Source organism: Thermobia domestica, chromosome 17 (assembly GCF_964235325.1).
Source record: "Thermobia domestica chromosome 17, izTheDome1.hap1.1, whole genome shotgun sequence".
In the NCBI taxonomy this organism is placed as follows: domain Eukaryota; kingdom Metazoa; phylum Arthropoda; class Insecta; order Zygentoma; family Lepismatidae; genus Thermobia; species Thermobia domestica.
Genome location: NC_137470.1, coordinates 163374082 through 163518260, shown reverse-complemented (window position 1 = coordinate 163518260; position 144179 = coordinate 163374082). Strand labels below are relative to the sequence as shown.

The 144179-nt window shown below is 38.2% G+C and overlaps 1 protein-coding gene across 2 annotated transcripts; it reads right to left on the bottom strand.

The window, feature by feature from the left end:
* Window positions 1–28834: 28834 nt before the first annotated feature.
* LOC145674456 (torsin-2A-like) lies at window positions 28835–104934 on the bottom strand. Of its 2 annotated transcripts, none has more exons than XM_081744532.1 (4): window positions 104779–104934; window positions 59165–59586; window positions 50468–50567; window positions 28835–32662 (listed from the first exon to the last, which is right to left on the bottom strand). In XM_081744532.1, the coding sequence occupies exon 4, from the start codon at window positions 32610–32612 to the stop codon at window positions 31320–31322; it is 1293 nt and encodes a 430-aa protein (XP_081600658.1). In that variant the 5' UTR covers window positions 32613–32662; window positions 50468–50567; window positions 59165–59586; window positions 104779–104934; the 3' UTR covers window positions 28835–31319. The 2 variants fall into 2 exon arrangements, with proteins under 2 accessions (XP_081600658.1, XP_081600659.1); XM_081744533.1 differs by lacking the exon at window positions 104779–104934 and adding an exon at window positions 85702–85855.
* Between the last annotated feature and the right edge of the window lie 39245 nt (window positions 104935–144179).

Sequence of the window (144179 nt, the reverse complement as noted above, 5' to 3'; positions counted from 1 at the left end):
TGATGCCAGCGATCCTTCCCGATATTGAGGTTGAAGATTCGATAAAGGAAGTGTCCAGATAAGAGAAATATTTCAGTGACTAATGGTTTCCGAATTGTATTACACGTGACAGATTCAATCGTATGCGCTTTTTCAATTTCGCGGATAATTAACAAGCTCAAAAACCCCGGGACCTGGACTGCTACAGACTGTACAAGATTTGCTTTCTCTTTCACATGATATAAGAAGGTGTACTGCCCCATTGAACATCATGCCATACATAGTCATGGTGTTATACAAAGGGAGAATTTACCAAAATTACGAGGTTTATTTAAAATCTATCCGATCTTAATTTCTTGAGCGTGAAGAAACGTAGTTAGGGAGGCGTGGTTTGATGGCCTTGAATTTATTCTTAATCTCGGAAAGTAAGTCTAACGTTCGTTGACTCCGCATCCTATAAATTTTAGTGTCATAGAATCGACCCATCTAACGAAATCACAAAAACTTACCTGAAGAAAGCTCATCTGATGAATCTGATTCTGAAAACGCGGACTGTGAGACATTGTATCATTCTGTGAAACTGTTAACTTAATTTTCATTCTGGTGATGTTCATTTATAAGACAATTACGAAAATAGATGGAGGTAGGATCATAGATTTTCCTACACCTTCCAGATTACGAGGAACACCCACCCAGACAATTTCAGTTAACACCCCCCAAATTATCACGAAAATACTGTCAAAGATAATTCAGGTGCTATTTCAATAGACAGATAGTAGATATAGGTTGCAATATTTAGTACTTCCCACAAATTAGTGCAACCAGGGAAGACACGTTGGTGGTTCTATGATGCTATTGTGGCTGTGTTTTGTACGCACTTTACGGCTGTGTTTTATCTCTGGAACATATACGTAATGAGGGTGCAGACTACGCATGTTTAGCAGGTGGGTTGTTGCTTCTGTTTAAGCAACTTTGAACAAATGTTGCTCACATTTATTGAAAAAGAGATTCAAGAAATTATAGAACAAAAAAAATGAGGAAGATGAAGAAAGTAAACATACACAAGATTTATTGAAATACATAAATGAGGAAATTGAAAAAGATGGAAAATAGAAAAAGAGCACAAAAAATGTGAAAGAAAAGGTTTCTGATAAAGAAAGGAAAGAAGAGCGTATGATAATGACGACGAACTTCAAGCAACTCAAGTACAAGCAATAGGATGATGATGTGAAATATCAACTATTATTGGGTATAATAAAAAAAGTTAACGTAAAAAGAAGCACAAGCAGGAAAAACTACGATCGAAACAGAAGCTCAAGAAGAAAAGCCACACAAGGAAGCAGTTTATTGCATAGAAAAGTGACTCCAAAAACAAAGAAAATCAGGAGACAGAGTATCGTTACGCTAAGCAAGGAAGAAACTAATAAAAAAAAGTACTCATTAAAGGAAAAAAAAAGTACGCAAGCCTTCGTCCTAAATCGCTTGAAAAATATTTTGCCATTTAACTTTTATCTCCTGATTGAGAGTCAAATTAAAGCGTGTAGCAGGTCACCACGTGGTCGTCGGTGGTTTTTGAAAGTTAAATCTATCGCGCTTTCTATTTATTTAAAGAGTCCAGTTACCTATCACGCATCAGCAAGAATTATAGTTTTGCAGAGTAAAAATACATTAATTAAATCAATTTCGAATTTAATTAAAGGTCCAAGCTTCTACCCAGTGCTTTTAAAAACCATGTCAATGGTTGCATGAAAGCTATCTCCCAGAGAGAGAAGGTGTGTTCTGTCCTTTGATGAGATATCCTTACGTACCAGTGTAGTGTAACTCCAAAGATATGTTTGTTGGATATGAGAACTATGGATCACATGTAGATCCTAACCAAGAGCCAAGTTTAGCAACACATGCCCTAACTTTTATGACTTACGGTCATTGTACAAACTGCAAGCAACCAACATGGTATTTCTTTAGCACTAATGACACTATTGCACCTGTGCTTGAAGTTCTTGTCAAGGAAGCTTGTACAGAAATCTCAGAAGCTGAGCTGACATTAGAAGCTGTTGCATGTGATCAAGGTTTTCACGATCAGCGACTGCATAAGAATTTAAATGCGTACATACAAATTTCGAGCATTGAATGATCTGCCACACCTGCTAAAAATTTGTCCGTAACAATCTCCAAAAGTACAAAGTATTGTTTGAGGATGAAGGCTACAAGTCTGCTTCATCAGATTACATCCCTCAACTCCATGAAGTAGAATCTAAGCTTCAATATGGGACGTGTCCTGAGCTTTCAAAGCAACACGTAGATGTTAGTGGGTTGGGAATCATGTATGTTTATCTTGCAGCACAGATTTTTAGTCATTCTGTTGCTGCAAGTAATTGCTTGCTCATATTTGTTGGAGCACTGCCTTCCGAGGCAGCCTTTAGAGCTGAATTTTGTGGCGAGATGGATGAACTGTGGGACTCATTCAACAGTCGCACTTTACATCACGCCAAAGAAATGGCAAGAGGTGTAACTGAAAAGTCACTCCATGGTATAGCGTAAGAAGCGTCAGTGGGTGGAATCATGGTAATTTGTGAAATCAAATGAAACTAAAGTTACACCACGTTATAAAAAAAAGATTGGTTGTTAACGCTTATGTTAGTGTTGGCATTCCTCTTTTGGAGAGATTGAGGGAAGAGGGACAAGACTTCTTTGTTAACCGGACGCCTTAATCAGGATTGTCTTGAAAACATCTTTCCTTCAGTTTGAAGACGAAGTGGGTTTAATAACAATCTTGACTGTATGCAATTTCACTTCGCTATGGGAGCTGTTGTTGCACACAATTTGTTGAATTGTTCGGAGTTGACAAACTGCCTGACGTATTGTTGGCATCAGTCTCGCGACATCGCAGCTTCATGCTATAATATCCGAAGTCTAATCTGTTTCTGAGTGCGAATACAACCCATTTGAACAAATTGCAATGGTTTATGTTGCTGGATACTTTGTATACAAAATATCAGCGATCACGAAGAATTGCGCTACTTATCTCTAGTTGGTGAAAGACCCTAAAGAAGACTTGTTATCGTCCGATCTACTCATTAGCTTTAAGGAATATACAGGGTGTAAACTCCAATGCCCGTCGCTTAATCTTGTGCAAACTGTAGAAGAGTTTGCAAGGAGAGCACGAAGGGACAGACGTCATTCTCAGTAGATCTGGTGTTAGTAAGGCATTATGTGGAGTGTTGTCACACATTGATACTCCATGGTTTGACTGATTCCTGCCACAACATTAAGAACTATTTGATAAGACTTCTGTAAAATTATACATTTATGAGTTAAGGAAATAAACGATACTATTAAGGTAAAACATTCCATGGTGAAGTGTCAATCTAAACAATTAAAATTTCAGACACCTGTAATTGTAATGCAAATCATGGTATTTATTTAGTTTCACATTCATTTCTGTATAATGTTGGAATATTTACTTCTTACCTACATTTATTCCTAATTCTTATTTGTTTTCGTTATTATCTTATTTAAGATTTACCGTACTGTTATTCAAGGTTGTTTGCTACATTATTTATTTGACTATATTACTATTGTTACATTTGATGTATTTATATTCTCTACTTATTTATTTGGTTGCAGTTATTGTTATTACATTCCTCTATTTTGGGAAACAGTGGTGTGATAGGCATCTGGCTCTTATTTTCATTCATTCATTATTATTATTGTTAAAGTTATATACACCTGCTACCTAATTTATATATATTTATTTTTATATTATATTATTTTTGTTTGTTCAGTGCTTAATAGAATATGTTTTATCGAAATTCGAGCGGTAACCAATGTAACCATTCTTGTAATATCGTTGTGGATTTAGTAGCGAAAGCATAGTTCTCTGCATTGTGACAGTGTTATTGGATTGTAAACAGTTTTCCGTATCCGAAAAGAAAACTAAAGTGTATTCCATCTATACATGTACAGTTTGTATTTTGTAATATCGTATGTGATGTAAACAAACAATTCCACGCATCAGTGTTTACAAACACCACCACGTGGTTCGGCAAGAGGATCTCCCACGAGATGGACGTATAATCACATGCAGACGACTGCTTCTGGCCCCTCCCACGGATCAGCAGCGCCACCGCCACCCAAAGGACCCTATAAATTGGATGGACGAAGACAGCTCGAAGTTCCCGGATGTTAGTGTAAACAAACAACCAGTACCGCTCGCATCATTCCTGTGATTTTTAGTGGAGAAAAACTTGATCACTGAATAAACACTTATACCCTATTCGTAATAATATCGCGCATAAACTGTGCAATTTTGATAGTTTTACGTGGAGTGAAAGTGTTGTGGAGTGCTATTTTGTGATTTGTAGAGTAGTATGTGCATGCCGCATGCTCACTGAAACAAAGCACTCCACCCGCCGTCTCTAAGACTGTCGCCCAGAACATAGTCGTGGTAGAGCGCGGACCCGATAGAAAACACCCTCGCGTGATTGGGCGAATCGCCATCTAGAGCTCGCTCACCATTGGCTCAGCAAACCACGCCCCATCTACCGTACGTAAAAGGACAGACAAGCAGTGAGAAGGCTCAGTCTGCCCCTCGGAGCAGGCGGAAGCGCTTCGGTGCTCGTACCAGCAAAATAAAATCTAGCACCCAATAAGAAATATACATTCTTTCTATTAAGAAGAACTTTCAAAATACACGAAAAAGGCAAAAAGAAAAACTGGCCTGTCGGGAGCCCGCCCAAAAAGCTCCCGACACCGGACAATAGTGTTCTGTGTTCCACTTATACACCAATTAGTGTTCCACACAGCGAATAATTAATCAGCTACCCCCCTAGTGATAAATCTCACGAACTGTGGCCCTTTTTAGAGCCACACCAGTGTTGTAAACTTTGAAAACTAGTACTTATTGAGGACTACTAACGAGACAGGCAACAGTGACACTGTCACCAGTGCACTACCACTCAAAATTGCCCCCCCCAGGACAGCGACACTACCAGTGTAGGCTACGAAAGATAGACACAACCATTGCGCAATTAAGTTCCCTCGTTACCTTTAAAGCCAGGACAGATCCACATGCGACAATGCCTCCCCAGGCACCGTAAGTAAGGAAGCGCCACAACCCCCCCGAAGACGAAGTACAGAAACGTTTGAAAGAAGTGCGATTCACTTCCCTATGGATAACACCTCAACGCCGCCAACGGCAAGTTCTGACCCCGGCCAAGCTCCCGGCCCCCATGAAGCCAAACCCCACACCACCAGTGCAATCCCCCGGACCAGACGAATTCCCTGCCCCCCCCCACTTCCTCAACCAATCAGCAGACGCCACCACAGCAGAGCAATCAGTTGAAATGGGAGACGCCCAAGACCCCCCGCCCTCCTCCGCCACTGTGGGCAACGCCACACAACAGGAGCCCCCCTGGTACACACAATCTTTGCCACGAAGAACAGATTCACTCCGCTTTCCCTCGCAGAGGAAGAGGACGAACAAGATGACGAAGACAATGGAGATCCAATGGACCAAGGCCCCGGCCCCACCGATCCCCCCAAACCACCCGCAAGGAGACCAGAAGCAACGCACACGTTCTGCCGAACGTAGCAGCCCGCCAATATTCATCTATGGAATCGTCAACAAGGGGCCCTTCACCAAAACGCTGTCGGCAACCTGCTCAGCCCCCCCCCCAAATACTACAACATGCCGGACGCTATCAAAATCCATTGCGCCACAGTTCAGGACTTTGCCAAGATTGAAGCCTACTGTATCCAAACCGGCCGCCAGTACACCACGGAGTACAGCAAAGCAACCGCCCCATGAAAGTTGTACTCCGGAAACTGCCCATTGACGTAGACCCAGCAGATATCAAAGCAGACCTGGAAGACCAAGGCTTCTCGGTGGAAGCAGTCCACCAAATGAGGGGCAAACCAGACGACAAAGGAAACCGTCCGCTGTTCCCACTGTACCTCATACATCTTGAGAAGACAGCCAACGCCACCACTATTTATGACGTCCGCTACGTACTTAGCTACCGGGTCTTAGTGGAGATCTACAAAGGAGCAGACTTGCTCCAATTTTACCGCTGCCAACGGGTCGGCCACTCCCAACGAACATGCAGAGCGACTGCCCGTTGTGTCAAATGCACAGGGGCACATGCAACACCGGAGTGTCCCAAAAAGACAAGAGAAGAAGCGGCGAAGTGCATAAACTGCAACGGAGCCCACTTCGCTAACTACAAAGGCTGCCCGTACTTGAAGCAAGCGAAGGCAAAAAAGAACAATCAGCAACCAGTGGGACAGACAGACAGGCAGACCCAACCAGACAACTCCACTCACCGAAAGGGAACTCACGCCCAGGACGCCACCGAGAACACACCAGCAGCGAATGACAACCCGAACCCAGGGACGCAACGGTCAAACAACGACCAACAGCAGAACCAAGCCAACCCATCAAACTTCACCCCAGAACCCAGGCGAGCCGCGAACACAGCCCCACCCAAGCCATCAGAGAAGACCCCAACCCGCCCCCCACGCCAGCGAAGCCAGAGAAGAACCACAGAAGACACGGACTCTTCAGCCAGTGACACTTCCCTCGCCTCAACGCTCAAGGATGTCCTAGACCTCCTAAAGGGTGTCAACATCGCAACATTCCTGAACAAACTGAAAGCAGGTCTCCGGAAGATCATGGCCATCAAGGACCCCATCACCCGCCTCACGACAGCCCTGGAAGTCGCAGCAGATTTGCTAGATGATGGCACCGACTAATCATCTAGTAAACAGACACCTGAGAGTGATTAGCTGGAACGCCAATGGCATACAGGACCAAAAACCTGAGCTCACGGACTTCCTCACCCGTGAGCGCATCGACATCGCACTTATCAACGAAACCCACCTAAAGCCAAAGGACCACTTCCAGGTCCGAAACTATGCAATCTACAGAAACGATCGTCAGGCACGCATGGGAGGCACGGCGATCCTCGTAAAATGCACCATTGCTCAAGGACCCGATCCAAGTTCCAGCTCTCACCTCACTGGAAACCACGGGAGTAACAATCTACTCCCCGGATGGACCACTACATGTCATTGCAGCGTACAGACCCCACGCCACATACCTACCTTCACCCCCCAGATCTAGACGCGCTTCAACGACTGGGACACCGCATCCTAATAGCCGGAGACCTGAACAGCAAACACCCGTCCTGGAACGCACGCGTCTCCAATCACAGTGGCAACATCCTCTACCATTGTCGACGGCCCAGACGTAGTAACAGACCTCCAATCAGACCACATCCCCATCATCTTCACCGTATCCCTCAGGATCCATGTTCTCATCAGCTACATCCCGAAACTCCAAACAGATTGGGATACGTACACGACACACCTCGCAGCCATGGTCGACCCAAGACAGTCAGTGAGATCCGCAGAAGTAAGTGACGCAACGGTGGCATCGCTCACCGCTTCCATACAAACAGCCTACCGTCTGGCCACCGCCCAACGAGAAAACCCACATAGACAAGAACCCACCGATCTCAGAACTACAGCACTGATCCAGATGAAACGCTGAGTCCGCTGGCAATGGCAACGCACCCGTCATCGCGAATGAAAGTCCCTTTGGAACTCGCTGTCGAAACGAATCAAGAAGAGACTGCTGCGAATCCGCCTCCAACACTGGAACAATAGGCTACAAGAAATCGAGACCACGTCAAGAGATTTCTGGAGACTCGTGCGTTCCCTCTCAAACAAAAAATCCGTCCCCCGTACCCAACCCATCAGAGGTCCCCATGGGTTAATCTACACACCACAAGACCAAGCTGAGCAGTTTGCCGACCACCTCGAAAGCTTCTTCCAGGTCCACCCAGACCCAGTGGACGCTGAAACGCTGGCGTCAGTCCACCAATCACTGCAAGCCCTCCAAGAACCAGCCCCCCTCCCACCGGCCGCCCTCACAACCCCCCGAGAAGTGCAGAAGATAATCCAGAAGATCTCGCCCAACAAAGCAGCAGGCGCAGACAAGATCACTCCAGTAGCACTCAAGCATGCACCCAGAAAAGTGACCGTGCTTCTATGCAGGATTGCCAACGCCATGCTACATACTGGACACTTCCCGAACGCATGGAAAGAAGCCCGTCTCATCCTAATCCCGAAGAAGACGTCAGCCATGACGGAACCCAAAAACTACCGCCTGATAAGCCTCTTGTCCCACATGAGCAAAATCATGGAGAGAATCATCCAACATCGGATGCTGGAGCACATACGAACCAACCAAGTGATCCCAGACCATCAATTTGTGTTCCGTCCTGGCCACAGTACAGCGCACCAACCGGTTCGAGTCGTCGAGAAGATTATCTACCAGTACAATGTCAAAGGCCACACTATTGGAATCTTCCTGGACATAGAAAAGGCCTTCGACAAAGTCTGGCATCAGGGACTGATCCACAAACTACATTAGACGGGCTTCCCACCATTCATCACGAAGCTAATCCACAACTACCTCCGTAATAGAACGTTCCGTGTGCACCACGCCGGTCATCGTGCAGAACCGAGGCGAATACAAGCAGGAGTCCCCCAAGGCTCCTGTCTCTCTCCAGTACTATACAATGTGTACATCCACGACCTTCCGACAACTGGCAACACCATGGTCGCCACATTTGCAGATGACACGGCGATATTAGCTAGTAACACTAACCACCGCTACGCTCAAGTGCACCTGCAGAGGCACATCAACCTGTTAGAAGCATGGACCAGGAAATGGCGCATCAAAGTAAACACGGAGAAGACCTGCCTAGTCGACTTCACCAAGAACATAAAACAAAGACCAATCACCATCTCCCTGCATGGAGTAAACCTACCACTGCAGGCGAAGGCCAAATATTTGGGAGTGCTGTTGGACAAAAAACTCACATTCTCTGAACACCTGAGAGAAACAACCAAAAAAGAAAGAAACCAAATGAGAGGCCTGTTGCCATTACTTCTCAACCACCAGTTTTCTCAAGAAGTGAGAATCAACCTGTACAAGATGTGCATCCAGCCCATCATCATGTCGCATGGGAACACGCCGCCAGAACAAACCTGACAACTGCAAGTAATCCAAAACAAATCATTGAAAGCAGTCTCAGGACACCCCTGAGATACAAGCACCATCCAACTACATGAAGACCTGGAACTCCAAACTCTCGGTGAACTAAAACAAGAACAATCAACGACCTTCTGGGCGAAACTGCAACACATGGACGATCCACACCTCCGAGACATCGGCTCACAACATCCACACCGCCAAAGGTACAGAATGCCACGACCACCATGAGCAATCAACACAAATGACCTGGGAAAGGACACGCGACAGTTGCTGTCCCACAACGAAATGCATTAGCACCGCAAGATAAGAACATCAACACAAATGGAAGCAAAGGGCACATGCCCGAGACTTCATATCCAAAAAACGTCATAAGCCACAGCCACAGCTCGACACACAGACTACAATACACAGACCGCAAACTAGGCGAAAAACTGGAAACTTGGCGACAGTAGCGCCTCTGACACGCGACGACGTAACTAACCAGTCGATCTGACGTCACCTACGTGGAAATTTCGAAAGTAACCGTCTTTCTGGCACATGGTGAACGACGAAGCGTGGTGCGTGACTTGAGAGTGCCATTGTGTGGTGTTCAATTTTAAGTTTCGTTATTCACATTAGTTTTTGTGAAGATTCTTTCAGTGATATTTCGACGATGTCTTGTGTGTGGGAAATTAAAAAAGGAAATCAGCGCATCCATGTTCGCTATCCCAAATGACCAGTTTAGGTAAGTACTCATACATTTATTTTATTTTACTTTATTTGTACAGTTATGAAAAATTAGTTATGTAGGCTTTTATCTGGTAGGTTGGTCAGTAAGCCTATATCTATTGACGGGGCTTTCTCGTTCTTAAAGCAGTATATTGTCTCTTGCTACAAGAAGTTTTTGTTACGCTAAGAATAAGTATGTTCATAGTTTCATGGTAGTAATGCTGATCTTATTTTCGATAGCACATTTATAAGTATCTTGTATGAGTGCAACTTAAGCAAGAATACATCTTAAAATACGCATTAAAAGTGATACCGACTAGACAAATTTGTCTGCAGGTTTTCAATACGAGGATGTCTTTCTTAAAATTTATAGTTGAAAATTGTTCATTTAAGAAGAGTAATGTTTAAGTAGTACTTATGCCTTCTCGATTTCGGCAGGAATTTTCAAGCTGTAAGGGGAAAACCATATTCAACAGCTTAACTTAAGAAAAAATGGGGCTGGTTTACTTTTGGTGCACCACTTTTTGGAAGATAAACGGCTTATTTTGATTGAATACTTTGTATGAAAAGACATTTATAAGGCATTACTTGAGCAGACGGTTCTACCAAATTTTGACATTTCTTGCATTTTCCGGTTTCTTTTGGCAGAACATGCACCAAGTTAGGGTTATAGTTTAGGAGGGGCACTAAAAGACACGAATGCTATGTAATCGATTCAAGAGGAGCGCAGCAGAGGAAGGCAGAGCGGAGCGGGGGGTGCGCCCGTAGAGGTAAGGCTCGTCAGCGACGATGCATATACGCATGGACGATGGTGATGGTGATGGAAAAATACTTAAAATATCCGTAATAATTCTTACATTCAAAACTTCTTCACTGCTTTTCCGGGTACAAATGGCCCGCTGCGAGGAGAGATTCGTGGACAACCGTCGACTTCGCTGTAAAAAGTACATTTCACAGCTGATACACGAGTGTTACACTGTCCTTTTTTACCTTTACGATAGAAAAAAGTGGATGTATTGTCTCTGATCTGAACTTCAAACTTTTCCACAGTTCGCACAGTTGATTTAACGCTTCAACATACCATGACGCTGCAGAAACTTTATAATATCACACTATTCTTTGTAATAGAACCGTATATTTGCATTACATCCATCGCACACGTCCATGAATAACGTATGAACCGGAAATTCCCGCCTGTTTATTTCTACCTTATTTTCATTCTTGTATTCTTCCGCCTTCCCCTTCAGTAAATACGGGAATGTTCTAGAACACAGGTCCCCCCATATAGGTTAATAGTTAACTTGGCTCTTTTCTGTATCAAAGTAAAAAAAATTAATTAACATAGTAAGCGGAAGCGAGTGAAGGCGGGTTAGAGACCCACAGGGCACGTTTTCTGCCTTATTACAGCTCAATGGGAGGAGAGACCAGTGTTCTAGAACCTTGCCAGTAAATACTTACACATACAATATTTTCATTTCTATTCAAAATCCATTTTAATATGCTGCCCAATTTCTTATCTCATTCCTTCACGAAAAATTGTTACACACCATATTTTACCTATACATTTTGTAAACACGTTTATAAGGAACACATTTAGACGTTTATAAGGACAGAATTTTATGCAAAGTAACACAGCTGTATCTTAGTTTTACAAGTGTAGGGTTACTAGTGTAAAATGATCACAAGTACTTTACGATGTATAAAATAAGTGAATCCATATGAAGGACGACTCTTTTAAATATTATTTTTCATCGGCGGTGAATTTCTGCACAATGGAAGAAGCTGTATTATGTTTTGAAGTTGATCTTTACTAATACTAAACTCGTGTCTTTGCCAAAACCCATTTTTTTTTCACTAGCCTTGCTTACGCGTGTGCCCACCATCCCTGACGCGCCTGATCTTGGTTAGGTAGCGTTCATGATTTTTGTAACCTAGCACAGGTTGATGTTTTCCTAAACCGTACTTTTATGCCATACATCCGGAGGTATTATTTCTAAGCAAATTGCAAGATAATTGTATTTTAAACTATTACTTCTATTGGCAGCCTTGAATTTTATCTATACCAAATGACGTATTTTCATGTCATCCAGAGCAAATCTTTTAGAAGACAATAAAATAGATATTTCTGAAAGAAATATATTTTTTCTGCAATTATATCGAGTGGTGCGCCAAAATAAAACCTGCACGAAGAAGCTTTGAAGGAAACGTTACCCTACTAACGTATCTGGATAAAACATTGGTTTAAGGAACTTTCTTATGTAGGAGGAGAAAGACATCTGGCCATTACTCGAGCAGAGGGTTCTACCAAATTTTGACACATTTCTTACATTTTCAGGTTAGGTTTGTATTTCTTTTAGCAAAGCATCTGCTAAATCAGGAGCTCCATTGGAGAATGACATCAGGAAGGCTCAGTATATATACACATTGAGGGCGTATGGCATAAATACTAGTGCATAAAGCATGAACCAACTTGTGTTATGGGTCCAATAAAACTCGCCGATGCTATCTAACAATCAGAGCAAGAGCGCAGCAGAGGGCCCGAACGCTATTAAGGTGATGCATCCGCAGACGCGTAAGCGACGGGCGGTGTACGCATAATCGAACATAGTGGAAGAGCGTACTTATATATACAATACTTTCACTATGTATCACTCAAAATTCCTTTCAATGTGCTCAGTGGTAGAGCGTTCACCTCTGGTGCTTGGGGTCCCGGGTTCGATCCCAGCCCCCGCCAAGTGAACTTTGTGGTGGACAAACACCGTGTGCGTGGGTTTTCTCGGAGTTCTCCTGTTTCATTCCACCATTTCATTCATTTCTCATAATCACCGTCTCCTTTAGCCTAACCGGCATAACTGTGGGACGTAAAACTAAAAGATTTCATTTCAATGTGCTGTGTACTGACAGTGATTACTTACATCCACGCTCTCATTTCTCCACAAAGATGTTGCACAACGTATTTTATATATAACTCTTCTTATGGTAGAACCGTCTGCTTGAGTGAACCCCGATATCTGTGAACATAAAAATAATGACATCCGGGGTTTATTAGTATTAAATTTTAATGTAAACCTTATTACTGACTATCAGATTTTCGTATATATATATATATATATATATATATATATATATATATATATATATATATATATATATATATATATATATATATATATATATATATTTTGCTTAATCATTTTCACTAACCTGTCAACTTTTTACGGACTCATCCTAGAGTTTTCGCATGGGCTATTCTAATTCGCCCAGCTCTGAACTCTATCAAAGGTTTAATTTTCGGCAGAGTCGGTGGGCAGGTGGTAAGAAAATAAGTCTAGAATGCATTAGGATATAATTAGTGAAACATTTGTGATATCTGAAACATTATTTTTGGTGGCTCTTGCAGGGTTTGCCCAAGTGGGCCCAGCCCGAAAAAACCCACCGGGTTTTTTTCGGGTTTGACCCACCTGGGTTTTTGAGCTTTTTATTAGTATATTATTAGTACAACTAAGGTGCTCACATTGAAAGTGATTTTTATCAGATTTTGGAATCTTTTTGGGCGAATTAAGTGCGTTCATGTTAAGAGGTGCATCATTCAACATAAGACATTTATAAATTTCTGAATGCATAGAATGAGTTAAAAAACCTTACCTTAGCTTGAGGTAATTATAAAGCAAATTAATGTATGGATTGTGCTTATAGCCTATTTGAAGTAAAATATGCAATTTTATATCTTAGAAAATACTTCCCGTGAATAATGTGCTTGCCGACTCGGCCATGCCGAGGGACGTTCTCTCTCATACGTTTAACGGGTTTAAGGCCATAGGCAGATACTACCAGTAAATATGTAATGCATTCGTAAAACTATTAGCATTATTTTCGATTACCCTTGATGATAACATAAGCATTCTTCAGTAAAATTTGGTTTTCCAACAACAGTTTAGTTCAGTCGTTTGTTACTATTCTTCAAAGCATTCTGTAGAATCAACACCAGCAATGGCGTAAAAATTCTTGTCAAATTAAGAAGTTTAATGCTCAGAGTTCCGAAAACTACGTAACGCTTACTATTTCCAGTGCTAGATTCAAACTTCTGTACTAGGGGAAGTTTCAACGTACATTAAAGAAAACTGCATTTTCGAAGGAAAGGAAAGGAAAAATAAAAAAAAAGAAGTCGCGAAAGAAGTGCTCGAGGAAACTCACGCAATTGAACGCACAAAGTATCGGAAGTGAATGCTTCAACAATAAAACTATTTATTTTACGCTGGAAGATATTTAATTTCATTTAAGACATTTTGAAACATTTACTTTATAAAATATGAATTATATCTTTGTTAATTGTTTAAAATTAATTTTCTGGAAAGAACCGTCTTGCAACACGGACGTCATTTGCGGTTGGGTCGGGGTTATGCATCCTCCCCAGATTTTGGTAAACTACTTAAAGAAGATAAGACAACTTTGTATATATAACTTTTGTCGGGAAGAGGATTTTGATTCATCCGAACCCCCACCCCAGATTTAAAAAGCTAACGATGCCAGTGCTTGCAGCAAGTGCTCGGGAAATTCCCGTAATTCCCAATTTATAATAGATCCATAATATTGCAAATATTTTGCAGTTGAGTGACAGCTATTACGATATTGGGTAAGCAAGACAGTTCTGTCGTTTTTTCACCCACCATCTTCGAATATCGATGTCACCAAAGACGTACCTGGAAGATAAAAAAATAGTTCCCGTCAGGACCAACGACCTGCAAACGTTCTGGAAGGCCACGGATTCCATCGCGGTAGAACTTGGTGGGCCGTGAAGCGAAGAAGTTGTCAAATTCATTTTGCACTTTCTGCGAGGGATTTGAACCCTAAGGTGATTGCCCAAGGAATTGAACAGTTGATAATCGGACGTTGCGATATCCAGAGAGTATGGCATTAAAAATCATGTGGGACCGATCCACTCAAATTATAGTGCTTCGTAAGTTAATGGGTATGTTGCCGAATGGGTTCTCCACTCACACTGAATTGTAATCCCAGTTCCACGGTGTAAGGGCCAAGTTGAACACAGACCTCCAGAAAAAGCGACAGAAGTTTCAAGGTTAACTTTATAACTTCGAAAGGTATAGGGAGTGTTTTAGTCTTTTGGATAGCCTGAGGTAAGGTATAAATACATGTAAAACGCTTTGTTTGGCTTTACCTTGATTTTGATTTTTCTTTTTAAATTTTGCCACACATGCTTCAAATTTTAATTTAAAAACTGCTTTATTGTAGGAGTGCACTTTGGTTGCAAGCGATCAACCGGGAGGATTTAAAAGTACACCCTCCAGAGGTACTGCATAAACGAGGTATAAATGAGGGAGTAATTCCAATTCCCAATGACAATGTATATAGTGATTTCGTATATAGTACGGACAGCAGTGCAATTAATAATTTTGTATATAGTATAGATAGTACCGTAACTAATAGTTTTGTGTACAGTATAGACAGCACAGGTGAAGTTCCCAGTGATTTTGTAAATAGTGCGCCACCTACACTGTCCTGCGGAGGAGTAGGTGAATATACCAGTGATGTAAATAGTGCCGTACCTACGCTACTCTACACAGTAGATCCTTGTATTACCAGTGATGTGAATAGTGCCTCACCTATGCCGTCTTGTACGCCAACGGTAGGTGGGGTTGAATCCAGTAATCTTAGTTGTGCTCCGCGTGCATTATCCTCCCCAGCAGGGACAGATGAGGGTTCATCCAGTGATTTCAGTAGTACCCCAATTACATCCTGTACAGTAGGTATAGATGGGGCTGTAGAGGAAAAATCTCCCAGTTGTACCAGTGAAGTGACCCCGAAAACAATGATAAGAAGGCTTAGAGTATCGTTAAGCAGAGCTAGAAAGAAACAATTAAAAAAATATTTGCCTAAGGAGAAAAATAGTAGAGTCTCGGTGCTAAACCGTTTAAAAGAAATGTTACCATTTAATTTATATCTCCTAATTGAAAGCGAAATAAAGGCATGTAGTAGGTCACCACGTGGTCGTCGGTGGTCTCTAAAAGATAAATCAATTGCGCTTTCAATTTATTTACAGAGTCCAGCTGCCTATCGGGCATTAAGAAGAATTATAGTTCTACCCAGTAAGAATACACTAATTAAGTCTATTTCTAATTTAATGAATGGTCCAGGCTTTTGCCCGGTGCTATTGAAAACAATGTCAATTGTTGCAAAAAAGCTATCTCTCAGGGACAGAAAATGTGTTCTGTCCTTTGATGAGATAGCTTTACGTACCAGTGTTGAGTATAACAGCAAAGAAGATAGGTTTGTCGGGTTTGAAAACTATGAATCATATTTCAATCCGAACCAACGGCCAAGCTTAGCTACACATGCCCTTACTTTCATGATTCAAGGCCTTTGTACCATCTGGAAGCAACCAATTGGGTATTTCTTTAGTACTAATGGCACTCCGGCTTCTGTGCTTGAAGTTCTTGTCAAGGAAGCCTGTACAAAAATCTCAGAAGCTGGACTGACATTAGAAGCTGTTGTATGTGATCAAGGTGTTCACAATCAGCGACTGTACGAGAATATAAATGTGCCCCAGATCGTCCATATTTCGAGCATAATGGCCGCAAAATTTTTGCACTGCATGATCCACCACACCTGATAAAATTTGTCCGTAACAATCTCCAAAAGTACAAAGTATTGTTTGGGGATGAAGGCTACAAGTCTGCTTCATCAGATTACATCCCTCAACTCCATGAAGTAGAATCTAAGCTTCAATATGGGGCGTGTCCTGAGCTTTCAAAGCAACACGTAGATGTTAGTGGGTTGGGAATCATGCATGTTTCTCTTGCAGCACAGGTTTTTAGTCATTCTGTTGCTGCAAGTAATTGCTTGCTCATATCTGTTGAAGCACTGCCTTCCGAGGCAGCCTTTACAGCTGAATTTTGTGGCGAGATGGATGAGTTGTGGGACTCATTCAACAGTCGCACGTTACATCACGCCAAAGAAATGGCAAGAGGTGTGACTGAAAAGTCACCCCATGTTGATGTATGGCGTAAGAAGCGTCAGTGGATCGAATCATGGCAATTTGTGAAATCAGATGGAAGTAAAGTTACACCACCTTATAAAAAAGGTTGGTTGTTGACGCTTAGTGTGGCATTCAGCTATGGGAGAGACTGAAGGAGGGGGGGGGGGGGTCAGGACTTTTTGTTAACCGGACGCCTTAATCAGGATTGTCTTGAAAACACCTTTTCTTCAGTTAGACGACGGGGTGGGTTTAATGACAGTCCTGATTGTATGCAATTTCAGTTCGCTATGCGAGCTGTTGTTGCACACAATTTGTTGAGACGTTCGGACTTGACAAACTACCAGGCCGATTCTGATATGTTGTTGGCGTCTATATGCCAGAATCAGTCTCGCGACATCGCAAATTCTCTGCTTCCAAATGCTCAAGCAGCAAACACTGGAACAGGAAGTGCTGATGGTGGAGAAGCTTCTAGCACAACCGCCATTAATACTATATTTTCCGAAGTCCATCTGTTGCTGATTGCGAGTACAATCCATTTGAACAAGATGCTATGGTTTATGTTGCTGGATACTTTGTATACAAAATATCAGCGATCACGAAGAAATGCACTACTTGTCTCCAGTTGGTAACAGGCCCTAAAGAAGACAAAATATCGTCGGATATTTCTGGATACTTTGTATACAAAATATCGTCGGGTCTACTCATTACCTTTAAAGAATATACAGGGTGTAAACTCCAATGCCCGTCGCTTAATCTTGTGCAAACTATAGAATAGTTTGCAAGGACAGCACGTGGGGCAGACATCAATTTGAGTAGACCTGATGTTGGTAAGGCATTATATGGAGTCTTGTCGCACATTGCTACTCCGTGGCTTGACTAATTCCTGCCACAACATTCAGAAGTATTTGATGGGTCTTTTTGTGAAGTTATACCTTTTTAAAAGAGTTAAGGAGATTAACGATGGTATTAAGGAAAAAGAATTCAAAAGCGAAGCGGCAGTTAACACATGTCAAACACATGTAAAACGAATCATGATATTAATTTGCAATTCTTATTTTCATTACATTAAGATTTCTTGTTAGTTATTGTTGTAAACATTAAACCATTTATATTTATTTAACGTTTATTGCTAGACTATTTAATTGACTATATTTATTGTTATTGTTTCATTTGATATATTATCTATTTTATTTATTTATTTAGTTAGTTATATTCTTTTATTTTGGGTAACAGTAATATGATGATAGGCAGGTTTCTCTTGTTTTTTTATTTTAGATTTGTTATTTATTGTTGTAAATATTAAAATATTTATTGTTACTCTTTTATTTGATATTTATTTTGTTACATTGTTTTATTTTAATATTTATAATATTTATTGTTACTGTTTTATTTGATTATTTATTTATTTATTTGGTTATATTTGTTATATTGGTTTATTTTGGGCGACAGTGATGTGATAGGCAGCTGGCTCTTATTTTTATTTATTATTTAAGATTTATTTATTGTTGTAAACTTTAAAATATTTATTATTGTTGTTTTGATTTATTTATTTGATTATATTTGTTATATTTATTTTAATTTGGGTAACAGTGATGTGATAGGTAGCTTGTTCTTATTTTTATTTTTTATTGTTGTTTCGTTATAAACCAACTATTTAATTTATATTAATGTTTTCATATTATGTTGCAATTTTTGTATCATTGGTGTGTCAATGTGGATTAGTAGTGAAAGCATAGTCTTCTTCATTGGGACTTAGTGTTATTGGGTTGTAAATAAGGTCTGACATGTCAAAAGAAAGAAAAAAAAGCGAATGAACTTGTAAATAACATGCAGCAAGATGATCAGATTAACAACCAAGACAACAGTTTTATTAATGTAAATAATAAAGCGAGTTATAGTGAGCATGAAATGGAATGTGTTGCTGGACCGAGTGGAGTGAGTAATGGAAAATTGTCTACATCAGAAGAAAAGAAGTTCACTGGAATACTTAGTAAACCAAGTCAGAAACTTGTTCTGAATGCATACGACTACGTAGTGAAAAACAAACTTGGGAGGGGACCGTGCACTGAAACTGGGAAGATTTTAAGAATTCACAGGAATACCGTGAGAAAAATAGTAGATAGGGGAACAACCCCAAAGACAAAGAAATGCGGAAATAAGATGACACGCTTCTCTAAAATTGATAATTTTCCGTGCGATTTAGTTCGCCGAGAAATTTAAAAATTCTACAATAAGGGCAGGACACCTACTTTAGACGAAATTGTGAGTTATCTTCGTGAAATATTTGACTTTCCTTATGGATGCGCCACATTGTATCGAATTTTGAAACCTTTAGGTTTCAAATACCAGACACTTAATGAAAGGAGGGTGATAGTGCAATCAAGTAGGATCGTTGCTTGGCGATACACATATCTGAGCAAGTTAAGGCAGTTCCGCAGTGAGGGTAGAAAAGTAATATATATGTAGATGAGACTTGGTACGATACCCACAATGTTTCAAGAAAGGGTTGGGATGATGGTTCGTGCGCTTGTACCCTAAATGTTCCCGTATCTAGGGGCAAGAGAATAATAGTATTGCATTCCGGCAGTGATGACGGGTGGGTAAAAAACTGTTTTTGTCAGCGAAAAATATTGGCGATGCAATGGCTGACAGTCACGACGACATGAATTCTCTGGTATTCGAAAAAATGGTTCTCAGAGACCCTTATGGCTAATTTGCCAACAAATGAAAAATATGTGATTGTTTTATACAATTCTGCATATCATTCACGCCTAAAACTCAGACGTCGACCATGTCAGTGAATGTAAAAAAACATTGTTCAATACAAGCATGTCAATAATACACCAGTACCCGACCCTCTCCCGATAAAGGCGGTCCTTTTGGATAAAATTAAACAGGCGAATATAGGTAAAGCCTATGTGATTGATAATATCGCGCGCGACTATGGTCATTACGTTTTAAAGACTTCCGCCTTATTGCTGTCTTAACCCGATCGAAATGATTTGGTCAAAGCTCAAGAGAGACGTTAGGAAGAAAAATTAAACACCCTCATTAAGTGCAAGTGTTTGCAAAGGGTTAAGAGTGTGTGTTGAATTGATAAGCCCAAATGTGTCGAAGAAGTGTATTGACTACGAAGGACAAAAAAAACGAAAATCGCTATCTTACATATGACCAGCAGTCCGACGACAGTACATTTATTATTCAGATGGACTCTTGCGACAAGGACGTGGAAACAAGAAGAGGACGGAACATAATCTCTAGTCAGATAAGTTAGTTCAACTTTGAGTTCAAATTTACTTTGAAAGTATCAAATATCCGAAGTCACTGTATTATTGTTATTATTGAAAGTCCTGTATGAATAATAAATTTTCACACTTCTTTATAGTATACACTGAAACTTGTTATTGATATTAATTATTCTATATCTACAAAATTGGCGAATCTGAGTAATAACTAATAGCCACTAATACAGCAGATGCCCAAGTCTGTTTTTTCAGGAACCAATGATGCTGACCGGGCGAGCCTATGGATCAAGAAGAAGCAATTGCATGCGTTAAAAAGATTCTCACTAACAAAACACTTCCCTATTACAGACAACACAGATTTGCATAACGCCAGATTAACTGTTAGGTTTTGAAAATAAACAGTTTTATTAACTTAATATTGCAGACTCGTTTACATGGATTTTTACCACCCCTTCCTTTCGCCATGTTAATCATCTAAGCATGTAGCATGACCGATTAAGGATTTCTTTCCTGGTAGCCCAGGTTTTTGCCCCTCTATCAAAGAGTAAGAAGTTAGAAACTCTTCTCGCGCTTTCCATCCTCTTGTTTACCCTTCTATCTACACGTTTTCAGATTCGCGAGCGAGGTCTTTCGATAAAGATGGAGGCCGCGGCATACACAATCCCCACCGACAGATGTAGGAGAAGCATGTAGACAGATGGTTGATATTTCACTCTCTCAATAAAGCGGGCTTTCCCGAGGGGCACTAGTAGTTCTAGGTTTTCTTTTTCTGTTACTCTTGTTCTTTAATTGAAGGGGGCACGGTGGCTCAGTAGTTAGCCTTCCTCCCTGGTATGTGGCTAGCACGAGCGCTTTTGGTATACATACGCGTGATAAATCAGTTAGCTTTAAAATATAAAAAGTGGTAGAGCGCTCATTTTGGATTCCGTATCCTTAGTTCAATCCGAAACCATGCCATTTTGTGGTGAACAAAAACCGTGCTCGTGGGTTTTCTTGGAATTCTCCCATTTTCTTATCCTACCAATTGAAATAAAATATTCAGTTTAACGTTCCACATTATTCAAACGAAGCCTAATGAAGATGGTTATCAAAGTGAACTATGATGAAAGAGGTGGTGAGACGAGATCCCTGTATAACCAGGGGTGATTATTACAAATTAACCACTGCTGATACAGTACTCATAAGCAGAGAAATCTTTTCTTCACAAATTATTCACATCATATATTAAATAAAAATTACAGATTTCTATTATTTTCCTTTTTAAAAGAAATGCCTGTTCCCAAGATTAGCTTTCTTGTTTTTACATTGCCTGGATCTGTTTCACATTAGCCATAGTATTGGGGGAGAGAGAGATACAGAGACACAGTGGGTGTTGAGACATTGCAACCCCGCACATGCGGTCAAAACAGGGTTGGTGGGAGGAAGGGATACTGCTGTAAAATCCTGCAGGGGAAGTTCAAACAATTTGCCGAACTGCACATGTATAGATGAAATACACAATACCTGAGTTTGAGATTTTTATTAATATATTATTGGTATAACCAAGCTGTATTGAATTCGGACAATGTAAAGCCACGCTCAGGGATTCTATCATTCTACTTGCAGATTTCTGTAATTCTTGAATTCCCTTTAAACTTCCAAGCTTTCGACTCTCCCCTGGAGTCTTCGTCACGGAGGATAAAAACAGGAAGAATAGAAACATCATTGAATAAAAATGGAACGGGCTTACCAAGGGAAGAGCTGTGTTCTACGGAAACACGTAGTCAAGTAAGTCAGTAATCTCCAGATGATGATGCTAGTTAAAATATGGTTAAGTCTATTTGTGCGCCTTTCTTGTCGGAAGCTTGCCAACTCATTTTTATTGTCATGCTAATACAGGCATCGGAGCGTTGAAATTTGCATTGAAAATAGCTACTTTGTAGACCAAATGAAGCACAAATAGACACTTCGTAGACTAAAGCAAAAAAGAAGACTTTGTAGACGAACCCGCATCTGATAAGGAACTTCACAAATCAGCTTTCAGTCATAAGTTAGAAAATGTAACATTTATTATATATATATAGTGATTTACCCCTACCCAGATGCCGGTTAAGATCAGAAATAAAAATATATTTATCTATTTTCCAATCTTTACAAATGATTAAAGACATTTTTAATTTTCGAACATTTATAAAGAAAGCTGAGGGACAACTCAGCTGTAAAGTCTTCAACAGAACCAAGCTTTTATTTCTGGTCATGGATGGGGATTGGCGTTTTTCAAAGATACAGTATCATCATTACGATTTGACATCTCAGGAACATTATATATATAATGCATGTAACAGAACATAGAAAATATGCCAACAAAAGGACCGTTTTAGAAAGTTCCTATTTGTTACAACTCCATTGAGGTAATATAAGAACTCACATACATCGAATAGATCCGCCATTTTAAGGGTGGCAAAAAGCTAATTATTTCGACAGCCCCCTTACTAATCTTTTAGGATACACTGTCCAATTGTTTAAAAACGTGCGAAAATTATACGTTTAAAACATTCAACGGCGGGATTTCCTTAAGGTGAACGTGTGGTGTGCAGCGAGCAAATATGAGGTGATTGGACCCTTCTTTTTTTTAAAAAAATGAGACTGTCAGGGGAGAGAATTACCTTGCCATGCTTAGCATGAACATGTAGGAGAACGCGCCACTTGCCATTCTCCAGCGAGAGTACTTTCAGCAAGACGGCGCCCTTGCCCATTACAGTAAGATGGTTCGGGATTACCTGCACGACACGTTTGGTAAACGTTGAATTGGTAGAGGTGGTTCTCTCCCATAGCCAGCACGTTCCCCGATCTGACACCATGTGATTTTTGGTTGAGGAACATGGTCAAGGATCGTGCGTATACCATCGAACCTAGTAACTTAGACGACCTGAAGCACCGCATCACTTACGTCATCGCTGCTATTCCTGTCAAAATGGCCCAGGGGGTCATAAAATCAACAATGAACAGACTCCACAAGTGCACCGAGTAGGATGGGCGCCAAATTGAAACTCTAACCAAATCCTTGCCTTGTAATTTCTCGTGAGTGAACCTCCATTTAATGTTAACATCTTTTTACTTTACCCTGTATATAAATCCAACCATCAAAGGTGCTCTGTACTGTAGACACTGGTTGCCCACGGACGGGTCCATGACATTTCGGCGGAAAACCTTTTATCCAAATAGGTGTACTTCATAACTAGAGCCCAGATGTTTGGACACTAGAACATGAAAATAGGCACTGGAAACTTCGAAAAACTTCCACAAATAATTGAACAGACAATCGAACTTCCTTAACAAACTAATATCTGAGATTCAGGGGTTGCCAGATTCTGTATCGGGGGAAATGTCGAAGGTAAATGCACTCAAACTCATGCAGAGAAAGACACATCAAATCACACTGTCCTATCTCAGCCTCAGAACTTTTTTTTTAATATGATTATTCCTGTAGTGTACACTGTGTATCAGCACACTTCCGACATAGCAGAGAATTTTACTAGCCGACAGTTGCAATCCAGATAGCATTCTGGGATTTGGGAGTGAAACATTCGCATTGTGGATAGGCCACTTCAAAGTTTTGAATGTCGATGGTATGTTTCGGCAAGCACCATCACTCTTTTCGCAAATATTTGTTTTTATTGGAGAACATAATGGCTATTTTTCCGATTTTATATTGTCTGCTCCCGTAAATACCGGTACCAAAGATAATCATCAAATCAAAATGATCTACGCTTGAACCTGACTCCATCTCTCTGAATTTTGAAGCAACACTATTTCAGGCTGCACAAGAATTTCCTGACGCTCAGTTAATTGGCTGCCTCTCTCACTTGTCAACATGAAAAAGAAGCTAGCATCAGTCTCTGATCTGCATGTACAGATCACACGCAGAATTTGCACTCATAGCCAGGATAATTTCCTTAGCATCTGTTCCAATAAATGCATTGAAATTAAATCTAAGTTTTACGTTCCACGGTTATGCCGTCTAGCGTAAAGGACACTGTGATGAGGAAAGAATGAAATGGTGGAATGAAGAAAGTGGGAGAAAACTGGAGAACTCAAAAAACCACGCACACGGTGTTTGTCCACCACAAAGTTCCCTTGGCGCGAGATTGTATCGAACCAAGGACCCCATACACCAGAGGTGAATGCTCTATCATTGAGCCACCGCAGCCTCCCACAAATGCATTGAATGAAGAATTTGATGCTCTAACTGCTGTTTTGCCAGAAGAACTCTTACTTGTCGCTAATTGGTTTGAGGATAATTGTTTAGGTATGTTATATATTTTTTCGCTATTAGTTTTTTTGAGAGTTAACTGTAGATCTTGGGAAATTAAAATAATAAACTTGTTCAGTCTGCAGATGGGAGTATTATGAAGTATTTTGTATATTGCAAGTGTCACTTTGGGTCACTTGCTGAGTTCTATTGTGTAAAATGCTAGAAAAGTGTAATTGTATTAGTATATAAAATTTATGTATTATATATGTGGAGGAAATTGGCCAGATCTGGTTAATATTATTTACTTCTATCAGTTTAATATTATATGTTAAGTGTATTTACAATTTGATATATTTATGTATTAATAGTGTAATATTATGCATCTTATTTGGCATATATCTGAAAAACATTTTTTGCCTCTATAAAATTTAACTAGATGGAAACACGACAGCAACGTAGTTTTTTTTTTTTTTTTTTTTTTAGCTTCTTTTGAGAGTTCCTTCTCCCATAGTTTTTTTAAACTTTTTTTCATTTTTTCTACTCAGCAGTATATAAGACCGAGTAAAATTGACTCGAGAGGGGTAGTATTACAGAGGTCTTGATTAGACTCGTTAGGTTCTCCGAGTCTTAAATAGGGCAGAGGGCATGAGCTGTATTAGGTTCTACCTTCTAGTAGGTTTTCATTTTTAAGGGACTTCTTTCTTGGACTAAAATGAGGTCCTGTGAGAAGAAGGGATATAGAAAAATAATTCTTATACTAATTCAAGAAACAGATTTTTGCTACTGAATTAGGCCCTGTAGAATAGGGACAGGATTTGATCCTTGAAATACTACATTCCATATTTAGGTGGATATGGCATTTAGATTAACAATTTCCTGATATTAGAATTTTTCAGTACGTGTTCAAAACTGAAGCTGTATACGGGTTTGGTCGGTTATAAAGTAATTTGTTCCTTTTGCAGGACACATTAGGTTTTTATGAATACTCTGAACACAGATTCCTGGGTTCGATCCCTCGAAGTGGACTCGTAAAAGGCTACTGATAGAGTTTTTAGATTTTTTTTGAATCACATCTATTTCAGGGAGTATGGTTCTTATCTAATCTTTACCTGCCGGATCTATTTAAGGATCTTTCGCTACTATAAGGCGAACTCATTCTCCTTTCCTACCTATCCTTATAATAAGTATTTATATAGATATCCTTCTAGTGTATCTCCTATTTAAGGGAGTACACGAAATAGGGTTGTAGGCCAGGGCTTTTGATGCAGTGAGTCAATGCGCTTTGTAAGTTAAAGTAGACAGGAAACGCTTTTAATGAGGGCTAACCGTTCTGTCGGCCGCAGCATATAATTACAGAAACCTTAGCTTAATAGAGAACTCTAAAACTAAAGAAAAATTAGAGAAATACAAAAGAGAATACCCAGCAAGTATATCACATGCAGTTTTAAATAAAACTATTTCAAAGAATTTATCAATTCTTTTTAAATAAACTTTTAAGAGGTAACCCAAGTGTTATGATTTTCATATGTAGATAAGATCCTGAGTTATAAACCTGTTTATTAAGTTAATTACCCTAGACATCATTTGTTTTAAGATACAAGTCTGAATATAATTTATTATATTCTACATCTATTTTTTAAAGTTTGTCGAAAAATTTGTTCATTAAAAACGGATTTACGTAATACATTAAATATAAAGTAACTTTCATATTTTTATTTTTCGACAAACAATATTGCCTTCGTTTCCAAATATTAGTAACAGTTATCTACCAAATTTAATACGTTCAAGAGCTAGTGGGTGCGAGTAATTTAGGAACAATCCAAGTAACACTGAAATTTAATGTATATTTTGGAAAGAAAGGATATCGTTCCCTATTATTGTTATGTTTCTAATTTACTGTTGGACTAATGAATAGGAACGGCACGCAACATTATTTCCAACAAGGATGTGAGATCTGTTAACAATGACCAGTCAAGGAAAAAGAACCACGCCGAAGAGCCCATTGTGGACTGCAGTTGGAGCTTCAAATGGACCTCCCGTCGACTTGGCGCTTTACTGATGCACTTTGGAGGACACGAAAAAAAGAGGGACTTCGTGTACGAGGCAATGCTTGACTTAATGTAGAATCCGAATCACATGAACTCTCGCTGGGATATTGCTCGAGGAATACATGTTATTAACTACTATCGACCGTTTGGGAACGTGCATTGCCCTATCTCTAGTTAGCTTTGGGTCGCATAAAAAGTTAATAACGTCCTTCATTTCAGTGATTTATTTTTAATTAAATCTTATTTCAATCCTGATTGGCCATTGAAACTAATGTTAACCAGAGGGAACTCACTTTTGAGCTTAACTCTTTTCTAGCTTTTTCGCTTTGTAAATTGACTGCCACCGCTTTGGTGTTATTGTTTTGCAGTGAAGCCACGTGAAATGCGCGTCAGGGGACTTTTGAGACACACTGTATATATAAGTATTTAGTAAGTTCGTTTTAAGTTCACTCAATCTTTTAAAAACATGATTTGGAAGTACTAATAAAATAGAACATATAAGCAACATAGACATAGACCCGACCATTCCCACCTTTCATTGAGAGAACCTCATCTATCTCCCCATCCACCACTTCCGCTAGAATGATTCAAACAGAAATAGAAATAAATGAAAGTATATGCGGCCAAGGCAAACGAAAAAAGACATTACTCCGTTCCTCGTTAAGAACGCACTGCATCCCCCATATCCTGAAACAAAGGGAGTTCCATTTTTTTTTTAACCATTCTTCTGAAGTCTTGTTTTTCTTAGCTTTTTCCCCTGGAACTATACGCATAATGTTAAATACATATGGGTGTAACTAAACCTAGAACTAGGAAATGACATGAAAACTGAGTTTTACGTCCCACGATTATGCCGGCTAGGCTAAAAGGAGATTGCGATGATGAGAAATGGTGGAATGAAGAAAATTGAAGACGATAAAACCCACACGTGCGGTGTTTGTCCACCATGAAGTCCACTTGGCGCGAGCTGGGATCAAACCAGGGACCCCACGCACAAAAGTGAACGCCGAACAGCTTTCTGCGTTAAGATACGTTCTCCCTAAGGATACAGAAGCCAATTTGATAGAGTTGATAAGAGTGCTCAAAGACAATAGAACACCCTTGCGTTGTGCTTATGGGTTGAATCTGACAAGCCAAGAAAACGTACTGAAAAGGTTTTCTGAGGTGTGCAGCACGATGCGTTTTGGGAACAGAAAAGGGTTGCTTCTCTGTCAAACTGCATTCATGACATCTATTAAGTCACTTTTGGGTTTGTTTGAAGACTTGAAAAAAATTGAAAGTTTCCTACATCCTCACTTGCAGATTGAATCAAGACTGTCTTGAAAATTTCTTCTCCAGGGTACGTGGGCTTTGTATTTTATAACCAGCCTTCTCCTTTTGAAGTCCGAAACAGAATAAGTTTGCTTATTCTCAGCAAAGACGCAAGTGAGATACCACTCTCTTCAAGAACAGCCGTCGAGGATGCCAATGTAAGTGAGTTGAGTTGAGTTGATTTTAGTTTAGCGTCCTGTTCAGCAGCGAGGCTATATGAGACGTGGATCTACTGATTAACGTGGAATCCGAACCACATGAGCTCCCGCCGGGAATCGAACCCGGGTCTCCCAGCCAATGTAAGTGAGGAGGCTAGTGAGGAAAGCAGTGATCTAAAACAATCACCAACGACCTTTTCATCGACATCATTGACACACCAAATTCATCTCAAGTTCAGCCACAAACAACTGCAGATGAAGATTAACGGAAGATACACTGCTGTCACTAGAAGAAAATGGTGATCAAGTTGACAGTGAAGATATTTCTTTAGATACTTTAAAGTATGTTGCTGGTTACATCGCTTTTAGATGCCATTCCATTGATAGAACACTAGGGAACCCTCCGAATTATGCGACGAAAGTGAAACATCCTCTAATGACTGGATTTCATTCGTTTCGCGAAGAGGACTTTTTACTCCATCTCCGCAATGGACTGGAACAATTAAGCAACTGGAGGTTATTTTCGCTGCCTTCCATGGTTACAATTATGCATTAGACAAGGGTGTAACGGAGCAATTGTGTGCTATAGTAAAAGAAAAATTTCCTGAGCTTCATGATAAGGTCATACGTACGTATGTTCGAACGAGGACATTTATCAGAATCAGACATCTGAACAAGAACTTAAAGGAACAAAGCATGAAGAAATCAGCTGCGAAGAGGGATCAGTTGTGGGCTTGTTCGTATCTTTGGAAATAAGAAGTTTGCAGTAGGACTAATTTCCACACCTTCTTTATACGGGGTAACATTTATTTGTTTAATAGTGGTGATTATGATTATGTGCTGTTCTGCCCGAAAACAGGTCTTTGACGCAAAAGATCCCTGGTGGTTTTCCATTGCGTTCCATGGGGGATGATGACTTATGTATAGGTAATAAGCTTTGACGAACGAGTTAGCTCTGTTGATAGAGCGATGAGCTTGCATTCGGAAGGTCGTGAGCTCGATTCTCATTGCCGCCAATCACCCTCACGGGTCTTTCAGGGTTTGCTTCAGTCTTACTAGGCAAATGCTGTGATGGTAAGTTGCAAATAGGTCCTAACAGAGTTTTCCAAATCCGTTTTTCGTTGTTAATGTTATGCAACGCAAATTACTGTAGTTGTAGCTGTTATAGTTATGCGCTTCAAAATGCCCTCTAAGTCATGATTTTTAGTAAAAAATATATATTTATATTCACACTCAAATTAAAAATAGGCCTGTATTAATACTCAGTAACAATAAGCGTAGCCTTATTGGGTCAAACAACTTTGTTTTGTGTCAAAATTTTGACTCGCAGAATGTTTCACACACACGAGATTTGCATTTTTTTAAAAAAATGAAAACGTTTCTACATTATTGAAAGGTGGTAAGGGAAAAATGTAATATAAATCAAACAATATGTATAAGAAGACCCATCTTTGAAGAAACTATATTATAATGGAATATAAAAGTTTTTTCTAAAAAAAAAAGAAAAAAAAACCTGCCTTCGTCTCCATAGCGAAGTTACTGTGTCCCTATTTTGCATGTTACAGTGATTTCCTCGGAAGGGTCGTTGATTGCGGCAACTTATGGAGTTTCACGTAGTAGCAGGAAAAAAAAATCTTCCTGCAGCCATCAGCGAGGTGACGCCAGCATGCCAACAACGAATCACAATTCAGAGAGCGGGAGTACCTGCTTCTTACTGAATTCTCTATGTCTGTGTGTCTTATTTACGAATTTTTCAATTTTGAGCTCTCTATTCAATAGATCAAAAACTACCTGAGAAAGTGATTAAATTTTTCGCGTAACTCTTACTGTTCCCGAGATATTGGCCAAACAATGACCGATTCCCAGAGATTTAAGGAGACATATCTCGGGAACCGTAAGTCACAGAGATGACATTGGTGCCAATCAATACGTCACAGAGATGACATTGGTACCAATCAATACCTAAGAGGATGGTAAATATTTTGGTACCAAATAGTAACCGGTGGCCACTATCCAACCGGCCACTGGTTTGGCCAATGGCCACCAGTTAATATCGGTACGACACCAATATCATCTCTCCATCACTTACCGTTCGTGATATTGGAAAAAGGGGCCGATTTCCAGAGATTTAAGGAGCCATATCTCGGGAACAGTAAGTTATAGAGATGATATTGGTGTTGATCAATACCTAAGAGAATGGTGAACATTTTGGTACCAAATAGTAACCGGTGGCCACTGATCAACTTGCTACTGGCCAATTGGCCATCCTTCCCCAGATATATCCCCAAAAAGTTCGAATTTCAGGAGATTTAAGGAACCATATCTCGGAAACTAAGTCACAGAGAGATGATATTTTGATAATTTTTGCGAGAAAGAGAAGGTGCGGATAAAAAGATTTACTTTTACATGTAGAAACAATTAAGAGTTATCCTTTCCACTCCATTCTTTTCATTCTGGCAATGCTCTTGGAGCATTCTCAACTGGTTATAGTTTGTTTTTGCTCAATTCATACGCGATGAATTTAATGCAAAGGGAACGTGTAAAAGCTTCGCTAATAAACACTTCATCTAAAGCAGTGTGTCTCAAACTATTCCTCAAGTGGAGACCAGTTTAATTAGAATGTTTGAAGGACCATCCTATACTTGTTCTCTTCTAAAGGAAATTTATCGTTTTTTAAAAATGTTTTGAACGCATACCATTATGCCAGTATACTTCTGTTCCAACAAAAGTATTAAAATTCTCTTAATTTTTATTTTGATATTAACAAAAGACACTGGTTAAAAAAAAGAAAAAAAGGAAAAAGATCACGTTTTCAAGAATATTTATAATAATACATCTACTTAAGTTTTTAAAGTTACTTTGTTAAATCCTAACTTTTGTGGAACCTTGAATAAAAAGTTGAGAAAAAGACAAAGTGCTTTGTGTGGAATATTGTACTGTATGGGTCAGAAACATGGACATTACGCAAAAAAAATATGATAAACGACTGGAAACTTTCGAAATGTGAGTGTGGAGAAGAATGGAGAGAATTAGCTTGGTCGCGCGTGGAAAACGAATGAGAGGGTGTTAGAAATAGTGGGTAAAAAGAACAATTTTAGATATTAAGAAGAGGAAGAGAAACTGGTTGGGACATTGGCTACAAATGAATGGTATCGTCAGGGACTTTTTAGAAGAATGGTCGCAGGAAAGAGGGAGGGGGCGAAGGAGACTACATTTAATGGACGATATCAACACAGAAAATCCGTACGTGAAGACGAAAAGGTTAGCTGAAGACCGTGAACATGAAAGGTTTCTCAGTTGCAGCAAGTGACCTGCCAATAATGGCAGAATACCTATAATAATGATGATTGAATTGTATAATCTAGTATGTCATCTATACCTTTTGACATTCTCAACTATCGTGTGTGAAACGCAAAATTACTTGAATTCTAATTTGCCTCTTTTCTCACTAATGTTCAATCTAAGAGCAGGGCAGACTTTGAGGCCCACAGTTTAAGAAACCCTGATCTAAAGTACGAGTAAAACACATCCTTTAAAAATAAATAAATAAACAAAAAGTTGGTTAATTGGAATTACTTTCAAAAAGCTTCTGCTAGAAGCTGGACTTTACTCCAAATTCTTTTGCAGCCTGAAGGAAAATAAGATTGGGACGTATCCCTATACCTGACTGATTCTAAAACCCTTTCCATTGTATTGCTTAACAACGGTAAATATTGATTAGAAAACACATCTTTAACACATTGTGTGACTGACCATTCATTTAACGGGAAAAACGGAATTAGGTAACTCATTACCGGGATTTGATTGAAATATTTTTCTAGTTTTGTGCTTAATTCTTCCATATATTTGTTGTGCCATTGCATAAAACTATCATATTTACGGCAATCTACTTCAAAGTCACAAGATGGAATACTCCATATAAAAATAAGTATTACATTGTACTTTTCATTAACACTGATCATTTCGAGAGATCGCACAAATTCAGACACAATTTGTATTACCTCGAGAGACTTCAAATTAATTGAATCAACTACAATTAAATTAAGATAGCAATCGGACAAATTTGCGTTTACTTGAGCAAATATTTGTTGTAATAAATTTTTAGTAACGTTACTTGGTAGGGCATAATACAAAGAATTTGTATTTGATGACAAATATCGACGTAGCAATGATGCTACCAGAGTTTTACCAACCCCAACGCTACCGTAAAAATTGAGAACTAAGGGAGTGTAATCATAACGTGCTTGGTTTTCAACAAATCGATTTAAAGCATCTATAATTCTGTTAACAGCTATTTGTTGTCCATATACTTGAGTAGAAACTACCTTCACTAGAATATCTACATTCAAGTTCGAGGAACAATTAGGATGATTCGCAAGAAAAGTATCTAGCGATACAGGAGAGTACGATAACACTTTATCATTCAGATACCCATAATATAAACATAAATAAGATGCACAAACAACCAAGAAAAAAGTACTACCATAAACACACTTACAAACTCGTCGATTAGCCTTCGGTGGTTGCTGGGAAACGTGGTGGATGATGTGTCTCCTTACACCACCAAAAAGAGGTGATGTCACTTTTTTCTGCACTTTGTGAAGATCATTTCTACTTTCATTTAATTTACAGTGGAAGCTGTTGTTCTCGATGTAACGTTTACAAATGTTTTCTTTATATTTTACCTGGCTTCTCCAAAAATACGTTGTATGAGTTGCTGAGATAGTTTTTTTCTTCTTTCCATTACCATCCCCTAAGGACAATTTCTTGAAACTACAAACGCTGAACTCATCTCCGTCCGAGGGTGAATTAGAATATGATGATAAAAATGAAGATCGTCGTGATGTAGACTGCTTCTTTAAGTGTTCCATTTTACAGCTGCAGGTGAATGTACTGGGAAACTGTTGTACTCATGTGTCACCTGAAAAACAAATCATCTGTGAGGTTTTCATTAGCATCCAAATAGTTCTAGTTATCAAGAAACCGTATCACAAATAAGCCAGACTTTGTAGTCTGAAGAGCGCAACTGCAAGTTTTGAAATTGCAAGTAAAACTAATTTAGTTCCTCTTTTTACAATATACTTTTAAAGTAAGATTTATGTTTCCCTAGTTTGCTGACAGCAGAAAGATAATATATGATCAGGACCTTTCGCAGGTCAAAATATGGTTGCAGAAGAATGTTCCCCCATATGAATCTCCGAGAGGGGGATGTCTTGAGAAGGACTATTGGATGAGAGAGTAACAATGTGAAGAAAACTGATAGAAAAAAAGAAAAGCAAGAGGAAAAGGTTTAAGATAGGAACATGGAACGTACATACCATGTTACAGGAAAGGATATGACGAAATCTTAAAGAAGAAACGAAACAAAATAATCTAGATTTGATAAGGGTTTGTGAAGTTTGATGGGAAGGTAATGGGATGTTGAACAGTGAAGGATATAGAATGTTTTACTCAGGTAAAGAAAAGGGCAGTCATAATGGTGTAGGGATAATTTTTGGTAAGCGCTTAAAAGAGAAGGTAGTGAAAGTAGAATGTGTTGACGATGTGTTACGATGTTAAGACTTAAAGGAAAAAGAAGGATGTAGTAGTGATATAGACATATGCACCGAAGACTTCGTACACAATTGAAGTAGTACAGGAAAATTATGAGAAAATAGAAATTATAGACAGGGAAAATAAGGGTGCATGTGTAATTGTAATGGGAGTTTTCAATGCAGTTGTGGAAGAAAAACAGGAAAGTAGTGTGGTTAGTAAATATGGTTTACGTGGAAGAAATTAAAGGCGAGAGGGACTGGTTAATTTCTGCAATCAAAATTCACTAGTAATTGGGAACACTTCAATCAGCACAAGGGTAGAAATACATGTAAATCCTCAACAGACGGCCGAAGATATCAAACTGACTACGTTATGATTCAAGAAAAGTATCGGAATAGTTTGAACGCTAAGACCCTTTCCGAGGTCGACAATTTCTCTGATCCTAATCTCTTGCTGCCGAAGTGGATATCTGAAAAAGTCGTAGGCATCGATAAGTTGAAAAATGCGAAGTAAGAAATCTTTTCGTAGAAAATTTCAAAGAAAAGTACTCACACGAGGAAAGGTGCAGGTGTTAACAGACGGTGGAAATATTAAACTTTGCACACAGTAGGCTGCAGAAAAAGTAGTAGGTTACCGCGAACATAAAACGGCTAAGAAACCATGGATTAGAGAAGAGCATGTTGCAGAAAACGAAGGAGTAGAAAGAGGCTGATGCAAAAAGGGAAAGAATGATGTACACGAATAAATGAAAGACACAGCAAGGGAAAAGTTTTATAAATGAAAATGCGACGACAGAAGAATTGGGAAATATGAGGAAATGTACAAGGAGGTGAAATCTATGGAACTGCGGAGGAAACCAGGGGGTATTAACCCGGGAAAGCCCATACTTACTACAAAATGGGCATTGAATAATTTTCTTGTGTTTTGCGTCCTTTATAGACACTAAATCGAGATTATCGGGAAAATATTTCCATACGTGTACCCAATGTGGAGAAATAGAGGTGTCCCCTGTAGGGGACACTGGGCATTAGAAATACAATGGGCATATATTGAAACGACTATTGACTTAAAAGATAGAGGTTTTATTGTAAATAAAATATAAATGAATACAAATATCACGTAGTTTTCGCATATGATACTTGTGTGTTTGTGGCACAAACCACACCTCTTTATGCGCACTTCTGTTGTACATGGTCCTTAGCGTCAGAGTTGAGGGGAAAGCCATTCGGAACTCGTTGATCTAATGGTGCACTACAAGTGACACTCTTCACAGATGGTTTCCCATAAATACCGCAGTAAATTTGAACAATCATTCTACGAAATTGACAATGAGTTTTTAACATTGGCCGCATTCTTTTAGCATTAGCCTTGCATTATGAGAATGGCATCCATACCAAACGCGAAGAGAGGGAACCACCATTTTTTCCCTTGGAAAGCAATTCGCATTGAGTGTACATTTTTATCGAATCTGTCGACTCCCCCTATATATTTATTGTATTTTTGAATAAGAGATGGGCTGTCCACAGAGATTTTTGTAACTCACAATACTATTATCGTGCCATATCACTTTTTGCTGCGAAAGAGAACGAACTTCTCTTCTTATTCTTCAGTGCCTCTGTCTCTTGCAACGGTTATTTCTGGATACGGTTCTCTCGTACTGTATCAGTGCCTCCATTTCCATGCGCTGACAAAGTTTCAATAAGTGACAATGTAAAAAGTTATCAAAATAAAAATTGTAAAATCCAAGGCCTTGCGGTAATCTAGACTCCATATCCAAATCAACACCTGGACCTAGACCAAGATCTCTTGATATGGTAGCTTGCTATACTGAGGTTTCTGATAGGGTTCAAAAGCAATCAAATAACCTGTCCGGGTGGCAGCGACCACAGTTTATAGTCAAATCTTAGTGGATTTTCTAAAATTTCATGGAGCTTGAGGCTGACAAGAAAATTAGCTTCACGTAATAATCACACAAAGCACAACCTACTTACACATAAAAACGTAATCAAACAGATTGGGCTAGGGAAATTTGATTAGGTTTGGTTTAGTTATGTAAACTTCAGCAATACAATGCAGTTTTTATAATTGTTTTTTTTTTTAAATTTTTTACTTTACTTACAGCAATGAGTAGCATTGTTATGTAGCAGTTAGATAAATTCATCTTGAAAACCTTTCTGTAGACAAGAACCGTTCTCGAAGGCTTTTTTCGCCTCTGAGGAAAACTGGACGTAAATCAAACTTAGTATATAATAAGCAAAGTATCGCGTATCTATTTTGTATACAGTGTCAGAAATCTACGACAAAATATATATAAGCTATGTTCTCAAAATCGGAAATTATACAAAGAAACAGATTATGTACGTACAGTGCCCAGTGTCCCCTACAGGGGACACCTTCTTTTTGCAAAATTATAAGTACTTTTATTCATTTGTGACCAAACCTTACATTTTATATGTGAACATGAATATTTCAAGATAATAAATCAAGAGTTTAAAAAAATATAGTCACTTGTTTCCTTTCTTGGCAGCCATTTTAATGCAATGAAGTGTGCAAACAGCCACTCAGGCCGCAGAATGCTTAATTCTGTACTTCATATCTCTGCCGCTAGGTGGATCTAAAATCGCACAGTAGTGCTAGGTGATCTTCAGAATAGATACTTTCCAAAACTCCAAACATAACCGAAATACTTCCTTCAGGTGGAAAATAGGAGGCATTTAAACTGCTGTCCCCTGTAGGGGACACCGGGCTTTCCCGGGTTAAGATGTCAGTAGAAAATAAGAATGGAAGGTAGTCTTCCTGGAGTCTTAGGAAGATGGAAAGAATATGTTGAGGACTTGTATGAGAGTAGGAATAGACCATGTGGCCTAGATGTTGAAGTAGAAAATGAGGTACGCGAAGATGATAAAGGGTTTAATATTCTTAGGAATGAGTTTGGAAAAGCCATATCCAAGATTAGGAATGGAAAGGTCACCAGGATAGATAATATACCAATCGAATTCATTAAGAATATGGGAGACAAGAGCAAGAAAGAATTTTACCGACTATGCAATTGCATATATGAAACGGCAGTGGCCTATAGATTTCCTGAAGATAATCGTGATACAGTTCGCTAAGAAATCGAACCCAGAGAAATGTAAGAACTACAAAACTACGATTAATAGTTCTGTACTATTGAATAGATGTTGGTTGGGAAAATTGTAACAACTTATAAAATGATGGAATACGTGACAACTGTCAAAAAACACGGAGTTGCCAACACTGATGAAGCTGAGTATGCCCTAGTATTCTGTGTTTGAAATCGTCGGAGTGGAGTTCGTGCGTGCGAGTAGCAGTAAGGTGAAATGGCTGCCGTAATACAAAATCCGCCAAATGTGCAGTGATCTCTGTCATACGAATTCTCAACGCCAAAGGACAGATTGCAGCTGACATCCATCTAGAACTATGTGCCACTAACGAACCAATGGTAATGAGTGAAGGGAAGATCACACAATAATGAAGAATGTTTCAGGAAGAGTGGGAAATGTTCATGACAATGAGTGTAAAGTAAGACCTCGTGTTCACATGGGCGATCTGATGAAACGCGTTAACGAGAAAGTACGATCAAATCCCTGGTTCACAATAATTTGAACTCACTAGAGTTCCTTAAAGTTCCTACGAAAACCGTGCATAGTTTTCTTACTAAAGCTGGATTATAAGAAACTATGTATGAGGTGGGTGCCAAAAGCGTCGACAGATGCTCACAAAGGTCAGACAGACAGGTGCGCGTGACTTTTTGGCCCGCTGGGGGGAGGAAGGGGATGACCTCTTTTCTCACAATGACGGGGAATGAAACCTAGATATCGTACACTACTTGGGAGTCGAAGCAGCAGTCAATGTAATGGCGGAACACTGGTTCTCCTAAAGCGAAGAAATTTAAACACCATTAGTTCACAAAATTATTTCAACCGTGTTTTGGGACCAAAAGTGTGATTCTTGTGAAACTCTTGGAACCAACACGAACAATGACATCAGATGTGTATTGCTCAACACTGAATAATCTGCAACATGTGATCCAAAATTGGCAGAGAGGAATACTACGCTCCGGAATTCTTGTGATCCATGACAACGTCTCCATAGTATCCATATCGAAATATCATGAATCGTATCTCGTAAAAGTTTCCCAATATCATCAAAGACGGGTTGGTGAGAGAAATGTAGGCATTCAATAGCTACCATCTTGCAGAAAGTCAGTTTGCAATTTATAAATGATTAGATTGCTACCTACTTCAAAATTTCTACAGATCGAGTGTTAGACTGCTTTGCTTATCGTAAAAATGTAATTACATAATCCTTAAATTACAATTCCAATCAGCCGACAAAACTTCACAGAAAGTTTTGTGGATGCTGTGATCTTAGTAAACTTTCCTTGACGAGCTGGATAATCCCTGAATAAACAGTATACGTGACGTAGTAGGTTATACATATTCCAGTCCACCGATTCAACACTAGTTTGTATCGCACATGCAAGCCAGACGCCCTGAAATTTACCAAGATTTTCCTTGAGTTGCTGCTGATCGTTCTGATATAATCCTGGAAACAAGAAATTAACTTTAACCTTTAAACCATCCATGCAAATTTCTAACGATTTTATCAGTGGCAAAGGGAAAATTCCTTCCAGAAACTGGTTTAACAATTGAGGGGTTGAGCGCAACAGTGGTCTAACCCACATTTTTAAAAATGGAGAAAAATCAAGTTAAACAAATGTGCTTTTTGTACAATACACCTAAAGCAACCACAAGTGTTTGAATGTGTCATATACTGTACATATATATATTGTACAAAAAACGTGTTTAACTTGATTTTTCTCCATTTTTAAAAATGTGGGTTAGACTACTGTTGCGCAAACCCCCTCAATTCTTCTGTAGAGATTTTCATCAGGAACACACTGATCAGTAAGGCGTAACAAGTTTTTCATTGTCATGGACTCAAAATCAATATTCATTTACGCCTTCTGAATAACTTTTTATTTAAAGCTTTATCGAAGCAGATAAGAAGAAACTCGCAAGCTTCAAGCAGTTTTGCAGCTGCTCTCATGCCTCCCAGCAGGACATTGAAAAATATAGGGCAGTTTGGTTTATAAAATAAGACAGTTTGAGATATATATTAGGGTGGTCCAGCATAGAATGATAAAGAAAAAAGATCTCTGATCTAAACGCATAGTTACCAGTTTTAATCCATGTGGTCTAAATATGCTAATGAAAAATTTCATCGCAGTAAAAAATATTTAGAGGTCGCTCAAAGCCTTCAATTATGCTCCATACCTGTTATTTGAAATCTTGAACATATTCGCATTTAAGCGGTGATAGACCTTTTCGTTGTTTTGTGTAATGCTTGTGAATTTCATCCAAAAACATTTAAAGTGGCCAGGATTTCGTAATAGGGGGAGAAGGGGTCCATGACATGAAATAACCCTGTTACAACAATATTCATTTTTGACTTACACCCCCCCGTTTCCTCCACGCAAAGCTGCTCATAAGAGTAACTAAACGCTTGCTGTAGCTTTTTTTTTTTTTAACGCTGATTCTTCTTTTTCTCGTTTCTTTTTGTTTAATCCTTCCTTAATTTTTCCATTTTTTAGTTTCGAAGTGGGTCCATACTCCCCCCCCCTGGGTACGTGCCGGAAATGGCGTTTCTAGTGTAGGCATAAATATAAGACATGTAAATCCACAACTAGAAGAGAAATAGAGTTATATTTATGATTAGTATCGTCTAAAATACGGATAAATTTCACCTAATTAATTATGCACCTCCCACAAATTTGGAGAACATATTAGAGGTCCAAATATTCCACTGTTTCAACGTTTCCAAGAGTTTTGACCAAACCTTAAGCATTATAATTTGTGGAAGTGGCAGTTGTTCATTGAGATATGGAACACGTACGTTCCGTAAGGGGCTGGACTCACATTACCAATGGGACGTTGCCTTCTTATCGGTGTCACCTGTACAAGGCAAGTCACTAGCAGCTCACTGTCGTATTTCTCCTTTATTGATGTTGGAATTGTCGAATGGTACACAGTAGGCAAATGTATTTGCGCGACATTTACCTCTTGCTTTGGCCTGTTGCATTTCCTATACTTCGTCCAGCGCAACGTATTTCGGGTGCTTGTGATCCCGTCCTCGCTCGTTGTATACATTTTTGTGTGAAATACTTTTTCCCTATTTTCGCATTGTCTATTCACTTCCAAAGGGTCACGTTCCTTCTACATTCTGGGTGTCTCTAACGTCCTCCTGAAAATGACAAATATTAGCATATTTTTGTGAGGTTCCCCTTTGACTCCTCCTGTGGTAGCAATTAGCAGCTAATATTTTGTATGTGATTGTTTGGTAGACTGGGGCTTCACATGTCACCGACGATTCTTACAAGGAACCTACTGGAAGTCGGGACAGCAAGTAAATGTCGCAGTCTAAATGACTGAGTGCATTAAAAAACACCCCACACCATTTCACACTCACACTCCCCTTCATTTCTAGACTTGCTGTGCAACACCACCCAATAATGTGATACACAAAAACATTTACGCATCGAACAGAATACAAGTAATTGGAAGCATCTTAAACAATAGATCGAAACGGAACATACAAATTTTGCCTATTCATACGCAAAAAAAAAAAAAATATTTTTAATTTTGAAGGCACGTAGCACTTTAATACATATTCAGAGCTTATTTACGCACTTGCAAGATTAAACATTGGCATACATGTATATTCGGCTGAAAAATAACATTGTTAAAAAAATTTTAAATGAGCGCTTTTGCGAAATTACAAGGCATTTTCGGCATTTTTAAAATGAACTTGGTGTTACCAACGGCATCTTGTCAGCATTATCCATAACCGAAAATCGAAGAAAAAAAAAAGTTTGGCATACTCTACTAAAAACAGTTCAATAATTTCTTACTTAACGATCAACATTTCAGTACACTTATGCAATTGGTGTTATATATCATACAATATTATAGGTGCTCATGATACGGAAGTTGCATTTTGCAGATTATACATCAATAAAAAGTTGTTTCGTGTACTTATATCATGGAATAACCGAAAGATTAATGTACACTCATGTCCAAAATGATTGTCGCATACCTATAACTGTCTTCTTATAAGAATATAATTAGATGATTTTGCAGGGTACTTTTAATACTGATACAATGTGTATAATCGGGAAATGTATATTTGTGGTAACTTTCATAGGAAAAGAATTATAAATACGAAAATTAAAATGAGTAAAATAAAATTTCCTAAATGGACAAAAAAGTTTTATTTTCCTTTTATTGTTCTTATTTGCTACTCTTTTGACATGAAATTTGTCACATACATGTCTTTGCCGATTATTCACATACGGACATAAGAAATACCGGGCGAAATAGTTATCAAATTATATTCCTACAACATCATTTATAGCCATGCGACAATAATTTTGGACATGAGTGTACATGTGAAAAGCTCAATTTAACGTAAGAATATATACAGTGGCGGATCCAGGATACGATCAAGAGAGGCTAAACCATAGTTTGCCGCTTTGTCCAGTGTAAAGCAGGATTGAAGCCCATTTGATAAGTGTATACCTGAGCGTCAAGGGAGGATATAGCCCCTACAGCCCCCCTTGGATCCGCGCCTAAATATATAATTGTAATATCGACCAGCTTCGTTAGAATTTTTAGTAGTTATCTATGTCCAAGCCAAGACTAGATCAGACCTTCACCTTACATTATGGAGTCGTAATTGAAATGTACCTACATTTTTCATACTTCACCATTTCTTTTCCAGGAAACAGTTTTATCTCAAAACTATAGTAAGTAAAAGCATTTCAAACAAATCGAAGAAATGAATGTATTAAATACGGAGAATCAACGTAATAAAGCAATTTCTGTACTACGTCACCTAGTAAAATGCCTCTTGACTATCTCAAACTGTTTCTTACAAATGTATATTATGGACAAAGTCTCTCCCTGATATCCAACATTAGTAACGAAAGAACAAAGAATGATAGAAGCATGTGGTCTGAAAACATCGCTTCTATGATACTTCAACATTTTGCCACAGCTTGTGCTGCCATCTACTGCAACTGACCGCAGCGCGACAGTCATTTGTTTAAAAATTGTGTGAACACAGCAGAAAGCGAAGTGTGTGCTGTGGTATTATTTTCTTAGACACCTTGATGTGCTACATGGCTCTCCAATTAGAGGAACACCAAGTATAATCCTTCAATTGGACGGAGCTCCTCCACACTGGTGTACTGATGTTCGTTCATTTCTCGATGGAACTGTTCCTGACCGATGGATGGGGGAGAGATGACCCAACACTATGGTCCCCACGATCCCCAGACATAACCCCCCTTGATTTCTTCCTGTGGGGTTATGTTAAAGACAGGGTTTACGCAACACCTTTCCGTGATATTGCAACACTCAGAAACAGGATAAGGGTCGCAATAGACACAGTGACTCCTGAAATACTGAGTAACATGGATGGAAAGTGAATATCGCATGGATGTCTTAAGGGCAACTAATGGTATATATGTGGAAATCCTCTAAATCAGGTAAAAAACTGAGTTTCCGTATTATTTGCCGCAAACCGCATGCTTCTATCATTCTTAGTTTTCTTGTTATTAATGTCTGTTATCAGGGAGAGTATGTCTACCCTGTACTTTTATTCTTTTGTTTGATTACTGAGACTAAGACTCAATGCATTTAGATTGATCAACGAACTTAAAAAGTTCCTTACTGAATTCTGTCTGTATGTGTTATTTGCAAATTTTTCAATTCTGAGCCCTCCATTCGATCGAGCGAAAGTGATGGAAGTTTTCGCGTCACTCTTACCGTTCCTGAGATATTGGCCAAAATATAGTTCCAATTTCAGGAGAATTAAGGAGTAATTTTGGGAACCGTAAATCAGAGAGAGAGAGATGGTATTTTGAGAATTTTTGCGAGAAAGTGCGGATAAAAAGACTTACTTTTACATGTAGAAACAATCTCAGTTATCCTTCCTACTCCATCTCTCCATTATTTTAAAGTTTGTTCTGGCAATGCTCTCGAAGCATTCTCAACTGGTTTTGATCTACGTCTTGGTGAGACAACGAAGTTCTGAAAGACTGGTACTATTATTTAAGCGGACTAGAACCTAATTAGAACATAAATCCAATGTAATTGTCAGATGCAGATACCATCATGTAAGATCACCTAGTACAAAGCAGGTCATTCTTCATCATACTATCTAGAATTCAAAAACGCTGGATTACAGGACCACGCAAAAAGTTCTGCCTCTTGCATTTAGAGAAACATATACACTTCGCAGTTTTAAGTTGAACCTGATTACTGGAGATCAGATGTTAGGAAAAATGCTTATTTCATAATGTTCAAAAATAATAAGTTCATTTGGGTAATCTTTGCTTCAATTTCAGTAACATTTCTTTTCCCTACCTCACTCTATATTTCCTATATCATTGTGTAAATGCCTAATACTGCCTACTCTGTGCATTTTCTTCAAAATCAATACTTCATTTGGATAGTTACATAGATCTCTTCTTAGGGGGGTGCACACTATTTCAGTGGTAGAGCGCTCACCTCTGGTGCTGGGAATGCCTGGTTCGATTCTAGGCAAAGTGAGTTTGTAGTAAACAACCGTGCCCGTGAGTTCTCAGGGTTCTCCCACATTCTTGTTCCACCAATTAATTCAGTCATTCACTTTCATTTATAATCCGTAAATGAAATGAAATTAGTTAGAATGAAGTTAATCTTTCAGTTTAACACCCCTCGGTTGTACTCTTTAGGCTAAACGAGACGATGTTTAAAGTGAATGATTTCAGAATTGGTGGAATGAGAAAGTGGGAGGAAACGGGAGTACCCCGAGAAAATCCACGGACACTATGCTTTCCACGACAAGCTTATTTGGCCGAGGACCGAACCAGGGAACCCACGCACTAGAGGTAAGCGCTCTACCGCTGAGACACCGCTCCACCCCCCGCGATTTTGAAATGAAAAACTGAAATGTTTTGCATCGCAGGACTATGCCGGTTAGGCTAAAGGAGACTGATGAGAAATGAATGAAATGGTGAAATGAAGAAAGTGGGAGGAAACGGAAGGACCCCAAGAGAACCAACGCAAACTGTGTCTACCACAAAGCTCATTTGGCGCGAGCTGGGATCGAACCACGGACCCCATGCACCAGAGGTGAGCGCTCTACAACTGAGCCACCGCCCTCCCAGCAGTTTTGTTCATATTTCATAAATATTCCATTAATAACCTAACAATATGGCCTAACTCATTTGTACTGAAAAATCTGAGGGGTATTTTATTCTTGATGAATACTTTTCGGAAGATTTTCTCAACGACTCGTGATTTTCTCACATTTAACAAATGCATATTTCATTAATATTTTTCATGGTGTCTAGCAAATTTCTCTCGGCAATTTCCAGACTTTTCCCGACCATTTCCAAATTTTTCCCGACTCATTCTAAAAATAAAAAAAAATAAAAAAAAGTTTTCGTAAAATTAGGAAAGGTTGAATGTAATGAAAAAGTGTACAAGTCCTTACCTGATCATAGAATGTCTCCTTCATATATGCAATGAAACAATCTAATCATGCATTTTTTTGATCTCCTCCTCTATGGTAGCAACTTGTTCTGACAACTGATTTACGATTTTCTGATTCTTTGCTTCAAGTTCCTTTCGTCTCTGTTTTATTCTTCTTTATTTAGCGGCCCAGCGATCTTTTTCTGACCACTTTTCTGCGGTGTTCTTCGGCTTCCTTGAATCTCGCGTATGCGTTTCTCATTGATAGAATCCTCTGTTTTGGGATAGGAAGGGCTTGTAATCCACCAGCCTCACTGACAGCATCATACACTACACGCTGCGCCACTAAAGAATCCTCGGACAAATTTTCAACTACTATTTCCCTGTTTACCGAAAAACCCCTTTCTAATGCTGCATTACCGTGGGAAAGAATTAGGGATATCTTTACTATTTTGCACAGATATACATCATTTGGTGGTAACACACTCATCCAGAAGTCATCAAATCTGTGTTCATTTCTTTTGTACGACTCCCCCGCACATGTGTCTGATCTACTAGAGCATTGCATTCTCTGTCTGCCTTTTCTGCATCAGACGCTGAGACAATATTACTCTGCACTAAAATGTCGAACGTTGCTCTCATTTGTTTAACAGCTTCTTCCTGTGAATGACCAACGGTTAAGGGATTAAGAAACGTCAGCGCTTTTGTAAGGGAATATTTTAGCGGGGACCTCTCCTGCAGCTTGGACACTAAATGTTGATAACATTCACGTACTTGCTTCCGGAAACAACATTTTCTTTTCACTAACTTCTGTACATCTCAGTGCTGACCTAGTTGCATACCCATGGTTAATTTTCGGGTATGCGTATTAAATTAATATATGTTTTCACTTTTCTCCATAACATCAATAGCATTGATACTCTTCCTGTCCATTATTTCTTTTTTAACGAAGCGAAACATCAATACTTTCAATAACTGAGTAAGGTTACCATGAAAATGGAGTCATAGGAGTGTCTGACATATTCAGTCAGGGAAGGCTCACAGTCCTCAGCAAGAGATTGAAAAAAAAAAACGCTAATTTTGCATACAGCAACTTGTTGTTCAAATTTCTAGCTACTATTCTGAAACTTACAGTTGGGTTCTTTGTCTGTTCCCTTAACCGTTTCAACATACTTTCTCACATGCGGTAATATTTCTTGGCTTCGCTTGGCTACCTTCGCATTTTCTACCCAACGAATATGGCAAAATGGAAGTGGAAACAATGACGAACCTGTTATTTCAGAATGCTGGGCACGCCTTGCTGGTACCATTTCGTACAAGTTATACTGTACAAGGTTCTAAGAAAAGAAATCAAATCCAATCCAGTTTTTTGTATGCCAGTCTTAAAACCACCGTGAACAACGTGAAGACCACACGAGCCAAGTTCAAGGAGCTGTGGAGCGTCTGTACCAAGAGAAGCACAACGTTCCTCTTTCATTAGCCGTAAAAGCGCCCAATTTACATTTGGCCCATCCATTGAAACTTGCCAAAGCTTAAATGGATCAAGCGATTGCAATACATTCTGCAAACCTTGTAGTAGGTCTGTAGCTGTACTATGATTCATAAAAACAGAATTCAAATACCGTGTTCTGACTGTTCGTGTTATCGTCCCAGAAGCGTACACTTACATCCATTTGAGTTCTTTGGCAAATCATGATAAATCATGGCAAGACTACACGAGTATGTTCGGTGCTGAGCTAGTTCGTGGCTTAATCGACGATTACGTAAATAAACGCTAACCTAACCTAACGTAAATTAAACTTACTTCAAACTGTTTACCAAACGTTTCAACCAAATCTTGCTTTTTTTTTTTCTTTTTTTTTTTTTGTCCAAATTTCCACGTGGTTGGCCTACGTTAGATTATTTAAAGTTAATTAAGTCAGGTTTAAAATATACTAGAATTCTTAACGTTACACTTACTGTTCTGCACAAAGTAAAATCTTGCCCAACTTTGTGTATTAGTTCAAGTTACAACATTCTAATAACTTGTTTTTAAATTTTAAAAAATGAGGTACACAATAAAGTAAACATTTATTTTGAGCAGAACATTTCAAACATATTACTGTCTTTAGGTTAGGAAAACTTTGCTTAGGTGTTGGTTATTGTTGTTGTTGTAATAGTTGGTAAAATAAACTTATTTATGACGGCAGGAATGTTTAATACTCAAAATTGACATGCCTGTAATTCATGGCATAGTAAGAAATGGCATGTGGTTTGCCGTGACACTAAAACAACTAGCCTTTAAAGTGTTGAATTATTTACGAAATCAGTGCCCAGCTAAACTTACCTGTACGTGAAAAACAATCCAACATTTAATTTATACTAAATATTATATACGCATAGTACGATGCAACGCCCAGTTAACCACCCGTTACTCTTGAAACGCAAAAGCTTTTCTGCTGTCAGCAAACACTGTTGCCAAACACTCACTCACCACTCTTCTTCCCCCAGCACCACAGCAGGAGACAAACCGCGCGCCTCACATAAATCGCAGAAAATCCACAGTGTACGAGATGCAACGCGTACCACGTGACCGCTTCTACGTAGAAAATAGAAAAACGGTTGAGATGGATCGCGATGTATTTAGGAACATTTTTTTTTTTTTTTTTTTTTTAAATACGATGTAAACGTACTACATCCCGATGCATTTAGGAACGCGAGGTTTATCGGAGTCGCTCCGACAAGCGTCAGCATCATTTCCAACATATGGAATTTAATTCCATTTTTCCCAGACTTTTTTTTCGCAAATTCCAGACAAATCCCCAAATTCCCGACCATTTTTTAAATTTAAGACAAATTCCCGACTTTCCCGATTTTCCCGACTGCTAGACACGAATCCTGCGTAGTTCGCTTTCATAATATCCACAAGGAGTATTTTACTCTTTTGGTCAATTTTTTTGAACACTCATGTGATTCTTTATGTTTTAAAAAATACTTCATTGATAACCCTAAACTATGGCATAAGTAATTTCTTATGAAAATATCTATAAGACGTAGTTTATTTTATTTATTTATTTATTTATTTATTAAGTTTTCCTAATTTCGTATTTCGTAGAATTTTATTCGTATTTCACAAGAAAATGTTTAATAAGCTGCAGTACAACATTATTTACTTTAAGGAATCAGAGCAAGCAAGTTTAGTGCTGTGGCCTGTAGTTTTATTATATAACACATTACTGTAAGAAATCAAAAATAGCTAATAAAATTTCTGTAAGAAATATCAAATTTCCTCTGGAAATTAACTACTAAGGGAACACGTACGCTGTCAGCAGCGGAATCAGCTGCAAAAATTGTCCCTTATTCGCAAGAAAATTATCCAGAAAATCAACATGAGGTTCATTTGGAGACCAGTGTCCCGCTCAGCACCGAGGCTATAACAGGTGCGGCAGTGAAACTGATTTTGAAACCTCTACCAGTGATACACATTTATTCACAGCGATATAAAAGAAATACAACATGAATTTACAATGCTTGCAATTTGTGATTAATGTTTCTGAACAACTTTCGTACCTTGCAGACATGTCAAGTACAAAAATGTCCGTCACTTGAAAATGACATCGCGTAGGTTCCCCCCCCCCCTCTTTTTCTTCACACACATTCTGTTACGTTTAGTCGAAAAATAAAAATATGTAAAACGTTTGTTAATAAAATCTCCGTTTTAAAATAGCAATAGCTTCGTGAGATACTCGTAATTGAGTGACCTTGGCAGTGCCTGTGGTGAAGTGCACGAGCTTTCCGCTCTGTGTCGCTAGTTGTAGCTGCAGCCAGCTGCTTGCTGCTTAACTGGCGGACGGCGTATTTTAACATAGGTACTACTAGAGTGAAGTTCGAAAACACGAATGGGGATTGTGAAATGGAGGTGTTAATATTTGAAGTTACTACGACAGGAACCAGTGGATTTTGGCTGCAAGGAGACAAAAGGAATATCTAACTACTAAATTGCTCAGTAAGGAAAACAGGTTTGGAGACAGAAAAAAAAGAAATGAAAATGAATGAAACAGTTTCTGGTATGTATGGTAATAATTCTTATTTGCATTAGAAACTTCCATTTCACTTTTCTTATTGTCTTGTTTGGAAATGAAATAATGAAAAGGAAAATAAATGAAAGAAATTTGGATTCTGTCAACTTACGTAACCATTAAATGCCTTGGTTAAGCTATTTGAATAAAACCCCTTTTGGATTTTTGCTTTTAACTATAAATTAAGTTTTAGTAGCTAATCCTGGTCATTCGTATTGGGTAGAGAATTCCAATATCTATATATATAAAAGAGAACGCACAAATCCTTTGTTCCCTCATCACGCTAATACGGCTGAACCAATTTCTTTCATTTTTGGGGGGTTATTAGGATTTGGACCCTAGATGGTTTTTATCATATCACTTTAATTTTTAATTACCAGTGTCTTGAGATAATTGACCATTCAAGTGTCCATAACGTACAAATCCTTTGTTAGTTCATCATAGGTAAAAATAAACGTATTTATATGCAACCCGCATGACCGTGTCACTCGGCGGGTTAACATAAATGACAGGCGATATAATGTTAACATTTACTGCAATCTACTATGGTTTTTATCATATCACTTGAAAGCGAAAAAGTAAAAATTATCTAAGTAACAAAGTTTATTGCGTTCCGGGGTGACCGCAGCGAAGCGGGGCGGGTTAACATAAATGACAGGCGATATAATGTTAACATTTACTGCAATCTTCTATGGTTTTTATCATATCACTTGAAAGCGAAAAAGTAAAAATTATCTAAGTAACAACGTTTATTGCGTTCCGGGGTGACCGCAGCGAAGCGGGGTGAACGCTGCTAGTCATTTATAGTTTCAAATAAGAAGTGCTTTATTGCGTTTAAAGTGGGGATTTTATATCTAAAGATTCAAGTGTCAAACAAATCTTGGAAAAAAAAAAGTTAATGTGTGTTACTTTCTCATTGGATGTTGTATCTGAAATTTAATTTAGTCCACTGCAAGATTTTCTTTATTACTTTTCGTTCATGTTATTTGTTACTAAATTTCACAAAATAAAGTTTGTTAGTTGTTATCTGAAAATTGGGATTTGCAGTAATTTGAAACTGATACGAACCTATTCTACCCTTCTATCGTAACTATCGCGCTCACTCGATGTGTGGACGTTAATTGTCAGTGCTGGTTGTTTTATTTTCAGGAATTATTTTGCAGTAAAGAAATTTAATGCTATTTATATTCCTAGTGGGTAAAACAGCTAGAACTGGGAATTGGCGGATACATGGAATTATATATGTGTATTTCATTACGCAACAATTCCAAGTCTTACGGAAGTTAGACATCACATCTGGCAGTAGTGGCACTGGAATTCGATTCAATTCCTCTTGAACTGGATCCTTCGGTTCCTGGATAGTGTGTAGTGGGTCACACCGGAAGATCTCATATTTCAAATGACCCCAAAGAATCACATGCAGAAAGGTCAGGGGATCTTGGGAGGCCAGGGAATGTCTCCGTTCTTGCAGATGAGATGACCAGGAAAGATGTTCTGTAGGTGCGTTACTGGAAATCCGCGAGGTATGGCATGTGGCGCCGTCTTGTTGCAAGAATGTGTGCAGTTACAGGAAGATCAGCAAGCTCTGGCACTAGGAAATGGTTCAACATGTGAGCATAACGTTCTGTATTCCCAATATTTCCGCGAACGTCTTAAAAAATGAATGATTAAAGCCTGACATAAAACGTGACCTCATCGCTTATGATCAAATTGTCGCAAGGCCTGGATTGTCATTCACGAGTTCCAACAGTTCCGGCAGAAGTGTAGTTTCTTTGAGAGGTCGTCCGCATTCAGTTTTCGACTATCTGTATTTTGTATGGCTCGTATTGCAGTTCCTTGTGCAATATACGCGTACACTGCGATCCAATATATAAAGGTGCAGGCCATGCTTGCGTGCATAATGCCTGAGACTTCGGCTGAATTGTCTTCCACTCTTGCAACATTCTCTGGTGTGCACACGCGTTTTGTACCCCCCCCCCCCCTTCTTTCTCACCATATCATCCGTTTCCACAAAGTTCTGTACCCACAATTTGATAGCGTGCGCCGACAGGACTGGGGCATGACGTTCGAGATTAATGAGCCTGAAATACACGCTGCGCGGCCACGTAGCTGTCGTTTTGCAAAACGCCTTCACGGCAAAAGCATGTTATTCACTGGTCCACGACGCCATTTCGAATGAAAATCGATATCTTAGTCACTGGCAAAGGTTTGTTGTTCAGATGGCATTACTGTTTTCTCATTCCTAACGTAACTTGCTATTTCCAGGGTTGCCAAATCGCTCGTTTCTTTGCCGCACCTGTTATAAATGTATAGACCTACAGCTTAGCGTGGGATCCGAATTACATAAGCCCTTACTGGGAATCAAACCCGAGGTCCAGTGTCACAGGCGCATATGGTAACCATGTAACCAAGAGGGAGTTCTCATCTTCAAGAGGTTTTGCGATAATTCAATAAATTAACCTTATATTCCGATGCCCAGCACCTTTATACTAGGTTCGCAATCTTGTATTAAACTTCTGTATAGACAATTACGAAATTGAAATAGTTAAAACATTACCTGAACTTAAAAAATAAAGTTGAGTAACTCACCGTAAAATTCGTACTTCAAAGAAAAGGTGACGTATAGGAAAAGTATTCAGTCAACATAACAACTGTGTCAAGAACTAGATTTGTCTTCAGAACCAAAATCCTACAAGAAAAAGACAAAAATTACACAATATATATACAAAAATTAATATATATCTAAACAAACTTAAACAAAAATTAAAAAAAAAAAAAAAATCACTCGCATAAATAGAAAATACTTCATTTTTTAACTCGACACAACTGCAGCTCATTAGTGATTCAGTGAGGTGGATTCTGGTTTAGGTCGTCATGCAAAACACACGTAATTTAGAACGGGTACTATATTTTAAAGTAGGACGCTACCACTTACGCAAAGAGTGCTTTATTCGAAATGATGTACTCCTAACAGGGTTCGCTGCACACACAACTCATTTAAATTAGTGGATAATAACAAATTACCTGATTAATACATTTCAAAGTGCTTTTGGTCCCCAGCCCTTTAAGAGGCCCCATCACGGTGAGATTAAAATACCGCTAAGTTTACAGTAACTATGTAATATCTTCAAATAGATAAAAGATAATCGAAAAGTGAAACAAGAGCTTGCAAAGCAATATTATTTTACATGAGATACCGTTATCACGACTCACTTATCCGCTTTCGATTTCCAGCCATTTAGAAAATCGGCATTTATTTTCGCGTTTCTAAATGGCTGGAAACGGGGAAACTACTAGGTTACTCATGATAACGGTATCTCATGCAAAATGATACTATCTAGCGCGCTCTTGTTCCGCATTTCGATTATATTTTATCTACTAGCTGTTATGCCAGTTCTTCGCACGCGTCAGATAAAATCTATGTCAACGAACTAAACAACGAAAAAAAATTAAGCATTTCTAAAATTGGATCTATTTTGTGTGAATGCATATCCGACCAAGTAGATGTGTTTCCATTGGGATGACTTCAACAGTAAACACGGTTTATACTTAATACAACCATTAACTAACCTGTTTTTAACCACAATAAAACCATCTACTACTAAACGAAAAAACGTGAATGTAGACGAAACTATGGATTTCACACAAGTATCGGTCATTTTAGATTATTTTTACATGTCGCGGCACCCTCTTTAGTATGGGCCCCGTTCCTTAGCTGATGGGGGTTAAATTTAAAAGTAAACACTTTCTTGAGTTTCACCATTGATCTCAGCGACCCCGAAAACTATGGATTTGACACTAATGTCGGTCATTTTCGATTAGTTTTACATGTGTCGGTAATCCCCGCTTCCAGTAGGTGGCCCGGCCCGCATTCAATAGTAGCTTAATTTGAAAGTCATCGCTAATGGAAGTGTCACCATAGATCTCAGCAACCGCGAAAACTATGAATTACATACTGACTTCGGTCATTTCCTACTTCTTTTACATGTCCCGGTAAACGCCCCCCTAGTTCGAAATTTCAAAAAAACTCTTCGTTTTGGTCTGGGGCCTCGACCAAGGCACCCATGACCCACATTTGGTAACTCTCGGTCACTCGTCTGGTCTCCAGGCCGCGCACAGACACAAACAAACTCTTCATTTTATTTATATTAGACTAAATTTTACCTTTAGCAGTTTACTTCCACTTGTTACGTTTTAAACATATCACTGGCATAGAATTAACTGTCTGGCAATTTCACTTTTCCTTGATCCGATCTTAAATTTTAAACTTTTCCTTGGCATATATTTAATTCCCAATTTAGAGAGAGTAATTCATTTCCTACAAACGTATTTTTCTTGTGCGAAGAACGGGCATTTTAGGTACTTGATAATTCTAAAACTATCATTGTATTTTCAACAATGTCTGTAGATATTATATCATCATCTTTTAAACAAACTTGTAAATAAATGTCCGGCATAATCGTGGGACGTAAAACTCAAAAATTTCATTTCATTTTTTTGTAAATAAATGTAATGGCTCAGACTCCGGTCCATCGTTGCCTGTTAACTTTCTTTGGTGCTATTTGAGCACACTGGTGCCAAAGAGCATTAAGCAATTTAAAGATGAAACTGACATGTATTTAACTTTCTGTTAATGTACCTCCCAGAAAAGTTGTTTCTCAGTAATCTGTAATTTTAGTTAATTATGCTTCTGAATAAGGAACTCTTACCATAGTTCTGAAACACATTTCTTTGTGGAAAGTGTCGCTACTCTATATAAACTCTTCGTGTGTTGGCGCATGGCGATACTCAACTTGGAACAGGTAAACTTCAGGAGCGCCACAGAAATAATTGTGTTTAGATATGGGAGGCAGCCTTTAGTAGAAGTAATAGTAGTAATTGGTAGTAATAGTGGTAGCAGTAGTAAAACAAATAGTAGTAGTAGTAGTAGTAGTAGTAGTACAAATAGCAGTAGTAGCTCGGGTTCGGTTAAGTTAGGTTCTGTTGTCTGGTTCCTATCATCTAGACATAACTCCACCGTTTTTCTTTCAGAACATTAAATATGTTGAGAAGAACCTGAGCATAATAATACCGGTAAAGTTTAATAAAAATGACCCCGTATTCTTAATGTGTACCTTCCTAGTGGTGCAGATTCTAGAACATCTTCGAACCTATAGGAAAACAATATAACATGCTGGCACATTCTACAACAATTTCGAACATTGTGGAACATTCTCGAACCTTTGGGAAACTTCTATCACAGTCTGTAATATTTTCCAAGGTTGATAATTTTAAATCATTTTTTTTTTTTTAAAAAGCACAGTAACACCGTTGCTAGGGCGTTTTCTTCCTCTAGGACCCCTGCTGGTCCAAACCGAAACCACCTTCATGGATGGGAGATACAGGGCTACAATACCATATAACTCCCATGGGGCTCCGGATCTTTGTTTCGGAGCCTTTGTGGCACGCACGGACAAACCACACTTACTTTTATTATATATATATTGATTTGAAGATATCACATAATTACTCTAAAATTAGCGGTATTTTAATTTCGCAGGGATTAGGCCTCTTAAAATTCCAATATATTACTATGTGAAGTTAAATTTACTGCATTAGTTACACCTTTTTAAAAACTTTTTCTTCTTCACTTTCAATTCATAAGAACAACTTTTACTACAGGACAATATATATATATATAATCTTAATTGGGTTACTCAGTTTCAAGGGCTTTTCAGATAAAAGTTTCCCTGAAGTGTACGTATCATTGCTGGACTCCGCACCTGAAAATTGTATTTTTCGACGAATGGAACTTGATACTATACGCTACTACCTGCTTTGTAATTTAGAAGTTATGATTATACTTATGACCACAAGTCACATTTTGAAGATAGTGTCGACAAAGACAGGAAGTAAAAAGAATTTCACAGTTGTTAGAGACACCCTCAACCGAGATAAATCCTCATTTAAATAATCATAAAGCTTCTGATTACTGTTAATAATTCTGTGGATAAAATCCATCCAGTAGTTCCACAAATAATTTTGAAGCGCATAAATTTGTTTTTTTACAATGACGTTCCCTAGAACCACCCGTATCCGATAGTTCCAGAAATACTTGGGAAGGTGATTGTTTCCACAGTAGGATTTCCTAGGATCATCTAAAATTCCCAAATAAAGTATGAAGGCTAAAAATAAATTCTGACTTGGTTCAGACACCCGGTACCTTGATGGTCGCAACATGTCGAGTTTATCCCCCCCTCCCTCCAATGGGACCTTTAGGATCACCAGAAGTCCCTAGAAATTTATTTAAACGCAAATAGCTTGCAAACGGCTTGGATAAATTCAGAATTCAAATAGCCCTCCCCCACACGGATGTGATTTCCTTTTCACAGTGATGCTCCCTAGGACCACAAAAAATAATAAAATTATCTTTTCATGGCACAAGTAACATCTAATGGCACTCAATGGAAGGTCTGGAAAACAGAAAATTCAGGTCTTAAAAACAAGACTATTTAAAGGAGAGGAATATAAGAATATTAAAACAGTGATGCCATCTAGGATAGTGTCTTGAAAGTTATGGCGCCAATGTTAATATTATCGGGTCAACTATAATTTTATGTTTATTATTATTATTATTATTAAATATAAGTTTAAGTGAGTCACAACAGATTCCATAAGGTTAAATCAACTGTAAATAATTTAATTTTACAGATATCGGTGTAACTTATCTAGACACTTCAAAAGCTTTCGATTCTACAAATCACAAATATCTTATTAGTAAGTAACCACATCTCCCTAGATTTTATTCTGTACTTAATTTCTTTATTGCAATAGTACTCTTTCGTGTTCCCGCACTTCGAATATTACTTAAGGATGAACTCTTGCGATATCTTAATATCCAGACTTCGGGAGTGCGCACAAATATCTCTGACCTGAAATTTCTTCATAAAATAGGTAATGAAAACTTAAGATCGGAAACATTACTACAGGAACTATCTTTACGTGTCCCTCCCCGCATAACCAGGAACACCCATCTATTCCATCTTGTCTGCCCCTAGGTTGGCAATTATACAGAGGTTTCTCTCAGAATACCAAACTATTATAATCATCTAGCAGCTAATGTGGACATTTTTTCGAGTTACCCGGTGTTTGACAGATCAATAACACGCATACTGTCCCAATAATGTTACTTTTGCAGTCTTGTTGACATTGCTATTGTTGATATGTTTTATTTTCTCTCTTTTCTGCTTGTTAACAATTCCCTGTGTAAAATAGCAAACTTGTGCTAAATCTGGGAATTTGTTCGATAAATAAACAAATAATACTGGTCTGTCCCTGTCGCACGTTCAGTGGTTTGAAAGCTATTCATCTAATAGAACATACACCGAGTTAGAATCAAACCTATCCATTCTAGTGTAAGTTATGTACAAGAATCACCCTTACGATCCTTTTTCTTGTCTTCATTCATAAATGATTCTCCAGATAGAATTAGGTATTTAAACATACTTTTGTACACAGATAATAAATTGTTCAGAATAGTTGTTCAGAATTATAACTATGTGCTACAGCAAAACTTGAGTATATTAAATGCTTCGTGTAGAAATAATTTACTAAAAATCAATACAAAAAGACGTACACAAACAAAACTGTTAGTAAATATGAGGTTATTTGTACGAAATAAAGAAAACAGTTTAATAAAAATCTGAGAATCACATTTGGTAGGCAGTTGAGATTTTTATCAGCATGTAAATCCTATTAAACAAGGAGCAAGAAAAAAAATAGGCTTTATTTTTAAACTATGGCCTATGTTTCAAAATAGTAGATTGTATGTGTAGTTATACAAATTACTTGTTAAGACCGAAATTAGAATTCGGATCTGTATATTACGGAACAGTATTTTTCCAAAGAACTGTATCTGTACAAGTGTTTTATTATATTATTAATAGCATCAATTACAAGCTTCGCTGGGTTAAAATAAAAATTTTAAATGCACCTCTCCTTATCCCATGTATTTGGTACCCGTGAAATATGCCATTTTTGTTTTTAGTGGCATGGATTTAAACGGCATCAGAAATGTCATTGTGCATCTCTTTGGCCCCGAAAACCATGGATTCGACACTAATATTGGTCATTTTCGATCATTTTTATATATTTACCCCTCTCCCAAGTTGCGCGGCTGAATTTGGATTCAAACGGCGCCAAAAGTGTCATTCATCTCAGAGACCTTGAAAACTATGAATTCGACAGTAATATCGGTTATTTTCGATCATTTTTCATATCTCCCCTCCCCGTCAAAGTGATATGCAGAAACCATCCTAGGCCTGAACGTAATCTATGTTGAAAACTTGATTATAGGGTGGGCCATTTTAATTAATCCACGGAAATATCTGAAAAATGATAAAACATAGAAGAAATGTTTGAAGTACACGTTATATATTGCTAAGGGGGAAAACCAATTCCGCCAAAAGTACCCCCTCTGCCCCCCTAAATGGGGGTAACGGGGGGTAACTTTGAAATGTCAAATGGGAACATGGGTCGATAATTCCTCGTTCGAAAGGTCTTGGAAAACTAAGTAACGCTGTACCAAAAGATGTTTCATATTGTGCACCAGTTTCAAGATGGCCGCCATGATATGGTTCGGAAACTCCAGTACCCGTAGTATGAAAACCATGGAAGGTAAATGAATGGAACAAAATTGAAATACGTAAATATCATAGGGCATATCGAATGATGTAATCCCTGTGATCCCAGTGGCCTCCCTGAAGGGGTCTTGTGGGCTAACTTCAAAATTTCAATGTCCGACCGGACAACGGTTCGGGCGTACGCTTGACCTACCCAATGCTGTTTGGAAGGCAGACTTCATGCATAGAGAATTGGTGCACTAAGTTAACGCGGATGGCCACAGTTACATTTTGATTAACTATTAGCATTCATGTCATATTGTGAGCTTGAGGGACGAAACGGTGTGTACGTATATCCCCGAAATGCTTTCTAAATAACCAGCACGCATTGCATAAAAGTTTCTATTTTTTTAGTTACTACAGCGTCATCCTTACAAACAAATGTTTCAACCACATCATACCTATTTGTAGCGTAGCCTTAATTTGCGAATTAAAGTAGAGTTCTCGTTTGAACTTTCACTTTACTTTCCACCCCACTCACATACAGAGCGCAGGGAGAGATTATTTTGCACGACTTGGATTTCTCTCTATACATTATGGCAATTTTACTCTAATATTTTTATCTCTGTTGTATTATTCTCGAGCCTTGGAACGCCTCCGTGGTTTTCCTATTTAATTTTCGTTATTTTCATTTATGTCTAACCGTATTCATACTATGGGCACTAGACGTTTTCTTAGACACAGTCACCATGTCTTTGCGATCATTTTGAAAACTGTGTCTCATGTCGAAAATTTTCTTACATAAGCTGTTTGATATTAATTTGTCTATGTAACGTGATGTTACTCGCTTCAAGCTGCTATTTGAAATTTTCAAGTTGGCCCCGGATACCTTTCAGTTGGCCCTTGGAGTCACCCCGACAACACCTCTCGATGTGCCTTACGTCAGTTAGCTACTCCAGTTTTTCTTTTGTTGATTTATCTCCAATCGCTTTCATACTACGGGTACTAAACCTTTCCTCTGACACGGATACTATGTTTCGGCGGCCTTTTGAGAACACTGCCATTTCACATCAATCGTTTTCTCCTGCAATATGTTAGATTTTGCAAGATTTATCGAACGAGGTACCACTCGACTCATGTTACTATTTGAAATTTTGAAGTTAGCCCCGAAGACCCCTTTAGGGAGGCCACTGGGATCACAGGGACCACACTATTCGATATGCCCTATGATATTTACGTATTTCAATTTTGTTCCATTCATTTACCTTCCACGGTTTTCACACTACGGGTACTGGAGTTTCCGAACCATATTATGGCGGCCATTTTGAAACCGGTGCACAATATGGAACATCTTTTGGTACAGCGTTATTTAGTTTTCCAAGACCTTTCGAACGAGGTATTACTCGACCCATGTTCCCATTTGACATTTCAAAGTTACCCCCCGTTACCCCCATTTAGGGGGGGGGCGGGGAGAGGTATTTTTGGCGGAATTGGTTTTCCCCCTTAGCAATATATAACGTGTACTTGAAACATTTCTTCCATGTTTTATCATTTTTCAGATATTTCCGTGGATTAATTAAAATGACCCACCCTGTATATATATATATATATATATATATATATATATATATATATATATATATATATATATATATATATATATATATATATATATATATACAGTAAAACCTGTCTTCAACGGACCCTTTATTAAACGGAAAACTGTCTTAAACGGAAATATTTCACGGTCCCATGAATTTTGGAGAACAAAACGTGTAAAACTCCCTTCATTAAGCGGAAACTGTGTTACGCGGACAACGGAAAGAAAAATAAACATTTAACGGAAAATTCGGAGTTCCGGAATACAGCGTTTAGAAGATGTTTAGACATTCTGTGAGACATATACATTACACTGTCTGCGATAAAATGTTCGTTCTTTTGTTAAATATTTCTGGACAGTGTTGACCTTCCCCAACCACTACTCATATTCACCCCCACAAATTATCCTTAATCCCCGCAACTTAATCAAGAATCATACGGAATGTCGGAAAGAAGAAAACGAGATAGAGGAAGAAGAGGAATACGATATCGAGTTCCAAGAATAGTGTAGAATAAATACATATCAAGATTCTCTCAGAAGTTTAAAGGAACTGCAAAAATTTGCCTTACGAAAAAATTCTGATTCACTTAGTATAATTTCTCAGGCTAAAGTGAATGCGGAAAGTCAAGCAGCCAAGCAGCAATGTACACAGAAAACCCTGCTTGGCTATTAGAAAAATAAAGAAAACGTGTACATAGCATATTTTGTATTCATTTTATTTATTTATTTTTTTGTGTGTGTATCTATTCGTAGAAGAAAGAAGTATTGTAATCGAACAATGTACGTACATCAATATATTTACTCAGTATGCCCCTTTATAACATGTATTTAAAAAAAAAAAAAAAAAAAAAAAAAGGAAAGGTCTACCTCCACTAAGCGGAAACCTGACTTTAACGGAAATTTTTGCATGTCCCGCTCGATTCCGCTAAAGACAGGTTTCACTGTATATATATATATATATATATATATATATATATATATATATATACCGATTGTTCACTTCGGATTCTCGACACTGATTTTTTTTTTCGCTATCATTTTCGTCATACCTTCTAACAGTTAGTATATATTCTTTACACTTCTTACCGCTGTAACGTTTTCTTCGGCCGGAACAAGTTTGTCATAGTTTTGAGGACTTCGTTTTTCCTTTCACGAAAAACAGTCTACCATAGTTTTTTTTTTTTCCTTGATTTAAAACATGTCATTTATGTTATTTCTATCTTCCTGGTTTGTCACTATCTCTGAGTATAATGGTGAGGTTTCAGTTCTTCATTTCTTGTTTTAATGCTTCACACACTGCCTTTCTCATTTTCTGCTTTCAGTTTTGTGTTTTTTGAAGTTTCTGTTCGCAGAAAGGCTAAAAGAAGGATGTTCATTCACCAATCTGCTGGGACAACGACGAATGAATGCAATAACAGCAGTTATTGTACTTCTGCTGGAGACAAAAGAATCTTCAACAACTGGAGTAAAAGCAATATGGTTCTTCATTTGAGGTAGTAGCCCATTACCTAAAAGAAACGAAACAGAGCAATCAACTTCACATCAAAAATTAACGATAGTATATATCCTTTCATTTAACTTATTTGTATGCTTATACATAAATAGTTCAAATTAATTTGTAAGACCTTGTTCTGCATTATAAACTTGGCACTTCAACGAATACAATTTTGGTGTGTAAAAAAGTTATTAAAATTTGACTATTTTTTCTTTCTTTTTATCGCTTTCAAAAGTACACATGTATACCTGCAGCTTCTAATTCACAAGTATTTTTTTTCTCCTAAAGGACTTCTGTTACTATACAAAGAGAAAAGTGACTGACTGTACCGCGACTCGAACCCGGGACCTCCGGCATACCATGCCGATGCGTTAACCACTACGCCACCCAGTCCGCTTCCCAAAACAGCCACTCACATTCTCACTCTAGAGGTCGGTCGGTGCTCTCCACTCGGACTACACGTGTTGTACCACAGACTCCTGCTGTGATTAAACAATCCCTGTGCCCATATATTAAGCACCTATGACTGTTGTGATTTCATATAGATATTAATGAAAGAGGAAACAACTAATTTTTAAACACACCAGGTCCTCTGTAGATGTGAATTCGAGGTCGGAGAATCAGTAGCTGTTCTGGGAAGCGGACAGGATGGCGTAGTGGTTAAGGCATCGGCACGGTATGGCGGAGGTTCCGGGTTGGAGTCCAGGTCCAAACAGTAATTTTCACTGTTATTGAATCCACATCTAGAGAAAATATGTTGTGTTAAAAAACTGGCTGTTTTTTCTTTCATCAATATCTGTATGACTTTTGTTAGCATTTATAATTTAATTTTGTATTAATTTACGGTATTAGAGTGACAGCTCTGAATTTCATTTTAACAGAACGACCTATCAGCCATAGAATCTAGTCAGAGGGTGCACAGACGGCGTGGGCGACCACCATATTCTTTCTGTATCTTCAAAAACTTAATCACGAGTCAATTTTTAATCGAGTGTCACAAATTGGGGTACAAGGTTGGTGGAAGAATGATACCTATCCAAGTTTTCACAAAGAACACCAAACAAAGCTAACTACACAAAAAATGAGGAACGAAAGAGTACGTTGAACAGTTAATGGTAAGTTCGGCCTCAAAATCTCCCAAGACACATTCAAAATACATATTTTCCAAACAAATCTCTATTAGATAAAAGAGAACGTTCGTTTGTGTCCCATCGACATGCCAAAAGTACTATGTGAATCGTTTTATTTTTGGTATGATGTATGGTCATCTCACGCGGTAACTTCTACACTATCTCTACTGCCTTTAGAACTAGTGTTAATTAAAATGTCTTCTTAGAAGATAACTTTTATTGTTTAAACAGTGACATACATCTCTCGAATCGGTCTTCTCCAAAATTATTCGCACTCCAGTTGAATCATATGATGAAGTCACGAAAAACAAAAACCGAATTACGGTAAATTTTGGTTCCTCGTTTTCTCATTCGATTCCATCCCAGCTCTAAATATCTATGGGAACTTTAATTTTGCGTTTCTTATATTTCACTACTTCACTCTAACTTAAAACTTTCTTTGCCCGAACCAAATCTTTTTATGCAATTCCCAATCTTCAGACCTCACTACGAGACAGTTAACTCAAGGGTGAAAATAATAAAAAAATTCAGGTTTTCTCGAAAATTGGTCTAACGAATTTTTCTGTCTCGTACATGATGTACCAAAATAATTTCTCTATGAAAAATCCGAAACGGTAGGTTACTCTTGAAGCTGAGTTTCTTTTCGGACGATTTTCTCAAAATTATCTCAGGTGTCTTTGTTCATACTTCATTAATAACCTAATCTATTATATAAAAGAGAACGCACAAACCCTTTGTTAGCTCATCACGCTAACACGGCTGAACCAATTTCTTTCATTTTTGGGGGGTTATTAGGATTTGGACCCTAGATGGTTTTTATCATATCACTTTAATTTTTAATTACCAGTGTCTTGAGATAATTGACCATTCAAGTGTCCATAACGTACAAATCCTTTCTTAGTTCATCATAGGTATAAAAATAAACGTATTTATATGCAACCCGCATGACCGTGTCACTCGGCGGGTTAACATAAATGACAGGCGATATAATGTTAACATTTACTGCAAGCATATTTCACGGGTATTAAACACATGAGATATGGAATTGTGCATTTAAATTTTCATTTCAACCCAGCGAAGCGGGTAATATATGCTAGTATAGCATAAATTTCTCGCCAAAATTTCACAAGGGGTAGTTTACTCTTGGAGTAACGTTTTATTTATTTATTTATTTATTTATTTATTTATTCGATTTCCTCCAACGCGACTCATGGAATTTTGTTGATAGTTCTTACACAAATATTTCATAACCACAGTGGATGGCATAAGTCATTTTTTATGATAAAATCCACAAGGGATGACAATGTTGTTAGTATTTCGGAAATAAATGTGAGAATTAACTGCTGGAAAACATGATTTAGTTTAAGAAATTGGAACGACAAAGTTAAGTACTATGGTCCGTATCTTGTTTTATTATTATTACTAGCAGAAATGCACGTCCTTCGCACGGGGAGAATAGTTAAGAAATATCTAAGTCCCCTTCTTCCTTACAACATTTATTTCAATGAAACTGTAATGATAAAAATACAGAAGATACTTTACTTTTGGCATAAATATTAGAAAATACTACCCCCACAGAGTAAGTTTTTAAGCAAATTGATATAATTAAAAAAAAAAAAACTCAGTTTGAAGTAAATGCTATCTATCTTTCAAAAGTCATTTCAAACCGGTCAGACGTTTTCCCGACCCGGAAAACTACGAATTCGACACAAACCTCAGTCATTTTTGACGTTTTATTTTTCACTTTTTCCCCCTACCCTCTGCAAATGGGGTGCATCACTATTTATTTCAGTGATCCAAAAACTATGGATTCGACACTAATATCGGTCGTTTCTTAACATTTTTGTCTGCTCCTCCCACTCCCTTTAGGAGTGTTCAGGGAGTCTTGCCCCCTCACTGACGGCTGAACTTGGAGTTAAACGCCATCAAGACTGTCACCAATTAACTTAGCAATGTTGAAAACTAATGCTTCAAACACTAACATCGTTCGTTTTAAATATTTTTACATGTCACCATTTTACGAGCATGTCAATGTCAATGAGGGTTTAAATTGCATCCGGAATGTCACTGTTTTTCTGACCGACCCTCAAAACTAAGGATTCGACACTAATATTGGTAGTTTCCAATCATTTTATAAGTCTTCCTTTACCCTCCTCCTAGAAGTGCTACGCGGTCTTACGCCAACTGAGATATGACCTTGGGATTAAAGGGCGCCAAAACTCTCAGCAATTAACTAAGGGATCCCGAAAACTATGGCTTCGAAACTAATATCTGCCATTTTCAATTATTTTTACATGTCACTGCCCCTTCAGGAGTACTAAGGGGTGCTGAATTTAGATTTAAACGGCATTAGAAATGTCACTGTTAACCTTAGGGACCCCGGATACGACGCTCATATCGGTCGTTTTTGTTGCAAAATAAGTGTTACAACTCTTGCGAAGTGATTCCTGCCACTGAGACAAGAAAGAAGTTCTCTTGAACTTTCGGCTATCGGACAGTTTCGGATCTACAAGGTGCCGAAAGCGTGCTAAAATGACTTTCGGACACCAATAGTTCGGAAACTATCCAACGTAAAGAGGACGGGTAAAAAATTCACTGAAAAAGTCATACCTGCTGTACTGAATTTTCCATGTTTCACAATCCTACCATGCACGCGCAAGGGATTCCCCAAAGGAACATAGGGAGTCCCGGATAATATGCCAAATGAAAATTGGTTTGAATGGATATGAATTGATAGGGTTTCTACTAGGTAACAATAATTCGTTTGTATTAAGTCGATATATGGAACTAATACAAAATGGCGGACACCTTCATGCCTGTTGTGTGTGGTTGCATAAACGCAGGTACGGATGCTGGCCAAGAGTGACGCTCTGAGTATTAAGTGTAGCGAATTTGTTCTCAAATGCTCTAGAAAGACTTCTGGAGTGTCGGTAGAGAACAACAGATGAAGCAGGGTGATTCACATGTGTGGAAACACTTAACGAAAAATGCTCAGAAATGCACTCATATATATAATCACACCTTTCCCTCCTGAATGGGTGTGCTCTGCGGTTAGTCGTTGAGCCAGGAGGTTTCATGGTTTCATCTCTGCGGACTTGGTGTACCATACATTTTCTGATTCAACACAATACCAGAATGGCTTTTATCCATGATACTGTCAGTTACAGGGTAGCTAATAGCCACCATATTGGAAAATGACCGCTAATATTACACTTATTTTACTTTTTCCTTGTTGATAGTTACTCAAATTAACGGAATAAAATTAACAAAACTTATTGATCTTAAAATGTTCTGAAAATAATATTGAAAAAACCATAAATAAAGACACACAGGGAACAAAAGGTACAACGAAGTTCAACAAAAGACCTGCAGCAGTTGAAAGATACTATTTAAACTCTGATATGAGAGCAGCATTTCTTCATATGGTTCGTGAAAGAACAAGCTGCAATTCTTCTTCAGGACAATCTGTGCTACATATAGATCTTTCTTTGCCTAGGATCCAAAAAGATGAACGTGATGTTTCAGCGTTACAAAACCTGATGACCAATGAATGGATAAATCCGTTTGAAGAAATAGATATGATCAATTTATCTACTGGAGCTATGCCAACTCCAGAAATTGTCAAAGACATGATCACAGCACATGAAGTAGGCCAAAAAGCTTATGCAAAATTCAAGAAAGATCATCTGTCTGAAGACTCAAAACCAGAAGAATTTTTCAAGCCTCTCAAGAAGCAGAAGCTGAAGACGTTCTCTGATTTGAAGAAGAAAGAGTGTGTGAAGATGAATAACGCAGAGTTCGTTTTCAAGGCGGAAAGAAATCTGTTTGCTCAGATGGAAATCATTGCTAGCCGAAGAGAGTTGGACATGAGAAGTGTTTTCTCGTACCCTCTGGGACCTCTTCCATGGTCTTTGGCTACTCCTGATGGTTCGATTCGAAAAACTGCTAAGTCCAAACTGATGGAAGTCCTGACCAAAGACTTTGAAACTGATGGGCAAATTCCTAGTGACGCTGTTAACATCTTTGATGGAATGTGCCTTGTTTAAAAGCTGCCACAGGGACTACAAACATTTGGCGAAGTAGCTGACAAGCTCTTTTCGAGAATATTACAAGAATCCGTATCTTCTCAGACAATTCACGTTGTCTTTGATACGTACAGACAAGTGTCTATAAAAAGTAGCGAACGAAAACGTCGAGCTGTCGGTGATTCTATAAAAGTGAAAAATATAACTGCTGCCCATTCAGTCCGAAAATGGAAGCAATTTTTATCTGATGACGAGAACAAAAAAGAACTTATACGTTTCATTTGTAAAGAGTAGCAGGGCGAGCAGTATCTCAATCAACTGAATACACGAGTAATGTATGTTACTTGTGAAGAAAAGTGCCATAAAATTACAAGCAAACTGGCACAAGAAGCTCCTGAGTTGACATGTTTCCAAGAAGAGGCGGACACCCGACTTCTTCACATACAACATGCTCTTCTTTCGGGATTTAGAAAGATAATTATTAACTCCGTTGTCACAGATGTTGCTGTTATTACACTATTTGCTATACAAGAACAGTTGAAAAAGTACAAGGGATCAATATTTCTAAAATGTGGATCTAGTGACAGAGTAAAGTACTACAACATGAGTGAGATGAATGCTTTTCTAGGTCAAGAAGTGTGTAAAGCATTGCCCGGACTTCATTCATTTACTGGGTGCGGTGCAGTAAGTGCATTTGCAGGCAAGGGGAAATCTGCAGCCTACAAGATAATGACTCAAAATTCTAGACTCAGAACCGCTTTAAGTATTCTTGGAACTCAAGCTGAAATACCAGAGGAAACAAAGAAGCAGCTTGAGTTCTTTGTTTGCCAGCTCTACTCTAGACAGCAAAAGTTCACTGACATCAATGAATTGCGTTACAGCATATTTTCTGCTAAAAAGGGGTCTGTTGAACCTCATAGCCTTCCTCCATGTCGGAACACGCTCTATCAACATATAAGAAGAGCAAACTACCAAGCCCTCGTTTGGAAGAAATTTCTACAATCTGATCCAGAGCTTTCATCCCCAGTGGACCATGGATGGATTTCTACAACGGAGAGTGAGGGAAGATCTTGTCTGGGAGTACAATGGATGGACTGTTCTCCTGCCCCTGAAGCTGTTTTGGAACTGATGTCATGTTCTTGCCCAAGAAAATGTGCCATGCCTTCATGTGTGTGCCTTTCCTACAGCCTCAGATGTACAGACATGCGCAAAATACAGACCTGTTCCAACTATGAAAAAGTCACTGATTTCGACGCTGGACTGTCATCTGATGACGACAGCAGTGAAGATGAAGACTAACATGAATAATTTTTGAAGGAACTTATTAGTACAAATATTAAATACTTCAGAAATATGTATCTCGGTAAAATATTTCCAGGTAAATAACAAATGTTACAATTTAAAACAAGGCCGTTTCTCCTTTAATAGCAAATATCTCCTAATCGATTGGTTCTAATAAAAAATATTACTGAACATAATATGTGCAAAATTTTATCCTCTTCAATTTCATTCCTCTTCATTTTCTCGATAAGAGGAACCGTTTATGAGATAAATGCGCAAAATCTTGTAAATTTAGAGACATGGCAGCCATTTTTCAATATGGCGGCTTTAAGCTACCACAAATTTCAGGGTATCATCATTTGATGAAGACCTTGGACCATTGTGAGTACAAAAAGGTACATATCATCAAGTCCTTAGAGATGAAACCAGAAACTTATTTTTTGGATCCTGGCTCAACGACTAGGTTAGGTTGACAGTGCTCTTTTCCAGCAGACTAAGCAATATGCAGAAACACACACATACATCTATTATATATATACAGTATATCACACGAAGTACAAAATGAGGGCTTTCGCTACACGCAATCATTGGATAAGAAAAAAAAAAAAAAAAAAAAAAGACGTAGGATGAAAGGAAAAAGTAAAGCCTGTCTCAGACGAGACTGAAGTAAGGCTACGATTCACGACCTTACTTAACGATCGTGTGATAAGTAACTTGCCCCTAGTTCAGGTTGAAATTTTCTGCTGTCCTTATTTGGATCCTGACTTGGAAGAAATAGAAGCAGTTTCTATTTTCTTCTGGACTTGCATACACCTACCAATCAGAAAAGAGTAGCGCTTGACGACATTCAACTTTATTTCTCGCTTTAATTTCAAACCAATGCTGCCTGGACAAGAGAAGCATTAATAGTATTAATAGTCATACGAAAAATGATTTTTGTAGCACGATTTATATTATTAAAAAAAAAAAAAAAAAAAAAAAAAAAAAATCAAGAATAAAGACCTTAGATGAGGTATGCAGTGAAGGTAACCGCCCGAACACTACAGGTGTTAACAAATACAATTTCATTTTTTAAAAGAATAAAAATAGGTGATTTAAGTATATTGTGCAATTTGTATATAAAAAAAATGTAACATGTTAAAAAAAGCGTGCAGATCTACTTTTGGCGCACCACTCGAAATAATTGTTCCAAAATTAGAATTCTTTTACTAATTACCTTCTTATTGTTTTCTAAATGATTTATGCTGGGCGACATGAAAATATCCACATGGCATAGTTAAAATTCAAGGGGGTATCATAAGCAATTGTTGAAAAATTATAGTTCTTTTACGATTTGCGTATAAATACAGCGTCCGGATACATACATAAAAACTACAGCCCAAAAAACACAAAACAACCTGCACTAAGTAGCCACTAACAAGCACGAATGCTATCTAACCGAGCCATAGCAGAGCGAAGCTGTAGGGCCCAAGAATTAGCGAGAAGGAGCGTCTGAAGGGAACAGGCGCGTCAGCGAAGGTGGGTATCCGCAAGAGGGAGAGTAGTGAAAACTAGTGGGTTTTGACAATGATACGAGTTTCAATAGCATTTGTCATGGTTTCATACTAGTAGCTTTCCACTTGTAAACAAAATACAACTTCTGTAAACTGTGCAGAAATTCACCACCGGTGGAAAATACAGGCATCTTTCATATCAACTCACTTATTTTATCCGTCGTAAAGCACTTGTAATAATTTTAGACTAGTAATCCTACATTTGTAAACATAAAATTCAGATATGATGCGCCAAAAAGAAACCTGCGCTAAAAACAAACAATGAGAGTTAATTGTCATCAGTGTTATGTGGCTTTCGTGAAATTTTAGGGAACAGTTCTACAATGCTGGCACAATACAAAAATTCCGGGTGTAGTGCATGAGGTGGGTTCCCGGCGCTTTATAAGTTTACTTTATGGGCGATATGGGCATTCTTTTTTTTTTTTTGGGGGGGGGGGGGGGGTAGTGAGCTGAGCGGATGCACTCAGTACCTATACTAGAAAATTGCTCTTCTTTCTTAGCTTAGCTTTCCACGCCTGATAACTGCCCTCATTTACATAGTTGGACAAGTCATTTCTACAATCTTATGGATCCAAGGATCTACAGACCATTTTTCAGCTGACAGTGACTCCCCCATGTTCGTATCTCGCTGCTGAATTTTCGGAGTTACTAATTTCAATAGCGTATGGAATTCTGAATAATCCATTCTGTATTTTTTAAATTTTATTATTATTATTATTATTATTATTTGTAGGAACGAGGGTGTTCTGTAAGTAATTCATTATTCACCACTGAAAATACGGTGCTTTCCTGTGCATTATTGCGACAAGCAATTTATTCCTTGGTCCACCAGCTCCTCTTTACACACACTTTTTTTTTTTTTCGTGGGGAGGGGAGGGCGGATTTTGTGTCAGCAACAGAGCAAATATCGCTGCTATGGCTATTTCATTCTTTTCGGATGAACTCATATTGTGAAATAGAAAAACAATAAGATTTACGATTACGACAGTTTATTGCCCTGTCCGTAACACGTTTTTCGTCTGTTTAATACAGCGACCACGAGAGGCTCTGCTGGTAAAACCTACCTACTTTTAAGGATCGTCTGAGACCCCTACATCACTTCAGGATAAAAGAAATTGCATGGAAGTTTGAGTTAAGCAACACTGTTAAGTTGTAGCCTGGGTTGAGGCCTTAGTTCAGACCCGTGTGAGACAGGCTTAAAGATTCAAGAAGCTGGGAAGCATGTAACTTGTTGCGCGCCATGTTAAAATCGTAGGCATTTGAAAGGAACGCTTTTCTTGCAACACGCATGTTAAAGTGTTTGGTTTACCACCACTTTTTATGTAGTTGCCTTGTGTGTCCGTTCGGGAGGCACAAAATGGAAAGAACTATTCATTGGTCACAGTCAAGTGGCTACGATGAAGGTTATAAGTTAAAGAGTTCGTTGCTGGAGATGATCCATTCATTGAAGTCGTAGCAACCATTTCCGGGTTAAGCTTTCATCACTGTGGAGCAGAAATAGTAACACACAGTGAAAAGCGGTTTCCTGCAATCGACTAAACGTCTTAAGAACACATTTCATATTCATGCTTAACTCTCTACTAAACCCGGAAGCAACAGAAATAGACTACAACTTCCTGTTTCAATATGGGTCCACAGAGAGTAAAAGCTATAAGAGGATGGAGTTTTTTTTTCTTTTAATATAGAAATAGGCACATCTATTTTAATCCTCTATTCAAACCAGAAATTGCAATCATCATCAATTCGGGTTTTAGCACTGATCGCTATAGAGTAAAAACAGTAACCGTTTGCGAGATTTTTTTTTTCCAAACTAAGAATACTTCTTCACTTTACTACTATTCTCTACTAAAACCGGAAGTTGCAGAAATCTAGTACCATTTCTGATTTCAGTATTAAGAAAGTACAACAGTGAATATACTTTCCTTATTGCTCTATATTTGCTTTATGATGCGTTTTGAGTGTGTAGTTCCCGAACGGCAATCTTACAAAAGGTAGAATCACATATTCGTTGTGCCTATTAAACCTTTATTACAGTTCTGAATGGTTAAATATGATATACTTAAAGTAGTAATTAAAAGATGCATAGCTACAGTTTCCTGAATTTTTACTTTCGAACGACAGCAGGAGAGAAGAAAGTGAGGTGACTGTGGAAAAAATTATTGATGGATTGACTGGTTTTCAGTTTAGCGCCTCGATAGTGAGGCTATATGAGACGTGGACGTACGGCTTCTGGTAGGAGCTGGTACCACGCGCTCTCTACTAGGAATCTGGCATGACCACTGCTACCCACCGTCTATAGAAATTCAGCGTAAGCACGAATCTCTATTCTTTGTTACAAGTCCAGTTGGTAGCAGAGGTATCAGTGGAGGAAGCAACCCACAGAATTGGACTGGCACAAAATCGAAGATTCAAGTTTAATGAGGATTCCAGTTCTGTGTGAATTCGATTGATTGATTCTTGAGTTTTACGTCAGGTTCAGCAGCGAGGCTATATGAGACGTGGACCTACTGATTAACGTGGAATCCGAACCACATGAGCTCCCGCCGGGAATCGAACCCGGGTCTCCCGCGCCAAAGGCGCGTATGCTAACTGCTTAGCCACGAAGGAGCTCTGTGTGGATTCGAGTTCACTGAGTGAATTGTTTCAAATTAACCATGTCGGTCCCGGCGTTCCCCACAGGGGACATAAAATATGACGAATTTTTATTATTTCTTTACAACTTTAAAATCAGAGTGACAACATTGAAAACAGTTTACAGGGGATGATTCATCTGTGATAGTCCCCTGTAAAAGAGCTTTTTAATGTTGCCACTCTTATTTTAAACTTGTAATGAAATAAAAATTTCGTCATATTTTATGTCCCCTGTGGGAGACACCGGGACCGACATGGTTAAGTAGTGACAGTGTTGTACTCCTAAATGAACACACTTTAGTGACCTACGAAGTGCAAGAGGACTGACAGCTCTGTAGAATCTCCAAAGCTAAATAGCTGAATATTGTTTTCCCTTTAACACTTTTTTTTTTTTTTAATTTTTGCATAATTTTTTGTAATTATTTGCCAATATATTCTTAAAAGTTAACGAAGAGTTTCGTTTCTGTTTGCATCCTTAGATATCATCCAGTTTCATCCACATTTATTGCAGGTAAAAGACGTAGACTTTCCTTTCTTTACTAGTGTGCTTGTTGAACGGCCTGGCACATTGAACGACAAGCTCAACGTAGGATCCAAACCATATGAGATTCCGCCGGGAATCGATCCCGGGTCTCCCATACCAAAGGCGCGTACGCTAACTGCTTAGCTACGAGAGTACTCGTAATAAAAAGTTCGAGATTTCAACTGATTTACACATTTCATGGCCCCTACATACCGAAAATATGACTCTGAATATTCGATCGTCTCGATGTATGTACACTCATGCAGGAGCACACCGTCCAACGAAATTGCACTCTTCACACAATTCTCCAGCTTTTCTTTCTTTTTTCTTTTTTTCGAATTTTCTTTGTACCGCTAAAATAAGGATAGTTTACTGAAAGGTGAATATAGGAAACTGCTATTTTTGAATTCTGTTTTCTTTTTTCCATAAATCAATATTCCATTAACAGCTATACAATACTGTAAGTTGTTTCTCTGGGAATATCCATAAGGGGTAGTTTACTCTTGGGGTGTTTCTTTTCGACGGTTTTCTTTATAAATAATAACAATAATAATAATAATAAAAACTTTACTTTGTTCCTAATCATTTTATAACCTTATAATCTTTCGTAAATTGCTTCTTACACAAATATCCACAAGGGATGGTTTATTCTTGAGGGTACGTTTTTGGAGGGAATTTTTCAACGACTCAGGTGATTGTGTTCAGATTTCATAACTAAATATTTCATTCATAACTATAACCGTACATAAATAATTTCTAATGAAAATATTCACAAATGATTTCTTAGCACTTAGTTTTTTTAATGAGTCCCAAAATTTACACATTTGAATTTTACGCCATTTGTGCTAAAGAAATAAAAATAGACAGCATGATAGCTTACAGTTCGGGATTAGTAAAAATGAGCGCTACACGAAAGAACGCGTTCTCATTGTTGAGAGAGAGTTTTAAAATAATGGTTTGGCAGCTACAATTTGCAATTTTCGTACAAAATATGACGAGAATATGATTTAACTTAATGAAATTTAAGAGATTAATTTAAAAAATTAGGGAGACTGCATCAATTTGTGATCTTATACACTCTGACCGTCCTTCAATAAGCCACTCAACACAAAGTATGGAAGCAGTTATAGTCCAGGAACATCAATTCCGCATCGTGGTCAAGAACGGGGCATTCGAGAAGCTCTCTATATCATATTCCCATGGAAGATTTGCATCTTCATGCTTACAAAACTCATCTAACTCAAGAACTGAAGCCTACTGATCACGCGCAGAGAAGAGTTCGTTGAATGGGTTCTGGGGAAAGTGGACGCTGATTTTTCGAACAAAATCATCTTCAGTTTTTCAAAAAGACTCTTTATAATTTTGTTGGCATTTCACAAATCATGGTTTCATTAATAATTGCAGCACACGACTAATATGATTTAGTTTACGAAATTGGAACGAAAGATTTTAGTGTGGTGGCCCATATGTTTATTTAAAATTAAATTATCCGAGATTCAAGAGACTTTCAATAACAATAAAAAGGTAGGTATTTTTGGTGAAAAAAGTGTAGAAGTAAACACGATCAGTAGTATATATTCAATATATGTGATTACCTTACCTGGACTACTTTTAATAAATGCGAAATTGTTCCGTAATTTAAAGAATGTTTATTAATGAAACGGGGAAACAACCGATTTTTTTTTTTTTTTAAACACTCTAAATCCTTTGTGCGTACGAATTCAGTAACTGCAGAGGATCTGGTGTTTGTGTAAAACTGTTTCCTTTCATTAGTATATGATATCACAACCGTCAAAAGGTATACTCAATATCTAGATACCGGATTGTCCAATCATAGCAGCCAGGCTGTGGTACAAACTACGTGATCTGAGTAGAGAGGATCGACTTCAGGAGTGAGACTGTGTTTTCTGGAAAGCGGACTGTATGGCGTAGTGCTTAACACTTCGGCACGGTATGCCGGAGAACCCGGGTTCGTGTCTTGGTCCCGTCAGTCACTTTTTTACTCTTGTGTGTTACTGAATTCACATCTACATAGGATATGGTGTTTTAAAAAATCGGTTGTTTCCCTTTCCATTAATATCTATATGAAATCAAATGTCATAGGTGCTCAATATATGGACACGAAGATTGTCCAATCACAGCACAGATCTGTGGAACAGCCCACGTGGTCCAAGTGGAGAGCACTGACTTCCTGAGTGAGTGGCTGTTCTGGGAAGCGGACAGGGTGGCGCAGTGGCATCGAAACAGTATGCCGGGGGACCCAGGTTCGAAACCCGGTCCAGTCAGTTACTTTTTCTTTCTCTGTGCGTTATTAACTGTTGTTACGTCGTAGTTTAGCAGTAAATATCAAGCACACGTGTTGACTAAATTATGAGCTATCTTCGTCCGTAACGAAGGTAGAGCCAACAGAGCTCTCACTTTTGGAACCGCCTACCCTTTCCGGATCCTGGCTTTTTGGGCTATTTTTTTAGACTTTCAGTCAAGCAGCTACTGTATTGTCACTATTTATCCTAGGATCATGGTTCATACCTCATTCTCTTGAGAATAGAGCTGGCTTTCAAATGGTACCGCTTGCATGCTCATACCATATACCAGAAGCGGGAAAAAAATGTCAAAATGAAAATTTCGGAGGGAAAAATTTTTTTCTCGAACTTTGGCCCCCCCCTGGACCCCCCGGTGTGAACGTAGCCATCTAAAAAAAAATCTGATAAATAGTACTTGGTATACTGAATGTGTGTGTCAAATTTCAAGTTTCTATCTTGAATAGTAAGGGCAGGAGAATTTTTATCAAAAATTCCCACAATGCCCCAAATTACCATAAAACACTATGATCTCAGGGAAAAAAATTTCCTGAGACATCCCTAATTACCCTAGGACTATAACCCGCCAATCATTCTCTTCAGAATAGAACTGTCTTTCAGGCGGTACCATTCACATGTCTCCATCATGTATCTAAGGTGGGAAATTCCAGAAAAAAGGGATTTTTTGGGGCAAAATTTTCCTTTTTTCAACTTTTAGCCCCTCTGGACCCCCTCCCCCGTTTTAACGCAGAAATCTGAAGAAAAAAAAAACTGTTAAATACTACTAGGTGGGCTGAATGTTTGTGCACAATTTCAATCTTCTAGGTGGAAAAGTAAGCCCGCCAAAAAAAATATACCCACCATGTCCCATTTCTCCCTATATAGAAGTATATTTTTCAAAAAATCCCTGAGACGTCCCTAATTACCCTAGAATAATAATTCGACCGTCATTCTCTTCAGAATGGAACTGCCTTTCAGACGGTACGACTCACGTGTCCCCATCATGTATGTAAGGCGGGAAAATGACGAAAAACGGGATTTTGGGGGTAAAAATATCCCCCTTTTTTTTTACCCCTTTGCCCGTCTGGTTCCCCCCTGTTTTAGCACTGACATCGGAACAAAAAATCTGGTAAATACTACTCGGTGGACTGAATGTTTGTGCAAAATTTCAATCTTATACGTAGAAAAATAAGCCCGCCAAAAAAATATTGAACATAGGCTTAGTAAATGAGAAAAGAAATTTTTGACTTATGACGTCATCACCTCCTATGTCTGGACGCAGGACGGTCTGAAACCATACGTAATGTCTTCTACAAGGCCTCTGGACTTGGAAAACAAAAAACAGACGAAAAAGCTCAAATAGAAGAGAAATAACGCAATGTACCATGAAAAACGCGTATGGTACAAATTGTACCATAGGATCCCCAAAGGGTGTTGACTAAATTATGAGCTAACTTCGTCCGTAACGAAGGTAGAGCCAACAGAGCTCTCACTTTTGGAACCGCCTGTATTAAACATATTAAAATTGGAGCACTGTGCTAGTAACGCTTCGAATTCTTGCCAGTATTCCTGGGTACTTGTATTCTGGTTGATATGTGATGACAACCGAAGATCGATCCTTGGTGGCCTCAACAGTCTGGTGGAAGAATACAAAACACGTAGCAAACAAAGAGAAGGTCACGCAACTTGGCTTGCGATGAGAATCACGTAGACATGAACCTACCATGAATGTGTAGCCCGAGAACATGCTGCACATTAATTGTATATCTGGTCACCACACAGAGGAAAGTTGCAGCTTCAAAATTCTGATTAAGTCTCACGAAGATAGGCCAACTAGCTTTTGCAGAAAACACCAGTAAGTACCCGAATGCCCAGGTGATGAACAATGGCTAGTTGCTTCAGGAAAGAGGAACAAGCACACGAGTAAACAATATAGTATAGACTAACTTAGACAAGATTGAATTATAGGATAATCGTAACGGAACAACACGATCAGCATCCAAGGTTAAGTAAGAAGAAACATGAAGCAAAATTATTCAGAGCTTGGAGACAAAAGCTTAAGATTATATATGTGTGGTGCCCACGATAAGTGGAGACCAAAGTCAAACCAAGAAATCGGATCGTCTGAATCAACAAGGTGAGTTACTTGCCAGCAGAAGTACCCCCTCCCCCCACACAAAGCCTGTCTTTTGGTCAGCAAAAAAAAGACCATATAATGTCAATTAAAGCCGTCGAATACCGCAAAGATATGTGGACTGATAATAAATATAAAATCATCAACTCGTATCAATCCACAGACAGGAACCTGAATCTGAGACAGAACACTATTGACGGCAACAGCAAACTGTGAAACTAAGTGTACTATCTTCGGGGACAGTTTTCCGACAGAAATCAGTAAGAGACTAAAATTCACTTGTACCTTAAAATAATGATGATCCAGAAATTTCTTAATGAATTCCGTTATGTAGTCACGAAGACACTAATTATCAAGCTCTTTTCAACATGCCATAACACAAATTGTGTCAGAAGTAATCCCTAAGTCGAAGAATATCAAAGTGCTAACGATGGAGGAAGACTTCCTGAATCTACCTTTTGAAATGAGTAAGTGTCTGTACCAGAAATAATGAAATCCACACTGAAAACTAGTCAGAAGAGAATGTGACTAAATACCACACCAGACGCTTACAAAGCTTGCAGACGCAACTCGTAAGAGCAATGAGTCTAGCTCGTGGCAGGCGTTGCTGCTTTCTCTGGTTTCAAGAGAAAGGATTAAAGCCTCACGCCATCGCGACCTGCATAGATACGATTAAACACTTGCAATAACGTAACCCGAGTATTGCGGAAGATGTTGCGTACCACATTGTTATATATATACGATTAATCTTTGGAGCAGTATTGGACGACTCACGTAAAGCAGAATAGAACTCAAGAACTATGATAGGAACCTTATAGTTGCCTGTTAAAGCATTCCGCTCAATACGAGTACGAAAATTATTCAACTCTATAGAATAGTGTCCAGTGTCATAGAAGAAAAGTGTTGGTCTAATTTTATTATTTTTCCTGTACAGTTAGCCTCCTGATAGAGCATCCATATTAGTAGTCAAATAATGGCCATTTATTGAGCGAACCCGACGGAAAACAGTATCAGGGAAGTCTAGCTAGTAAGAAACTATAAATCTTTTCAGTTTGGGAATTTCGAAGATCTGATATTTAGCACGTGCTCGCAGAATGCGAAAGCACTGTACATTCTCAGCAGCTGGACACCAGTTAAAAGTGGTAAGAGCATACTGGGTTTATTGTGTGCTTAACGTCCCTTTCAGCAGCGAGGCTATATGAGATGGAACATACTGATTAACGTGGAATCCGAACCACATGAGCTCCTGCCGAGAATCGAACCCGGGTCTCCCACGCCAAAGGCAAGTGCATACTGACGAGCCTGGATAACTTCACATATTTCCTCGGACCACTAAGAAAACAGTCTTCTTATCGTAGTCTGGAAGAGAAAAATAGGCAGCGTCAATAACTGCTCGAAGAACCATACGATAATACAGAGGTAAATCATCAGGAGAATTATATTCATTTCGAGAACGAAGTATTGGCCAATCAGTGCGCTTCAAGTTGAAGCGTGGCAGATGAAATGGATTAATAACAGGCAGATCTTCAGCAATCACAGGAAATTACCACTGCCACAGAGATTTTGATGCATTCTTCATGTCAAGGAAGTCCCTAGGTACGAGATGGACCAATAAATGGATAGCATTCAGAGCCAGTAGAAAAGTGAGCAGGACTACTATCGTTCAGAATGTCCATTTTCCTCAAGGAATTCCGTTAATTGACAGCCGCATTCGTCAGTTGAGACGGAGACCCATAAACCATAGTACGTATTCCGATCGACAATGAGCACTGGTGGCTTATGGTGATCGCATAGCCAAATAAGACCGGCTGCCGAAAAGACTCCAGGACGATGAAGTTCCAACGAAAAGACTGTAATTGAGTGAGGGGAAAAACCTCGCACCACAACTGTTTATAACAGAGTTAAATGAAAACTAAGCTATACGTTCCAGGGTTATGCCGGCTAGGGTAAAGGGTATGAGAATGAATGAAATTATGAAATGAAGAAAGTGGGAGAATCCCGAGGAAACCCATGCACACGCTGCTTGTAAACCACAAAGTTTACTTCGCACGAGTTAGGATCGAAGAAAGGATCCCCATACACCAGAAGTGAACACTGTACTACTGACTGAAGGGTGAAACCCAGAGGTGAGCCACCGCGCCCTCTGGGAATCTAAATGAATACATTGAGAAGGAAAGTCATTACTACAGCGATCAGTAACCCGCCAGTGTACCTATTAGACTATAATTCATGCAATGGGGTAAAATAGGGGGCTGAGCAAGCTGAAATTGTTTCCTGCAAACAGATGACTACCAGTAAATCCAGTTTTTTTCGATCGTAACTAAAGAAAGAATTATATTTATATTAATCTGTTATTTAAGCACAATGAAACGATTGAAGTACCACATTTGGACTACTATTTATTTTATTAATTCATTTCTTTACCATTGCTTGTAAATTAAAGAAATTTAGTTTTTAGTGGCCAGCTAGTACAAATGGAAACAGTAGTTTAATGTGAGTTACATTTAAGGTGATTGTGAGATTCTACCCTACTGCATGCCACTCTCTTGGACTTAAATATATTTTATGGCACACAAGGCTCTTTTCGTTCATTTAACAGACCTGTTGGCATCTTAAATTATTATTATTATTATTATTATTATTATTATTATTATTCTTTAATGGAGTTGAATATGCCCTTGAATATTAAATACTGCCGAATTAAGTGTGAAAATAAATAAACAGGAACAGTAAATTGGAACAGTTAACTGTGTATGTCATACACTAGAATTGCTGCCATTCTTGCACTAAATTTGCTGGTGCTGCTAATAGAAAACAGAAAACGGAACGCTATCAGGTTTTCAACAATGAGTCGGGGAGTAAGTTCCTTTTACCACCGTATGTTATTACCTGATGTGTACAGTTAAAAGAAAAAAAGGTCAAATTTACATTAGTATCGCCAGTTGGTAACATTATGGAAATCCGACAGTTAATTACTAAAATAAACTTTTAGTCAGTCACAACGGCCATATTTACGTAAACCAGTACTACTTGGTGGAGTGGAGCAAAATAAACTTGCGAGGCAAATGTAAACCAAAACTTGAATATTAAAAAGTTGACGGACCAGAATCATGAAGGGGATTTCTTTTTGAGTAATTTAAAAAGTCATTGTGTGACGCGGCCACGCGATGAGCTAATGTCTCCTACATACGAATGAAAGCAGGAGAGAACCGCCTTTTAACACAATATAGGTGCGAATTCTGTAACACAATGAGTGAAAAGTGACTGACTGGACCGGGACTCGAAGCCGGGGCCTCCAGTATACCGTGGCGATGCGTTAAACCCCCGCCCCCGCCTCTCTAGGTCGGTGCTCTCCACTCGGCCCACGTGAGTTGTACCACAGACCGCTGCTGTGATTCGACAATTCTCTGTCCATATACTGAGCACACTAAAAAAAAAGAGGAAACAGATGATTTCTTTAAATACATTATAGGTACGAATTCTGTAACATACAATGACTGAAAAAGTGACTGACTGGACCGCGACTCGAACCCCGTGACTGTTCTGAGAAGTGGACTGGGTGGTGTAGTCGTTAACGCACCGGCACGATATGCCGGACGTTTCGGATTCCAGTTTCTGCCTAGTCAGTCACTTTTTCACTCTTTGTGTGTTAATGTAACTCAACATACTCTACTCTACATTTGAAAATAATGGCTAAATCTACGTTACTCTACCCTACCGCACGTATCCTAATTCTCTCTACTCTTCCCTACTTCACCCTGTATTTCAGTATACCCTACTTCACCCTATATTTCAGTGTAAGAGCCAAACGTTGGATTTAAAAGACAGTATTTGTGTAAAAGTTAGTGTAGCTTGTTGTCAAACATTATGAAAGAAAAAAAATGGTGTTTCAGCCCCTCCCCCCCCCTTCTTGAAAATTTCGCTTGAAAGAAGTGTAATGTGTTAGAACAAATATTTTATTTCTTTTTTGTCCTTCTGTCTGAACCCTAGGTATAATACATTATCCATAAAACTAAACTGAGCGCCCCTAATATTCTGAAATATTATAAATGCAGCTTTCTTTTCTGTATATGATATGGCATTTTATGTTTTCCTTTCAAGAATAGGTTTGTATTGGTAGAACAACACTAGGATATATTCGGCTTCCCGAGGAGTGAAGGTTTTCGCTCGCTTCTTTATGTATCCAGTGACAAGTGTTATTACATGCTACACGAATCAGTTTTCAGTTGTTACACGCACCTTTTAGCCAATCACACGTACGATATTACATGATGTCATGTCGTAAACGTCATAGTTTTAGCTAACTTACAATTATTCGTGGATAAGTTAATTCCTTCTTACAAATTGTTGTTGCAACGATGTAAGGTTCGTATTTAAAAAAAAAAAAAAAAAAAAATCTTACCCCATCTTAATCCTCGATTGGTGCAACTGATATTAGTGTAGGGTCGTGGTGGTTCAGTGGTAGAGCGCTTACCTCTGGTGCTTCTTTTGGTTCGAAACCAGCTCGATGGCAGAACTTTCGTTGTCTTTCTGCGATGGGCTTTTGTAAGTCAAAGGTTTTTTGCAGAAGAAACACTTGTGATTCTTCAAAATACCCTTTACGCGACGTAAAAAAAAAAACAGTTCAAACTATATTTATGCGAGTAGTCCGTCCATTTAACACATCTACATATAGCAGGCATGTTTTTATATTTTTCTGTTGGCTATTTTTTTTTCTCCTCTGGCAATTTTTCTGCACAGGCGTGGCAAATTCTCTGCGATCACATCGCAGATCGCGGTATGTTCTGCTATGGGGGAACCCAGCTCGCGCCAAGTGAGCTTTGTGGGACAAACACCGTGTGTGTGGGTTTCCTCGGGACTTTCCCGTTTCCTCTCACTATCTTCACTCCACCATTTCAGTCATTCCTCATCACCGTCTTGTTTAGCCTAGCCGGCATGTGTGTGGAACGTAAAACAAAGATTTTATTTTATTTACTCATTTATTTTCGAGCACTAATATATTAGTCATCTGAAGTTCTGTGTGTTTAAAAGAGTTTCGGACACACTATAAGCAACTTGGTTGAAATTTTAGAATAATGTTTTAAGGTGAAATTTATACTTGAATACACACACACAACCCACGAGTCTCCCTACTATAACGCCGATAGATTGTTAGAGAGCCTAACGAGATACAACGGTATTTTTTTTTTTCTATTTTATTTATTTATTTTTCTTCCTAATTTGTGCTCAGTACAAGTATCCTAAAGTTGAAATGCAGGGTATTACTTGGTTTCTCCCCAAAATCACTTTCTAGTGACTTAAGCTCACCTGGTAGTCATTGCGGTTCGTCATTTGTAACCCTGACGAGTAAATCAAGTGTGGACGAATGGCATAAAAACTCGTGTATAAAATACGAACCAACCAGTGCTAGGTGAACACTAAAAAAAAGCATGAATGCTATATAACGGTCAGGACAGGAGGGAGGCCCAAGCGGCATTGAAGGGATAAGCACGTAAGCGACGATGGATCTATACATAAACGAGGTCTTTTACAACGGCTCATTATTCATTCACAGTACAGTCTCCGGAGCCGTCGATGGATTTGGGGGAAGACACTAAATGCCATCCGAAATTCGTAACTATCTCTATACTTATGACGTCATCGAAAACAATTCGTCACACAGCGGTTACTACATTAGATATTAGTACAGTGTTTTAGATGCTTAAACTTTCAAGTGTTCTGTAAATAGCTTGAAAGAAGTTCTGTAGTTAGTGATATTTTTGATAGTGTGTGACACACGGATAATCCACGTGAGGTCATAAACTATAAATACAATGGCTTCTGAGTTCTATTAGAGCCAATTTGTTTCCTTTCTTACCCTATCCTTTACACCAACTTCTTGGTATAACGATAAAGTCATCAGTAAAATAATGGACATGTGACGAGAAATGTTTAAGACATAAGCGTCCTAAACCCTAAACATCCCGGGATCTTAATTGTATGCTTTGTTTTCGAGTGAAAATGCGAATGCAGATACCTTCAACTGCAGGTTCACTCGAACAGACTTCTGTACCAAATAGATAATTTATAGGTAAATACGATGTGAAACATTTTTCGTGACTGAATGATAGCATGAATATAAGTAATTACTGTCAATGCACAGCATATTGAAATTAATTTCGAGTGACAGTGAAAGTATTTGTAAGTGTGCTCTTCCACTATCCTCGTTTGTGGAAATACCTCCCGCTCGGGCCCCGCTCCTGCTCCGACTGTTAGATTAGTTGGTTTGTGTTTTATGCACCCGCTAGTTTTTATGCCGTATGGTTACACTATAATAATGGAGCTTCTCATTTACTGCATGCTCTGTTAAAAGAAATACCATGCCCTAACCTAACCAGAAAATGTGAGAAATGTGTCATAAGTTGGTAGAACCATCTGCTCGAGTAATGCCAAAATAACGAACAGTAATCACTACCAAGTGATTTGGGGGAGAAATTAAATAACGTACAATCGTGTTTCATAACTTATGACCCCTTCGAGGCTCCACTGCTGCGAACTGGTTGCGTTCCTGCTTTTTAGTGGCAACATACCATTAGTCGGTTGTTTTTTCCAGAGTAATACTTGTGACTAACATCGTATAATGAAGTATCGGTTAAACCTGACTTATTTTTTTGACACATTCCTACGTAATTTGTTGCGAGAAATCTATTGATACATGTCCCAATTTTTGGAGAAGACTGGATCAAGGTGAAATGTGAAAAGCTTTAGATTTCGTTCCAGTCTTCGTAGAATTTTGTGGACCGACAATACTATGCAAAATTTGCGATAATTGGCACAGCACTTGATTATTATTATTTGTACTAAGCAGAATTGTAAGAATGGTACGAAATAACTCCCCTGAGACCCTGTGTATGTTTAGATCAGCGTTTCCCAACCGGTGTGCCGCGAATGAGCCGCTGGTGTGCCGCGAAGAAATCGAAACAAAATTATTAATTCTATAGCAACCAAATTGCAAGACATAGGAAAAAAGGTGTATATTAATATTTCACATTCCTATTAACTTCCACAACGTAATATATATATATATATATATATATATATATATATATATATACTGTAACTGTAACACATTATTGTACATACATTATTGTGTAGCTGATAGTATTTCGGAAACAGAATTTTAATTGTCGAAGCCTCATACACACCAATGTTGATGCTTCAGTTGACTTCATTTGACTGGGTGAGGGAACCTTTTGCGTCTTCTGTCCTACAGTTAGCAGAATTAAATATCCAGGAAGAACGTGAATTGGTCGATGTAAGGAATGACCGAGGTTTGAAGCTCAAGTACTCACAGCAAGACATGGTATTATTCTGTACGGAGAGAATATCCAGTTATTTCTACAAAGGCTGTGAAAGTTCTCATTCTCTTTTCTACATCCTATTTAAATAAAGCAGGATTTTCTGCAACGAACACAATTAAGTGTAAGAACAGGTCACAACTATTAACTCCGGAACACGATATAAGGGTGTGTTTATCAATTATTATTCCAGAATTGAACTAGATTATGAAAGAACATCAAGCTCATGTTGCACATTAATTTTGCTTCCTGCACCAATTTGTTTTACTTATTTTTGTAAAATTGTAACATTCATATAATATTTTAAAAAAAATTTAACATATTATCCATGTTAATACATTTTAAGTTTCATACTGTGTTACTTTTCTGCACATTTTTAATGTTGAAAAAAGTATTTGTTATCGTTATGACCATTATTGCCTCTTTATTGTTGCAGACTATATCGAAACTTGAAATGTTAAAATATCATTCAATCCTTTCGACGAAGCAAACATGCATACAAATTACCTACATTTGCGTTTTAAAAGTATGAGAGATTTGTTTGTTCGTTCGTTATTTAATGATCTCCCTTAGTGAAAGGTTGAATACAGTTTTCGAAAATGAAAGTGTATTTTTAAAAGCTGAGTCCTATAATTCATTGCAATTGTTTTCTGTTTTTAAATTAGAACTATAAATAAGCATAATGATTTGCCACGGGGAAAACCCAGTGATCAGCTTTCTTCTCTGTGAGGAGATGATCAGTAATCATACACACAAAAAATATATCACGGTTTTTTTATATTTACAAATAATAATAATAATTATTATTATTATTATTAGTATTGGTGTGCCGCGAGAATTCAAGTTACACCCGTAGTGTGCCGCAAGTTGAAAAAGGTTGGGAAACGCTGGTTTAGATGGATGCAAACCCCTCGCTCCTTGAAATGAACGTCCAACGATTATGTCCTTCAGGCTAAAGGATGGGTGATTAAGACAAGCTAATAATGGAAGAATTGGTGGAATATCGTAGTATCCCGAGAAAACCCACGGACACTACAGTGTCCACCACAAACTTACTTGGACGGGAATCTAAAAAGGAGGCATTAATGCTTTCGTATCGCCGGACCCCACGAAAATTGAGGGGGGGGAAGAAACATTCAGTTTCTCCCCCAAAATACTGGCTGTGTCCGAAATACAGTGTGGATGTATGGCATAAAAACTAATGCATAAAACACGAACCACCTTGTGCTAGGTAGCCATTGAAAAGCACGAATGCTATCTAACAGTCAGTGCAGGAGCGCAGCAGGGGACCCGAGCGGCAGCGACGGGGGTGCGTCCGTAGTGGTGGGTGTATGCATAGATGAGGATAGTGGAAAAAATACTTTACATGCCATAAAATGCATGGGTTATGTTGCACAGCTTTGGGGTAGATAAATGCCATCGAAACTAGCACCAAAATGCACTAAATTAGGTTAGACTCGAAGAGGTTTGGTTGGATGTTCCTCTTCTTTTCTGCAGCTTCAATTAGTTTCCACACTTACGATAAACTGCTCGCCTGTTTCGTAGACCATGTGATCACACAATTTCAACTGACATTCATTTTTGTACAACTAAAACTCAAAGTCAATATGTGACAATCTTGTCATTTACGCAACGTTTTTACACAGCCTTTCTCAGAAGTCGGGTAATAGTATACAACAGTGCCTCATGATCTGTGCGCGTGGATACTTCCTACTGTTGCACTACGTATAAAAATGATTTTATTACATTTAGAAGTAGTAAGAAGCATCCACGTGCACGTGACATGCGATATGTGTTTCAAATCCCCCACATATACTCACACTACGTACAAGGGTACATTATTATTCTTCGCATACCATAAAACACAACGAAACGCAACGCAAACCGACGTACATTTTATTTTATATTACTCAGTAATTAAATGAAAGTCGCCTTGTTACCTCATTTTCAAGTTCCTATATCCTCAATGAATAATCCTTAAAAGACTGCACTTCGTGAGTCCTCGCTAAATGAGGCACTCTCGTATACTATATCCAAAAGTCGTAACAAGGTACCTCTCCGCCAAGTAGTCCCTTCTGTGTCTATATAGTGACGTTTACAACATCAAAAACATTTAAGTATTTTCTTCAACTATTTCCCTGACCTGACTCGCTCACACTTCCTCACAAACAAATTCTCCAATTCACCTGGTATTTCTTTCTAAAACTAGTCCAGCGATACAGCAGTTAACCCAAACAGGAACCCCATGCACTAAAGGTAAACGCCCCACCACTGAGCCACCATGCCCCCTGTTCTTGCATCCTGAAATGGATAAGGAAGTATTTTGTATGTGGGAGAGTGAGTGAAATAGTATAAAAGAGCCAGTGAATTTTTTTTAAAAAAATGTTAAAATCCGGTCTTCAGCCTATTTTAAAGACAAATTCACGAACTTCCACCAGTTAAGAATTTCTCGTTCTACGATAAATTTCCTGACAACTGAAAACATGGTATGGTTCGAGTTGAACAAAGCTCGAAACATACTGTGCACATAGTAGTACGCTAGGTCTTGATCTTTGACATTTTATTTGACTTTATTGGGGCAACTTCCAGATATCGGGCCCTGTACCAACTGACTTATCGCATTAAATTAGGTACGAATGAAAAGTTTCAGAAACAAAACCAAGGTTAGGTTTAACACAATCGTCAATTCGGTGCTCCACTGAGGCTAACTGATTGCACTCGTGATTTTAGTAGCAGTAGCACAAGTTCGTGTATGTGTGTGTGTGTTTTTCATGCAAAAAACGTAAAATGAATCAGGGAGACCCTTTGAACTTTACCTATGCGAAGTGGAGTATTGTTAGACCAGCCAGTGCAAACGTTTTACAGGACAATAAGGAAATTGTAGTTTTCCTACAATTGTTTCGAGTGGTGTGCCTAAACTTGACGTGCATGTAAATGGGAGCAGTGATATTTCCATTTTCATAGTCTGGATATTGTCAATCTGAATATGCATATTACAACAGTTACTGGTGGTTCTCTTGAATTCGATCTATTCCAGAACTCACTTCTGTTCTTGATTTGGATAGCATTTTTTTCTTGCACAATTTACTGCACGAAATTGCCACACATCAATTGATATTGAAGAAACACGTATGATTGGCTATTGTGATTGGCCCTGTGATAGGATCTCCATTACAGTTAATACTTACAGCTGTTAATACCTGTTAATACTTACAGGATTTGTGGGTCTGGTAGCGTGTCGCCTTTTATAGTCATATCGCTTAATTTCGAATCTCGCAACTTCTTGAGACGAGTGTTGAATCAAATTCTTTCAAAGCCTTTACCGCCAAACTGAGTAGCCCTGCATGGCGTAGCAGTGTTGCCAAGGAAATCACTCCTCAAAAGTAGTTGAAAATCACAAGGAAACCACCAGATTCTAGAAAAATAGTCAGAAATTGCTAGTGCTGAGAAATGTGATAATATTTATAACTAAATGAATATACTCATTCTTCGCATGGGGACAGTATTCGGAAGTCAACGCCTGTGGAAGTATTATCATTCTTTTCGACGACCGCGAAAACGATGGTTTTGTCACAAATATCGGTCATTTTGGATTACTTTTACATGTCTCGGTATCCTCCCCGGTGACCCCAGGCCCGCAGCCGAATGGGGTGGATTTGGAAGTTAATGCAATCGGAGTTTCACCATTGATTTCAACGACCGCGAAAACTATGAAGTCGACACTTATATCGGTTATTTTCTTCTACCCCGGTGACCTCCTGGTTCGAAATTAAAAAAAAAAAAAAAAAAAAAAGCTTCGTCTTGATCTGAAACTTGGACCAAGGTATCCGTGATTAAAAACAAACAAACTATTTTATTTATATTAGAAACTAGCTGAATATGGAAGCTGTGGAAGGAACAAATAGTTGCAAACTTCAAGTACACCCTACAAATACATATACAGTATCGGAATTATTGTAATATTTAAATTAACAATATAGCTTTCTCAAACATTATTTAGCGAGCGATGATAATTTAATACTCAAATTCTTCAAAAACTATTTAATAATAGCAGTTGAAAAAAAATATACAAGAGATCATTCGAAAGCTCTTGCTTTCTTTATATGTTTGATCCTGTTTTGTTGTTTACTAAAGTGATGAAGGAAGCAGGAGCTTCCGAAACATCTTTTTGTATATGTCTTAACTGTGGTGTTTTCATAGTTTTGGAGGAATTTCAAGTATTAATAGGGCTTTCAATTTACTTAAAAGTTCTTTTTCTTGCCTTGTTGTCAGCAAATGCATCAATTATTTTAGAAAAAAAAATGTCTTGCCCTGTGGTTTTCAATTGAAAGCAATGCTAACCAAGAAAGTCGTTCCTGACTCATTGAAGTACGTAAATAGTTTTTAATGAGCTTTAGCTCGGAAAAGGATCTCTGACTTCGCAACTGTTACAGGTATTGTTAGGTACAGTACATAAAAAGAGCAGTATACAAATCAGGGCAAATAGACGCTAAAGTACTACGTTCTATTAGCAACAGATCTGCAAACTCTTTGACGTCAGTGATTTTTCTAAGTTGGTCTTTGAAAGATGTTCTGACTGATAAAATTTGTGCCGGGAAGTGTGGTGAAACATCGTTGGAAAATGTCTCCAAAAATTTAATAGCTTCTTTTCAAAGATTGTCGTCAGAGGCACTGGAGACAAAAGAAGGCTGAATGACTGTACATGTTAACGATTGATTTCATTCCTTTGAATCGATTCAGGGGCGTCATTTCACACTTTGCTTGAGGGAGGCAAGAGTACCACGGACATAAGACTTTCACGTTTTGTACTAGTATATTAGTAGACAATTGATTAAAGTGTATGTATTCTTTAAACTCTTAGGGGGGGGGCAATTGCTCCCTCCTGCCTCCCTAAATGATGCCCCTGAATCGATTGTGTAACTGGGAGTAGATGGTGTTGATCATGGACAGGAAAACAGATACCCTGAAGCAATCTTTTGGGGGATACCCTGATAACCTCTCATCTTCACATAGTTCGTCAAAATGTTTTCTCACATTCTCCGCTTGCCTGGTGGGGAACATGCATGCAATTCCCCACTTTGCACATATGAGCGACGCTTCCTCAAGGAACCAATCAAATGATGCTCTTAGTTCGGGGACTTGTAACACAGCGTTACCTAGGACAGCGTTTCCCAACCTTTTTCAACTTGCGGCACACTTACAGATATTATTTATAAATATAAAACACAGCGGTATTTTTTCTAGCTCTATCACTGGTTTTCCCCCGTGGTAAATCATTATGCTTATTTTTTATTCTAATTTAAAAGTAGAAAACAATTGCAATGAAATACTAGACTCAGGTTTATAAAAATACGCTCTTTTTAAAAACTGTATCCAACCTTTTGCTAAGGAGGAGGATCACTAAATAACGAACGAACAAACAAATCTCTTCTACTTTTAAAGAACAAATGTAGGTAATTTGTCGAAAGGATTGAATGATACTTTAAATTTTGAAGTTACGAAATAGTCTGCAACAATAAAGAAGCAATAATGGTCATAACAATGGTAACAAATACTTTTTCCAACATTAGAAATGTACAGAACAGTAACTTGGTATGAAACTTAAAATTGTAGATTCAGAATAGAGGTTCAAAGTAATGTGAAATACAAATATACATTTCCCCCTACGTTTTGCAATTTGATTGCTATAAAATTAATATTTTTTTCGATTCCTCGCGGCACACCAGCGGCCCATTCACGGCACACCGGTTGGGAAACTCTGACCTAGGAGATAAGCAGCGGCTATGTCAATGTTTTCTGCTTGCAACAATTTAGACGCAATATTTATCGTTTCTAAGACTTTACATTGTACGATCAGTAATAGAACGAAATTCTACGACTCAATTTTATTCTTTAACCCGATGGCTTCACTGCGTTCGCTGCTATTTTTACTCAAAAGAATTATATTTGACAGAACCTTTAGTACATCAATAAATCTCTCTTTAAGCTCAGAGACGGCATCATACCTTCCGGAAAAGAGTTGGATTAGGTGTTTTGAGTATTACCTTTGAACCGCTCTCAGAAGATACTTTCAGCTGTTCCCATCGAAGGATGCTGTGTCCAAAAAAGTATGTATATTTTGAACTATGTCGAAGAACTGTCCAATTTCTTTAATGGCTTCTACCGCATCCTTAAGGACTAAGTTTAGATTATGAACAGCACAATGTATGAAATATGCATGTGGTGCTAAATCTTGAACTTTTTTTCTGTACTCCATTGTATATGCCACTCATTACTGATGCCCCATCATAGCCCTGTCCTCGGCACTTACTTATATCCAGACCTTTTTCTTTTATGGAGTCAATTATTTTGTTTGCTAGTCCTGATGCAGTTTGATCGTTTACCTTTGTAAATGAGAAATGTAGCATCATTATCACGTTTTTTCAGTATATATATTTTTTTCGTTTTCCCAAAATACTTTGTGACGGACTGAATTTCGCATTTGCATTTTTCATTTACTTTGACGGAGCCGGCCCCCCAAACCTCTGGGGTCCTGTTGCAGCCCCGGCGTATTTACGCCACTGCTTATATTAAATATAAACTACCAAAGTGTACAACATTTGGGAAATAAACATTGATTTCATCGATGTACTAATAGAAGATCCTACAGGTATGCATGTACTATATTTTAGTAAACACTGGATAACGAAGATCATATAAATACAGTAAACTTAACTATAAATTGGCTGAAAAAGTATACGCATGGGTGGGCAACATGGTGGTGTATATTTTCGTAGACGATCACTTACGTTTTAAATATATATAAAAGCAAATTTATTGCAGAATTGCATTTTGAAATAGTAGCCCTTTTATTGGAAATATATGTGTAAGTAATTTGTATCTATAGATCATCTGGTAATGTTTTTTTTTTATTTTATTTTATTTATTTTTTTTTAGAAATCTTAAAACTGTTCTTGAGTGTCTAAAAATGAAATTAAATATTTGAGTTACGTCCAACAGTTATGCTGGCTAGGCTAAAGGAGACAGATGATGAGATATGAATGAAATGGTAGAATGAAGAAAGTGGGAGGAAACGGGAGAACCCCGAGGAAAACCACGCACACGGTGTTTCTCCAATACAAATTTCACTTGGCTTGAGCTGGGATCGAACTAGAACTACATGCACCAGAGGTGAACGCTCTACCATAGCCACCGCGACCCCCTATTGAGTCTCTATATATGAAACAGTATAGTAATAATCTGTGGCAATTTTAATGTTGACTGTTTGCTCAATCGAAAGAAAAATGTCAAAATATAGTAGATATGATTATGTTGTTGCCTTTTTGTTAGAAAACCAACCAGGGTAAATCTGCATTAGATCAAATAATGACAACCAGAAAAACGTGAACTCAAAGTTTTGAGTCTTCAAACCAGATTTCTCGGACCGTGACGCGATAATCGGGCAAATATACAAATCTCAATTGTTTACACCTTCTACATGTACAGCGGGGGACACTTCTAAATGGTACACCTTAGCCGTAAATCTCCATATGGCTGTACCATTTAGAAGTGTCCCCCGCTGTACAAGTCGTCGTCTTCTTCTTCTTCTTCTTCTTCTTCTTCTTCTTCTTATTATTATTATTATTATTATTATTATTATTTACATATAGTCACATTTCCACTGAGGCAAATTTGTTGATTACTAGCTCATGGGAGTATCACCGACCGCTAAAACTATAGATTTGGCACTAATATCGGTCATTTTGGATTATTTTTACACGTCTTGATGATCACTCTATTGTGACCCCCATTCCTGGGCTGGTGGGGGCTAAATTTCAAAGTAAACGCGATTTTGAATTTCACCATTGAGTTCAGTGACAACGAAAACTGGTTTGACACTAATATCGGTCATTTTTGGATTATATTTACATGTCTCGGTAACCCCCACCCACAGATTAGCCCCGGATCTCATACAATAATAGCTGAATTTGCAAGTCATCGCTAATGGAAGTGTTACCATTAATCTCAGCGACCACGAAAACTATGGATATGACACTAATATCGGTCCTTTTGAATAATTTTTTACCTGTCTTGGTAATCTCCTCGCAGGTAACCCCCGGGCCGCATACAATGGTAGCTGAATTTGCAAGTCGTCGCTAATGGAAGTGTCACCATTGATCTCAGCAACTTCGAAAACTATGGATTTGACTATAATATCGGTCATTTTGGATTATTTTTACATGTCTCGGTATCCCACCCGGTGACCTCCGGCCCGCAGTCGAATGCGGTGAATACGATCGGAATTTCACTATTGATCTCAGCGACCGCGAAAACTATGAAATCGACACTAATATAGATCATTTTCTACTACTTTTACGTGTTCCTGTTAACGCCCCCTGAGACCCCCCTGGTTCGAAATTTGAAACAATCGCTTCGTCTTGATCTGTGGCCTGGACCAAGGTACCCCTGACCAAAATTTGGTAACTCTCGGCCTACTCGTCTGGTCCCCAGGCCGCACACAGACAGACACACACACACACAAACTCACTCTATTTTATTTATATTAGAAAATAGATTAGATGATTGCATTCAATAGAATACCAACCTTTAGCCTTTATTAGAGACCTACAAATTTTAGGTATTTGTTTGACTAATTTATCCAACTTTTGCGAAGCTATGCGACACCAGTAGTTCTGCAGAGCCTTCCATAGGCCTTCAGTGTTCATTGGTGAAATGAAATCTGAGTTTTACGTTCCATGGTTTGCCTTGTGGGCTAAAGGAGACTGATGAGGAATGAATGAAATGGTGGAATGAAGAAAGTGGGAGGAAACGGGAGAACCCCGAGGAAACACACGCACACGATGTTTGTCCACCACAAAGTTCACTGGCGCGAGCTGGGATCGAATCAGGGACCCCATGCACCAGAGGTGAACGCTCTACCACTCAATGTTCATTGGTATCTAAGGACTGTCAAGTTCATCTTACAAAAGCATCTTACAGTAACAAACCCGATAACTGTAGCGACTGTTGATGATGTAAGCGTCTTCTTTGGATTGCAGATAATTACTGCCAGGACCGTAGCCAGGGAGGGGCTAGAGGGGCACTGCCCCGTAAATTATTTTTGCCCCTTCTAAAAATATTCTGAACAGAATTTTGAAACTAACTCAAAACCAGTGAAATTCTTGCAATTGTATTTACCAAATTCAATTCAACTTTGCGAATTCTACTCATTTCTGTGTGAAATTATGTTTCTTGTTAGATGGACTAAACTTTTTCCATTTCCTTTACCGATTTCAAGAATATCAAACCGTACCCTATTACAGCTACCATGACAAGCATCCAAGGATACTAGGTGCACTTCCAAACAACAATATCATAGTCCTCAACGTCAGTTGTGAATATTAATAAACTGTAGTGTCTCGCTTATTTTGGAAGATAGAAAATTCAGCGCAAGCGTTCAATAAAACATACTTCCATTTTGTATTGATATAATCTAAAGTTGCTGTAATATAATTTTGTTCTAATGCTTAAAAAAAATAAATACTTCAATTTTAATATGAAACAAAATACCTTGCAAAGAGCTTGTATTAAGCACGCAAAAAATGAAACAAACAATTACGTTCGATTATATATATAATATTCTCCTCTAAGCTTTGTCTATTAATAAATGCAAGTGCTTTATCTCATTTCTAGGCGTTAATAAAAAAAAGCTGCAGTAAAGGCTTAGAAGAAATTAAGAATTTGTAAAACAGTACTACAAAATAACCCTTACCGCTGGTCTAGTGAATAGAGCGCTGTGTTTTAACGTGATTTCGTGTTTGATACCCGTAGAATACTTGAAAATCGAGAGCAATATGGTCGTTCGTATTACACTTTAAACTGTAAGTTTCGCTTCTTTTTCTAGACTCGGTGCTGAAAAAAGATGCTAAATTTTAACAAACAGACAAGTTTGACTACTACAAAGTAAAAATGTAAAACAAAATAGTGTTTTTTATGTAGATATCAACATAAATCAATTTTAATGAGCATATAATTATGTCATTATACAATAAAATTTAGTTTAATCGTAGTGTTTCGTTGTGACAAAAAAAAAAGTCAAAATATTTTGTTTTCTGCAAACGGAACAATCCTAATTAATTGGATGTGTGCTCACTCGATCGATTAGTTAATCAGCTTTTGTTTAGTGTAAATGCGACGTACAATGACGTTCCTCGCCTATATTCACAGTAGAACTATATTGTACCAAGCACCTCAGTTGTATAACAGTTTTCTTTTTAATCTTTGTATCTTAGTGATCAATGTTCTTAATCTAGAATTTGTGTACTTTTATATTGTGAATATAGGTTATTATGTACAAAAAATGTTATATTCTGTGTATTCCAACTATACAGGGTGGTCCAAAAGTAGGAATACACATCTCCATTGACCAAGTATAACTTTATAGCTTATGGGTTCATTTGCATTGGCTTTCCGAGCTTAAGGTATAAGTAAAAAGGCTTTAAGAATAATAAAGTGATGGGTAACAATAAGAAATGATATGAAATACAGTGAGCTCATCAGTACGGGACTGTATACCTACTTTTGGGCCACCTTATATATAAACTACATGAACTGACAAAATAACGAGTATTTCCGGTTGACGTGGAAAGTTGAAATTTGGCATGATTGTAGCTTTCCGGGATTAACCCACAGGAAAAATTGCCAAAAGTGAATATTTTTTATTTTTAGAGGTCTGAAGGAATTCTCCATGTTATTTAAATAGACCAGATTTTGGACCTCTCATATCTTAGGTACACTCATGCCCAAAATTATTGTCACCTATCTATAACTGTTTCCTTGTAAGAATACAATTTGATAATGATTCTGTAGGGTACTTTTAATACTCATACTATGTAATAATCGAGAAATTTATATTTGTGATAAATTTCATAGGAAAAGAATTATAAATACGAAAATTAGAATGAGTAAAACAAACTGTTGCTAAATGGACAAGAAAATTTTATTTTTGCTTTATTGTTCTTATTTACTGTTCTTTTGACATGACATTTGCCACATACATGTCTTTGCCGATTATACGCATACTAACGTTATAAGAAATACCGGTCGAATTCGTTATCAAATTATATTCCTACAACAACAAATTTATAGACATGCGACAATAATTTTGGACATGAGTTTACTTGGAATTGGAATAAAAACTTGAAATTTGGTATGCTTCTACGTTTCCGTTAGCGTTACCTAAATAAATCAAAAACAAAAAATTCCAACTGTAGAGTGGTTTTATGGGGAACTGAAAAATCTTTCCCATGTTATTTATATGGGACATCATCTACATGACAGAATGCTTAGGTACTTCTGGTAGGATTACAATGATAAAATTTGGCATGATTATTGCCTTCCAGGAATAACCAAGAGGAGAATTGCCAAAAGTGAATATTTTTTAGTTTTTAAGGGATCTAAAGAGGGGATGAAATTGCCATGTTATTTAAATAGGCGTTCTTGGATACAAAATCTTATCTTTTAAATAGTTGAAATACGAAAAGAAACTTGAAATTTGGTACAATTGTGAGGAGTGCGAGGCTGTAGGCCGAGCAAATGCAGGGCTCCAGCTAGCCAAAGGCTAGTGTATATATTGTAAAACTTTGTCCATATAGGTATAGGTAGAGCATTAATAAAAAGAATGTCCGGAATCGATCTCCCACTACCAGTTTTATTATAAAATAACTCCACTATAAAAGTATTTTTACAAAATACTACACTAATAATTTCTCTAATATACAGTGTTAATCATAGGTTGTCTTTGACCGTAAGGTCGCAGACAGGATCTGTACAGAGCCCCGTAGCAGGCTAAGCGGCTGAGGTTAGGATTCCCAGACAGAGCCCCGTAGCCGGCTAAGCCAGGAGATAGGATAGGCCGTGTCCCGTAGCAGACTAGAGGCCCGGAGTTAGGTTACTCCTAAAGTCCCGTAGCAGACTAGAGGAGGGTCACCAGAAAACTGGTACAGAATTCTCTTTGTCCATCCAATTTATAGGGTTCCTTGGGTGGCGGTGGCGCTGTTGCACCGATGTTGTCTTCTGCTCCGTGGGAGGGGCTAGAAGCCGTCGTCTGCAAGTGATTGTAGATCCATCTGGTGTGAAGTCTTCTTGCCGAACCACGTGGTGGTGTTTGTAAACATTGACATGTGGAATTGTTTGTTTACAACATCACATGGGATATTACAATATTAAAACGCTAGGTTTGTGTGTGTGTGTGTCTCCAATCCTTCCGACAATGAGATATCGAAAACCACAAGTGCTAGAAACGTGCCGTGTTTACTAGTCGATTCCAAATTTTGGTTAGATTATTCAGTTCTAATTGAAAATTAAAAAACATGGCAGTTATTTCTTTATTGCATTTTTTAGGGGTACATTGGAAGTGTTGAAATTTAAAAAAAAATCATATCCTACGAGTTATAAATTCCAACACCACATAGTTGTATACAGGTGTTTCTTTCATGGCCAAATTATAATGAAAAACGAAGGACAACCATTTCTCCTCTCTCAGATTAATCTTTATTGTTTGGAGTTTTGCCCAATGAACACCATATATCACTGATATTGTGTGTGTAATGTATTTGCTTATTAAACTGCGTGACAAACATCTTAGCATTTGAAGGCGGCGCTCCAAGTTCCCTTTAAATGCTGCTAGCAAATGAGAGGCCAGCGGTATTGCCACGTTTATTTTGTACACATCTACGTCTATCCTCTGCCACCTGATCGCGCTGTAGTTCGTCTGCTTAGCCATAGCCACATCCCTTAGCACTAGGCAACATCGCATCAGAGCTTGCGTTTTATACGTTTAGCTGAAATGCCAAGATGTTTGTCACAGGCTTTACATACTGCAAGCAAGAAGAAAGAAAACACTGGTCATGCATGAATTAGAAACTCCAACCGGAAGTAGGCTCAAATCTTGCAAACGGTGCGAGATATTGAAAAAATTGTCAAAAAACCTCTCCTTTATGGTATCCCTTGCCAATTTTTATCAAGACATCCTTCACTTGTGTCTGTAAAGGGACATGTACAGATGTTGTGAGTAATGACAAGGAAATTCATGCTCATATGGGAATGATGCGTTGTGCAGAGAGCATAGGTTCAGCTAGTCCATAATATAAAATTGAAAGTGACTGTGACTCAGTCTCTTAAACCACCTGTCTGAGATGTTTTTTTTTTTTTATCATTCCAGTTTGACGCAGCAACGTAGGGGAGGAGGATGGGGGAGATACTAAAGTCAATATATATAAAAATAAAAGACAATGGTCGTGAGTTAACACGTGAACCACCTGGTCAATCTCAAATTTTCAACAGATTAGGTTCGAACCTGGGAAGTTTTCCATCGTTTCGCTTCGACGGTAAATCTTAGGGGAGGGAGAGGGAAGGAGAGAAAATATATTAAAATGAGTAAAACTTAACTATTGAACCACCAGGCCGATCTCGATCAAATTTTCAACTTTAATAAGGTTCAGGCCTGGGATGTTTTTCTCATTTCACTTTTACGGTGCAACGTAGGAGAGGGGGAGGGGAGAGATATATGTAAAAAATATAAAATAAAAGTGACAGTCTTAGTGACTTCATCACGCTTAAACCACCCGACCGATCTTAAATTTTCAACATAGATGATGTTCGGACCTGGGGTGGTTTTCATATCACTTTGTAGAACCTAGGAGAGGGGGAGGGTAGAGTAGAGATATATAAAAATAAATAAAATTAACTCGAACCACCGGACCGATCTCGATCACATTTTCAACCTAGATGAAGTTCGAACCTGAGATGTTTTTGTCATATCATTTTGACGGTGTAACTTAAGGCAGGGGGAGACATTTAAAAATGGTCGAAAATGATCAATATTAGTGTCAAATATATAGTCTTCGGGGTCGCTGGGATGAGAAGTGACACTTCCGATGCTGTTTAAATCCAAATTCAGCCCCGCAACTTAAGGGAGGGGAAGAGAGATAAAAATGATTAAAATGACCAATATCAGTGTCGAATTCATGGTCTTCGGGGTCGCTGAGATGAACTGTGGCACTTCCGATTTCGTGCCCCGCAACATGGGGAAGGAGGGGGATATATAAAAATAATCTAAAATGGCATATCAAAGAGTACTTTGATAATAGTAAAAAGTGACTTACTAATTGAACATGTTACTATTTTTTTTTCTAAATTTAACCCAGCGAAGCGGTGAATTTATGCTAGTAATGAATCAAGTTTATGGTGTTCTTTGATGTCTTTGTCATTGCCCCCTCAATATTCATATTGATCCTCCTCCAAGAAATCAGGCTGGCTATTGGACCTGATTATTGCATAGCTTAGAAGAATGTTTGGGATTGTAATCCTGCTGTAGTATGAAGTTAGTGCACCAAATCCACGTTCCTGATGGAATTCCGGGTCTCAGTTAAACGTTGTGAGACATGTATTTTTGTGTATTAATTCGAACCAAATTATAAACCTGGTAGTCTGTAAAGAATCCCCAAACAGTGACTATCTTTTTCCTGCCTTGCTATAGGTATTACACGGTCGGGATAAAAGCGCACTTGAGAAAGACTACGCACAAACTTCTAGTATTGGAAGGCGAAATGTTGAAATTTAGATTCATCGGTCCAGAGTGCCCTCTTTCAATGTTTATCGTTCAGTCCCTATTTTATTTTATCTTGGCCCAGCAGTATCTTTCTGTATGTTTCCTGCTTGATTGAATGGCTTCTTTATATATATATCTCCAAACCATCGATTTGAAAGCGCTGGGCCACCGTCCTATTTGATTCCGATTGAAAATTATCCTTCCACAGTTCTATTGGTTCTCACGAAGAGGTTAACGTGTAATACGTTTTCTTATTTTTCAGTGAACTTATCTTTAGGAGTTATTATTTTTGGACGATCACTGAGTTTCCGTGTAATATTTACACCTCTGCCGTGTCACAACAAAACGCTGTAACTTGAGTTACATTGTTTTGTCGCTATAAGCATTTTTGAATTTCCCGCCACCGATATTTGTGTTCACCAGGCCCAGTATTGAGCTGGGTCAAATACTTTTGAAAATACAGCAAAGAAAATTTCGATGTAAGTAGGAAATTAGCCTGTCTGTAGCGACAAAACGATGCAAATCGAGTTACATTGTTTTGTCGCTACTGAACGACTGCGTAACTGAAATTACATTGTTCTGACAATGTCATTGTAAGCAGTAAATGTGCATTTTGTAGCGACGAAACGATGTAACGCGAATTACATTGTTCGGTTGAAAAATGAATGTAGGATGCTCTGTTTTTACGCGTGTCTGAGAGTGACGTCACCGTTGTATAAACCAATCAATGGTTCAATCTGAATCAAAGTGGCGTGACCAACGCCCCGAATCATGGGAACAAACCGGCCAAATAGGCTCGAGATGATGAACCCGCTGGTATCACATTACAATCTAGAGCATGTTCCAAACAGGAGATATCTCCCCTGCGGCTACACTGCGTCGAAAGCGTACGAAGAGTACCTCGAAGATTGCAAGGAAAAAGAAAGAAGGAAATGCAGCTGGCCAGTTTTCCACGAGGTGATGAAAGATTTCCATATCTCCACTTCAAGACCCACCCAGGATGCCTGTTCCAGATGCGAGGAACATCGTTTTGCCGTTCACAACTACAACGACGGGCCGCAGCAGGAGCACTCCTGCGAAGCCTGTGGGTGCGCGTTGTGCAAACAACAGATCTCCCACCTGAAGAACCGTGATCAGGCCCGAAGGCACATGCACGACTTTCAAAGCAATGAAGAAACTCGTGTGTCAGTCTATACTGTCGATATGCAGAAAGTGCTCTCGATGCCAAAACTGTCTACCAAAGACAGCTTCTTCTTGCAAAAACTTGTACTGTTCAATGAGACGTTTGCTCAGGTTGGCCAAGGCGCGGAGGCAGTTTGCGTGCTGTGGCACGAAGCGGAAAGCGGGCGAAGGGCAAGCAACATTGCCTACGTGGCTTTCATCCAAGGTCATGCCAGGGATTTGGAAAACATCTACCTGTTTGCAGACAACTGCGGCGCCCAAAATAAGAACCGAATCCTCTTCGGGCGCTGTTACGAGTCGTCAACGATTGCACTGTATCCTGTTCCAGGATCCGACTGGAATATCTGGAGCCAGGTCACACCTACATGAGTGCCGACAGCGTGCATGCGTGCATCAGCAACAAAATTTGGCTAAAAGACCTGTACGACATGGATGACTTTGTGTCGACGATACAGGCCAGTCGAATGAACCTCAAGACGGTAACGCTGTCCCACAAAGAGATGATATTGTTCCGGGATGAAACGAAAGCCAAACTCCCGGAAGGATGGTCCTTCAGCAACATGAAGATTGTGGAATTTCGGAGAGGTAGTTTGGCAATCTACGTGAAAAAGGACTACGATGCAGAAGATTTTCGCGAGATTTCAATTCTTAAGCAAGCCACGAAGAGAGTCCTTGCTAAGGAGTTGGGGAAACAGAGCCCAGATCTGCTGTCAGCACTGCCGAGGCAGGAATCCCCAAGAGGCATCAGTGCGGAGAAGAAGGAGGATCTCCTCAAGCTCTGTCAGTATGCCTCAAACCAGACGAGGGTTTTTTCAGAAGCTTCCTGTCACGAGCGGAGTTTTCGATCTCGACAGGGTCGTTGACGTCGATTTTTGAAGTGACATTTGACGTTGATACATCAAAGAACTGTCTAGTGTGTAAATTCTGGTAAATAAGTTTTTCAAAGCACATACTAATTTGTGACAGATAATTTAGTGACTTGTATGTCATTTTCCCTTTTTTTTCGCTATTATGTGAAGGAATAATATGTGATCGATAAGTACGTTTTTCAAAGAACAGCTTCGGTTTTCGTTTTATATTCTTCTTAAGGTTCTTCACCACATCGAAATTTAACTGCCGCTAATTTCAGAGTTTTTTGTAATATCTTCAAAACAATTAACAGTACAAAAAGTGCATCCGCAGTTTGCTAGACAATCTCATTTTGCGTGACTCACTTCTCTCTGCTTCTGTTTTGTAGCTATTCATAGATTTGTCATTTATTTGCGATTTTCTGACTAGCTGCACAGCGAAAGCAGACAGGTGAGCCGCGACAACGATATGACATGTAAAATAATATTGTCTAGTAAGCTGCGGATCCATTATCCTATACTGCTATTTGTTTTGAAGACATTACAAAAAAAGGTGAAATTAGCAGCAGTTAAATTTCGATGTAGCGAAGAACCTTAAATGTTTTATTTAGTAATGTTAAAGGAATGTAACGAAAATATGTTCATACCGAGCGAAATATTAAAAAGGGGTACAAAACTAAATCAACATGCATGGTCGTTTAAATTACGTAGTAGCAAATATAGCATACTCAATCCTTCAGCAATTTTATTTTGTGTGTCTATTTATGGGCTTTCTTAGGTTATTAGCAGTTTTCCCCACAATTTTGCAATAAACATTCAGTTACCATTTAACAGTGAATTTTGTGTATGCCATGAGCTGCCAATACGAACGAAGGAAAACATATGTGATATTCATGGGTATCTTAAGTTGTGTATAGAAAGCCGATTTGGTTATACTTGGTGAATGGAACATGACCAACACATTGAACACAAAATATGTTGTATATATCATAGGCAAATTCGATTAGACCTATTAGAATAAACGAAACAAAGAATCTGTGTGAGCTCGCTATTATTTAACATAGGAATCGCCTCTATACCGTACGACTTTCCCGGCGTGGAAAAGTGGGGTTCTTAACAAGTCCCTATGCCTAAATTACAATTACGTACTCCTAACGCCTGGGTATTTCAGTTATTTCATTTATTAAATAGGTACTATTTGCTATTAAAATGAATTCAATTTCATATAATGCTGCTAAATCGTGTACACTGTAGCCACAAAATGATGTAACTGTAGATACATAGTAGATGCTGTAGCCACAGATTGATGTAAGTCTAAATACAAGCTCAGCGCTATAGCGACAAAACGATGTAACTAGGCAATAATAGTCAACCAATCAATTTTCACCAAATTTAATCACACAACATGCATTTACCTAACATTACATGCAACCACGTGTTTCCAAAGTCAAGATACACCGGTCCTACACGATACAAATCAAATTTTCGGATGAAAACTTTACGGCTCTTTTTCTCAAAACTGCTCCGCCAAAGTTACAGCGTTTTGTCACGACACGGCAGACCTCTTTGTGACTACCTTTCAAAAGTCCGACGCACTGCTCCCCCCGATCAGCGAGGGACTGTTAGCAGAGAGTGACTTCTTTGAAAATAATCACTTGAACCTGTGCTTCAACTCCTAGTTAATAGTTTCTCTTCCGCATTTTATAGTATTTCCATATGGCATTTAGTATCTCCCCCAACTCTTTAATTTTCTTATTTTATGTCGAGAACAGAACCTAACCAACCCCTGCGGGGCTTCTAATCCGTTTCTATTACTACTACTACTCAGATTGGGGGCGATAGTAAATATCAGCCCTATTCAACTGGTTCACGCGAATGAAAACAGCAAGGTCGCATGCCACAGATTTGCATCAAATTTTGTTCATATTGCGACACAATTGAATAGGGCATACACAACTGTTCGTGAAGTAAAGAGACAGCTAGTGAGCAAGGGTCCATACACCCATTACGTGTCGTTCAAACGACGCATCATTAAACAAAGCGTGACACTAATTGTCTGTTCATTAGGTACAGTATGTGCTTATTGCCAAGCAGCTTTCCTCAATAGACGGCAAGGTTCTAGATCAGTGCTGTCCAAATGGCGGCCCGCGGGCCGCATGTGGCCCGCTAAACTATTTTCTGCGGCCCACAAAGCTCTCACGATTTACGATTGTTATTACTGATACTATTTTCATTTAAATTTATACATTCTTCTAATGCTTTCACTCTTCTTTCGAAATAAGGCATCCATTTAGCGATTCTGTACAACAAAAAGGCGCGGGAATCCACTGCAACACCTTTCCTTAAATCTTGGAGTTTGGTCGGAAAAGAGTGTCAGTGTTTCATAGTACTTATTTGTGTAAATTGCATTTTCCACCATGAAAATTATGAAGAATCTCTTCAGAAGCTGCCTTGGAGATTCTTATCTTTTACTTCTCTTGCGGGCCTTGTAACCGCTGCTAGTCACCCTTATTTGTTACAGTGAATAGATATATAATATTTCAAATACACTTTTTATATTTTTCTTTTTACCTTATTATTATTATTATTATTATTATTATTATTATTATTATTATTATTATTATTATTTATGTTGCGGCCCTTCACTTTGCTGGTAAAGACGATTATGGCCCTCAGACTAATTATAAATGGACACCATTGTTCTAGATTACTGGTCCCCCATCTCTGGATGCTGGTCAGTGATATAGATGATCCAGAAGAGCCGAAAAACTGTATTATTAGAAGACCAGAAGAAAATACACTTTTTCGGATCTTCCGGGTCACCTACACCACTAACTCGCATCTCCCCCCCCACAACACAATTTTCTATAAAAGTATAGCAGGACAACCTTCGACTATTAAAAAAAAGCTAGAGTATTATTATTTTACAAAAAGTTAAGTACTTCAAAGCATAGGGAGGCAAGTTCCCCTAACCCCCCCTCCGACAATAACATTTCTACACACGTATGGCGCAGAACCCTCTAACCCCAAGAAACTAAACATAGTCTATTCTTCTTTTAAAAACGTAAGGATGTTAAAATATTCTTAAAAAATATAGGGAGGCAAGTTTCCCTAACCTTCCCCCAGCAATAATAAAAATATTCATTTAAAAAACTGTTCTATAAACAAATATAGTGGAAGAACAACAACAAAGTTACGACTCGTCAAAACGGTTAATATAATTCGTAATAAATAGTGTTCAAAGCAACTAAATGTTATAAATGAAATATCTTATGGCAGTGATCTATTGTCTACCACTCAACTATCAAGACCAGTAATCCATATACCAAAGTGAACATTCCTATATAATCGTAATTACTTTTATTTTTATACTTTATATTGAATTCTTTTAACTTTTATCTCTTTTACACCATCAACCTATATCGAGGGGTTTCTTCTGACCTTACGTCAATAACTAATTAACTTCCTTTTTACCAACTTCACATACTTTACATACAGTAATAACATAATCAGTAACAAAAGCAACCATCAATTGTTTTTTAAAAATAAATTCAACATTTCTTTTTCTTCTTCCTTGCAACATACATTTTCTTGAAATACTTTTTACCTACCTTACTACACTAAAGAAACATCCTCATCGCAAGCACAAGGAAGAAGGAGCGTGGGTTATAGTTAAGGAGCCGTACTTCCCATTTAGGGAAGGACGAGAAACGCCATACTTTCAGGAATTATTCATTGACTATATAGGATGTTAAAAAGTAGGTAATAGACTGAGTTCTTGCCCTTGTACTTAGGGTGTTTAGGTAGTGCAACAGTAAGATGTATCCTCGTGCACGGGAGATGAGAAGTAGCTGTTCTTAACTATTACCGGAGCGTGTATCAGGTAAGCAAATACTTTTATTTATGAAAAGGTGGGCCGCGGTGGCTCAGTGGTAGAGCGTTCACCTCTGGTGCTAGGGGTCTCGGGTTCAAACCCTGCTCCCGCCAAGTGAACTTTGTGGTGGACAAACACCGTGTGCGTGGGTTTTCTCGGGGTTCTCCCGTTTCCTCCCACTTTCTTCATTCCACCATTTCATTCATTACTCATCATCACCGTCTCCTTTAGCCTAACCGGCATAACCGTGGGACGTAAAACTCAAAATTTCATTTCATTTCTATTTATGAAAAATATAGCGGATCAGTAATCTAGAACCTTCCCTCAATGGACTATCTCAGTGACAAGATCTTGAATTCTCATATCTTTGTATAAACAATGTGGCTTACTTTCCAATCTTTCAGTTCAACGTCCCAATGATTATGCATGTTAGGCTGAGGGAGAGTGATTAAAGAAACTGAACAATGGTGAAAGAATTGATGGAATGAGAAAGTGGGAGGAAACAAGTACACCGAGAAAACTGCGGATACGATGTTGTCCACCACAAACTTACTTAGCGGGGTATCGAACTAGGGACACCAAGCACCAGAATGACCGCTCTACCACTGAGCCACAGTGTCCCTTTGTTTTCAAAAACTAGTCCAATAAAGTTTTTCTGTATTGACAGTGTCTTTTATTTGGAAAATTCTGAAGTCAATAGTGCGCTCAGACTTTTGACAATGACTGTACATTAAGAAAGATTTAGGATTTAGTTAAATATATATGTTTTAACGTACTGTTTAGAGAAGACTGTGCATGCTCATACATGCATGCTCTTTGCAATATGTCAATCCTTATTTTTAAAAAAAATAGCAAACAGGATTTGAACCTATGCTAAAATAGTCACTTACCCTCTGGAAAGCAAAGTTTTTGTGAACAGAAGTATACACAAGCAGAAGATAAGTGTAATTAACCCAGCATTAAGCCTGTGGGATATTCGGAACATGCTATACTCAAATGAAATGAAATCTTTCAGTTTAACGTCACACGATTATGGCTGTTAGGCTAAGGAAGATGATGTGAGGCAAATGAATGATTGAAGAAGTGGTGGAATTAGAAAGTGGGAGGAAACGGGAGTACCCCGAGAAAACCAAGGGAAACTATGTTGTCCACCACATACATACTTGACCGGTGTAACATAAGACATACCCACTAACAAGTCACCGATCAGGAATGCTAATTTAAACCCTTCCCACATTCGTATCAGGGGTGGATCCAGGACGGACTTCTGGGGGTGAGCTGTCGGTAGTAATGCTGCTACTTAGAGCTACTTTTAAGAGCTCCAAACGTTTTATGGATGGGCTTATTTATATATAAAATAAGAAAGTTTCCTCTTCTGGGGGGGCATCGCCCCCCCCCTGGATCCGCCCTGATTCATATAGTTATTAATTATATTTAGGTAAGATAATTATTGTTTATAAGATTACTTTTAATAAACTTAATATTCTCCAGAGCTGTTAGTCTAATCAAGGTAAAATAAAAATTGATTTTAAAAAAACTATCCTTTATAATGAATTCAAAAAGTTTGTTAACAAGGAATTTAACAATATTCTGAATTTCATTAAATATAGCTTTCCAAAGATTCAACAAATATAGGAACGAACAATAAAGAATTAGTGGAGAAATATAAATATACAGTTAAATAGGTTCCATTAATCTTATGACCGAAATGGACTAAACTTACATTTCATTTCAAACTGCCCGTACTTATATAAATATAATTATTATTTATTAAAATTATAATTTCTTTTAACTCACCAGATAATTCAACAAGGACCACTACAACCTCTTGGAATCCGTAACTTAACGTGCACGGATTATACCCAATATTGCATTTTACACTTATTGACAATTTCAATTTGTTTTCGATCGGTCTAAATACAAGTTTGCAACTGACAGCTGGATTTCTTCAATCGAATAACAGACATATAGTTCCCAAGTTCGCCACTATTGGCGCTACAAGATTCTAATAACTCTAGCGGCCAAAGCTGACACCAATAGAAGTTCACTGATCGAAAATTTTATCTTTCAAATTGATACATAAATAAATAAATCATAACATCGGAAATCCAACCATGGATCCCATGCACCAGAGGTAAGCGACCTACCACTAAGGCATCATGCCACCATGCTACATTGAGGAAACAGCTAATTTAATAGGCGTATACCGGCCTCTTAACCACGATATATATTTTAGGTGGGTAAAAAAATGTTTGGAATACTTTTTGGAGGAATTTTTTATCAGGAATTTGTTTTCCATAGACACAGATAAGTAATAAGTGTTTATATAGATGGACAACCAGAATGTGATCCCTGATATGAGGAGATGAAACTTGTATCTCAACGTTGAACTGTAGATGCACGTCCCTTATCGTCTCAGTAATGGGGCGTTTACACTTGGTTGATTTAATCGCACGGCTAAATCGACTCGCTGCATTTGCGACTAAATCGAAGCAACTAGGCCGAATCAGATCGATGGATGTGTTCAATTGTTTCGACCGAAATTGCATGCTGCTTGTCGACTCGCTCTCCTCTGGTCGATTCGAAATCGACTGGCAATTTTAAAGATGTCCAAGCAAAAAGTAATTGGTACAATTTGCGGTGTTATAGCAGAAGAAAATAGAATCGACCACAGAAAATAGAAAGTCTTTCAATTCAGTTGCTAGTCGATTAGTCGCTTTCGATCAACAAGCGATTAAGTTGAAGTCCTGTTTACACGGTCGATTAAGTTGAAAGTGACGTCAATTCAACTGAATCGAACGCAAATCGACTAAGTGTAAACGCCCCATAAGTAAGTAACTAAGTAAGTAACTTATCGTCTCAGTATTAAAGGTTAATTGAAATCTTAAACAAGAAATAAAACTCCGTGCTGAAACAGTGATATTTTCTTTTTTATTTGTATTTTTGATTCACAGAATGGTTGATACATCGAATAAATATATTGCCATCTGAAACGAACTATCCACTTACGTTTTACAGACAACAAAATACTATTTTTTATTTGTTTTCGATCATTTTTTCTCAAGTATAAATATATATCACAGGGTTACGGAAATATGCAACAGAGAAGTTGCATTTCACTAAGCGTCACGTTGTCTCTGATTTCCTTACGGGAAATTGAAAAGGGTTGTGGATGGAGAAAGATTCTTTCAGTTTCTGATTTACTTCATTCGATAGTTTGTTTCGGAATGTAGTGAGATCCTCTTAAAGGTGGGCGGGGGATAGGGAAGAGGGAGAACGTGTTTTCTTTTAAGGCAATATATCATCATCGTTTTGCGGTTTGATGTTTGCTTTTGGCAAGTTTCAGCAGCTACATCTCGCTTTATTTCAATGATAGAACACACCTCCATCAATTTTGAATATTGTCTTTGGGTGAAAGAGCGAGTATCATCAGAGTAATATCTAATCTACCTTTCTAAGCTCTAGTATAAACAACAAGCATACGAGGTATGTTCAAAAAGTAACCAACCTTTGGTTGGCAAAAATACATTTATTGATTTGGAAATCGGAAACACTAATCCCCTTCAAAATAATCTCATTGGTAATTCACACATTTCTCCCAGCGCTCCCGCCATTATTGGAGACACATCTGGAACGCAGTTTTTGGAATGGTGAGCAACCGTGCTGTTGTATTCCGCATGATGAATTCTCTTGACTCAAATCAGGTCCCGTTTAGTGGCATTTTCAGCTTGGGAAATAACCAAAAGTCACACGGAGCCATGTCTGGTGAGTAGGAAGCCGAACGTACACATTAATGTTGTATTTGGCGATGAAAGCCTGAATCAAATTTCGCGGACACTCTTCTGATGCCCAAATTCTCGTTCAAAATTGAATGTACCGATTCGATGGAATGGTTTCCGCTTGAGTATCGCTAAGCATTTGGCAAAATTTGATACAATATCGCTGCTTAAGTGTTTCTGTCATTTCACAAAAAAAAAAAAAAAAAAAATCTGACGACCGCTCACTACACGTCTTCACTCGCTGGTCGATTGACTGATGCTTCATGCGGGCGGGAAAAAAATAACAACTGCGCATTAAAGTCTCTACATCTACTCTGAAGAAAGTTTCCCGCGCTTCATTGGTTTACGCGGGAAAAAAAATATGATTCGATACTTTTTGAAGACATCTCGCACCTCAGAAGTAGAGCACTCTGGTGGTGCGAGGGGTACCAGGTGCGATCCCAGGTCATATGATTTTATGGTGGACAGTATCGTGTCCTTGTCTTTTCTTGAGATTCTTCCGTTTTCCCCCATCATTCATTAGTTTTCATAATCATTCATTCTCATCCGTTTCCTTTAGCCTGAAAGACCTTTGGAGTGTGTCGTGAATCTAGAAATGTCATTTTATTCACCTAGTCTGCAGCACAGGGTATTTCATTCCTAGATTTGTGCAAGAAGCTCTGAGGTTTATGAGAAAAAATATACTTTCGATATGGAACAACTTTAAGACACTAGAGCAAATAATGTAATAAAATGTTTAGCAGTTTAGCACGCCTTAGGTAGGTGTACAGTTACCCAGAGATAAAATGGATCAGTGAGTCAAGATTTCAGCAGATCAGTGGGTCGTGGGTCCTGGCCCACTGCAACCCACCACACACCGTGACCCACTCTGACCCACCGATCCGCCACAACCAACTCTGAGCTAACAACCCACTCTGCTTAGTGCATTGTAGACTGCATCTTCCGAACACTGGTGAATTTGCCGACGTTTTACTTTCAAGACCTCTATTTTAATTCTTTTTTTCATTTGTTTCTATTTACTTACCTGAGATGAATATATCTAAGTGATAAAAGAACTTCAGGCAATTTTGGATATTTATATTTGTAATTGTAGCAATAGCAACAGGACTTACTACTGGATTTTTTTAAAAAATAATTACAAATAATAATAAAAATGGAATTAATCGTAATATGACCTATGACAAAAATTTTACCGTTTTATATCGTAAAGGTAAGATCCATCGTTATTATAACAGAGCGGCGCTTGAGCGATTGGCCGTATAAATTCAAACTCCGATTAGTGATAATTTCACAGCCTTGTTTTATTACAAGTGTTAACTCTTTTGTCAGTGCAAAGGAGGGCATCGGCCATGGGTCAGAGTTGATGACGATAGATTTTGATTGGTAGTGCGTGAGAGTGGGTCACGATTGGTCGTGGGTCAGTGAGACATAGGTCAAGTTTTCATTGACCCACGCTATCTCTGGAGTTACCCACGAGATGAGAAATTTCTAGTATCGTCTCAATTCTCGCCTTGAAAACGATACAAAAAAGTGCCTTTCCAAATTTGAAACAAGACGAGGAACATGAGGGAAAAGAGGTTCAATACTTTCTAGACAACCTAATATTATGAAATAGGATTTTCTTTAATGAGCTACGTAAAAAAAGAAAAACGCTCGCGAAATGGATTGAACAACTAACTTACAACTAACTTAGAGTTAGTCCGATATGATTTTAACAGCTTCTGAAAATCGCTTTTAAGAAAAGCAATATTAACCGACTTCAAAAACGCACTAAAAGTCAGAAAAGAAAGAAAAACATTTTTAAAAATATTAACCGACTTCAATAAAAGTGCTAGAAAGTATATAATAATTTATTATTATTATTTTCTATAAAACATTCTCCTTCAATATCTCCACCTTGCCGCGGCGGAGGGGGATGTGTGCGTACTCTAATGATCCCAAGAGCTATGCCGGAGATAACTTCGCTATCAGAGGGTTTCTTATGCCGGACAGGTCTTTGGGGGTAAGAGTTAGACGAAGAGAGATATTATGGTAGTGGGCAGCAGCTCTACCATTACTACACTGAAGCTGAAGATGATTGACATCGGCAAGGTTCAGATGTGGACAAAAACAAGCAGGGACAGGATGTTCTCTATGGCTGTTTCACTGCGAGGTGGAAGGACCTGGGACACCCCACTTTACTAGATCCCTAGAAAACAACATGGAAAGAGAAATAAGAGTATGTAATATTAGGGAATACGACACTACTGTTTCACAGAGGGTCGTCTCCGGCAATGGAGGGAAACACAGCAGGGCCTTCTCGGTCGTCTTCAAAGGAAACCCCTGCAGGATAAGAACCTGGAATGTGCGATCGCTGTTACAGTGTGGAAAACTGGAAAACCTGAAGAAAGAAATGGGGCACATGAAGATAGATATCTTCGGAATCAGCAAAGTTAGATGGCCTGACGGACGAGACATGTGGAGCGGAGACTTCAGAATGATTTACTCAGGAGCTGTAAACGGTACAGCAGGAGTCGGTTTTGTCTTGAATAAGAAGATAGGACAGAAAGTTATAGGCAGTTGGAAATACAATGAAAGGATAATAATGTTGAAGATAGCAACCGAACCGAGAAATATGACGATAATCCAAGTATATATGCCTACATTAAGCTATACAGATGAGGAAGTAGAAGAAATCTTTAAGCAAATAGAAGAAGTATTGGTGAAAGTTGAAGACCAGAAAAATTAAATCATCATGGTTGACTGGAACGCAGTATTCGGCGAAGGCAAAGAAGAGAATGTAACTGGGAATTTCGGCCTAGGAGAAAGGAATGCGAGAGGTACACGATTAATTGAGCTCTGCAAAGGCCATAATCTGACTGTAACGAACACTCTTCGAACAACCACTAAGAAGAAGATTCACATGGACAAGACCAGTAGACAATGAAAGATATCAAATAGACTATATACTGGTCCGACAAACATTTAGAAATCAAGTGAAGAACAGTAGGAGTTACCCAGGAGTAGACGATGACTCAGACCATAATTTAGTTTTGATGAAGAGCGAACTCCGACTAAAGAGAAAACGAGTTGTAGCACCAAACAAAAGATGGAACACAATAAAGCTAAGAAGAGATGAAAACATGAAAAAGGAATTTGCAAATGCGACAGACAAAGAGACGTCTACGGTAGCTTTAGCAGGTGGTGACATCGACTCGAAATGAGAAGCCTTGAAAGCAGGGATTACAAAAGCTGCCGACGAGCACATAGGAAGAGAAACGAGAATCCAATATAAACCCTGGATAACAGCAGAAATATTGGAAATGATGGAGAAAAGAAGACAGTTCAAGATAACAAATAAAGAAGAGGAATACAGAAGATGCAGAAATCAAATCAACAGAGAAGAAGGCCAGAGAAAACTGGATAAACAATTTATACAAAGAAATTGAGGAAAATGTAGTCAAAGGCAATACAAAAACAGCATATAGAAAGGTTAAAAACAGTTCGGTGAGAAAAAGAAACGCACAGACATTATCATAGACAAGGACGAATCAACGCTAATAGAAGAGGACCAGATAACAAGAAAATGGAAGGAATACATTGAAGAACTCTACAAAGGAGACAGAGTGAACGAAGAAGAGATAGAGAAGGAAGAAGACGTCGATGAAAATGAATTAGGACCATCAATTTTACAGTGCGAATTTGACAATGCTTTGTAGAAAATGCAATATGGTAAAGCCCCAGGAATAGATCAAATACCAACGAAAGTGATTAAGAATCTCGGAATAGCAACAAAGAAGAAACTTTAATCTTATTAATGTAATGTACATCTCGGGAAAAATACCAAGAAACTTCGAGAAACCATATTGGTACCTATCGCGAAGAGGAAAGGCGCACGCAAATGCGAAGAACACAGAAAGTTAAGTTTTTTTTTTCATGCGTCAAAAATACCGAGCGAAGTAGCTCAAGTGGTAGAGTATTGGCTTCGCATTCGGGAGGTCGTGGGTTCGAATCCCGCTGCCGACCACCCTGACTGAGGTTTTCCAGGGTTTCCCTCAGTCCTACCAGGCAAATGCCGGGATGGTACCTACTAAACAGGCCCTGGCCGATACCTTCCCAAATCCTTTCCATTGTTATTGTTGTTGTTGGATATCCAGTGTAAAATGGCCTCGGAGCTGTATCTGGTGATTGTTAAATAAATAAATAAATAAATACTGTGCAAAATTATCGCACAACGAATAGAGGGGAATATTGAAGAATGGTTATCGGAGGACCAGTTTGGATTCAGGAGGAAAAGAGGAACAAGGAAAGCAATAATGAGTCTACGATTAATCACGGAACAGCACATCAGAATAGATAAACTAATTGTGATAGCATTTGTAGATATAGAGAAAGCTTTTGACAACGTAGATTGGAATATCATGTTCAGAGCGTTGAAGAAGCTGAGAGTAGATTACAGAGATAGAAGAATAATATACCAACCTTATAGGAACCAAACAGCTATTATAGGAAGAGATCAGAAGGAAGCAATAAGTAAAGCAGAGAGGTAAGGATGTGGACTTTCACCTCTTCTGTTCAACGTCTATATAGAAGAGGCTATGAAAGAATTCTTGGATAAAAAAGAGAAAGGCGTAAAAGTAAATGGTCAGGTCTTCAGCACAATAAGGTTTGCTGATGACATAGCATTGATAGCGGAGAACAATAAGGACATGCAGGAAGCACTTTCAAACTTGAACTACCAACTGGAATAAGAAGAAAACGAAAGTGATAAAAGTGCACAAGAGCAGGACACGAAAGGGAAAACGTATGGCTAGATGGAGAGAAAATCGAAGACGTTAATACGTTCTCCTATTTAGAAAGTCTAATATCCTCAGACGGAAGAAGTGAAAAAGACGTAAGTTCCACACAGGCTAAACAAGCATTCGATAGGAAAAGAGGACTACTAACATCAAGAAATGTGTCGCTGGACTTACGTCTTCGAAGTCGTAAACGATTTATTAAAACACTGGTATGGAGCGTGGTGCTGTACGGATCAGAGACGTGGACATTAAGAAAAGCTGAAATATCCAAGCTTAAAGCATATGAAATGTAGTGTTGGCGCAGAATGCTGCGCATATCATGAACCGAAAGGAAAAGTAATGAAAACGTACTAAAGGAAGCTAATGAAGAACGACAAATCAAGAAGATAATAGGAAAATAAAGAAACAGCATGCTTGGCCATCTTATTTGTCTCTCCGTTTGGATCACTGTGGTGATAGAGGAAAAGGCAGGAGGAAGACCAAGGATAGAATATCTAAATACAGTTACGAAGAAGAGGCCTTATCAAAGTATAAAACAACTCTCCCAAGCGAGAGAAAAGTTTTAAAATTTCCATGTTGCCCACCAACCTATGGTTGAGGTGAACAAGAAGAAAATCTATAAAACAAATGGAAGTCTGTGCCAAGTGAACCAAATTAATGCCCCATAAAATGATCATCCAAATTATTTCTTATATTAAGAATTAATTTGCTTCACTTGCCACCGCCTTCATTTTTTCGTAGATAAAGTAATGAATTATTTTCTATTTTCTATAAAATGTGTCGGCCTACGAAATTTCCGTGAACAAATATATATATGTAGGTACTGATTCGGAAGAAGACGCCTCTTGTTTCAAAATGACTACCATTTGAAATTTAAAACATCGGTAACTTCCTTACTATTAATCGTGGAGAAATGAAAATGCGCTTTAACAAAAAATAGAGATTATAAAAAAAAAAAAAAAAAAAATGGGTGAGACTGTAGACCTAGGAAATGAGGGGAGTCGGGGACGAAACACCCTGCTAGCTGAAGGCTAGTCTTATAGGAAACGAAAACAATTTCTTTCACTGTATTGTCAGTTGCAAACAGTGAAAATTGCCAAAAGTGAATATTTTTAATTTTTAAGGGGTCTAAATGGGGATAAAGAAATTCCCACGTTCTTTAAATAGGCGCTTTCTTGGGATAGAAAATCTAATCTGTTAGATAGTTGATATACGAAAAGAAACTTAAAATTCGATAGAATTGTGGGTGTATGAGATGCGAGGTCGTAGGCCGAGTAAAGGCGGGGGTGTAGGGGGCGGAGCCTCCAGCTAGCCAAATCTATATTATAAAATTGAAAGTGACTATTTTTGTGACTATTAATCTTTTGAACCGCCCAACCGATCTCGCTCAAATTTCTGAAATAGATGCGGTTCTGGCCTGGGAGTGTTTTTAGCTATTCATTGTGACAGTATAAGGGGTGAGGGGGAGGAGGGGGAAATTATAAAAAAAATAAATAAAACTTAGTAACTCTTGAACAGGGCCGGTTCTAAACATTTCCTAAGTGTAAGCAAACAATATTTAGGTGCCTTCACTTAAATGATATTAGTGAAAGAGTAGAAAGTTGTAATGGACAAAAATCTTCAAATAATTTTTTCAATTGCATATTCCTTCAATATCTGTAGTCTCCCTCTGAATATTAACGAAAAATGACGAAATTATAACTAACACTAGTCCATCTATAAAGATGTATGTATGTATGTATGTAGGTTCCACCATAATTCTGAAACACATGGAATTATTTCAACCAAACTTGGTACACATATGATTTATGATCTGGGGAAAGCCCTATGGAGTAAGACACCTTTATCACTCTCAGGGTAGTTCCGGAAGCGGGTGACATATACAATTGAAAACGACCTCTGTTAGTGTCGAATTCAAAGTTTGCAGAACCGCTAAGATAACTATTGACACTTCCAGTGCTGTTTATTATCACGTGCAATTCCCATTGTCATGATAGGTGAAAAAGGGTGAAAAATAAAATATTCAAAATGGTGGAGAGTAGTGCGAATCCATAGTTTTGGTTGTCAGGAATGCGACTGACACGTGTAAAATAACTTTTGTAACACATTCAGTATGGATGGGTTTTGATCGTCACTTCGTATGCTACGGGACTAGGGTGTTTCAAAATTTATGCCGAAAGTAGAGTATCTTATGGATTATTATTACAATTTCATTGAAATGGGATCCTAAAGGGGAAGGGGATTCAAATATTCCCCATACTCCTATTCTTCCCGCACGAAGAATGGGTATTTCAGGAAGTTTATATACAGGGTGTTCATGTATTATGTAGCCAAAATCCATTGGTGAAATACTCACACCTAAACAATTAAAAACGTTCATATGAACATAGGGCAAAAACCACGTTGCTTCAAAATTACGAGGTGTCGAAATCGAGAAAATTGTAACTTTGAGGCTGTCTAGTTCGAAAACTATGAGAGACGTCAAAGGCGGTTAAAGAAATATTAGAGGAACTAGTACCTTATCTATTTAAATAACCATATTTCAGAATTGAGTTGTATCGGCGCACATTATTTTAGAGATAGAGATGGAAGAGCGGAAGCTATACCGCACCTGCCTCTATAAAATCCGTTGCGTGGATACATCCCAACTCTGAAACACGGTTATTGCCCCAGCGAGATTATGTTCCGGGAGGTTTTGGGCGGCGTGGTTCTGGCCAAGTGAGGTTTCGGCCAGGCGAGATTTTGGGCCACGTAGTTTTCGCCGCGAGGTTTTGTACCCAAACCCTTGCACTGATATATATCAACTGACAGACTGATAGATAGACGGACATAGCCGGTCTGTAAAACTTTTGATACTTTTGCTTTGAATATTTTGTAAGTCTAAAAGGAAAATACCAGAGCAGCCAGATGAAGACAATAAATGAAATACTGCTTCTGATTTTAAAAAAAAATCTGCAAACAAGAAATAACTAAATTCAAGCCTTCTTCAGGGATACGGTACAAGAGATCACTGTAAAGTGGCATGAAAAAAAAAAAAACTTTCACCTTGTCTGCATGAAACAACGAAGCGGAAATACTATATTTTCAACAAACTTAAAAACCTCGTTACTGAACTCTCTATATCTGTGTATGTGTGTGTGTTGTTTGCGATTTTTTCAATTTTAAGCCCATTAATTCGATAAAGCATCAGAAACTATTCCAAAGAAGTGAAGGAATTTTTCTCCTCACTTTTACCGTTCCAGAGATATTGGCCAAAAAAAAAAAAAAAAAAGTTTCAATTTCGGGAGAATTAAGGAACCATATCTCGGGAACTGTAAGTCATAGAGATAAAATATTTTGCGAATTTTTCAATTTTGAGCCCTCCATTTTGAACATATGTCTTCGTACAACAACATATCGTAGAACATTTTAACAGAATTCTTACACAAAACATGTGGAACAAATTTAGTCAGGGGTGTAGCCAGCAGGTTTGTGTTAGGGGGGCCCGTCGTTTTTGAGGGGGGGCCAGCTACAATGTACAAAGCCCAAAAAAAAAAATGTGTTGGTGCTAGTGTTTTTGAGGCCTGAAAGAAAGGAAAATTTTGGTTTCCTTCTGGAAGACTAAAAACACTATTTAAGCTTATTATTATTATTGTTATTATTATTATTATTATTATTATTATTATTATTATTATTATTATTATTATTATTATTATTAATAATAATAATAATAATAATAATAATAATAATAATAATAATAATAATAATAATAATAATAATAATAATAATATCCATAAATTATATTCAAGATAGTTTTTATTATGCTCAATCAAGAACTACTGTCCGGGACCAAACGCTATACTTTTGTGCATAACTATAAAGGTAACCAAGAAAGTTCTGTCCCTTTTCGAGGAGGTCTGTGTTTAATTGGACCTCACACCGTTAGTTGAATGTGAGTGGAGATAAGGCGAAGGTCAGTTGTTGGTGTGGGTATATCCAACATACTACCTGTTAATTCAGATACACCGTGAACTTGCGTAAAGACAGAGGGAACATGGGACATCCACAGAGCGTCATAAGAGCATGTATGCTAAACGAGTTCAAATGGAGGTCAAACGCCGCTGTAGCGGGACAGACGATATACCAGGTCTTTGGTGAGGGTGTCGTGACGACACGGACATTGCAGCGATGGTTTAACAAGTTTAAGGACGATGACGAAACACCCGAAAACAACATGTGCCAGAAGACCAACATATATGCAAAGAGAAACTGGGACTACAATTCAGTGTGTGGAGAAACCATTCGGCAGCACATCCATCAACTTGTGAAGCACTACAAGTTGGGTCGATGGGTCTATCATATTTTGACTCCGGGCCAGAAGGCAATGCGGCAGTCGCCTGTGTTTATTTACTGTTTCGGAGCCATTTCTGAACAGGGCGTTGACATGTGATAAAAAGTGTGTCCTATACGAAGCTCCACGGTGCCGTCATCATTGGTTAGCATCCCATGAACCGATTTCAAAACAGCCGAAACCAGCACTGTGCCAGAAGGTCCTTCTGTGTGTTTGGTGCATCGTGCATCGGGAACTGCTACCAGCTGGTCAGAGTATCAATGCAACTGTGTAGTGTCAGCAGTTGAGCTGTGCTCAACAAAAACTCAAAACTCTGGAGCCATCACTTCTGAATTGCAAATGGGTTCTCGTTTACGGGACAACGCTAAGTCCCACGTGGCTAGGATGACTCAGGACACCATTTTCCGCCTTGGATGGGAAACAATATTGCAACAACTATATACCCCGGGTATTGCACCGTCCGATTATCACCTGTTCCATTCTTTGGACAACCACTTTAGAGGACGCCAGTTCAAATCCCTAGTAAAAGTCCAAAATGCACCTGATACTTTCTTCGTTTTACGGCCCACCAAGTTCTACCGCGATGGATTGCATGGCCTTCCAGAACGTTTTCAGAAGGTCGTCGATGCTGATGGGGGCTATTTTTGATTTTCCAGGTTAGGTGACATATCGATGTTCGAAGGTGGTGGGTGAAAAAGCAAGATAACTCTTCTTGGTTACCTTTATATTTAAATTTAAGACCTTGTATACAGAACATATCTACACAAGATTGATTTTCTTCGAAATTTCACTTAATTTCTTTATGGTTTCCTGACAAAAATATTTATTTATTATTCGTGACTAAAAAAAAATATTATCTTACACTGAGTAGAAATAAGAGAGAGAGCGAATGAAATCCAAATTGAATAAAAGCATTGTTTCTCACCAAATTTTCCATCCTCTATATCTTTTAAAACACTTGTTAAAGCATATAAAATATACTGTACTTACAAATCAGTTTAGTACCTTTGTTTTATGGCTGTATTTGTAGTACCTTGTTAAAACGTTTGTCTTCAAATTGTCAAATATAAATCGCAGTAAATTGGGTAATCTGCTGTCACAAAAAAGTATTCTATTTTTTTTGATCGGTATAAGAAATAGATACTATACTATTTTTCGATCGGTATGGAAAAACAATATTTCTCCATAAATTTTACCATAAATTATTAATTATCAATAGACTTTGTTACTTTTAAATGTATGAAGCGAGATAATTTTACTATGATGTTTTAAAAGCTGGTCATTTGGGGGGGGCCAGGAAATCATTTAGGGGGGCCGGGCCCCGATGGCCCCCCCCCTTGGCTACACCCCTGAATTTAGTATTAAAGGAAATTAAAAATGGATAGTTATATTACAAGAATTTGTTTAATGAGGGTGATAATAAAGTACATAGAACAATTGATATAAAGCCTGTACAAGGTAATAAAAAATTAATTATTTTTAAGTTCGTTTTGACAATGCTCTTGCAGCATTCTTAACTGGCTTTAGAGTCCTTTATTCTCCTCATAACCAAATCGCAAATTTCTTTCTTTCTTTCTTTCTTTTTTCTTTTTGCTTGGGAGGAAATAAGCTAAAAGAATTTTTGGATTGCGTAATTTTGAAACATGTATTTATTTAAACACAATAAAGAAATAAATAAAGCTGCAGGGGATTTAGAAACATCGGGACGTCTTAGCTATGGGCCTGAATTTTGTACAACTGTAAAACATTAGATTTTATTTTTTTCTGCTTTTGTTTACTGATAAAAGTTAAAAGAAAGAAAAAAAACTGAAAATGCTTTATTTTTTTACAATAAACACAAAACTCAAATAGGAACATCATGACACTCGAAAACAATCTTAATTTCGTCATATTAAAATCATAAAAATGAATAATAAAATTGTTTGAAACAAACAAGAGGGCCATTAACAATACATAATCCAAAACAATGGTTGAGCAAATATAAAAGATTAGTAGCAATTTTTATTTTTTTCGAAACATATATATACACATATACGAACAAAAAAAAAGACGATCGATATAGATGGCACCGCAGTGCAGTTACGCATATGCGGATCCCAATCAGGGTCCATAAAACAAATGTCAATCGCTGCCCGCTTTTGGATAAAGCGCCCGCCCTACTAACGTGATTTATGTAATGCGTCTCAACAACAGATATAACACAAACTCAATTAACTTCACATGACATACATCAAGCTAGCAACGAACGACCATTCAATGGACTAAGTAAATCAACACAGAATACATGAATATTGCATATTAATATCAATCCAAACAGCCCCTTCCACTAGGGCTACCAACGCTCGGGCAGACAGTGTTTCTAACTTCAACGCAATAAGTCCAAATATACATAAAATAGTATTGTCTAATTCCAGTGTGTCTCAACCACCAACTCGTGGTACATTGGATTACACAGTGGCATATTTTGAACAGGGCCTGCTCTACCAAATGTGCAACACATGCGTTTGAACGGGGCATCAAGTTTCGATGGGCACCAAAATCTGTCATAACTATATTATTTAAACTAAATAAGTATATCTTGTTGGAAACAGTAAATTTAACTATCATCATCATGAAGTCTAAGTTGATTTATTTGAAAATGAAATGAAATGAAATCTTTAAGTTTAACGTCCCACGGTTATGCCGGTTAGACTAAAGGAGACGGTGATAATGAGAAATGAAATGAAATGGTGGAATGAAGAAAGTGGGAGGAAACGGGAGAACCCCGAGAAAACCTACGAGCACGGTGTTTGATTTATTTGAATAGGTAAAAAATACAACATTTATAAATCACGTTTAGGTCGCATTAGTTTAAGGCCACATGGACAGTGCTAAAGCAAATAGTCAAATAAATCGCAGCATGAATTGCTTGATTGCTGTCTAATACAAAAACTCAATTCTCGACCAGTAGCGAGCACCTGTTCCATTCAGTAAGTTATCACAGTTTTGATATGAAAACTAGTCTTGTCTTTGTCACAAACAAGTTTCTTATCATTAAAGATACATTTAAAAAAATAACAGATGTAGAAGGGAAATCAATAAATAACGGTAAAAGAGCTAGTTGCACTGAAATTGCAAAATGATATATTGGGATTGAAGCTTGATATTGAACTCTATAAAATACCAATCTTCCTCTGCAGGCGTGATTGCTTTATCTTTCCCGAACATAGTAGTTTATTATTAACAAAAAAAAAAAAAAAAAAAACAGACACAACGAGATTGCATTTGTAGTGTTTAGGCCTTTCTGAGTGCGAGTGCTTTTTCCCTCCCCCTTCGTTGTTCATGATGGGATAGCATACTTAAAATCGTGGGGACCGCAAAGCGAACTTTGTGGTGGACAAACACCGTGTGCGTGGGTTTTCTCGGGGTTCTCCCGTTTCTTCCCACTTTCTTCATTCCACCATTTCATTCATTGCTCATCATCACCGTCTCCTTTAGCCTAACCGGCATAACTGTGGGACGTAAAACTCAAAGATTTCATTTCATTTTCATTTTTAAAATCGTGGCTTTTAAGATTTGTTCTTTCTGGAGAAAGGGGGTCCCAAATGATGCCATTGCACGGGGCGGCAAATTGCCCAGGGCCGGCCCTGCTTTCGAATATATGAATTCTAACATTAGAAGATGGAGAATAAAGAACACAAGCTAGAACTCGACTAATTATCAGATTACCCGTTTTTAGCATGTACCATAAGTTTTTGAGACCATTTTCCCCCTGTGTTTAATTATAGCTAGAACGCTAAAATTCACCCATTTTTCTAATTGCAGCAAAATGTTTAAGATGTTTGGTTTACCAATTTCTTTCTTTTTTTTTTAATATAGTACATTTCCTCTGTCCGTGTGTCCATCCGGGTGACACAAAATCTCAACAACTACTTGATGGATTAGCATTAGTTTTGACCAGGATGTCGAAAATGAAATGATATGAAATATTTCAGTTTAACGACCCACGAATATGCCCTTTAGACTAAGGGAAACAATGATTAAGGTAGGTAAATGAATAATGGAAGAATTAGTGGAAAGAGAAATTGGGAGTACCTGGAGAAAACTAACGGAGAGGAAGTTGTCCAATACAAACAAACTTGGCCGTGGATCGAAACAGGGACCCCAGACAGGGACCCCAGTCACCAGAAATAAGCGTTCTTCCTCTGAGCCACTTGTCCAAAGTGGTAAGCCAGTCTCACACGGATCTGAACTAAGGCCTCAATCCAGGCTACAATTTAACAGTGTTGCTTAACTCAAACTTCCATACAATTTCTTTTATCCTGAGGTGATGTAGGGGTCTCAGACGATCCTTGAAACTAGGTAGGTTTTACCAGCAGAGCCTCTCGTGGTCGGTGCGTTAAACATACAAAAACTCTTGAAGAATGTGTTACGCACAGGGCAATCAACTGTCGTAATTGTAAATATTATTGTTTATCTATTTCAGAATATGAGTTCATCCGAAGATGAAATAGCCGTAACAGTGATATCTGCTCCGTTGTTGAGACAAAATGCGCGCTCCCCTCCCCCCAAAAAACGAGAGAGAAAGAGTAAAGAGGAGCTGCTGGTCAGGGTGTGAATTCTTCGCCCCAATAATGCGCACTAAACCATCGTATTTTCAATGGTGAAGAATGAACTACATACAGAAGATCCTCGTTCCTAAAAAAAAAAAAAAAAAAAAAAAAAAAAAAAAAAAAAACTACAGAATGGACTATTCAGAATTCCACATGCTATTGAAATTAGTAACTCCGAAAATTCGGCAGCGAGATACGAACAAGAGGGAGTCTGTATCAGCTGGAAAAAGGTCTGTAGATCCTTGTATCCACCAGATTGTAGAACTGAAAATCAAATGACCTTCCACATATGTAAATGAGGACAGTTATCATGCGCGGAAAGCTAAAATAAAGAAAGAGGTAGGTAATGCCCACATAACCCATAAAGTAAACTTATACCGCGCCGGGAGCTCTTCTCATGCACTACATCCGGACTTTCTGTATTGTGCCAGCATTGTAGAACTGTTCCCTAAAATTGCACGACGGCCACACAACATTGATGACAATTAACTTTCATTGTTTCTGTTTCTGGTGCTGGTTTACTTTTCGCGTACCACACCTGAATTTTATGTTTATATGTGTGTAGAATTACTAGTGTAAAATTATTACAAATGCTTTACGACGGATAAAATAAGTGAATTTATATAAAAGATTCCTGTATAAAAACTATTTTCCACCGACGGTGAATTTCTGCACAAGTGTACAGAAGTTGTATTTTGTTTACAAGTAAAACGCTACTAGTATGAAACCATGACAAATGCTATTGAAACTCGTATCACTGCCAAAACCCATTCGTTTCCACTACCCTCGCTTATGTGGATACCCACCTTCACTAAAGCACCCCCTCGCTAACACTCGGGCCCTCCAGGTTCGATTAGATAACATTTGTGCTTTTTAGTGGCGATCTAGCGCAGGTTGTGTTGTGTTTTTTGGGCTGTAGTTTTTATGCATGCATCCGGATGCTGTATTTATAGGCAAATAGTAAAAGAATTATAATTTGTCAACAATTGCTTATGATACCCCCTTGAATTTCAAGTACGCATTGTGGATATTTTCATGTCGCCCAGCAAAAATCATTTAGAAAACAATAAGAAGGGAATTAGTAAAGGAATTCTAATTTTTGAACAATTATTTAGAGTGGTGCACCAAAAGTAACCCTGCACGTTTTTTTTAAAACATGTTACATTTTTTGGTATACAAGTTGCACAACATACTTAAATAACTTATTTTTATTCTTTTAAAAGATTTAATTACATTTGTTCACACATGTTGTGTTCGGGCCGACACTACTTACTTCACTGCATACCTTCTCTAAGGTCTTTATTCTTGCATTTTTTTTTAAAAAAATAATATAAATTGTGCTTCACATTATCTAAAAATTCATATTTTTCATATGATTCTATTAATATTATTAATGTTTCTCTTGTCCAGGCAGCATTGTTTTGAAATCACAGCGAGAAATAGAGTTGAATGTCGTCAGGCGCCACTCTTTTCTGATTGGTAGTTGTATGCAACTCCAAAAGAAAATAGAAATTGCTTCTATTTCTTCCAAGTCAGGATCCAAATAAAGACAGCAGAAAATTTCAACCTGACCTAAGGGCAAGTTACCTCTCACACGATCGTTAAGTAAGGTCGTGAATTTTAGATCGTGAATCGCAGCCTTACTTCAGTCCCGTCTGAGACAGGCTGTAGAAATCAAACATTTTCCGACTTTAACAAAGATCAGCATAAAACAAAACACAAAAAAAAGAAAAAGAAAAAAGAAAAGTAATTGATAACAAGAAGCGGTTTCCTGTAATCGGTTAAGAGTTCCAAAAATACATTTGATCTCCAATCTTAATGATCTACTAAAACCGAAAGTGAAAAAAATCAACTACAACTGACGCTTTCAATATGGATCTACGTCAAGCAAAAGCGAGAATAGAAAAGGAGAAGCGCGTTTTTAGTCGTCGATTTAGCGTTCTAAGAATAGGCATCATATTCTCTCTTAACTCTTTATTCAAACCGGATGTGGCAGAAATAAATCACTTCCGGTTTCAACGTTGATTGCTATGAAGTAAAACAGTAATAGATAGTGAGAAAGAGTTCGTAGGAAACATTCCACCTCCACTCTAATCTCTCTACTAAAACCGGAAGTTATAGAAACACTACCACTTCCGGTTTCAACAATAATTCACAAACTATCATGTCGCTAGAAAATCTTAAATATATTAAAAATCGGTTGTCATTGTAACACTAAAATTTTTGAGTGAGGAATAGAGAAGGAGAAATGCATAATTGTGAGAGGGCTGGAAAAATTGAAATGAAATCTTTTAAGTTTTACGTCCTGATATGCTTCCTAAGCTAAAGGAGACGGTGATGATGAGAAATGAAGAGAGTGGGAGAAAACGGGAGAACTCCGAGGAGAGTCGCACACACGGTGTTTGTCCGCCAGAAAGTTCACTTAGCGCGAGGTGCGATCGAACCAAGGGCCGCCATGCACCGGAGATGAATGCTCTACCACTGAGCCATCGCGACCCTCTTTGTTTGTGATTTAATTTGTGAGCTGTTGGTAATTTTCATGGCGCGCCCTTTTGTAAAATGCTCTACTAGTGGCGGCTCTTGAGAGGATTCACGTTGATTAAAATTACAATTTTATCTCTTCAAATAAAATTAAATTAAATTTCTAGTTTAACGTCTCACATTTAGGTTAAAAGGGATAAATGATTAATGAAAGCGAACGTTCTTGAAATAATTGGTGGAATGGTAATGTGGGAAAAACATGAGAACCCGGTAAAACCCACAAGCGGTTCCGGGTTCGATTCCCGGTGGGGGAACTCGGTCGAAAAAGTGTAAAACGCTTTTTCAGACCAGCCACCCTGAATGAGGTTTTCCTGGGTTTTCCTCATTCACACCAGGCAAGTGCAGGGGTGGTACCTAACTTATAGGTCCCAGTCCGCTTCCTTCCTTCCCCAATCCTTTCTTTCTTCCCTTTCTTCGGATAGCGTGCTCGCCGAGGGACGTCATCCCTCAAACGTGACGGGCTAAATGGCCTTAGATGTCGAAAGCCCAGAAATCTAAATCCTAAATCCTAAATCCCCGATAAAACCCGTGGACACCATGTTGTTCACGCTGAATTCATATAGCCTTGGATCGATTCAGTGAACTGTCGCATTGGAGGTGAGCACGATACGATTGAGTTACCAATCCCCTTATATCTCTACAACCTAAGGGAAGTAATGGCCTTGTACGCAAGGATTGGGAGATTAGGTAACTTTCCTTCCGTTAGTTTGTAAAGAGTGGTTGGTGATCGTGTTAATCATCATGCGAGAGGTCATAAATTGTGATCAAGATTTTAGGACCAGAAGTTCATATAGCAGAATAAGTCTGTTCTCTCTGAATATAAATTCCAATTAAGGAAGATAATTAGAATCCGTCATTGAGAATATGATATGAAGTTTGATACAATACTTCAATACTTCTTTATTTAGTAGCCATTGTAGAGGGAGGGAGGTTTCATATCTTTTAGGAATGATGAAGTGTACCGATATTCTAAAATAGTCTTGTTAGAAAATATTTTATTGGATTTCTTTTGAGGAGTTTATATCGTCGCATGAGAACCAGAGGAACTCCAAAAGTGCGGTTTTCGTTTTCTTCATGTTTGAACACAATTTTGAAAGCCTCACTTGGTGTAAATGGAACGTAACGCCATCTGTTCTCCTTGTCAATCATCTGTTGTAATGTAGCTCAATTACCATCTTATTAAAAAAAACATCCTTCTAAGAAAATAATATTTTTGTCCTCTCGCCTGTAAACCTATGAAAATGGAGTTACGTTCCTCTGGTTCTAATGCGGTGATATAGGAACTAGGGTTTATTCTGTCACCTGTGATGCATGAGGTCCTTAGTTCGATCCCAGCTTGCGCCAAGTGAGTTTTGTGGTAGACAAACACCCAGGGCTGGATTAACCCAACTGGGGGCCGGGGCTAGGAGAAATGTGGCCCTTGCTGACTTCTCCTAATACATTTCTGTGAAAGTACAGTAGGAAATTTAAGAGAATATGTTTCATATTTTTGATCATATTTTATTTTATGATGATGATTGTATCTTGATGATTCTTTTTAGATAGCCAGTTGAGATTTTGATTAGAGTGGTGGCCCCTGTTCACCTGGAGGCCGGGAGCTATAGTCCCCCTAAGCTCCTCCCTTAATCCAACCCTGCAAACACCCTGTGCGTGGGATTTTCTAGGGGTTCTCCCGTTTCCTCCCACTTTCTTCAGTCCGCTATCTCATTCCTCATCATCACAATCTCCTTTAGCCTAACCGGCATAACCGTAAGACGTAAAACTTAAAGATTTCATTTCATTTCACCTCCTTTTGATGTTCGAATTTATTCTGATATCACAAAGACGGAAATCGAAAGTACTCATTAAAAAAAAAGTAATATACTACGGGTTTAAGAATAGTAATTGAAGGAGAATTAAATTATTTATTTCTTGTAACTAAATTACGTGTTAGCCTTTCGTCATGAATATCTATGCCCTCCGGCTGTACTGGCTTCACTTTCCTGTTTTGGAATTAAAAGCAAACTGGAAGTCAACATGCATACAGCGTCATCGTCAGCTGTTAATATGAGTCATTATTACGACCTAGCAAAGTACGACTTCTTTTTGTGCAAGAGATAAGGAACAATGTAGTTTGTACAATTTCACCGGTAGAGGGCAGTCTACGTAACACACTTGCTATTCGTAGTGGGCGGGTAAAGGTAGTGTAGTTGTGATCTTACCTCAAGAACAGGTCCTATTGGGAAATATAGATTTTCAAAGTCTCATTTGCTTCATAGACTAGATAAAATGCAGGTTATTAAGTGGTTACGATACTTGTTTCTTCTGAATTTGGTAATTATCGTTATACTCGTTATTACCCGAGTGTTTCTTGTGATAAACAACAGTTTTCAAAGAAGGTTTACTGTGGTTCTCATACATAGAATGTCCGAACTAATTCTGCTTGCCGTGCTGACTGTGATTACACTGACCGCTACCATTGTTTTATTTTATTTGGACAACCAGCAGCTTGTTGCTGAAAATCGTATATATGAAGTTAGTACGAATACTGATGAACGTGAACAACTTATTAAGTTTGCAATACAGAATAAGTCAAAGCCATTTTATCGCCGCTCGTGTGTGCCTTCTGACGAAAGTGATACAGACAGTGTTGGTAATTGTTCGAACAGTTGTGTGTTGTGTAACTATTATTATGGAAGTTATGACGGCTATGGCAAATACATGCATAGTGGTGGATACGACAGGAAATACGAATTTGAATGTGACTGTGATTGTTCTAATTGCTCCGGTGATAATTGAAATAATGACTAATCTCCTAAGTGCCCGGTTTTATTTTGGGAAATGACTGCCAAACAAAATGATTTCATTACATATTTGTAATGATGATATACATTTATGCACTTCGGTATCTCTCTTTCGATCTTTTTTTTTTAAAGCTTAATTTTGTTATCTTGCATAAAATAGACTAGTTAAATATATGCTAAGTTAATAAAAATGCTTTTTGATTTGCGTCTCAATTCTGAATACATGAAGCATGTCATGGTTCGGACTTCTCGTGTGTAAATGTTTAGCGTCACTCTCTCCGGTGCTACAGGCGCAGGTTTGATTTCGGACGGGAAGTCGTGTGTGCTGCGAGTCCTACATCTAACTGTAGTCTACGTCTATTACCCTTCACTGCTCTGAAAAGGAACTTATAAGTTGAGAAAGAACTACAAGTAATCACGGGGAGTTTTTAGAACACAGGTTCCCCCATATAGGTAGATAAGCTAGATTGGTTCTTTTCTGTACCAAAGTTTAATATTTAATTCACACAGTATTGCCGAGCGAGCGTCAGTGAGTGAAGGCGGGTTAGAACCCCGCAGGGCACGTTTTCTGTCTTTATTGCAGTCAAGTGGGGAGGGGGATCTGTGTTCTAGAACCTTGCCAGTAATCACGTATGCTATGCATGATATGTATCTGGTGCATGATCAAAAGGGCTTAAATCAAAAGTTTACAATTTCAAGAGTCGAAGAAAAACTTCAAAATACTATATACGTCTATACAGGGTGTTGCAAAAACGCGTCACAGTATTCTGCGAACAGATTCCTCACATCAAAATAGGAAAGTAGTTCATATGCTGTGCTGAATCTGTGCTCGAAAGTGGATAGTTTCAGAGTTATAGGGTCCGAAAACGTGAAACAAGTGAAGTTCATAGTTCCATTACTATGGGACCTATTGTGGTCGGGTCAAGACGTCACTGAGGAACTGGTATGTGAGATATCCAAATATCCATGTTTAAGAATGCTCCATGACACACCAATTTTTAGAGAGGTAGATGGAGAGTGATCAAGTTCTCCCAAACAGTTTTTCTAAAAATAATTGTGCAGGTACCGGACACAACAGTTCCTGAGTGATGTCTTGACATGACTACGATCGATTCTATAGTAGTGTAACTATGGAACTTTGAAGTTCACTTTTTTATGTTTTCGGCTCCCTATAACAACGAAACTATGCACTTCCGACCATAGGTCCATATTAACTTTTTTTTCTTATTTTGATGTGAAGAATCTATTCCCAAATTTTTGTAACACCCTGTACAAGTCCTTAATTCCGACTAAATGTGAAATATCGCGTACTGAAACTTGATTATTGCACCCAGACATAAGGTCCTAATACCAAACGAAATATTGTGTTTTTCTGGTCAGTAATGTATCGCAAACTGAAAACGGTCGAAAAGTGCCTCCTTAAGCCTTTTTGACTTCCCACCAAGGATATGAGGCATAGCCTTGTAGCCGTAGTTCCACAGTAACTTTATCCCTGTATATTATGCCAAATTCTTGAAGTGCATCTGGTATGTCTACCAAAAATTCTAGATTCAAGATACTATTTGGTTCACTGAGGCTTAAATTAGGTAAAATCCGTGTTATCGAATGTATGGTAAAGTTGCGAAAAGACTAGATTTTAGTATGAGCATGTCAGTTCCTAAGAACCTACTCACGATTTCCTAGGATTTTAATCTAGTAGTTGGCTGGCAGCATCGTATATAAGTTAGTAGTTGCTCCCTTACCCCTGGAGTGGAGATAATTTTAACGTCCCGTTGAGCAGCGAGGCTATATGAGACGTAGAGCTACTAATTAACGTGACATCCGAATCACATGAGCTCCCGCCGGAAATCCAACCCGGGTCTCCTACCTTACTTTTTGAATTACAATACGAGTTTTATTTCCGTATCTTTGTGTTCGACGTCATTCAGTGCAGGGACGCACCACCACGGGAATAAAACTATATTGGCCTTATCAGGTCGTTCTGAAGCGTGATTAGTGCCATACTAAAGAGTTCGACTAACATATGTTTCTTGCACTAGTCAAGCTTTTAGGATAACGCTAAATATACATCAAGATGACTCTGCATAAGGCCTTATTTGTTTAACAGAATTATGATTGATGTATGAAAATTTGATTTTACACTTCATTTGTACTTTTTGTCTTATAAAAGCAATCTTGTTTTATCATTTTTTCTGAAAATATATGTGGAAGTACTTCACAATTACCGTATTTTGCGGTGCAGAATAGTACCTGATCAATACGTAGTAACTTGTAGTGTTAGAGCTTCCCCTCTAAGCTCGGACCCCTCCCAACAAAAATTTCTGGTTGCGTATCTGATTCAATGAAAGTATGTATTGTCTTGAAATCAGAGTAAAGGGTATTGGTAGTGGGGTATTTGTTTCTGTACATATAGTGTAGATGTTAATTTTTGTATGCTACCTTGCCCAAGAAAGATTAAATCCTGAAACCCCTTTGCGTACGTTACTGAATCTCTATTCAAAACGTAGTTTATTGAAAACTAGACTTAATTAACATGAAAATAACTGTTCACTTGTTTTTCGAGTTCTTAGAATTTCTACATTTAAATGAGGGAACAGGAAAATTTCGATATTCTAATTTTCGATTTTGAGTTGAGTTGATTTTAACGTCCCGTTCAGCAGCGAGGCTATGTGAGACGTGGACCTACTGATTAAGGTGGAATCCGAACCACATGAGCTCCCGCCGGGAATCGAACCCGGGTAATTTTCGATTTTATAGACCTATTAATAAAATGCAAAATTTGAGGACTTGTTTAAGTTAGAGGTAGGAAAATTCCGTATATAAAATTCAATTAAAAACAAGACAATACGTTAAATATTTCAGCATTTTCGGTAATTTCCGTTCTGAAAGAAAAATAATTTTTTTTAAATATAATATTCAAATTTTCAATTTTTGTCCTGTTTTACTTGAAGTCTTCATCCTGTTTTTCCGACACGTATGGAAAAAGAACATATTTGCTTTAATCAGGTTGTGTGGAAGTGGAAATTTTGAAACTTCTTGTTTAATTAGGACACTTATAGGAATGGACAAGAAACGAAATACATTCTTTGTGGAATTTGAGACAATACAAATATTTATCTTATTTCGAATTTTCGAGAAGGGGTGGCTTGTAAAATGTCTTATCTCATTTCGAATGACTCAATTGAAGAATCTAATTTTTAAAATTATTTCTAAAAAAGTATTCACTCCGAGAGAACTATCTGAATAGAAACGAATAGCAGTATTTGTTACTTTGAAAGGAATGAGAGTACCTAAACTTAATAGTTGGCCTTTTGAAAAAAAAAGTACGTTATATAAGATATATGCATAACAATACAAGTTTAAATGTTGTTATTATTATTTAAAATGTCACCGATGTGGAGTTCTGTGTTTGTAAACTTCCTTTACGATATATTGCGTGCGCCACTGGTATACAGAATAAGTGTACAGTGTAATAGGCTTGAAGTTTTGTATACACGGGACATTCAGGTATCAAGATCAGTTAGTTGGTTAATTTTGGGGTTTAACATCTCTCTTAGCATTGACGCTATATGAGGCGTGGCCCTACAGCTTTACTTGGAGACTGAGACACTTCAGATCCTATCTACGGCAGGGCATAGTGATGCATGAGTGCGGAAAATCTTTCGGGTGCAGTTTCTTTTTGGATTTTTTAATTATGACACTTCAGGATATGTAAAAACTCCGGTTGCCACCAAATGCTGTGTCATGGCATAATCTCTGGTACTAACTAACGAATTGCATAAACTAAGTTCGGGTACGGGGTCATAGTTTTAAGCACTAAGTGAGGACTCGTTGCATGGGTATCAGAGGATTATAAAATATGTATATTAGATAGAATACATACTAATTCCTATGTAATTTCTTGAATCACTTGCGAGAGGTTCCAAGGTTTTCAATCCAGAATTTTTAAAATATGATCTGTTGCATTTTTCGCGATTTAGAACTCTGAAAGCAGACGTTTTCCAACCAATCTATAAAAGAATTTTTTCTTGCATTTGACTTAATAAACAGCCTTTTAAATTTATATCACGGGTCCATTGGCATCCTGTATATAATTTTTTCTTATTTATTTCATACTTGCGTCAATTACCCGCTTCGTTGGGTTAAGATAAGAAACATTAGTAATATGTTCCATTAGTAAGTCATATTTTACTATTACTGAAGTGCTCTTAAATCAATAGAAACCAAGAAAATATAATGAAAAGTCAGAAAATAATAAGAAATCTATATAAATACAAATTAGATATTACTATTCTGGGCTGAATTTGGATTCAAACAGAATTGCAAGTGTCTCTTCATCTCAGCGACCTCGAAAACTATGGATTCGACACTAATATCGGTCATTTTTGATCATATATATATATCCCCTCCCCCTCCTCTAAGTTGCACAATTAAAGTGAAATGATAAGAACCATCCCAGACCCAAACCTCATCTATGTTAAAAATTTGATCGAGATAGGTCGGGTGGGTCATTCATTTTACAGTTTGCTTGTGATCAAACCTGCTAGGATTGTAAAAAGGAGCTAACCCTAAAATCCACGAGTATTTCCCTTTTGTAGCAGGAGGGACTAAAATAATTTTAGAAAGATTTCATACATTTCCCTAAATTTCAGTTAAACTATCGGTCTTAGAAGTTCGTTGGGTGAGCTACGTGCCGAAAGAATAGCGATACTAAATAAATTATGTAGAGCTTGCAGTTAGTTTCACACGTAGTTTGATGTTTGCGTACGTGGGAGTCAGAAAATAATTTTCGATTATTAGTTGAAACCTTGACAAGTAAGTCACTTTCTCTACTTATGCTAAATACAAACTTCAGCTTATTAATTTGGTACAACCAAAGGCCTATCAAGCGGTGATAGAAGAGTCACTTTGCACCTAACTCCATCAAGTAGCAGGGAGGATTTTGTGAATCTGGACGTTTTTCGGATAAATGCAAAAAGTATGTATAGTTATAAGCTCCAAATAAAAACTGGCCCCACACTTCTCTGTATAAGGCTGTATTCTGAAGAACTATCACAACTTTTATGTATTTTTGAAAAAAATATTTTCTTTTGACATGAGGTGAGTGTCTAAGACATTTTGAACAAGGCAGCATTTATACAATTAATTCTAGTACGTTGTACAGTCACCAGTCTAACGCCTGGTCACCTAGGCAGCCAAACATACAGAAACACTTCTGTGGTTGGGGGCCACGGTGGCTCAGTGGTAGAGCGTTCACCATTGGTGCATGGGGACCTTGGTTCGATCCCAGCTCACGCCAAGTGAGCTTTGGGGTGGACAAACACCGTGTGCATGGGCTTTTTTGGGGTTCTGCCGTTTCCTCCCACTTTCTGCATTCTATCACTTCACTCATTTCTTATCACCCTTTAGCCTAGCCGATATAACTGTATTACGTGAAACTTAAAAATTTCATTTTTTCCCATTGTAAGATGCATTTTGATCTAATGAACACCATATATCAATGACGTTGTAACTCGTTGTCTGTATAATGTATTATTTCATTACATGCTGCATGTGAGAAGAAAGAAAACCACTGATCATACGTGAATTAGAATATGGTGAAATAAACTGAAGGTATCAAATCTAGAATAATTCAAGAAAATATGTTTAAAAATCTGTCTCCATTCACTACCTTACTGCAATTCTTTATTCTCGTCACTCGAATATTTCTTTCCTTCTCCCCAGAAGAAGATAATAACACTATCAATTGAAATTCAAATATGTTGAAAAGTTCGGATCTGCCGAGATTCGAATCCGGGCCATCTCGGTGCAAGTCCATTACGGTAATCAATTTTCTCTTTCATTATTTCTTCCTTCTTTTTTTACTTTTTAAAGTTTGTCCCAACCAGGACACTGGTTTCTATGGTCACCTCTCGTAAATTATACGTAATACAGGGACACGAACACAGAAATATCGATTACAGTTAAAAATCACGATCAAGCTCTTTAGAGGAACTCGTATCCTCTGTTGTTGTTTCTTGCCATTTCATATGATGATCAAAGACGAGAAGAATGTGGTATAATTTTATTTCTCACATTATATGATTTAGCTAAGTTTTATAGTACATACGCTTAAAATGTATAAAATGATATCATACAGCCAAACACATACAGAACACCTTTTGTTCTGTATGGTTGCGAAACATGGTCGCTTACTGTGAGAGAAGAACGTAGACTGAAAATATTTGAGAACAAGATCCTGAGACGAATATTCGGACCCAAGAGGAACGAGAAAGAAGAATGGCGGAAACTTCATAAGGAGAAACTACATAATTTATATCGTTTACCAAACATTGTTAGGGTCATCAAATATAGGAGGCTCAGGTGGGAAGGTTATGTAGACATAATGGAAGAAAGTAGGAACGCTTTCAAAGTTCTAATGGAAGTCCAATCGGAAAATGACCATTAGGAAGACCTAGGCGCAGATGGGAGGCCAATATTAAGATGGATTTCGTAGAAATAGGAATAGAAAGTAGAAACTGGATCCGGTTGGCTATGCATAGAAGTCAATGGAGAACTTTTGTGAACGTGGTATTGAACCTCCGGGTTTCATAGGCCATAAACTTAGTTTTTAGTTAATCATATAATACGCATATAGTTTCACTTCTGTTGAGTCCTGTGGATTATTGGAAACTCAAATCCTACCGAGCATTAATCTGGTGATTCTCTGCCAACGATAAGCGTGATATACATTTTAGCTATTCTTTATCCTCATTGAATGCTAATCCACTATCTAGGTCGAATAATTTAATGAAATCTTTCAGTTTAACGTTCCACGTATGTCCTTTAGGCTAAGGGAGACGGACAATTAAGCCAAGTGAATGATGATGGAAGAAGGTGGAATGAGAGTGTGGGAGGAAACGGGAGTACACGATAAACGAACCTAGCAGAGGATCCAACAAGGGAGCCCACATACAAAGGAAAGCGCTCTGTCACTGTGCCCCCTCCGACAACTGAAATGAAATATTTCAGTTTTAGGTCTTACGGTTATGCCGTGTAGGCCATGATGGTGATGATGAAGAGGGACGGTGGTGATGAGTGTGAGTGAATTTGTGGAATGAAGAAAGTGAAAGCAAATAAGAGAACCCCGAGAAAACCCACACACAAGATGTTTATCTACATCAAAATCCATTTGGCGTGAGCTGGGATCTAAGTTGGGTAACTATTTCGTTTGTTAGCAACTACTATCGTTGATGGAGAAGTATTGTTTCTGTTTAATTCTTTCTTTTCCGGTTGTTGTCAAATACAACCGACTATGTGAGGAAACACATACACTTGGCAAGTGCTTTAACGTAATAAACTGTTCAGAAACATCTCGCGTGATCACCTACATCAGAGTGATGTATGCAAAAGAGCATTACAGTGTGCACTCCTTATACTCTTAGTTTGCTTACTGGATCCTAACAACAAAGAAAGAAATAAAGTTGTGAATTTGTTTCTGTTTAACTCATTTTATGGAGTACAGAAACCACAGAATAAATTATTGTATGTTGCACGAGTCACACGTGGGAGTAAAAGAGAGAATACATTTGCACAGTAGTAGAGTGCTCACGTCTCATGTGAGCAGTCCTCCTACGATTTCCTGGTTTCCAGCAAACAGAGAAGCAAGCAAAATAATTCATGTATACTACTAGTTCACAAATATCTTATGGATTCTTGTAATAAATTAGCCTGTTTCGCTGGCTTAAAATAAGAAACATTTGTATGTTGAGTTGACTTTAACGTCCCGTTCAGCAGCGAGGCTATATGAGACGTGGACCTACTGATTAACGTGAAATGCGAACCACATGAGCTCCTACCAGGAATCCAACCCGAGTCTTCCATGCCAAAGGCGTGCACACTAACAGCTTAGGTACGAAGGAGGAGCTCTTAAAATAACAAAGATTTGTAATATGTTCCGTTAGTTAGTCACTTTTTACTATTATTGAAGTGATCTCTGATACCGGTCATATATCTCGTCCTCTTCAAGTTGCGGGGTTGAATTTGGATTTAAACGGTATCGGAAGTGCCACTGTTCATCTCAGCGATCCCGAAAACTGTGGATTCGGTACTAATATTGGTCATTTTCGATCATTTTGAAATATCTTCCCCTTCCCTAAATTGCACCGTCAAAGTGAAATAATGGAAACCTTATCAGGCCCGAACTTAATTTATTGAAAATTTGATCGAGATCGGTCTGGTGGTTCAAGAGTTTAGTCACAAACCTAGTCACTTTCATTTTTATATATTCTATAGAGACTTACATATGAAAATAGTTATGCTCCATGTAAAAGTAAAGTCTATCAGTCCCAAGGTGTGAACAGTAAAAAGTTATTTTTAAAATACGACCAGACTTTCTTCCTAAAAATTTTGCCCGGGCTGGCGAAATAAGAGAGGTCTGCAACGAAAACTACTTGCTAAACAAGGTACTCTGCACAAGAATAACCTGTAATTCGAATTTAATTTACCTTAGGTCCGGGAGAGAAGGTGCGATTGGCCTGCTGGGCTCCTAGAAGAGCCTGGAAGAGAAACTGATTAGGACAGACTGCATTATTCATTTATTGCAGTGAAATGAAATGGAATCTTTATTTTACTATCCCACAAATGAGCAGCTTGGGAGAGCATAATTGCAAGCGACATTTGCTAATTTTGAAGAAATTGAAAAAGAAAGTATGACATACTGATGCAACGCAGTGCAATAGAGCGTACTAAACAAGTTTCCCCTGCAGCACGCATCTACAATTTCTAAATTAAGCTTCCAAAATACTACAGTGTGTCCCAGAATTCTTTCTCTGAATACAAACATTCATAAGATAAAATATAACACACAAACAAATACTTTTTATCGTTAATTCCATGTAACATATTCAAGTTTTTGTGTACACAATTAATAAATTTCTACGTGTGGTTCTTTCGGTGCCTGAAGGATATCCAGACGATATTGCAATTCCACCCACGTGTTGGTCAACAGTACGTGAGGGATTGTTATGACTTCAGTAATTCTGCGCCGTAATGCTGTGGTGTCATTCACTGGTGTTTGGTAAACCTGGTCCTTGACATAACCCCAAAGAAATAAATCCAGTGATGTTATGTCCGGTGATCCCAGAGGCCAGTTTATGGGATCATCACACCCGATCCATCTTGCTGGAAATGTTGTATCCAAATAGGCATGGGCATTTAACCCCCCAAAGAGGTGGCGCACCATCTTGTTGGAAAATTAAGTCCGAAATGTCCTTTATGTGTGGCACAACAAATAACTGAAACATATCAAGAAAGCTATTGGCTGTTATACTCTTTTTACTGAATACAAAAGGTTTTATGATTTTGCTGTGCGTAAGACCATACCACACGTTCAGATTAGGACTGTCTTTGACTGTCTGAAATACAGCGTGGGGATTCTCGGACCCCCAGATCCCATATGTCGGCTGGAATTGTCTCTGGACTGTTTTTGGTGACTGTCTCGTGATACTAGAGGACACATTGGGCCACCTTCTGGTTTGAGTTCATGTTTCTGCAAATGGTGTCCGATTTCGCTGTTGTCACGTAGCTGGGCCCTATAACAAACAAAATAACAGTATGTATGTACACAAAAACTTGAATATGTTACCTGCAATTGAAGATAAAAAAGTATTTGTCTATGCGTCAGGTTTTATGCCTTATGAATGTTTGTAATTAGGGAAAGAATTCTGGGACGCCCGGTGTAATATGATTCAATACTTATTCACCCTACCCAATAACTCAATTTCGATGAAGTAGCGCTTACCATTATGTTCCCATGAGTCTCTCAAATATGTCCTGAAGACTAAAGAAAGCAAATAATGAATGAGGAAAGTACAGATGAAAGAAACTGTGGAATGGGAAGGTAGAAATAAATGGAAGAATACTCTCCTATCAGAAAACCCACGGATACGATGATGTGCATCACAAACTTACGAGCAAACTGCATGACCTCGAATGAAACGAATGATCCTTGAATCAATGGTGAGCGCTCTATCATTAAACCATCATACCCGAAGTATACAGGGTGTTTCAAAACAACACCGGTAACATTTTGGAGGCGATTCCTGACACCAAGCTAAGACAAAAAGTATTGACCAACCTGGGTGCAGAAATCCCTTATTTCGGAGTTATAGGCTACTGAAAACATGAAAAAATCAACTTTAAAGATCCACAGCTCCAATAGTATGGGACCTAAGTAGTCGGGTCAAGACTTCACTTAGGAACTAACAGCGCTATCCAAAAATACATGTTTCAGAATCCTGCGGTACTCACGCAACAATTTTTATTTGAGTGAGTTTGGCTACGGATATATAATTTGAAGTACTCACCAACTAGCTGAAAATTGTTGCGGAAGTATCGCAGAATTCTGAAACATGGATATTTGGATAGAGCACATACTAGTTCCTAAGTGAAGTCTTGACCCGACTACAGTAGGTCCCATAGTATTGGAGCTATGGACTTCTAAAGTTCATTTTTTTCATGTTTCTGGCAGCCTATAACTCCGAAATGACAGATTTCTGCACCCAGGTTGGTCTATACTTTTTGTGTTATCTTGGTGTTAGGAATCACCTCCTAAACGTTGTCGGTGTTTTTTTGAAACACCCTGTAGAAGGAATAACGCTTCCAATCCCGAGCAGCTGTAATTGAGGGATAATGTGAGAGATGGAATTTGTTCATCTGACGCTGAATTTATATCAAAAATAGTTTTTTGGTATCTCTTACAATTATTACTATTAAGAAATAAACATTGAAACCGAAAGTTCTACTATTTCTTAGTACTTCCGGTCTCAGTAGAAGAATATAGCTGATACGAAATGCATCCCGCTCTTCCGATACTGAACCCATATAAATGTTTTATGTCTCCTATTACCGTTTCAGCTGTATGAGAAGCAATATTAAAACCGGAAGTAACAGTAGAGACTAGTGATGGCCACAAAGTTCCGGTTCCGGTCGGAGATCCGGTTTTCAGAACCGGTTCCAGATCTGGATCTGAAAACCCGGTTCCAGAACCGGATCTTAGGAACCGGTTCCAGATCTGGATCTGAAAACCCAGTTCCAGAACCGGGTCTTAGGAATCGGTTCCAGATCTGGATCTGAAAACCCGGTTCCAGAACCGCATCTTAAGAACCGGTTCCAGACCTGGATCCGAAAGCCCTCAAAGACCCGTAAAGGAGGCACAAAGTTCACCTTCAAAAAATGCAAAGAGAACCATGCGCTTGTGCCTTCCCCGCCCAGACCCGCTTGTGCCCCCAGAAAAAAAATTTGGTCCACCAGTGGGTGTTTAGCCAAATGAGTTTGCCAGTTACCCAGTTTATTTAGCTAAATGAGACAAGCTGCCGCCGCCTGGGCGCCTGGCTGTCACTTCCACCATTTCATCTAGCATACTGTTCACAGCCTGCCAGCAGTTCGGGTTTACCGTAGGGATGGTCATAAAGTTTCGGTTCCAGCGGTACCTGTTCCACGAGGAACCGGTTCTGGATCCTGTTCCAGACCTGGATCCGAAGAACCGGTTCTAGACCTGGATCCGAAGACCCGGTTCTAGATCTGGATCCGAAAAACCGGTTCCAGACCTGGATCCGAAAAACCGGTTCCGGAACCGGATCTTCTAGAACCGTATCCGTTCAGACCCGAAAACCGGTTCCAACAGGAACCAGTTCTGGCCATCCCTAGTAGACACCTATCATTTCCTGTTGCAATAGAGAAGTAAGTCGGAGTTGTAAACTATTCTTGCGTTACTGAACCCGTATCAAAGACATGCTTCTTGCTATCTATTATCATATCCACCACGCTGATAAGCGTTGAAATCGAAAATCATAAATGTCCACCATTTTCTTTTTCAATAGAGGGGGAGATAAGAAAGACAGAGACAATACTTATTGTTGAGATATTGAATAGTGAGAAGTTAAAAAAAGAAAGAAAAATAAAAAGAAAGTACACACCGCATTACTTATTAGCATTTAACACAGCGTTTCCCAACCTTTTTCTACTTCCGGCACACTACGGGTATAACTTGAATCCTCGCGGCACACTCATAGATATTATTACGTATTTGTAATTATAAAATACTGTGGTATTTTTTCTGTGATTACTGGTTTTCTCCCGTGGTAAATCATTATGCTTATTTTTTTATTGTAATTTAAAAATAGAAAATAATTGCAATGTAATGTTGGACTCAGGTTTTTAAACATATGCTTTCTTTCTCGAAAACTGTATCCAACCTTTCACTAAGAGGGAAGATCACTAAATAACGAAGAAACAAACAAATCTCTTGTTCTTTTAAAACACAAATGTATGTAATTTATATGCATGTTTGGTTTGTCGAAAGGATTGAATAATATTTTAAAATTTCAAGTTACGAAATAGTCTGCAACAATAAAGAAGCAATAATGGTCATAAAATGATAACAAATACTTCTTTCAACATTAAAAATGTACAGAAAAGTAACAAGGTCTGAAGCTTAAAATTGTAGATTCGTAGTAGAGGCCCATAGTAATGTTAAATACAAATATTCAGTTTTCCCTAAGTCTTGCAATTTGATTGCTATAGAATTGGTAATTTTATTTCTATTTCCTCGCGGCACACCAGCGGCTCATTCACGGCACACCAGTGTGCCGCTTCACGCCGGTTGGGAAACGCTGATTTAACAGGTTGGTTCCACTATTTTCCGCTTATTCTTTTTGTCAAAAGCAATTAGGATTATTTTTGTTGTTGCAAGAATTGGACAACGTCCACACCCCAAGTTTGAATGACCAATAATCTGAGGATCAAAGGTTTGCACAGGAAAATATTTCACCTGCTTACTAAGCAAGTCAAAGTCTACGTCCGTGCCATGTTTGGTTCGGATCGAATGGGTTCTATAAATCGCGGATGATATACAGGATTTGTGCGCAAAGTAATGAGACTGGCGAACGCGCAGCGCTCAAGTCGCCAGCAGGGCGCTTCCCGGCAGAAGGATTTGTTGTGGGGGTCTAAGCTAAGCTAAGCAACGCACCTAGCGCCATTCGTGTACGAGCTCCGACGCAGTGAGTATTACGCGTGGCGCAAAAGCTGTTTCTGAGTTTTTGTCAGAGCAGACGCAGCAGAAGAAATAGCTGTCCGCCCAGAAGTTAAGCTGGCGTCCTCACTGATCTGGAAATTAATAATGCAATTAATTCTCATATTTTATTTCTGTGTGCATTAGGTGTTCCGCGAATCACTTATCAACGAACTTAAAAAGTTCGTTACTGAATTCCCTTTGTTTAAGTGTCTGTCTGTCTGTTATTTGCGATTTTTTTTCAATTTTGAGCCCTCGATTCGATAAAACATCAAAAACTATCTGAGAAAGTGATGGAAGTTTTCACGTCACTCTTACCGTTCCAGAGATATTGGCCAAAAATGGGCGATTTTCGGAGATTTAAGGAGCCATATCTAGGGAATCATAAGTTACAGAGAGATAATATTAGTGTTGATCAATACCTGAGAGGATGCTGAACATATCGGTACCAAATAGTAATCGGTGGCTACTGTACAACTGACTGCTGGTTTAGCCAGTAGCCACCAGTTAATATCGGTACCAAAATATTCACCATCCTCTTAGGTATTGACCAACAACAATATCATCTCTCTAGGACTTACCGATCCAGGAATATTGGCCAAAAATAGTTCCGATTGCGGGAAATTTAAGGAGCCATATCTCGGGAACCGTAAGTGATAGAGAGATGATATTTTGAGAATTTTTGCGAGAAACAGAAGAAGGTGGGAGTAAGAAGATTTACATGTAGGAACAATCACAGTTATTCTCCCCGTTCCATCTCTTCATTCTCTTTAAGTTCGTTCTGGCAATGCTCTTGGAGCATTCTCAACTGATTCTTAATCCGACTGCGAAGACTATTCTGATAAAATAAACAGTGAGTTCCTGAAGAACGTATTTGGCAACGCTGCTTCATGGTCCAAACATGTTGAATACAGTGGAGGAAGAGAGAAACCGATGAACTGCTGATGCAACCTCTATCGCATGGGCGGCATCGTTACGATGAAATATTATTATTGGCATTTTCGCAACCCTCCTCCCTGTACTCAATCCACCATTTTCTATTAACACGACAAGGTTGATCCCAATCGCTGCCACCTATAATAACGGCTTTGTATATTCGAATTAGCAGCACATATACAAAAACATTCCCTATACCAGCGTATATGTGTCCATATACTCACACCCATGGGTGTAAGTATGGATATACATATAAAAAGTGAAAAGTGGTTGTGATATATTGTCAGCGATGTTTTGATAATACTCATCAATTATCAATGAAGTGGCTTTTTGTGCATAGTAATGGTATTACATGGAAAGTTGCAAATTTTCACTGTTTTATCTAGATATTACTCTGGACAAGAATAGCCTACATCATTCACCCTGGATCTTTTTTTCTCAGTTTTTTTATATACCATTATCACACTCACATATTCACGCTATTTTTTTCTATATTTAAAATCAAAATACAAAGAAGTTAATCACATGAGCACATGAAACCATATAACAAAATCTCATTTTCGTTGTAGTTGCTTTTACTGGTAGGAAATATTTCTCATCTGCCTGAAAAATATAGAAAATGGTTATTACATACAAACTTTGTTTCTGTGCAAAAACAGTGATATCTGAAAGCTTTATTGAATGAATAACGAAATGAATTTGTTAGTTCAATCACAGAAAACAATGTATTAATGTCAATAGAAGGTACGGGCCACCACACTAAAGTTCCTTGCTCTCATTTCTTATAATGAATTATGTCATGCTGCACTTTTTACTGAAATATTTATTTATGAAATAAGAAGAAAATCTCCGAAGTCATTTCTGACAAGGAACGGACATGAACATGTCACCCGGACATTCGAATCAAACCCAATCCATTCGATAAGCATAACAAAGATATGTTCATGCACAAAAAATTAGGTGCCATGGACAACGGAGTAAGTCCCTCGGACCCATTAACCCTGTTATTATAAAGAAAATCATAGACTCGCAGTGAAATAGCTATTGCATCAACACTGTTCATTGGAAAGTTATGGCTTATAGTTCATTCCCTTTAACATGAAACAAGCTTTCTAGAGGTGCTATGTATTGGGGCCCATAACGTACTTGAACAGGGAAAATTGGAAGAATGTCAGGAAAATTCCCTCCGAAAGTACTTCTGAAAGAAAACGTAAAAAAAAGTAGTAGTAGTAAACGAAGAAAAGAGCAATGTAGAGGAGTCGCTAAAATTAATTCTCTTTGAACGAGGGCGATTACGAAACATCACCTACTAATTGAAATCCAGATTATTCTCCAATAAAGTAAATTCCAATAAACTTTCTTGTTATTGTTCGTCCCTCAATGCATACTCATCTCATTGTTAATTATCCCATATCGGACTCCCGAAGAAAACTCATCGAAACAACTTATTGACCGTGCCAATAGCGACTACTCTCAGTCATGACTCCGTTTTCTTTCATTCAGAAATAGAAAAGAAAGAGAAGAAAGTAGAAGGGTAAAAGAAGGAGGTAGAAAAAGAAGAAAGAAAAAGAAATAGGGTATTGTAATAAGAAACAGATTACTGGATAATTCCGGAAATATAGTAAGAATTCGAGAAAGTCCTTGAAAGATGAATCATTCTAAATGTTATTAACGACTAATCAATTTTGGAATGCTTCGGAATAGACACATGTTCCCTCATACCACCCAGACCTAGCTCCAGGCACCACGATCGTGGGGTTGCCCAGACCTAGACCTGGAAATGAGAAAAGTGAAATCATTCTTTGTACTGTTATTCTAACCGGTGATTGATAACCATCCAGCATCTGAACTCTGTTCTCTAGGATCAACCACACATATGAATTAGCCAAGAAAGAAAAAAAAATCAAACTTGTAAACTCAATATAAATTTATGTATCGTATCAATAAGAGTCTCAACTTTCTGGAAGAAAGATGTCGTATTTAGGCTTATCCTGCTATTTCCGTTTCACTCCTAGAGCCGATTTAAACCATTAGTAGCGGTCATTCATGACCTAGGTTATTTACCTTAACACATATATTAAAACATGACACATATATTACAGATGTTAATATGACAAATGATATCACTAAAATTTCTTATATTAAATCTATCATGCATTCACACGCTCACTCACTCAGGACAGTGTATATATGTTTAAAGGAAACCAACTAACTACAAAGATACAAATAGTTTATTACATTCGTAGTGAAAAGGAAAAATACTTACAAAGAAAATCTTAAAAGCACAAGTTCTTGGTTATATATTAATAGAGTACATAGTGTTATATTTTAGTAAATTTTATATATTCAATCATCTTGACAAATAAAAAATAATTACATATATTGTATCTTAGGCATGCTAAAGCAAAATTATGATTTGCGACATACGCAAAGGAGACACTTATTTCACTTTTAAAAAAAATTGGACAAAGAGGAAAGAAAGAAAAAGAAAAAAAAACTTTTAGGTGTATTAAAACTTATATGAGTCTCTACCTCACATTGAGCAATAAAATATTAATAATTCTGAGCGTTCAAATCACAAATCACGCACTACTCGTAGTGTCCAAAAACATTTCGCTCCATTTAACTTAGTTTGTGTTTATATATATATATATATCTATATATATATATAACTATTGGTTTACAAAAACCATTCATCGACTATATTTAGTTTGTAACTCTTAGCAGTTTATATCTGCACTCGCACACTGCGACGTTTATACCCATCTAGGGATTTCGAAAAAATCACTTTCGCCAGAGGATGTTTCTCCTCTTAGACAGTCCATTTCCAAACTTATTAATTGGATAATTTCAAGTTATTTGTTCAACACTGGGACACGTCATGAGACCTTCCCTTTAGATCACTTTTGTATATATGTATACATGGTTCGGATTTAAAACGATCTTCCACAGGTGTACGGAGTGTGATGGTTTAAATTGAGGATAAAAAAACTGGTCAAGTCACAGGATACATATGCAGGTGAGAAGGATTCAAGGTGCACTTTCCACAATGGTTTTAGGTTGGTAGTTCAGGGATAATATTCATCATGATGTGGGTTACGTTTAGACCTGCCGTTACTTTTTAATACATGCCATTAAATAATTACATAGGTTATCATTTACATCTATTCAGAAGAAAAGGAAAATTACTTGAGTGCACGGCGGTATTCTTGACAAAATCTACATTCTTATATTTGTCGGAAAACTTACTGGTAAACTATAGCAACCAATACACGTTTGCGGGGGGGGACAGACACGAGCGCTCTTACATATATTCATATAATACATTTAATATCATACTTTTACTTTAAAATCATATTCACATACTAAGTACATATACATTTCGACGTATTCATTTCTATATATATATATATATATTTATTATAAATGCGCACACATTTAAATTAATCACCCCAACAATAATTTTTGAAAAGGTTGCAAGTACAAGAAAACAAATGACTTCCGACGTTACATTAAGAAAAAAAAAGAATTGATCTTTTACCTGATACCGCGCGTCTATAAATTTTAACTTTCATATATTCAATTAGTGCTTAAATAATTTTAAAAAAAAACTTTGTGAGGCAGGCACGTAACATAGAACATTCCTAAAGATATAACTAGATAAACCAAAATACAATTTCTGGGCCCAGATCAACTACAAGATAATCGAAAACCAAAACAGAAAAGGAAAGTGACCAATGGATTAAAAAAAACTTAAGGGGACGACGGTGAAAGAACGTAATTGAAGTGTCGTCAAATATGAAGTCTTTGTTCATTTCGGCGATAGGTCAAACTGTGATGGAGGACCCAATCATTATCTACTCTATCCATGAATCGTGTCTTGCAACGTCTCAGCTGGAAATTTCAGATCAGAGTTGTACGTTAAATAAATCGTAAGCAACAAGTTCAAAATCTGGGGGGGGAAGGTTGAAAATTAAAAAAAAAATCTCGAAGTAAGAAGGAAGAGACAAGGGAGAGAAAGCGGCGCCAACGAAAGGAGAAAGATTAAAGTACTACTCACTACACAGAAGAGTGATCGAATTTAAATATATAACAACTCATAGCCAAAAATATTCACATATGCCGAAAGAGGGTGGTTTACTTAAATACGTAAACTAGGAGGGAGGTCCTGCTGCCAAGGATGCAAGTTCTGTGTCCATCAGATCCCAATCCCACAAGAATTTGCTTGTAAGATTGAAATCCGATCCCCGTATCCGGCCCAGACCAGCAGGATAAAGGGAGAGGGGGAAGGGACCAGGTAACTGCGTCCCCAATTTTGAAATCTCTAAGTAAGGAAAAAAAATATTCGACCCCTCAGAAGAACTAAGAAGGTTCAAGGACAGTAATGAAACTAGAGTAATAGCTAAGA

What these genes read in the sequence shown, in the direction of transcription:
- LOC145674456 (XM_081744532.1), bottom strand. Translation starts at nt 32,612, where the DNA reads ATGGAACACTTAAAGAAGCAGTCTACATCACGACGATCTTCATTTTTA.